The following is a 101,633-nucleotide window of genomic DNA, read 5'->3' as shown; positions in this document are numbered from 1 at the left end:
AAATGGACATGTGGTTACTACTGCAATCAATACACCATGCACTGCAACGGTGGGCCGTGTAGCAATACGCTCTTTAGTTCTTTCTTTCTTTCATTTGATCGCCCTTTCCTTCCTTTTTTGTCTCACTTGATCTTTTTCTATCTTTCTTCCCCTCTGTGGCCTGCCCGCTTGCATTCAAATGTCAGCTTTGTATTGGCTGCTACATTCTGCTATTTTCAGCTCTGTAGTTGTGTTTCTGACTGTGTCTGACACACACACACACACACACACACACACACACACACACACTGTCTGACACACGTTCAGTCGTTCATTCTTCCTTCCTTTCCTACTTCCTTTCTCTAAGCCCCTCAACAAATGTTTTCCTTCCTACTTTATATTAACAAGGCAACTGGCTCTTTGCTTGAGAAAGAAGCGATACACACGTGTGTGTGTGTGTGTGTGTGTGTGTGTGTGTGTGTGTGTGTGTGTAGGTTATGTTACTGTAAGTACAGTATATCCAAGCTGTCCCATATACCAAGCTGTTTGTAAAAGAGAGAGAGAATGGTTGAGAAAAAGAAAAAGGAGGAGAGAGGAAAGGATCAGAGACTGCACCAAAGCACGAGATAAAGGGAAGAGTCAAAAAAAGAAGAGAAGAAAAGAGCAAAAGAGGTTGCAGAACAAGGATGAGGGGGGAAAAAGTGGAAACTCAGGGAGAAAGAGAGGGAAAAAGCACAAGAGTGCAAAAGAGAGAGGAGAGGGTAATGAGAACAGGAATAAGAGAGTGAGGAGAAACGAATGAGAGCAGAGGGAGAGAGCAAAAAAGCGAGAAAGAGAAAGACAAGTACAGGGGAGAAGAGAGAGAGAGAGAGAGAGAGAGAGAGAGAGAGAGAGCAGCCCTCCCCAAGATAGAAACAGAAACAGTGATGGATTTCAGTTATTAGCCAATCAGAAAGATGGATGGCGCTGCGCTCCCTCCAATCAACATCATCATCTAGATCCTGTTAGCAGATAGCGTCGCACCGCTAATCAACTTATTAAAGTTCCTGATAATATCGGGCCGAATAATCTCACCGCAAACACAGCAGCAAGGGCGGCCTGTGCATGCGTGCAAGTGAGCGCGCACGTACACACACACACATACATACACACACACACGAACACTCACACATGGTTTATGCACGCACACATGCCCATATGAACATGCACAGACTCACATACACACAGACACAGACACAGACACACACACACACACACACACACACACACAGGGCCCGGGGTCGATAAAATCACTTGAGCCAGGGCCAAGTGGAGAGGTAAGTAATGGCGTTGGAGGTCATTAATATTATTTAACACTCCCAGGCACAAACACTAATGAAGAAGAAAAACTATCCCACAGGCTTGCAGGTTCCTCTTCTTGGACGTGCTCTGTGTGTGTGTGTGTGTGTGTGTGTGTGTGTGTGTGTGTGTGTGTGTGTGTGTGTGTGTGTGTGTGTGTGTGTGTGTGTGTGTGTGTGTGTGTCACAACGTAGACAACAGATACATACTCAAGTGCAGAACTTAGAAATGAGCCTATAATATACTGTATGTGCGTACAAGTGTCTATTACAGTCAGACACACTCTTACGTACAGTTGCTTCCCCTCTAATAATCATTATTATTTCATGGGTAATTAAAATGAAAGCTACATATTTCACCAGAGGGGGTTAGAGTGGAACCAGGGCGATAGCTACTATCTGACAAAAGCTGAGACCAACATGTGCATTTCAGACATGTTGACCACTAGCCCTGCATACTTCTTGTACGGCACCACGCTTTGTGAGCTTGTAGATTGCTTATTTTTGTTTTTATTTAAACCTTTTGTAAAAAATGTTGTCTGGGTGACAATTTGGACTGATATCACAATGAGAACATACAGGCAGACAGAGGACGAAGAGAGCAAGTTGTAGTTTTGTGCAAAATGTTTCAAATGTTGGACTAGCTGCCGGGTATAGTCCCCAGGTTGGGAAACAATTGTGTTAGACCAGTGTTTCTCAAACAGTGGGTCGCGGACCAATTTGTATGGGTCGCGAGTAAATATCCCCCTTTTTTGGTTTCCTACAAAGTAGTTAAGTATATATTATTTTTTAAAGATTTTAAAAAGTTTAAACAAAAGAAATTACATCTTTTCATCAATTAAAAACAATTCCACCATTATTCCATAAATATATATATTTTTTAATTATGTAGTGAAAATAGCAGATCTACAAGCTCACAACGCGGCGCGAAGCAACGCGTTGCAAGCTTGTAAATCTGCTATTTTCACTAGTTTGGGTCCCGGGCAAACGTCAAATGTATCTTTTGGGTTTTGAGCTAAAAAGTTTGGCAACCACTGTGTTAGACAGCCTGTCCAGTGACACTGATACATACGTATGTGTCTGGGCTCAAAGGACGCACTCCTAAAAATAACTTGTTATTTTCAACTGTACTGTCTAGTCTAGGACATTACAGTATTGTGTTAATATTTAAATCAACATGGAACGTTGAACGTTTAAGTTGAAAACAAACTAAAATATGTGCCATTCTAAAATAACCTATGCCCAGTATGTGATAAGACACTGTCCATGACCCTGACAGGAAATACAGTAATACTGTTGACACTTACGATTTAGTAACTTAATATCCAGGTGTAATCAGATATATCAACAAGAGAAAACCTGAGAATTAGTTTTTGCATTGTACAAATAACCCTTGTACAAATAGTTTCCGCATATACAAGTATCTGCTATTGTGAATTATTTTTGCACTATTTTGTATAATAGTATAGATTCATATATTTGGCCTGCAGACCTACAATGACGGAAATTATGCTGTTCAATCAATGTGAGGAAAATATTATACTATCAGCCTAGAATTCATACTTAGTTATATATTTGTATATTGCAAATGGTATTACATTCTGCTTTTCCTTATTTACATATCAAGTAAGTTTAGACACAAATACAGTACAGTATAGCACGCACACGCACACACGCACACGCACACACCAGACACACACACACACACACACACACACACACACACACACACACACACACACACACACACACACACACACACACACACACACACACACACACACACACACACACACACGTGCAGAGCGAGTGTCCCTGCCTGCAGTATAGGTTTGAAAGAGGTAAGTGATAAAGATTAGGACAGTCTGCTGCAGGCTGACAGTGACATAGCTCACACCTCCAACACCATACAGACACTGTCACATTGCTGTCACTGTATCCATTTCTGTGTGAGTGTGTGTGTGTGTGTGTGTGTTTTTCTATTTGTACACATGTGTACCTGCATGCTTGTATCTTCATGTGTGCACGTCAATGTGACTGTGTTTCTGTGTGTGTGCGTGTGTGCGTGTACACACGTGCATGTGTGTGTGTGTGTGTGTGTCAGGCAGTGACATGGGGTCAGGGCCCATGGTGACCTCAGGGTTGGATCGATCTGTTCAGACCTGACAGATGGCAAAGCTGAGTCGGAGTCTCCAGCAGAGAATTTCTACATTATCCACACAGTGACAGACAGCAAGACGCACTCAGTGAGGACAACTGACAATCTGCAAATCTAACAGTCAAATTTGTCAGACTTTGAATTCTTGAATCGGCAAGACAAAATCTTACAATTCTTAAGAATTGAATTCTAAGCAGATGACTTGTCTGTGCGCTTACTGTATACCTAAATCAGCTGTGTGTTGCCGATAGTCATTTTATAAGCATTATACTTCAAACAGCTACATGCCAAGCTAGCTGAGTGTCAGTCATTATCATAACATGTAAAGCCATATATACTATCTAGTTATGTGACTAGAGATAGAAGATGTTGGGTTTGTTTTAAGTTGGTCTGAAACTGAAGAAGTTTATAAAAAGCAAAGACAACTGCAAACGTGACCATTCACACTGTCAAGCCTGACTTAGATTAAGATTTAGATTGTACGATGGATGGTGTCCTATGGCAAGAATCGACAAGCTGCAAGCTCACAACGCATCACATCGAGTAGAAATTGGGCATATATTCAGCCCCTGACCTACTACAACACATACCTGTAAAAGCACCCCCCCAACACACACACACACACACACACACACACACACACACACACACACACACACACACACACACACACACACACACACACACACACACACACACACACACACACACACACACACACACACACACACACACACACACACACACACAGCGGACCAAAAACTAGAAAAGAAAGGAGCTGACTGCACACACACGAACATACACATGATGGAGTGTGCTGCAGTTGATATGTGAGGCTCATTAACACCATTGTCTCAGTAAGCAAAGTTGGACACAAACAACAACAACATTAAAAACATCATCTATTACCTCTGAGAATTGGTGTGTGGGGGTGGGGGTGGGGGTTCCCTTTTGGAATCTGAAATGTCCAGAAACATTTCAGGTCAAAACAATGCCGTTGAGCTTTGTCTTTTTCATTGTATCGCTTCTCTTTTTAATGTTAGATCAACAAATGTGTTCCGTTTGCACATGGAAGGTCCTGGCTAAATAAGAATTAAAACACAGACTCTACCGCAATTCAACCCAAGGGACCTTGGCTCCGAACCTTGCACTACTATTGCTGATTTGGGATCTGAAGCTTACTCTGAGGTTGCACTCATTACAAGTTGCTTTGAAAAAGAGGATCAGGTAAATCAGCCTATAATAAACATGGGATTAATCCTGTTAATAGACTCTGGGTAGTTTTATAGCTCAAAAGGCACAGTCTGCTAGTGCCTTTTGTGCCTAGTATTTATCATATGTTGGTCTAATAGACAAACCTATAGGATGGGTGGCCTAGCATCCAATTACAGTACATCTAGCAGAGAAAGAGAGAGAGGGAGAGAGAGAGAGACACGTAGGTGTGCTAAGGGAGTTAGGTGGCTCCCGACCAGCCTAATGATGACCCTCAACACACTCTAGTGTGAGGTCAGGGTGCAGAGGTCAACATCAGAGGGAGAGGGAAGGCATATAATGGTGCCTGTGTCATAATGTTTCATATAATTTCAATAACATACACAGTCTCAACAGTAAATACTGTACCCAGTAATAACCATGATGTATTGTATACCGAGAAAACACTCTCTCTTCCTTATATCCATGAAAAATACAGTATCTAAATACACAAATCTATAATGAATCCCACCACCCAACTGATTTTACAGTTACTCTACTGCACAACAAAACTTTTTTCTATTCCTTTCTAACCTCTTAGCATCCCCCTCTTCTTTCTAAGATGTGTTCTGAAAAGTACTCTCTGGCACATGCACTCCCTCAGACCTGAGGATGTTGAGAATCTCTCTCTTTTTTTTTTTTACCTTCTACTCAACTCCCTGTCCTCCCGTTCTCCCAGACTTCAGGGTCTAAAAATAAGCACAGGCCTTCTTGGCCTCTGCATCCCTCCACCTGCCCGCCCCCCCACCCACCCTCCACAGCAGCTGATGCACCTCTGCTCGGACCCTCTCAGGTACGATGCACCAGGGGCTTGTGAGGTGGGCGGGGGAGCACATTTGTAGGGGGGCTAGCCGGACGGGTGGGCGGGTGGAGTGGGTGAGGCGGGGGGGGGCGGGGGGCCGAGCGAGGCATGTATCACTGTCAAGTCTAAATGTAGGATCAGCATTTCCTGAGTCCAGAGGCCCCAGGCCCTGGGCCCCTGCAGCCGTAGCCTTACCCGGTCAGTCCAACAGAGAGAGAGAGAGAGAGAGAGAGAGAGAAACCGAAGGGCCCCCGACCACAACCGACACGGGCTCCACGTATTGATTTTCTCCCAGCAGAAACAAAGAGACTTTCTCCATTACATGATACATCATAATCACATCATTTGTTGTAGCTTTGGTTTCCGCAGACGCGCAGAAGGAGGGAGGAAAGAAGCGGGTCAGGTTGAAAGAAAAAGAGAAGGTGAGAACATTCTTTCACCTGAGACGCAAAGACCTAGATATGGAAGTTCACCAACTGTCCTGCCTTTGTTAAACTGGAGGTGAAACCATGTAGTGCACCCGCTGTATTTCGGCTCTCTTTGTAAATTCCAGTTGAATTAACAGATATATTATGGACACCTGTAGACACACACTGTCTGTCTGTCTCTCTCCCTCTCTGTCTTTCTCTTACATCAAGTAGTTTACATCAAGAACCCATAGTAACTTCCTCAAGAAATAATACCCTACTGCTCTGGCTCAAGCCATGTCCTGATGAAATTGTACGTAAGAATCTGCAGAGTAATATCTGGAGAACATTTTTACTCCAGTAATACTCCAGATTGTATTGTGACTTTGAACAATGCTATTTCCTTTGCAGACCCATCTTTGTGTTTCTCTCTCTCCCTCTCCCTCTCTTTACTAAAACAATAACACTGGCAGAAAAGAGAAATATCAGTGAATTAATTTCACAAAGTGAAAGAGTCTCTCGCCCCCGCACAATGTTCATTAAAGAAGAAATGGAGGGGGGGAACATAAAAAAAGTAAATACTAGTAAATTCATGTCGCAGAGCGAGCAGAAAGAACACGTTTTGTTGTGGAGCAGCGGAGCTCCGAGCTCCGACTCACCTTCTCTAATCAATATCAGAGAAAACAAAAGGCCCTCCTCGCTCTCAGAGGAACCAAAAAAATTTACATTTTGATTCAGCTTCTGTTTCTGGAGGAAGAGGAGGGTGGAGGTGACGAGGAGGAGAGAGGGAGAGAGGGAGAGGAGGAGGGGGGGCAGAGTCATCAAACAAAAGGTTAACTCTGTGGCCTTTCAACACCCCTCCTTCCATCCCTCCCTCCTTTCTCCTCTCCTCTCTACAATCTCGTTCCTGAGATGAAACCAGGTTTGGCCGTGCGTGGCTGTAGGTACACCCCCCCCCCCCCCCCCACCGCTCTCCACTGTGATCTCTCTCTCTTTCACTTATCGCTCTCTCTCTCTTTCTTTCTTCCTCTGTGATCTCTCGCTCTCGTCTACGATCCTTTGCAGTGAGCTGAGAGAGAGAGAGAGAGAGAGAGAGCGAGAGAGGGGGATGAAAAGGAGGAGAGAGAAGATGCCAGGGAAGATCAGAGCCAGTTTGCCGCCGTCCCGTCCGACAAGTCCCAAACACTTTTCCTGATCTGTGGGTCACTGATGGATTGTCAATATATGGATTGTGCCTCTGCTCTAATTCAGTGAAAAAATCTCGTTTTCCATTAGGCTCTGCCTCTCTAATTTTAGCCCAAGCTTTTCCACCTGTAATTATTAAAGGCAGATTCCCTGAAAGCAATCAGCCTGGTTCGGTTTGTATCTTTGAAATCTTAATAAGCCGAGGAGAGAGGATAGGCGAGAGAAGGAGATGGTACAATTTCACATACACACAGCCCTTGCAACTTCTCTTGATATCACCTGACTGGTTCCATTTGTGTTGCTGTGAGTTGGCAGAGAGGGAGCAACGTCCAAAGCCTAATTCACACTTCGATGTAAGGCCATGCCACACTGCAAAGATAAATGATTTCCAACTGAAAAAGGCGATGCATTTTTCAGTTCTAAATCATATTGATATTCTGGATGAATAACACATTTTTGTGTGACAGGGGGGACAAAAAAAATCCAAGACAATTAAAAGTCTGAAATTGGAATACTTGCAAGCTCTCAAATTTTGCAACGGTCAATAGACACTGATGAGACAATCAGCTAAAAATGGTTAGTTTTGAAAGCCTCTCATTACATCAAATTACATGGAATGCTTTCCAAAAGAAAAATAAAAAGTTTAATATGTTACACAATTTTGGACATGCGTAGGGTCCGCACCAGATTGGGAACGGTGACAGACCGTTCGGGTTGCACTCAGCAGGGATAAGTGTACTCACATAGACACAGAATGCTTTGGTGAGACTACATCTCTAACTTCAAGTTAATTGTCAGAAGTAAAAAATTAAATAGATATAAAGACAGAGAACCTCAGTCTCTTGTGTAAGTAGGAACGGATATTAAATACTGTATGTATCAAATGGTTGTTCATTATGTCCCAACCTGGTATTCTTCCTCCATACATAATAAGCCAAAATAATACCCAAACATTGTGTGTCAACTCAAGCAACAGCAACAGAGCTCACTGCCATCGGTCAGCAGTTACATTAACCACTGTCCCCCAGGGGTCTACTAGGTGCTATCCTTTGTTAGGCACTACCCTTTGCGCTAAATCTCTCTGCCGATTATAGCCAATCTACAAGCTCACAACGCATCGCGTTATGACGTGTTGTGAGCTGGTAGATCTGCTTTTCCAGAGTAGGTAAGCTAGGTTTCAAATAGTTAACATTGCTATTATTATTATTAGTAGTACTGTCAGATTAGATATGAAATAATGATGTGTCAGTGATAATGTGACTGTAGACATCCTCTCAGGTGAGGCCAGTGTTTTGAACAGGGCGACGCGGCAGCAGCACAATCATCTCTTGTCCTGAAGTATCAGAAAAAGTGAAGAATTTAACACGTCTTTCTCTTTCACTCTTAACATTGCTGCCTCTCAGACTCTGCTGTCAACAGAGAGGGTTGAACTTTACAAAGCGTCCTTTCACACATTTATTCTGTCAGGATGGACAGAGAAAACTTTTATGGAAAAGGTCTCTCTCTCTATCTTTACTCTCTACCCCCCTCCCCCTACATCACTCGGCTTCTCACTCTCTATTCCTCACCCTATTCTCTCTTACATTCCCTTCCCCTCCATCTCTCCATCTCTCCATCTCTCGCTGTCTCTCCTGGCCTTCATGAGCTATGCATTTATTGCTGAGCTTCAGTAATTTCCCGCATGTGGGCGAAAGGAAAAGTGTCAGGCTAGTTTCTGACATGGATTTGCATCCCTCAATGACGGGTGACAGCACAGAAAGGCCAGGAGAAAACTGCTGCATCGATCGGCGTGCAAACTATTCAAAGAAACAGATGAGCTGATTGTTAGAAGAACAGAGATGTTAGCCTCCCTCTCCTCCCTCCCCGCCCCTCTCTCTATCCCTCCACAGTGCCACTTGCTTTAAGGAGCAGAACTTCATTAAATTGTGCCACTTAGTGTTTGTATCACAGCGGTGCGAGCAGCCGGCTGCAGGTATGGCTGTTGAAGGGATCAGGGCTCTGCGATGGAGGAGCTATTAACTGGACGCTCGTTGCTGTGGCGGTCTCTTGCATACTAAAAAGCTCCAGGTGTCAACGTGCATTCCCACAGCACAACATGACCCGGGGAACAGTGCTGGACACACACACACAGAAACACACACACACAGAAACATACACACACACAGAAACACACATACAGAAACACACACACACACACACACACACACACACACACACACACACTGAAATGTAATGACGCACTGTAAATTGTTGTTTTATGGATTTGAATGGTTACAGGGTTAGACTGAATTTAAATGGTGCCGTGTAATTCAGTTATAACCATAGAGTCCTGAGGGGCCATTTCACTTAGAAACCTATAAACCTCTCAAATTAATAGCCGTCTTAAGAAAGAAATAACTTCCTTGATGATATGAGGTTTTCATTTAACAGCAGTCGTTCACGCACACACACACACACACACACACACACAGTCTTGGATAAGGTGACAGTAGCAGCTGCATGCTCTCGGTCTTCAATTAAATCCCAGTGCTGCGCTGACCTTTTCCTCTGAAACAAAGAAACCAGAAGTCTCACTGTTTCACTCACACACACACACACACACACACACACACACACACACACACACACACACACACACACACACACACACACACACACACACACACACACACACACACACACACACACACACACACACACACACACACACACACACACGTGGATAGTGAAACTTTAATCATTTAACTTGGTTCATAACTGACTATGAGGCTGAGAAAGATTTTGTGCAAGGGTCTTGAAAAGTAATAATAGTGCCCTTCCATGCACAACCACATCACATAAATTAGTACTCTATATCTATCGATCTATCTATCGATCTATAATTTATATACAGTATCTACACCATATGGTTTCTTCTTTCTGGACATTCTTTTATTATTGTTTAAGTACAATAATTTCACTGCCTGCAATGTTGCTGTTATACTGTATGTGCAAGAGACAAAAAAAGCACATTGATCACCGGACCTTGGGGGGAAAAAAGAAAATAACCATCTCTGTCACACATAAGACAGACAGACAGCCAGTCAACCAACCAACCAACCAACCAATCAGTAGTCACCCAGCCACCCAGTACAGTCAACCAGACTCTCATGTAGTGCAGTCAGTCAACCAGTCATCCAGCAGCCCAGTAAATAAGTCATAGTGGGACCAAGGCTGTGTGTCACAGCCAACCAGCCAGCTAGTTACCAAGTCCAACAGTCAGAAACTAAACCATTTCATCCAGAAGTGTCAGGCAGCCAGCCAATCGAGCCAACTAGTAAAACATCCATCCACATAATCAGCCAGCTAACCAGTGAATCAGCCAGTCAGTCAAGGTCCTGGGCTGTACTGTGACAGTCAACAAGCCAGTAAGCCGTCCAACCAACCAGTGAAACTGCGATCCAGTGACTCAGTCAGTCAATAATCCAGTCAGCAAATCAGTCACCCAGCCATCCAGAGAGCCACCAATCCAGCCAGCCAGTCATCCAGTTCAGGTCGTGCTCTGCGCTGTCACACTTCATCAAAGGCCCATCACCAATGATAATGTGAGCCGGCCGAGTCAGCAACGTGCCTCCAGGCTGGAGGAAATATTGGCAAGTGTCAGATAGCCAATAGATTTATGTATGCAAATCAGCTGGATCAATACGTCTGCCACCACCAAGATCTACAACCACAGCAGCACAGCGCAGGAATATTTTCTGTCAAATAAAATCAAGACACAGAAAAAAAACTTAATATGAGAGGAAAAACGGTTTTGGAGAGGAGGAGAAGAGGAGATATTACTTAGAAGACCACTGTCAATAGAAGCAGTTGACCAATCTTCACAGAAAATGAATGAAGATGGACTGTGATTGGAGGGGGAGGTAATGGACACTCTTATGGTACCGTATTTCTACTGTCACTTCACATCCTGATATACTGATATGTGTTCCTCTCCTTACAGAAATGCTTTAGGTGTCTCTCTCTCTCAAACACACACACAGACACACGCACAAGAATACTGCCGATATAAAAAGGTTATGGAAGAAAAAAAACCTATCTCATGTTACTAGAATGATTGTGTGATAGAGGTGAAAGTTTTCGATAAAGGATTTTCTTTTAAAGATCATGTTTTTGAACATATTGCATGGGTAAAAAAATGAATAGTAAAAATGTTTTTTTTTACAAACTGAGCAGAAGTTCAAAGAAGTCTGATTAAACGGCACGCATGCAAGCAACACACACACACAAAATGCACAATGAAAGACCAGACTAAACGGGAAAAGTGGGGGGTGGGGGGAGGCGGCGACACATCCATGTCCTGTCGGCGTGGCAACAAACATGGTGTCACCGCCGCCGCCGCACCACCGCCCACCCACCCATGGGAGCCGCCCGTCAAATGGAAAGGTTGTGCCACATCTGCATAATCATTACCACCACGACAGAAAGTCATTCGGGGAAACAATCAATGTTGTTTTAAGGAATCTTAAAAAAAGAGAGAGAAAAGAAAAGAAAAAAAAGAAAAGAAAAGAAAAGAGTGAGCAAAGGGGGGGGGGGCTGAATTGAGAGAACCCTGAAGATCTACTGGCTCTGCTAGATGGCTGAATCGGCTGGACATTTTTGCCGCAAGCAATTAAGATTAAGAGGCTTGTTTCTGTTTAGAGATAAAGAATAAACAAGACACACTGTAATTTTAGACTGCTGAACCCCTAGAGATGTGGAATACAGAGTGTCACCACTGATGGTTGACAGACAGGCTGGCTCAATACAGAAGACCCAGGGAGTTCTAACTTTTACACTGTTTGATACGTAGAGGAAATCTACACTTTAAACAAAGTACTATTTTATTATTCTATTCGATTCACCTAATGTCTATCAGTCAGTGGCCTTAAAATTAACAATTCACCATTCTATTGCAAAACTGTCTGGGCTGCTTTTGCGAACCAATGAGCATTCTTGTTTTGCCGGCCTGTGGCTTAAACACTGCATGCGGCTGGCTGTGCTTCCAGGGTTTAAGGTGAACACTGCAGCTGTGCTTCCAGGCAAAGGCAGTGGCTCAGCTCCATTGACCTTCTCATTTAGCAGAGCTCTGGATCACTTTAACAGTCACCTGAATGGAGATTATCACACATTCTGCATTTAAGCACAAGTCTGAGGAAGCACACTGGTGTGTGTGTTTGTGTGTGCGCGTTGGCTATCGCTTTTCATCTCTCCTGACTTGCGCGACCTTACCACTGGCAGCCGAGACACTCGGTGGTGCAAGCCTAAGAATTAGGGTTGTAAGACACAACACACACGCGGGCGCGCACACACACACACACACACACACACACACACACACACACACACACACACACACACACACACGCACACACACGCACGCGCACGCACGCACACACACACACACACACGCACACACACGCACACACACACACACACGCACACACACACGCACACGCACACGCACACGCACACACGCACCAAATGAAAGCGAGTGCAAAGGGAGTCATTTCTCTTGCAGGAGGAGTATCATCTAGGTGAGGAAAGGGGAGAAGCCTAGTTCAGAAGAATAAAGGGGAGGAGAGCATAAAGGAGAGGAGAGGGTAGGAGAGTAATGGAGCAATGAGGAGAAGTGGGGAGAGGAGAGAAAAAAAAGAACAGAGGAGAAAAGAGGAAATCAGAAGAGAGGACAGGAAAAAGTATAGAGCAGAGGAGGGAGGGAGGGAGGGAGGGAGCAGAGGAAAGGAAAGAGGAGGAGGAGAGGAGACGCTCCTTCCCTATCAGCAGATAAGGAGGAGAAATGAATGAATCCCATTGGCCGCTGAGCCACTTTCAGCCTCTTATCTCAGTGGCTACATGAACTCAGGACACATTTCATAGAAATTTGCGAAATCAGGAAACCTCCGTATCATGTAATCTATCACCCAGCCAGCCGGGCCCATACAGACCCATACATCCTCCCTGCTTCACAATAAAAGTCACGATTGACATGTTTTTTTCTTTGCTTTTCTTTTTTATACACAATTATTGCTGCAGCAGCTACCCAGCTCGCTTCTACTTTGTGTTGGGCTGCATGATGCTGCTTCCAAGGTCAAACTAAACTAAACTAAACTATACTACACACAGTAAAATTCACAGCGTTTATATAACTCTGAGAGGTTAAAATGGACTCAAATGGTTACAGATCCGTTTGGGTCCATTTGTACAATCTCAGAGTTAAACAAACACTGACGACTTTGCTGTGCATGGTGGAATTCTTCTCTTTGTAGTTTCAAAGTCCCATCAGTTTAGAATCGAGCAAAGTGGTTCATAGATTAACATTACCCAGTGAGCAGCTGAGAAAACATTTGGCTTCATTCCTTTTCAGAATAATTACATGTTGGCTGTCTGGAGCGTTGCAATTGTTTCTGATGGAGCTTCTATGAAATATGAAGTTCTAAACAGAGCAGATGAACGGTATGTAAAATCCATGGGAATCGAGCCTGAGAAGCATTCTCAAATCCAGCTTCAATTCACATTCAATCACTGTCAGCTCCTCTGAGTCAAGACTTCATCATCTTCAACACAGGAGGAGAAAAATCAGAAACTTTGAGAGAGGAAGAGACAAAAAGAAAAAGTGGACATGAAGAAAAGGAAGAGGACGGTGAAGGACGAACAGAAATTTGAGGGGAAAAGGAGGGGAGAGAGACCCAACTTTTTCAAATGAATACTTTTGCAAATCTTTTGTGTCTGTGTGAAATCCTGAGCAAACCCAATATCATATTTTATGCCTGCCAGCAGTCATATTTTACAATATGTCCATGAGAGTGTGTGTGTGTGTGTGTGTGTGTGTGTGTGTGTGTGTGTGTGTGTGTGTGTGTGTGTGTGTGTGTGTGTGTGTGTGTGTAGGCTTTCCTGCAGGACCGTAGGGGGTGTGCGTGTGGAATTTGTGCGCGTGCCTGGCCTTGGCAGCCGTGTGCATGACAAACTGGTCCAATTTCAGGCGTGTCGCGGCGGCCGGCTGATATTTGTCTCACGGTGGTGATGGTGGTGGTGGTGTTGTAGCACCGCTGCCCACTTACCCCCACCCACCCAGCCCTCCCATCCCATCCCATCCCATCCCCGCGCCACACACCACACCACCGTGCCTCATGCTGCACCGCGCCGTGAAGCAGCTGAGATTTGAATCGGCGTAGAGGTCCAGAGTCCGTTGCCTTGACAGCGGAGAAATAATTACAGTACAACCCCTCTCTCTGTTCTCTATTATATTGGTCCTCTTATCAGACTGCTAGGGGGGTAGTTGATCAACTAAGGTCACTGTATCCTGACCAGCGCACAGCACAGCACAGCCATTTGGAGATATGATAAATAAAGAGAGAGGTTAGCTACAACAACATTGTTATCTGCTATAGCAGCGCCTTTTGCTTTCATTCCCTTCTCCCCCCCCCCACCCCTGTTCCTCTCCACACCTTGTCTGAGAGTGTGTCATCCCTATGTGTGTATGTGTGTGTGTCTAGGGACACCAGTGAATGCTAAACTAGCCACAGGAGAATATGGAGACTACGTCTGTGTTTTAGTGTAATTGATGAGCTGTAATAAATGTACCTGCATGTATTCTGACCCTAAAACGGCAGCGAGATGGAAATGCTAGTTTCAGCTGCGTGCGGCCATTATTTCCAGGCCCGGACTGATAGTGGGAGGCTGTGGTGAGTCCCGGGTTATAAATGTAGGTACATTATACTAAACCTGACTGAGACAGGGAGGGCTGGAGTGAGTTGAAATAATACATGTGCCTGCATTATTCTCATGTCATAGTGAAAATGAGAGGTTATCTAGGTCAGTGGTTTCCACAAATGTCATGCCAAGGAACCCCCGAATTAATATGTATTTGGCCGTGGACCCCTATCTGAGAATATGTTGTACCAGGGACCCCCATTAAAGATCTGTGTTGTTAAAATTATTCAAGATTCTTTTTAAATAGCAGATCTACAAGCTCACGTGGTGAACTTGTAGATCGGCTATGTTCAAATAGCCAATGTATAGAGGTAAAACTCTGATACTATATTAACCCATTTTGCTGGGGTCCCACTGGAACCCCCCAAGGACCCCTGGCCCTGGGGGTCCCCGGACCGCCCTTTTAGAAGCACTGATTAGGTGAAATAAAACATTTAACAATACCATGCTACAGCATCCCAACCAAAGTTGAGGGATAAGGATAGTATTGAAAGTGTAGTCTTATTTTAATATTAGTATTCATTATTTATACTATTTTTACTACTGTAATTATTTTCACTCAAAGTGAATAAAATATTTACTGAACTGATTCTGAAGGCAAAAGGATACTGATAACCATTGGTTAGTAAAAATAGATCATGAAGGAAATGTAATTCCAAAGAGTAATGATGGAATGAAACTCATTCATTGAAAGACATCCACCATTATTTAAAAAAATAAATACTCATCACAGTGCGACTGTTAGCATCAATGTTAATCACGTTAATCTAAATAAAAACGGTGACATTTGAAGGAAATAGCTATTTGTGCTTTTGAGGCGGAAAAATCTGGAATCTGTTTTTTGGAATAATGATCAATTACCTTTTTTCCCCTCTCTTCAAAACAGAAACGTATCATGTTGTTAGCTTGAAAACAGTCATGTAACATGTTAATGCTAGTTTCACAAGCAATGTAATTAACGCAGTGTTTCATCCCAAACACAAAACTAAAACAAATCTGCATAGTCAGTCATTTATATCCTTGGCTGACAATAACCTATTTATTTATTTTCAAACTGGAGACTTTAGAAATAACAAATGATATATAATAAAGTTTCTCCTTCCTTCTTTGATATAATTTTGGAATGAAATCCTTTAAATGTACCGACAGAACTTTATTGTCAAGTGAAAGTTAGACGTTAGAGAGAGATAAAACCATGTATTTACTATGTGTGGCTGTGCGTAGAAACAACTTGCAGTAGAAGAGGTGGAAAGGGAATGAGTCATATTTCAGCTATCCATTGATATACAGGTATTTAATCCAAGCACAAATACATGTTTTATGCTATTCTAAATATAAATGAGTGAAACTAAGATACATTTTCTAAGTAATTGGTTTGAATTTGGTTAGATTTTTTGGTTAGAATTACCATAATAATAAAAAAAGGTTCTTAAACAATTTACCACCAAGTAACAAAATCTGAGTAATTTCTTTTCAGTGGGGTTACCAGGCTATTTCAAATACACTGTAGTAGGGCTGTAACTTTCAATTCATTTCTTAGTGATTATTCTATTGATTGCTTTTCTGATTAATCAATTTTTTTGATAATTGTGGTAAAATTGTGTTTTTTATACAACAACAAAATGACGCAAAACATTTCCAATATATTTTTCATAATCGACTTTAGATAGATTAGTCTGATTAACCAGGTAAGCCCTATTTTATACCTTGTCATACAATGGTATCTTGCCATCTTGGCAAAAGTACAGAAAATAGCAGATCTACAAGTTCACAATGTGAAGCATCGCAATATGTATTTTCAGTATTTAACAAAAAAAAAGATTATAATAATTAAAAATGTCTACCAATGTTGATTATTTTATTCAAATTGAAATATATATATATATATATATTTTTTTTTTTACAATTGATTGAATTGATTAGTTTGATTAACTGTTGCAGCCCTCGTCATGTTGGGACCCACCGGAGGTGAGTCTGCCCCCCGTATTGGAAAGATAAGAAGCCAGGATCAGTGACAGCTGCTTAAATCCCCATCAGAGACTGTCTGCAACAACTCTATGGATATTTACCATCAGCAAACACATGGATAGATTCTAATATACAGTATATGCATGCAGCACATTTTGGGGGGAAAGTGATCATCTCTCAGAAACATCCATGCTTATAGGCACATAGAGTTCAGCATCCAGTCGCGCACGCACGCACACACGCACGCACGCACGCACGCACGCACGCACGCACACACACACACACACACACACACACACACACACACACACACACACACACACACACACACACACACACACACACACACACACACACACACACACACACACACACACACACACACACACACACACACACACACACACACACACACACACACACACACACACACACACACACACACAGCCAGGAGCTCCCATCAGTGCCTGTTAATAAACTCAGATCTGAATTTTTTCCTGTTCCACAGACACCCTGAGCCAGGGTCTAAATATGACAGCTACTCAATACTGTCACCCCTGCAATGCAAAGTAATGTACAGCCCACTTTCTGACAGCACTGTGTATAGGCCCTGCGTGAATGTGTGCATGTGCATTTGTATGAGTACATGCATGTGTGTTTAAATGTGAGAGGTTGGGTGTATGTGTTTGCCTGCGAGTGTGTGCACATTGTGTGTGCTTGTCTGTCAGTGTGTACAGTATGTGAATGGGTTAGATGGATCTGTGTCTACAGCATGTATATCGTCGCTGTCGTGCAGAAACCTTGTATCTCCATATTTCAACTTTTTGTTTTTTTCATAGATTAATGACCTACTTCATCAAACTAGAGTATCATACAAGAGTAGCAAAAATTGTTAAAAGCTCACATGTCGCATCGCAATGCATTTTGAGTTTGTAGATCGGCTATTTTTGCTATACATTTTATTTCTTTTTTGAACTTTTTAAGTGAAAGTGGATAAGTGTGTGTGTGTGTGTGTGTGTGTGTGTGTGTGTGTGTGCGCGCGCGCGCGTGCGTGCGTGCGTGCGTGCGTGCGTGCGTGCGTGCGTGCGTGCGTGTGTGTGTGTGTTTTTAGGTTGTTTTTTATAAATATTGAGCCAATGAAAAGTATCAACATGAGTAATTAACTACATTGGATCCATTGGATGTTTTTTTTTCCTTTCTTGAAAAGTAACGGTTTTGGACATACAAGGTTTCCTTCCGGCAGCAATGATATGTAGAAGTGATGCAGAGTCTCCTGACAGTGTGTGTGTGTGTGTGTGTGTGTGTGTGTGTGTGTGTGTGTGACAGAGCAGAGTCCTGCTAAAGGCTCGGTTTGAGTGTTTTACAGCCCTAGGCTCTGCGATCAGGATGAGATTATGACAAGCACACCAGTCCACTGACACCCAGGCCAAAACAGAGAGGAAAAGGCTGTCGGTTCACACCGGCTAAATGGAAATTCACAATAATGGAATACAGGTGATCAAAGCAGCCCGGTGGGTGGAGGTGCCCGTCATGTACTACAGATAATCAGAGGTGGAAGTGTATTGTACGGTATGCCTCCAATGTTCTCTCTCTGCTTTGTACAGCTTTACCATATTACCAGACAATTCCTTTACTTCTTTACTTTAATTCACTACGTACAATCACAGGAGGCAGAATCACACTGTACCATCAAAATACTGGGTCTTGACACCTACAAATGCTGAGCAATAATTTTAAATAATAATATATTATGAGTCAGCAATATAATTGTTTTTTTGTTTTCGATGCATTAAGCAGAACACATCACTGTACTTCTGTTTTATTACTGTACATACAAAGTCAACAAAAACAAACTCTGTCAGAGTTTCACTATCTAACTATCGAGTGTACCGATGCCTGCAGTAGAGAGGAGGGAAATGTTTAGTCAGAAATGACTTTGGTCCTGAGTCAAAGGTTATCGATTTAGACTTAAAAAAATCATGGCAGCAATATTTGACATACATTCCTTTATTTGTAATTGAAGTTGTCCGACCCCAGCGGTGATGAAGCAGGAACATACAGTCAAAATCAAAGATAAACAATCCAAAAAAATCTGCTTACACAAAGCTTTATAATATCCATCTAAATAAAAAAGAAACACAAATCAACTGAAATCTCTCAATCATTGCACGTCATTAGGTAACAAAAAAAACAAACAAAAGAAAACATGGCATAAAAGACAGAAAAAGGGTAATCGAGATGAATGAGGACTGGGTACCAAAGATCATTGTGGTTTCAATATCACTATGATTTCAAACTGGCAAAAGATTCAAAAAGCTTCTGAATATCTGATTCTCGCCATGATCTATATGGTATCCTATTGATTTTGGTGTATTCATATAAAAAGGGAAAAAATGTATGGAATACGATGAGATCAGAAATCAAATCAGAAATCTGTCTAGAATCTGCATGTAAAAAGGACAAAAACATTTGATGTACTTTCACTGAATATTAAAAACGTATGAAATATTATAAAGATGAACTAATTATAATTTCAAATCCGTTTTCAATTTGGACATTTTGGAAGCACTTTGGTACTGAAACAATTCTGTAGATACCCAATCCTAGTGTTGAACAAAAGTTTGAGAACTATAAACATATTCTGTAGAAGGATGGACGGACGGACGGACGGACGGAAAAACGGACGGACGGACACTCTGTCACCAACTGACAACCACTCACTTTTACATTTTAGCCATTTACCCGTTACTCTGCTTTTGGAGCAACTTTCAGTGATTGAGGAGGGAGGGTGTTCTGTGTCTTACTCAAGGACACTTAAAACGGACAAGCTGCCCTTTGAACCTACAATAGGAATTTCCAGTTACAGGACTCTCTCTTAACGCTAAAAGTCTCCTACACGCTATAACTAATATTAATAATACTATTAATGGGATACTTTGTCTTCTTGAATTTCAGTCTGTTATTCCTCCTAAACAAACCACCTTTTCACACAAATAACATTTCAGTGTTTACACTTCATTTATCTTCAAAACAGCATGTTAGCATTTGTCAGCATTAGATATTTTTCGAAACAGAGCAGGAAGCGAGCAAGGAATGTGCTGTAGCAGTGCTAACAAACTGATTTGGAGTTTTCTTCAAAATAATCAAGAACCTCCTCATTCTAGCGGTAACTACCTCTGGCTGAATATTTAGAGCATCAAATTCAAAATGTCAAGATATCCCTTTAAGGAATGTTTTAAAATAAGTACAAAAAAACCCAGATAGGCCTCTTGTTGTATGTGTTGAATAAATTCAATGATTTGGATCTGCAAAAAAACATTAAAAAACAAAAACAAACATTTGGTCATTTTATAAAATACACACCTATCGTATCGCCTTGGGGGGGGGGGGGGTGAGGGGGGGGGGGGGGGGGATGTTGCTTCCTCCTCTCTCCTTGGCTCAAAAAATACAGGGAAAAAAACAAATGTTGCCTTCCCTAATGATCATACAGCAACACATCAGTTCACCATTGTCAGATGCCTGGAGCGTGAGAGATTAACCAGGTGACAAAATGTACAGCAGGAATCAAAAGGTGTACCACCCATCTACGGGTGGTCTTTTTCACTGCCAGGCAACTGTTACATAATGGGGGAAGAAGACTACATTTCCTCTATATTTATTACTGATAACCACATTAGTAGTGTTTACAATAGCCAGGTTTCCACGTTTTATGCCCATTATGAAGTATCACATTAGAAAATCTGAACGAAAAAGGGCCAATGTCAATAAAATGTGAATAATAACTGAACCAAACATTACACTAGTTCCCACTTTTTGAGTGTGAGGTTATTCTCTTCTCAGGTAGCCCTTTTTTGTTTTGACAGAACAAATGGAAAAACAATTGCCATTGTATATTTCAAAAGTTTGCTTACATTTATTTGACAGCTCGATGGAAACAGCTATTGAAGCCAATGGTGATTGAGGAATGTCAATAATGCTAACAAGGTATTAGTTAGCTAAGTGCCAAGACCATAGCTTTTCTCCCACCATGCAATAAGTACTGTACCTGGTGGAGAAAAAAATAACACACCCTGAAATTCACCCTGAAATTCAAAATATCAAAGTATTGTTACAATCACTAGTTGGTGGAAAATATGAAAGACACCATCAGGGGCTGTATACAAGAGATAAACGCTGTCCTCTTTTGATGACATCACAGGTATATATAGTAGCTCAGAATTTGAGGGGGATTGGGGGGGTGAGTATACAAGACGGGTGTGAGCTATTGAGTGAAATTAACAGTAAAATTAAAACAGTGGTATTTAATAACGGCAGCCATGAAAAGGTAATAGATGATTCACTTCCTCGCTGCTTCTTTCCTCTGAGCGTAAACAGAGGAAAGGGAGATATGGGGAAGAGAGGTGCCTTCTGGGTAGTGTAATTTGACTTGAGCTCGTCAGCAGTCTATGAGATAGCCTTTGCTTCAGGTAAGAAGGCCTCCCAGTACTTTATCAGCTGTGGAAATAGAGAGAAAGAACAATTATAAGGACAGTGAAGGGAACACTTCCTGGATAGGAAGGTAATACTGTGTTTTTTGTTTACACTGTACCTGTTGTTGTGTCTGGACCAGTGACTCCAGGTATTTAATGATGACCGTTTTAAAGTCCCTCACTCTTTCTTTCTGCAGAAAAAATAAAGACACATTAAGAAAGATTTTTTTTTTCTTTGATGTTCAAGTACCACAGTCTCTGGCTTACATGACACCATAATGGAAATACATTCATTCATCAGTCAATCCAGTCAACTAACCTCAAACCTGCTGACTTCCTTGCGGATGGTTTTGGAAATTAAATCAAAATCTCTCTCCCCCTGCTGGACCTTCCCCTCCAACTGGAACATGAAGACACAGAGAAGGAGACAGAAAGACAGACAGATAGATGCTTTAAATACCATAGAAGTTCAAAAGTACCACAGCAACAATTCAATGGTTGCTTTTAGTTGCACCATTCTGCATCCCCAACAGAAGCATTCAGATAGATAACTACATTATGTTTTGTTTGTTTGTTTTAAACTCATCTTTAGATAAGCATCAACACTTAAAGCAGACTTATATGATTCTTCAAGTGTAGGATTGTCCAATTAAACTGATTAGATATACTTGTAGATATGAGGGATACAGAATGGCTACAGATGAGAGCTGAGGCGTCCATTTTAAAGGCAATGGTTAACAACAGGAGGTTTTGTCTCAGCACTACAATCAGAGTTTCTTCACTTTCAGTATAGCCAATACAGATAAAGGTTTTCTCTCCAAACAAACATAATGGTTAGCTAGATGTAATAATAGCATGCAACAAGCCAGAATACTAGCAAATAGTACATTTAATTATGAAGTTATTATGAAACATAAAACCTCCTTCGGAGATTAATTGGTCTACAACTCACACAGCTCTGTATGTTTCTATTTGAGTATTATGTAAGCTCACTGTCTCAAGACTTAACTTCGGCTTTTTACTTTTTATATTGAATATACAGTATTGGCTTGAAAGTGAATTGACCCCAAGCATACATACAGTATAGACTGTTACTAGAGATTCTCAGCTGAACAGGAGTACCGGTGAGTAGGGATGGGAAATTATAACCTCACTGAAAACAAAATGTATGGATATATTAATTTAAAACCCAGATGAATTGAATTTGAATTTGTATTCAAACTCATAAGCCTGGAAAAGCAGTACTTTGCTCACACAACCCTGTATATTGTATTTATATAATATTTAGTCATTCCCATCCGTACCAGTAATTGGTTGTACACACTGAGACGCACATTTTGTAGTTTAGATGATGTGTATTAACATTATTAAAACTAACTGAATGATGCTGGCCACCACAATCTAGCTACATGGGTTTTAAAAGGCTCATAAAAATTAGCACCTTTTTTAGTCCAGTTATTTGGGTGATGTTATGCAGAAAGACAACGATGTACAAATTAGAATGATATTATCCTATAACAATCCAATAATTCAAGCTACTGCATTAAAATTAAAATAAGCTTGTATTAGGCTAGATGAATAATTTGTCACATGAAGGGGTTTGCATGTAAAATAAATTATAAAAAGTAGTGGATACTAGTAGTGGAAATTTAGTTCAACAAGTGAAAAGGTATTAGATAATCGTGTTCTACACAGTTCATTATGACAAACAAATTCATGTGACTTTGGACTCTTCAGCAGTGAGAACGCAAAACAACATGAAAGTAACATGATAGCATGATAATGGCAGGAAATTACAAAACAATTTCTAAATGGGCAAATGCCAGCAAGCAAAGGTGTGTAGATGGACAGACAGACAGACAAACAAACAGGGGCAGGTCCTACCTCCTCAATCTCCTGGTTGAAGGCATGGCAGGGAAAATGCAACAAATGTTTAAAGGCAGGGAGAAAAAAACGCTTTGTGCTTCAAAATCATAAAGAGGAATCTCCAGATAGTACTAAGGCAGGCAGTTAGCTGGTTAGGAGCGGTTAGAAAGAAAAGGTTCATTGTGTGGAGGCACTGCTTCCACAGACTCAACCAAGCAGTGAGAGAGAGAGAGAGGAGAGAGAGAAGAGAGACAGAGAGAGAGTGAGAGAGAGAGAGAGAGAGAGAGAGAGAGCGAGAGAGAGAGAGCGAAAAAGAGAGAGCGAGAGAGAAGCTGGCAGCAACCTAGGTAGGTGCGATGTGATGTTTAGCCAGCAAAAATGAGGAACAGGCTCAAATTAATTTAATTTAGGAAAAGATGAAAGTGATTGAAACACAACAGTTTTGAAATGTCAATTATGAGGGTTGTATTTTGATTGATGATGACAAAATGATATATTGATAGTATATAACGGTTGAAAGATTTAATTGTGGAAACGCGCAGAGTACGATCAGTTATCTGAATCTACACAAAAGTAGGTAAAAGTAACCCTGAGTGCAGTTACTTATCACTGCCTACAGGGGGCAGTGTGGGTTAATGATCTGACAGAGGAGATGAGAGAAAATCCAAGTAGCTAGATACACGAAAACTACAAGACACACACACTCACACACACACACACACACACACACACCTATAAGTTATTTAAAAAATAGAATTGTTTAAAATTAGTTATTAGGACCAACACACATTTTTGTTTTATTAAATCTTTTGCTGGTGATGAACATGTTAGGTCTATTGTTTAATAGTTAGTTGTTTTTCTCTTTTTTTTTTTTTTTACTATTTTCTTACTTAAGATAAAAGCATGGAACACTTTGACTTGACCCGTAGTAACACAGAGTTTACTGGAACTGTCGTTTCATCCGAGTCCTGAGTTTGTTCAAGGCAGCAACACCAAAAACACCACATCTTCAATTCTGACATGGTTGTGTTTCTATTCAGGCCAAACACAGATAGCACTTTAGGAATTCCACCAGGTAGCTGGTCTGTAGCAGCACCAGAGAGAAGGGGGGCGGGGGGGTCGTTGTTTTCTCTTTGGCTGTTGTCAAGGCACCAAACCAAAACACTGTCTCTTGACAACCCCTCAAAACTCTCATTTTCTCAAAATAAATGTTGGTTGTAACTCTACTGGCCTGTCCTCTACAGACACTATCTGACAGGCTCTCTCTCCCTGTACAATGCCTCTGACAGTTTTTCTCTTTTAATACCAGACCCCCTGCCAAGGTAGTTCCCCTTCTCCTCCGCCGTTTACTGTGTGTGTGTTTGTTTACTGTATAGGGAGTGTGTGTGTGTGTGTGTGTGTGTGTGTGTGTGTGTGTGTGTGTGTGTGTGTGTGTGTGTGTGTGTGTGTGTGTGTGTGTGTGTGTGTGTGTGTGTGTGAGAGAGTGAGTGCGTACGTGGTATATCTTGACAAAGCATGATAGAGGATGAATTTGTTTAGTGACAGCTACAGCAGTAAATTATACTCTCCTATCCTCTGCTCTACCTTGTTTGACTGAATACTGAATTCTGCTCCAGTCCACAGGCCAAAGGGAAATTGTACTATACATTTTATTATGAATTTTAATCCTTAGCCACATGAACCCTAGCGTCCCTATTCTTGGGCATAGATATTTAGTATTGAGGGGAAAAGTATAGTATAGTATAGTATAGAACCCTGGGGCACTCCGGTCAACTAAGTATGTATGGTTGAAGTGTTTAGGTGCACTTCATTCATTTTACTAACAACATGCCGCCTCAATGTGTTATTGCTGCCACAAAATTATATTATTATGTACATCCATGCATCTCATTATTATTATCTGTAGTAGTAAAAATACTACTCACACAGTCTAGTGTATTTCCATTGCTATCACTCCACTTTCTTTTCCATTTTTCCTTTTTCTACATTCTGTCTGCTTGTTATTCTCCTTGTGCCTGTCTGCTGTCTCTGGGTCTCTCTCCTACCTCTTTGATCTCATCCTTGGCTTGCTGCAGTTTGTCGGGCTTGTTGGTGTACTGCAGTTTGGCCTCGGCCTCCCGTTTCTTCTGCAGGAGCAGCTGGGTGTCTTGCCACTTCTGCCACGTCTTCATGCGGTGGTCAAACACTCCCTGGAAATGAGCCAAAACACACTTTAAAATACAGACAATGTCTGGAAGCATAAACACATGCACACTAACAAAATGACTTTTAGTGAGAGTGGTGGTAAAAAAAAAGAAAACTTCCAAATAGGGCTGCAACTATCAATAATTTTCTTGCAATTATTCTATCCATTCATTTTTGTATTAATCAAATAATCGAGAAGCTTGTTTAATATATCTTCATAGTTTTTACAATTTTGTATAAAATGTATACATTTTTATAATTAACTAAATTGATTAATCAAGAACTTAAGCAGTTTTTTATACTTAAGCGCTAAACGGTGCCCAACAAAATACCAAAAATAGCATGTCTACAAGCTCACAGCAGAGCTTCTGGATTTCTTCTATTTTCTGTATTAAAAAAAAAGTAAAATAAAAACATTTAATCGAATAAATCGATAAGTTTGATTAACTGTTCCACCTCTACTTCAAAGCTCATCTTCCATCCCACCTGAAGAGCTGTTGGTACAGAAGTTTCGTGTTTAGCAGGAGTTTTGGATGTAACTTTGGTCATAAAAATGTATTGATTTAAAATGGGCTGTAAACACCAGGGGGAAAAAAAGAGTATGAGCAGTAGGCCCTTTTATAACGGAAGCGGCGCAAGTCAGCTTATTTGATAAGCTTATTAGAGACGCTGAGAGGTGAAATTAGTGTTTTTAGAGAGAATATTACTGAAAGGGCACTTTCATGTTCATTAACTACTTTCATCCTGGCGTCCCCATTTTGGGGGACGCCAGCAAAACAAAAGTCAAAATGTTTCAAAAACAGCAGATCTACAGTACAAGTTCACAAGCTTGTAGTTGTATCCATTTGCGCTATTTATCGCGCGACTAAGTATAAACTGTAGGCCTCAAGTGGGTAACACTAAAGATCCAATTCAATTATAGCTGCAAGCAGCAATGACACAGGGCCGGTAAGGAGAAGAGAGAGGGAAGTTCCACATCAGAAAGGCTCCAGATGGGGTTGAACCCTGCAACTTCTTACTGTGAGGCAATGATTCTAACCACTGAGCCACTGTGTCACAAGGTAGACAATTAATGCCATGGGAAATTCAGTTGCAGCTTTACACAGCTGGTGGCTGCTCAGAAGCACTCAGTGTGGGAGCAGTTAGGGATCCCGCCCAGCATATTTCAACATGCTGGGCGAGCCGGGAGGCTTACTAGTAACCTCCTGATTATGAGACTGCCTCTCTTACAGTTACCACTAGGCTACGGCCTTAGTAGGCCATATAGGTAAACAGTATAACCAATAGGAGTGAGATGAAGAGGAATAAGAAACAGATATTTTGCATACAGTATTTATGAGGTGTATTTAAATGTTTTAAGAAATATGTATAGAAATGAATTGTTGAGCATTTCCCTAGACAAGGCTGACTATATATTAGGCCTTGTAACATGCAGAAATATAATAACAATTAGCATTTTATTGCGCAAACCTCAAGGTTCCTCATTGGTATTGAGAAACAATTTAGTTACATTACAGTCAGTCATTTAGCAGACGTTTAGTCATTTAGTTGTTGCTAGACCCTCAGTTAAAACAATACAGGCAATAGAACATTCCATAGACACCTGGCATTTGCTTCTCAGTCAAATCTACAAAGTACCACTAAGGGCTTGAACTCACAACCTTCAACACTACAGGACGGCAGATCTTGAACAGGTTTCAGTTTTTGCACATTAGTGGGGGGAAATAGATGAGGAGAAATTAGGAAAACGTGTTTGATAAACAAAAGCAACACATAAGGGTGAAAGGTTTATGAATGTAATCTAGACATGGTGGAAACGTTTGTGTGTTAGATTGATGATACTGAAGACAAAAACAGCTTAATATGCTCTTTTTTCTATGGAGCACCGCATACTCCATGGAAAACCAGCTTTCATGATAATCGTGAAATTTGGCACACTAAGCAAACGTATTCTCAATTTTGCTATTTATTTTGAAGATGATTCAATATACAAGAATTTACAGTAAATGTTTACAGTAGCCTTTTCAGTGAGATATGTTTCCTGTATGTGCTGTTGCCATTTGCTATAAATACATAAGACTAGAAGTATTTAATCCGTTTTAAAGTTAGGAAAAAATCAGTGATGGACTTCATAATAATTCCATTAGGCTGAACTTCTGATTTGAGCATACATCCTACTATAATTCTAGTAACCTCTGTGCGTTTGTAGTGGTGAAGACACCCGGTTCTCCTCACTGGCTGGACCAATTGCTCTGATTTTGCACACAGCCATTGACCATTACCATCTGAACTTAACTGTGAAGCCTGTTTTTCAATTTCATCAAATCTCAGCTTCTTATTAGCGTTTTTGTGTCAAACACGGTCGCCATGGTTACGGGGCTGCCCAGCTATGGGACGAACTGCCTCCCGGGTTGCCAGATCATGTGCGCATATCCCCCCACGGATGCGCTGCGCCGACCGGGTATGGTCTAGTGTTTATAAAAGTTACAAAGCCATGCTGCTGATTTTTAGCAAACATATAAAAAATGTTTAGATTGTTGCTATGGTGCCATCATCGGGAGAATAGGCCCCATATTTGAGTACACTGTACATGGTTTGGGACTGGAGCTCCGTGCAAAATTGTCTGCATTTTCATTCATGGGAAGGCAGTTGTATTGAGAAAAATAATATGGATACTGCCAATAACATTAAGGGATCAGCAGCAGAGCTATCCAGCCTCTAATAGTGCAAGGATGTAACAGTTGAGGGTATATTGTATTATAGCTAGGATATATTATCATTGTTACTCTACTCTGGTCCATTTGCTCAGCCTGGTCTTGTGCTCAGCACCGTCTTCTATCTTTCAGTGAGTCAATCCTACCTGGACTTTGGTGTTAGAGATCCAGCAGCTTAAACAAGAGGGGTGGTAGATGGGTAAGTCAGCAGTACAGGGGCAATTATTCTGCTCTATACTCAGATAATGCAACTAACCTAGCTCTAAAGGGGCAAATGCAACAACGGAGCTAATAGAATAGCGACTACTAGACAATGGTGTTATGGTGTAAAGAAAGGCGTTATAATGTGGCATGAATGGGACCAGGTGTGGCTCTGCAAGAGGATAGCTGTCAATGAGGAGTGCGTCTAGAGATAATCTTGCAAACCACTGGACAGATCAGCACTCCATATGTTTTATACGTTTTGAAATACTAGATTTTCAGGATGTGAAGCGGCCTGAAAATCCAGTTTCAAGTGGTCTCCATATGGGTATGTTACGTATTTTCATTTGTGATACATTGCTTTACAAATGTATTAATTGAAGTAGTTAGTAGTAGGGACTCGGGATACAACCTGAGACACCACAGGCCAGAGAGCATCTCCATCCACAGGACACGCTTTAACAGTTTTTTTCCTGCCTAATTAAGGACGGCAGCCAATATGACAGATGAACTGAATCATGACAGATGAACTGAATCATGACAGATGAACTGAATCATGACAGATGAACTGAATCATGACAGATTAACTGAATCATGACAGATTAACTGAATCATGACAGATTAACTGAATCATGATAGATGAATTGCACTATTATTTGCACTGTTTTTAGTTAGTCTATGAAGTACTTATTTATTATATTTGCCTTTTAAAGAGTATGGTAAGATACTGTATATGTAGGATTGTAGGATGAATGTTTTCTCTGTCTTGTCTGTATTTTCTGTCTTTTTCAAATGCTGACCCTGGGAGCTGAGCTCCAAGATTTCCTATGCATTCGTGCAAAAGTCCATTCTATTCTATTCTAGTTAGGGTTCCGCTGCCTTGCTCAAGAGAGGCTGTTGCACGCATCTACCAAATCATCTACAGATATGATTGTGGGACTTCGACTTGCAACTAGGGATGCACAATGTTGACATTTTGGCCAATATCTTATTACCGATTCATTGCACGGTCAAATCGGATGATACCGATACACTTGCAATACAAGTTACCTGTAGGGTTTACCTTAGAGTACACCTCTTATACAGTAACTGTGATTCTGGGGTTATTAGGCCTACAGGTGCATATATTAGTTCAAACAACTTAAATGTAGTATTTTTACTTAACTCTTTTGAAAGATTCCCCAGAAAACATTGATTGAATCTGCAGCATTCATCATAAAAAAAATACTTTAAAAAATGTTTTAAGGACGATATGGCCGATACCGATATCATCACATATTAAGAGCTAGAAGAGCTAGAGTGCAAAAGAGGTAGAAATCTGTGTTGGTCTGATGCAGGTTGTCCTGGTGTATTTACTACTCTAAAGTAGAAATACCTGAAGCTAAATGAACCCTGACAGCAATAATGAGTAGCACATCGTCTGCAATCAGTTTAGAGAGGAGTTAGAGGTTTGTGCTGGTCTGGTCTCATTTCTACCTATTATTCTATTTAGTAGTCTAATATACAAATTGTACTCTGCTCTGTTTTTGAGTAGAATGAACTAGCGTTCATTTTACCTTGACAGCAATGATAAGGCGTACGTAGTCCCCCAAAAGTTCAGAAAAGAGGTGGAAGTCTGCATTGGCCTGTTCCTGGTGGAGCTGGTCTATCTTTTCCTCTACCTCCGCCAGCTGGGATAGCGCCCGCGACAGAGCTGTGTGGTCCTCACTGTTACCCAACATGGCCGCCGACTTGGCAAACAGCGCTGTGTTCACCGACAGCTCTGGAGAGGAGAGGACAATATTGTTAGATCGCAAGAATGCATGTCTTTGCATGAATGTGTGCAGGACTATCAGGTGATAGCCGCCTGCATTTTCTGTCACCATCTGGCAACAGGACATCCACAGATGAACATCCAGGGAGTCCTGGTGGGTATAAAACAGGAACACACACAATACCTTTACGGTGACAGACCAGTGACTCTACACTGGCATGAAGCTTCCTCAGTTGAATGTCCAAATTCTCAAACTGCTGCTGCTTTTCTTCAAACCACTACACCACACACACACACACACACACACACACACACACACACACACAGAGAGAGAAAGAGGTAAACATCATGGTTTCTCAAGGCACAGATGTAAACATAAATTCATTTGATGAACCCCTCACACCCTTTATCATTCTCTCTTGCCTCTCTCTCCTCCCTCTATCCTCCTCGTCTCCACCTCTATCAATCGCTTCATCCACCCCTCCTCTCTCCATCTCTCCTTCCACCAGGTTTCTCCACCTTCTCCTCTCCTCATATCTCCATCACCTCCACACCTCCGACATATACCCCATCTCCTCCTCCCCTCAATCATTCACTCATTTTTGGCTCCCCCCATCTTTCTTACGGCATCTGATTTGTTCATCTTGATTCCATCTTGTTAATTAATTAATTCATTCATTTGTTCGTTCTTCTCTTACAGCATCTTATACATTCATCTTAGTGATCATGTTGTCCATAACTCTCTCAGTGCCAATGAAATAAAAAAATATGTTCATACTGTGCCAGCAGTTTTTTTTATTTTTTTTCAAAGTAAAAAAAAGTGCTTAGGAAGCGAGATACAGCCTTTTTCAGTTATAAGTTATTTTTTATTTTATTTTTATTTATTTTTACTCTGGATTTTTCGTTCTGGCACTGAGGGCATTCAGAAAAAAACTCAGGATATCTCGTTGTGTGGCACTGAGAGAGTTAATTCATTAATTCATATCTCTTACAGCGTCTGATTCATTCATCTTGATGGTCATCTTGTTGACAGCATCAGCAGCTTTGTTGACCATACGAAGGAGTCCCGCTCCACTCAGTGCCTGGGTGCTAACGGCCCGCGGCAGCTTGGAAACCAAGACAAATAGGGGCCAACAAACGGGTTAGCAGGTACAAACAAACTGGTTAGTAGGCAAAAAAGAGAGGAAAAAAAGCAGGCCCATGACCCCAGGAGTGTATCCCACGATGCAACGCACCCCACATTTCTCTTTTCACATCTCATTTTGTTTTTCTCCATTTCTCTTTTGTTCTATTTTGCCGTTTCTCTCACATAGTTTTCTCAAGTCTCTGTCTGGTTCTCTCTGTCGCTGTCCATTTCCCCACATTTTTCTTTGTCTTTAAGCTTTTGTTTGTTTTTCTCTGTCTTGCAATCTTTAACTCAGTTTCTCACTAATTATGTGTCTGTCTTGCTCTAATTCTGTTATACTCTCTGATTGTCTTTGTCTCTCTGTTCACGTCATCCAGGTCTTACAATGTTTCTTAATCCAGCTCCTGTTAACTGTTTATCTTTTCTATCTTTCCTTTGTGTCTTTGTAGCTGCTGCTCGTAACACTAAGCCACAGCTAGCTTTAAGGTGTTGTCGGGTTCTCTCACCTCTCATATTTCATACAAATGCTTTAATGTCAAAAACGTGTAACTCTATAACTCACCAGCACCCACATCCCACAAAAGACAACCTTCAGCTCCAAAACAGGATGCCAATCTGAAAACAAGTCTGCCTTTCCTCCATTCTAGCCAAGTTTACTTAGAGTGGAGATACTAGGTTTTTCCTCCAAGCTGACAGTAGTAAATTCCCTCCAAAGACCAGTACAATCTCATTTAATAGAGCAGGCAGCAGCCTGGGGAAAACCACAGCCCTGGGACCCTCAGGAGAGGTGACAGAGGGGGGGAGGAGGGAGGAGGGCAAAAATAGCTTTCAATTGAGAGTGGTCCCATTTGTCCCCTCCTAGGTTCTCTAGTTGCATTTCATTAAGAGGGGATAGACAGACGGACAGATGGATGAAGGGACACGCTCGGTCAGGCGGCCAACCGATACATCTGTTTAAAGCTGTGACACCGGGCCATTTATTCTGGGACCCAAATGACACCGGGCTAGCTCTAAACCTAATCCCCCCAACATGGTTTAAATGGAGAACGGAGGCCTGATAACAAAGAATTAGAGAGGGTTTGTTGAAACGATGGCCAGCAATAAAATGAGGCAGAAAATAGCTGGGAAGCCAATAAAACCAGTTAGTTTTTAGCCATTAACAGGGGCCCTTGTTTGTTTGTTTGCCCCTGTTGGAAAGTTTGCAGCTCCCAGTTACGGGTAAAGGAAGTGAGGGTTCAAGCCGACTGAAAAACTGAAACAGATTCTTCTTCTAGTGTTTTCCTTTCCCAAACCAGGACTATTCTGTGAATGTTTCCTTATGTTTGGAGTGTTTTTACCTTTACAGTACAAAAGGACAGTAGAATCAAGAATAATGAGGGGTTTATTTGTCACACACTAAACCCTAAAGTCTGCAAAGACTGTGCTGATACAACAACACAAAATAGCAAGAAGATAATGATAATAATAAGCATAATTTAAAATAAGCACAAAGGGGCATAGCGTGCAAATTGCTTGTTAGATTTCTGTATTTGTATCTCCACTAGCTGCAGCGCTATAAGGACGGTGATGTTGATCGTTCAGTCCATACTCTGTATAACACGCTATGAAATGGGCTATAGAGTTAGCAGTGTGGTAGAATTTATTTTCTGACTATCAGTATAACAGGTTTGTGAGCAACTCCAGGAGGTCATGGGTTTAATTCTCCTTTAACCACTTTAATCCTTGCATCCCTATTTTGAACATTATTATAGGCGCAAAGTATCCCAAAAGATATAATACATTTCTGAAATTTGCGTCAATAGCAGATTTCCGAGTGAGTAGTTAGTAGATCGGCTATTTTCATTATTCATCATACAACAGATTATATAAGGCTTAAGTGGTTAACAACTCCTGACTATTTCAGTAGTTTCTTGTAGTGGAAAGAATATATTCACTTGTCAGTGACAGCATAACCAGCACAGAGGCTTTTCTGAGTAAAAACATCTGGTTTGTACCTCTGAACTCTCCAGAAACTGCAGAACATCTGGGTCCTTCAGCAGGACAGGGTGCTTCACTGTTCTCATCAGATATCTGGTAGACGGGACACAAGATGGAGACAATATTCATGTTTTCTATTCATCCAGAACAATATCTTGGCAACCAAATACAATCACTTTAAACCTAATCTCTTATCTGGCACTCACTTTCCGCTTATCTGACCTTCTAGCTTGACATGAATGTTGAGTTGTACAGTAAATCTCGTACCCTTGTAAGACATACTACTGCTTGTTATGTTTGTGATGAAGGACAAAGCACTTGTATGACAATCACAGTAACTTGTGTTAACTCGCTATAGAGTTATATTTACTGAAGTTGACAGAGAGAGTTCCCAGGCATAGTCTATACGGGGGGCCAGTTCCGTGGTTGGATAGTTGGCAGATTGTCATGGAGACAGGCAACTAATCAGCATCAGATGTTAATGCTGGCACTTCCAAACTTCCAAACATGTTTTAGATGAGGCAGCAAAAAAAACAAGTGAGCTAATAATTAGCTCTAAGGATTCTGTTCTAATGATACTCATCTGAAATGAATGCATGAATATCTTTACTCTTTGCAATAAAGCCATTGAATGATTCAACTCGGCAGAGGCTATATTTCTGGTTCAATGCATATCCATTCACCTATGGGAGATATTTAAAATGTAAATGTATAAACAATAAAAGATAGAACATTAAAGGTAGGGTAAGTGATTTATTTTTTGTTAAAAAGGTTAAAGTACTATATTCTGATAGTAATCATTCCTACAGAGCGTTTGTTCAGTCACAGGGGTCTCTCCAGCTCTTTAGTAAACAGAATATAGTAAATCTTCAGGTAGGTGACAAAATTTAAGCCAATCAGGAGAGAGCACTGAAAATACATTTTCTGTTCAATAAAGAGCTGGAGAGACATGGGAGACTCATTTTACAGAACAAACACACTATAGCAATGAGAACTATCAGAATATAGAGCTATTTAACACTTATTCTAACCAAAGTAAATCACTTACCCTACCTTTAAAATGTACCTCTACACCTTTATTGTACGTAAGTACCAAAGTTGGAAGTAAAGAAGCTTGTACGAAGAAGAGTTTCACCCACTCTTTTACATCCTTACTTGTGTAGTGATGTGACAATAAAGTTGATTCTGAAGTAGTTCAATCAACACCCTGGGAAGTGCTGCTTGTTGGGTTTAACTGACTGATTGGCAAATTATTCATTAACTAGAGTTTCGGGGGGCTACGCCCCCCTCAACCCCAGCCGCGCACGGGGCCCAGCGTGGGTGCGTGTATATTGGGGTACCCAAATCGCCGGAGTAAAAGTGTCCAAAAGGAAAAAAAAAAAAAAAAATGTTAATAGTGATTGTTACTTTGGTGGTCCGCGGACCCCCTGGTGGTCCGCCGACCCCTGTGAGTGTTGGGACCCCCGGGGACCCCCCTGGAACATGGTGGACCCCTTCGGCATTTTTTTTTTTTTCATGCACGGTTTGCTTGTTTCTGTCGCTTGTTTTTTAAAACCTGGCAGCAAACTTGGCAACCCGACTGACATCACTGACCTATCCTTGGTATTTGTACTTCCGGGTTGCATAATGATGACATCACTGTCGAGTCCTGTGGTGTCATGAACCTAGGCAGGTTTGTTTACCACATTAGCCTGAGCAGCGTGCTGTGCTGTGGCCGTGCAGGCTGTTTGTTTTTGTGTTTGGGATGAACATGGCACGTGAAGGACGGACATATTGTGATGGAGACATGAGTGAAGTGAAAGTAACGGCCTGGGTGGAACAAAGGAGGTACGTAAGAAGGGGGGGGGGGGGGTGAAGCAAAGGAGCTGTGTGTGTGCTGTTGTGGAGGACATGGGCAGAGTGCAATGGCGGCCGCTCGTGTTGTTTCGGCGAAACCCGTCGCCGTGCGGTGTCGGTGGTGTGCACGGTAAACGGTACGAAGCTGTCTCCCCTTCCGTTTTGTCCGACATTTGGTGAGTAGAATTAATTATGTTGCGCGGTGGAAAAGGTGTAGTGAGCAATGAGATGTCCCCTACGCGACGCGTAAATTCAGCGCGGCCGCCGTGGCGAGTGAGTTGGCGACATGTGGTCTGGCGGTGCGTTTTTTATTCGATAACAGAGCTGTGGGGTGTCGCACCTAGGGTGCGGAAGTCGCTCGCCATTTATATAGTTAGATAAAAAAACGTTTTTAGCAAATGCTCCCAATTTAGTCATTATGCCAATTCCCCCTTTGTACTATAGTCCCTTGTCACTGCTGACTCCTACTGGTTTGGTCATTAGGGAGGGTGTAGGCCAGCATGTGTAATCACCAGGCCACTTCTTTTTAAGTCACAGTGATGAGTTTCACAGGGAGGACGTAACGCACATCAGTTCAGTTCGCCACTGAACAGGCGCCCGACAAACCTGTAGGAGTCACTAGAGCAGTGACATACTGTAATAATAATAATAATAATAATAATAATAATAATAATAATAATAATAATAATAATAATAATAATGAATCACATTTATATAGCGCTTTTCTTAGTACCCAAAGTCGCTTTAAACTACTGTAGATAGCCCTTTCTGGCTTCCCTCCAGTTGTGTTCGTTTCTAGCACCCGGCCAAACGGGACACACAGAAGGATTTAGGGGCAGTCGTAGCATAGTGGGTAGAGAGGCCGTCTGGTAATCAGAAGGTCACTGGCTCTCCTCCCAGCCCCAGTCTATGGGGCTCCCCTCAGAGGGCTCATTACAACCATCTGAGCAGCCATCAGCTGAGTGCAGCAGAAAACTGAATTCCCACTGCGGGACTGATAAGGTAATAAAAAACAAACAAACTAAAAACTAGTCTCCATGGTGGTGGGCAGGAACTTTACCCCTGCTCCACCCAGACGCCCAGAACATTAATACAAACAACAGGCTTCTGAATATCAGAAATATATCATAATCTGTATTGTCACATAACAGGTTTACAGGTGTAACTTGGGTGAAATCTGAATTTTTCGGACGCGCCCCATCAACATCACAACTATAATACCTGAGCAGCAATTCAGCGCTAACACCAGAGAGGAAGACTTTAGCATTGATCACAATAGACTGTAATATTTGACATCACAGTTGGTGATATTTTTACGATGTGTATCTGTGAGCCAGCAGCATCCATCAGGCTGCAGTTCTCCAGCTCTGAGCCCCATCAGCTGTCACTGGGCTCAGGAGACTGGCTGACCTTCCTGTCAATCACTGCTGGCGTAGAAAAGGGCAGCAGAATGTCAGCCCCGCCCTCTTTAGCCCTCACCTCATCTTTATTCAATCCATCAGGAGGGCAAAAGCTGGACACACACGCACACACAGATACACGTGCGCACACTCACATGAACCCTTGGACACACGCTCACGGATAAATGCACACACCAAGGACTCGGACACACAAAGGTGGGCGTGCCGTGTACATGTACAAGCATATCAACACACACAACAAACACTTAAACAACATGCCTCTGTTGTAGCTGTGCGTGTTTCTTTATGTGTATACATGGATTATTTTGTGTGTGTGTGTGTGTGTGTGCGTGTGCGTGTGCGTGTGCGTGTGTCAGTATATCTCTGACAGCCTTGCGGTGGCAGTGTGTGTGTTGTGATAATGATGTACCTAATATTTGTGGTTTAACCTTTGAAGCAGTAAAGATCTGAACAGGTCTGATCTTTCCAGTGCTGAGGATCTCACCTCCTACTTTATTGCTGACAACCTGACAACACAGCACTCTAACTAGCCTCTAACACCAAGATGGGGAGAGGGAAGGTGTGTTAGTGAAAGGAAGCCTGAGAGGGGAGAAAGAGAGACTGCATGTATACGAGAAAAAGAGTTAGATCAGTGAATAGATAAGTATTTGCATGATAGAATGTGTGTCTTGCCCTCATAACTGTATAAACCCAGTTGAGGGACTTTAGCTTAGTTGTCCCTCTATTTTAGATGTCTAGTAGGGTTAAGGTTGAAGTAGCAATACTAATGAAGTTATAGTCACTCTCAGAGCTACAGACGCATACCTGTCCATTTGGTTCTTACTGTAACTACCAAATACTCAGCTCAAAAGCATCTGTGTCTTTTAGATTTTTGCGTTGGCTACTCAAGAATATCTGTCATCGGCCTGGGTCGTAGCGTGACGGTCCAGGCACCCTAGGCTGCAATGCCAGCCTGACAGCGTGTCACGGGTTCGACTCCCATTCCCGACAACCTTTGCTGCGTGTCACCCCCCCCATCTCTCTCCCCATTTCCTGTCAGCCTACTTTCCCTATCCCTCTCTAAAATAAAGGCATAAAAAAAGCCCCAAAAATATATATCTGCCATCATCTGCTATTTTTTTTTTTAAGAACCTTGAAAGTGTGAGAACTACTGGTTTAGAAGGCATTTGTAGAATCGCCCGGTCTTAATGGATTAAGGACCCCTTGGGTCCCCGGACCCCATGTTGAGAACCAGTGGCCTAACCAACGCATTTTCATATTCCCATATAGAAGTGATTACTTCCTCTTCCGTGTTTGACATGGAAGTATATCATATGGTCACTTTCAATTTGCTATTTGACATTTACTCTAACTTAACTTATCAGCCAGAGATTCCACACAACATCCTTTTTTGTCCATCTGGAGCGCCCCTTCCCCTCTGATGAAAAATCTTACCCTATTGCAGCTGGATAATTACCAGCACTCAATATTGTGACTTAATTACCTTTCTAAGGCAGATCTTCTTTTCTCCACAAAGTCATTAGAAGACTGGTCTTCCTTCCCGACTTTCACCTTGGTCATTCCTAGAGACAAATTAACATAAGGAATTAACATAAGGCAGAGAAGCATGTCTAATTAAAATGCATATTAAGCATGTACGCTGTCCATCTGCAGGGTCAATTAAGCTGCAACATAGGACCTTCCCCCTTGGTATTTTCATCCAATGAATACGTGTTTTCATGGGACATCCCTGGTGATATGCTGACCATATAACCAATACTTCTTTGTTTTGTCATGTACGAAGCACTAGTGTTTGGTGTTAATCCTCCAAAAGGGTAATGTTTCCTTTGGTCCAGGAATTCACAATATAGACATTGCCACTGACTATCCCTCTAACAAATTGGCCACAATGTTGCACATTGCCGAATGCCGATACATGGTACAGCCATGATAGGTTTCACTTACTAGCCTTGTTTTCTTTCTGTTTTTCTTACCTTTACACATTTCTTTTTAGCTTTTATCAAGTAAACTACAGCTAAAATGAACAATATAAAAAAAAAAAAAAATCTCATGACATTTTGATGATGTTTAGGGAGGAAATCATAGATTTGAGGCATTGATTTATAAGCTCACAACACGTCGCAGCCGGATGTGTTGCGAGCTTGTAGATCTGCTATGTTCGGTGCGCGACATGCTTCCATAGAGGATATGCTGGCTTCTATGGAATCCAAATGACTGAAATCGTGACGACTGAGAACTTTAATCCATGACGTTGACTTACCCACAATGCTTTTCTCCGGGGCAGGAGGGACTATGTATCCTATGTGCAGGTATTTGGATGCCAGTTTGCTGTGAAGGCCTAGAAAGTCACTGAAACGTCTCTTCACTGAGAACTCATTTGTCTTGAACATAGACATAGAAGTCTGAGCAACAGAGGGAGAGAGAGATAGAAAACAGAGAGATGCACACAAAGAGACAGAGGGGAAAAGGTTACATTTAAAATCTTAATTACATAAAAGATTTGATTCAATTTACTATATTATCATACAATGTCAGGTAGACACGGTTATGTGACAAAAAACAAGATAATAATGATGTATGGAGTTTATTTTGTCTGCTATGAATAATTCCATTATATCAAGTCATTATAGCATTGCTAGAGTGGTTTTTGCTCCGACATCCTAGACAGGACACCACAATCAAGCGATAGCTTACCCTGGTAGATACTTTGTAGGCCATGTAAGCATTCATCCCGTCACCTGGAAGATACACACACATAAACCACCCCCATGTTTTTATTTTCATTGAAATAAAATTGACACTACATCTTGTTTATCTTACTCTTGTGTAAACACACACACACACACACACACAGCCTATGATAGGTAGGCAACCTTAGGCACGGGTGCCAACATTGGCACGGGGGAGGGTGATCACTGGCACACTGGCATAAGTTTGAGAGAGAGGTTTTTTCTTTTAAAATTAAATATTCATAAAAAGTTTAGACTGTTAAATTAAGTCCCCTCATATCTACAGTATAGAAATAGAAAAAAAAGAGGGAGTCTGAGAGATACGTGGAGTTATCGCTCTGAGTCTAATGATCATCAAAGGAAATATTTCTGAAGAAGAAAAAATAAAGGTTCTTATGTATAGCCTATGGACAATCAAAATCAGTTGGAAATATTTAATTTGGACGTGGCGTGACTGGTGTCATAATTAAACTTAATGTTGATATGGCACACTGACTATCAAGAAAATGAAAACTTGGCACTTCATGTCAAAAAGGTTACCGATACCTGATATAGCTTATGAACATACATAAATGTATGTACGAATGTAGGGGGCTAAATAGGATGTAAGAGTCTGTATCATCCAGTGTACTCACCAACTTTCTCTGGATCAGACACTGCTATGTGCATGTCAATCAAGTCTCCAATTTCTTCCTCTTCAATCTACACAGAACAATAACAGCATTTTACTTTGAATTATTAATTAATGGATAACAAACCTAAGCTTAGCACGAGACACAAGGTTCCTAAACCTTCAAAATACTTGTTATATCCCTGGGTGAGCTGGGTTACTAAGTCCATACCCGGCCATTGTGCGCACCCAAACTATATGCAGGCTTTTGGGTTATGCACTCCTTATGCAATTATACATAGTTACACTTTTGGAGAGGTGCTCATTTCATCCTGTTGGCGTGTGGTCAGTGGTGTGGTGTGTTTGCGACCCGGTGTCGAAGCATGTCAATCTGCGTGCTAGTGCTATGGACATGATATCCAAAGCGGCCCTCAGCCTATAAAAGGATGTCCTTTAAATCTTTGTAGCGCTATCTGTTGCCGTTGTGTGAGTGGCATTGTGTGTGTGTGGGTGTGTGTATACTGTCAGCCCTAAAGCTAAGTCCACGCTACTCCTACTAGTCCTACTGATCCCACAGGCTGCGGGGACCGTAACCATGGAAAGGATATTAAGCCTTTTCTACTGAACATTGCTCACCTTTGCTGAGGTAAAAAAGATGATGCTGGAATCCAGGGCATACTGGAACGCTGCTATCCATAGATTATAGACCAGAGCTTTATTGATTACTGAGGGGAAATCTGTTTTTTGGATTAACATATCCTATCCACCTATGTCGGAATGGGGAATGGATCTGGACACAGCTAGATTTCATCCATACTGTATCCTCATCAGATGGTAAGACTTATTAGGCTATTGTGTGGTGTTCATGTGATCAATATATTACCATTTAATAGCGCGACATGGAGGTGGGTCTGTTGGCTCCTGTGACATTAAGGCATGATAGTCTATTTTCATCATTGATAAATAAATACAAATCGGTTTGAATTTGTATCATGTCTAGCCTATAATATGCATTCAATCAATAGATCGTTTGACATCTTTTTTCTTTTATATGTGATGACAAATATTTTATTTGAGGTTTGGCACTATTGTAATTGATTTTGCATGAATTATAAGGCATTTTGACAGGTACGCAAGCTTTAGTCCCATATGTCTGCTCCAGGGCAGACGTGAGTTTGAGTGTACGTCCGTCCAAATCCACGCACAAAAAAAAAGGATTGATGAATCAGAGTCTGAACGTAGAAAGTTGCAGATATCCGCATAAGTACAACTACAAATGATGTGCGAACTCGAGCTTAGTGAATGAGGTCCACTGTCTTTGTGAAAAGAAGTGTATGTGAGCAGGTCAAAGTGTGTTTGTATGTGTACCTCATCAAAGGACGTGTGTGTGAACAGGTCATCGTGGTCCAGCGTAAGGCGGGGCGTGATCACAGAGATGGGCGGGGTTATAGGAGTAATAGCAGGGGAGGGGCCATCAGACAGGAGGACGTCCCTCTCTGGACTGTCCAATGATACTTCTTCTGTTGCTTCTACAACACACCACACACAGACAAAATAGGTTAGGTCAGAGTATGTGTGTGTTCATGCGCCAGGTACGCAAGTGTACAGTATGCTTCTCTGCTGCTTCTTTTGCACACAAAAACTACAGAAGGAAACAAAGAGAATGAGAGTGTGTGTGTGTGTGTGTGTGTGTGTGTGTGTGTGTGTGTGTGTGTGTGTGTGTGTGTGTGTGTGTGTGTGTGTGTGTGTGTGTGTGCGTGCGTGCGTGCGTGCGTGCGTGCGTGCGTGCGTGCGTGCGTGCGTGCGTGCGTGCGTGCGTGCGTGCGTGCGTGCGTGCGTGCGTGCGTGCGTGCGTGCGTGTGTGTGTATGTATGTGGTCTAGTTGAGTCTGTGAGGGAATGAGGAAGTTACAAACTGAAGTGCACACATGGCATTCCACAAACAGATAGGATGACAAACTAGTCCAAATACTTTCACAAAAGTAGACTATACATCTTTTAAATCACGTCTGAAAACATATTTAATTTCTCATTTTACTTTTGGCAACATCAAGTTTGGTCTTTTAGTTGAGTGTGAAACTATTGTAATGAGGAGTATATCCCTCTGTCTGCCTGAATGTAAGTCACTAGAGGTGCGGGTCGCTACGCGACCCTTCCGTCTAGTCGCTGGCGCGAGGCTCTCGTGTAGTAGGCTGTAGACGTTTTCGACACGCAAACCAAAAGCGAGAGCAACAGCAGTGTTTGTTTCGAGACGCAAACCGAAAACGAAAGCAAACTGAGAGACGGACACATTTCACCCGTTCATCTATCTATCTATTCACACAGGCTCTTGCAGGACCAGAATGTGCGGCACAGATTGATGAAGCAGCCCGCTCAGCCCAGCGAGACGGCGTTCGCTGCGTTCAACCCTCCCAAAGAGTCAGACAGACAGTAGTATTTGGATGGGGGGCGGGGTTGCGGGGGTTGCCATGTCCAGGAGTTGTAAGCGTGAAGTGGCGTGTAATTGGTTAGGGAAAGAGCGTCCACGCATGCGCAGTGCGCAGCGCGGTGTGTTTGCATGAAGCTGGTTGCTTGTTGCTTGTGCGCAATCTGGCAACACTGAACCGTACAAACATTCTCGCGCATGACTGTAGATTCCAATTGTAAGGTAGATGTATGAATGTTTGTCCACTGGATGGTGCTGAAGATGCCAAACGTAGTTCAACTTCAACTATGCACAATTCTAGGCTGCCTTGTTGTTGCTAGTATGTATTTTATGTACAGTATATGTACTATTTTATGAATGTTACCAGGACTTCTAGTTTGTTTCTCTAGCCTGTGTAGAACTTCCTTAAATTGGGATGTATCATTATGTTTGACAGTAATTTCTCCAATATTAACTAAAAGTCAATATACATATTAGTAGACGTACTGTATGTAAATAAATAAGCTCTCTCTCTGTGTGTGTGTGTGTGTGTGTGTGTGTGTGTGTGTGTGTGTGTGTGTGTACCTGCAAACAGGTCTTCAGGGTCATCATCAAAGAGTGCGTCCTGTTTGGGTCCATTAGAGTTGCTACTGACATCCTCCGCTGGCAGACTGGCAGGCTCTGACTGCAAACACACACACACACACACACACACACACACACACACACACACACACACACACACACACACACACACACACACACACACACACACACACACACACACACACACACACACACACACACACACACACACACACACACACACACACACACACACACACACACACACACACACACACACACACAAACACATTACTGTAGGTCTTGGGACAGACCTGAGTGACCTACACCAAATTCAAGATTTATAGATCTTTTTCTGGGCAACTTTAAATATGGACATCTCATAAAAAACTGCTATAAACCTTCTTGATCCCAGAATAGTTTTGGACTGGAATCTGCGTTTGAGGAAAAGGCTTAGCTTAGGACTCATTCCAGATAGTAACCTTAAGATAATTAATTTCCTCCTCCTGGTTAGTCAAACCAAGGTTATAGAATTCCACCAACTTGTATAAAGATTAATGAGTGTTGAAAACACATTCTACTGCAGCACCAGCAACAAAATAGTTAAGAATACAAAGGTCAGGACCATCGTTCTAGGACTTAAGAGAGAAGTGCCAGGAAATATGACTCGTTAGAAGATTTTTATTATTACTTTTACTATTTTTCTTTGACTGTTCAGTGCAGGCAGGTCACACAATAAAAAGCAGAAGTTGCACAACAACCACATCTGTATGTGTGCATATTCCAGTGAAACGCTCTCCCTACGGGCCATGTCTCATCGTTCTGACTTAACCACAGATCATGGCACAAGCCCTGCTCTCTTCCTGACAGCTAATAGATACAGGAAACACAATCAGCCCCTCTGATCTGCTCTTCCACAGAACATCCCTGATGCAGACCACAGTTGAAACACCACAAGAGAAACGTACACTGTAAGATTCTGAGCGTCATCTCTTAGTTAAAATGACAAATGATTTTGCAGTGTAGAAACAGACCCGTAGAAAGTAGGGTTGGGCGAAATGACTTCAAATCATAACGATTATTTCAAACCTTTGCCTCGATTACTATTAATGAACAATTACCAAAAGCAAAGAAAATTGTGAAAATAGATCTACAAGCTCACAATGCGTCTCAATGTGACTTGTAGATCTGCTATTTTAAGATATAACGAAATTCCTTGCTTCCGTTTCCTTGCTTCTTTGTTGTGAATACCTATGACCAAATACTTGTTGGGTTCATATAAGGATTCCAGTACTCAGAAAGGGTCGAACTGGCCTGGGGTTACGAGTTAGGAAGGAAGACGTGATGCTGTGGAGAGGAAAGGACAGAAGAATTAGCTGAGAGGACAGAATAAAAGAAAAGGATGAATGGAGGATGTGAGGAGTTGAGGAATGAGCGGACAGGAAAGGAGAGGATCTGAGTGATGATAAAGAGTCGCTTCCTCCTTCCTTACTCAGCAAAAGTGTGTGTGTGCGACTGTGCGCGCACGCGTGTGTGTGTGTGTGGCGGTTTAGCCTACATTAGTGATTTATTGTTGATGACTGATTATCCAACATGATAATCATGTGCAAGATATTGTGATCACAGACAAATCAAATCATGAATGCATTTCAAAACGTGGGCATTTTCAAGCGCAGAAGCCATGGTAATTTAAAAGTTCAGATAATGCAGGCAAAATTATATTCTATGATCATACATTTTCTTATTACATGTAATTAATTGTGCATCCCTCGTTCTGCAAGCATGAATTTCCAGTAAATCTCATCTCTCATATCAGATAACCAGGAAGTGGCCAACCTATCAATTTTTAGCTCTGTCTGACCATTTTACATAGACATTTACCAGAGCCATTATACTCAGAAATATTCCTGTGATCCAAGCAAAACCATGTAAGAGAGAGGCGATAGGAGGAGAAACATGAGATTCCACGGGTATGCTAGAGCAAGAAAGGGACACCACAGGCCTTTGGACACACTCTCTCAGGTCAGTCTATTGGTATCATTGGTCAGCTAGCAGTAGACGGTTTTACAGACAGCTTAAGAGTGGCTCAGTCAGTTAATACTGTTTGTACTACACTGTAATCAAATCAAATCCAGCTTTATTTATATATCACATTTACAACAATCGAAGGCATAGATTTAGGGATGCACAATTAATCGTTCATCATATCGGTATTGGACATATTTACTAAATAAAATGCAATATCGGTGAAATCAGCATTGGCAAAATAATACCGACAGCCGAAAGCTGAAAAAGCCTTTCGTGATGACTGACATTTTAAGTAAAGATAAAGGTTACATCTTTACTACATGCAAGTTGCTTCAACTAAAATGTGCATTAGGCCTAAAGAATCAGGTAATAAGAAGGCACTGTCTTTTTTAGAAGTCTCTATTTTTTTCACCTAGAAACAGAGTTACTGTATAACAGTGTAAGGTAAATGCAATATGGGTCTTGGTTATCGGTATCGATCATCGGGTATCAGACAAATTTGCAATATCATGGATCCCTAGATTGTGATGTCCTCGGTTCAACACCAGCTTGTTGTGACCAGTGTCACATGTTTTTTTTTAACATAAACTAAATTATCTGTATTCTGTAACACTATTGTGAACACAATCCACAGAAAAACATTAAGGTGAATGGCTTGGTGGTGAGTAGACGAATGGTCCTAAAAACTGAAATCCTAAAAAAAACATCTGTCCCTGAGTGCTGCCAATGAATGAACCTCCATCACTTTAGTTGCCTAAATGACATAGCAGACTGTCTGAAATTCCATTTATCTGCCAAAATCACTGCACAGGCTGCAGACCATGGAGGAAAAAGTGGCAGGTTAAAGCCAGACTGAAATCCGTGCTGTTAATTTAACCGTGGCGATAAATTAACGCTACAGATCTGTGTTGGCAAAACTCCACTTAACACAACGGTCCGCCATAAAGCTTTTGTATGTATGCAGGCTATGTGTATAAGGTCATAGGAGTTCACGTGCAGGTCCAATGTATTCTGTGTTTATTGGACACAGTCAAGGGAGTGTCCTAACTATAAAAGCCCAGACTCACTCCGCTGATCACAAGGAAGGAGGATGACAGACCCAATGACTCTAACAGCTCTAACACCACTGACAAATGACAGCAGAGATACAAAAACTCATGCACACTCACACAAAGTGTGCACACATACACTCTCACCTGTGCATGCATGCATGCACAAGTATGAATACACACACACAGTGCACCAGAGAAACAGAGCTATGACAGTGCAGGAACAGAGCTCAGGCAGTGGGATAGTGAAGACAGAATACTGACGTGTTCCAAAAACAAGGCTTTCTGTGTACAGTATGTGTTTGTGTGTGCGCAAGTGAGAGCCAGATGTTGAGTAACTCACATCCCTGTCTTGAAGTCATAAACAATAACTCTTCTTACCAGAATTGGGCCAGCCTTTCCCTGACTACTAAAGATGCACTTATTAAGACTTTTATTTTGTGTTTTCTATGTACAGTACTGTATCTGTTAAGGTGATATTGGACTATATATATTATTTGTATTCATGCATCCCATTGCAAAAAGTTCAACCACGACCCATCCACAACCCTACACTGTGCAGGTTGCACGATGACATCCAAACATGGGTATGGATATGGCCTTTTCAAGCTTGCCTGTCTCACGATCGCAGTGAGCATCACCACATACCTGTCAGTGTGTGTGTGTGTGTGTGTGTGTGTGTGTGTGTGTGTGTGTGTGTGTGTGTGTGTGTGTGTGTGTGTGTGTGTGTGTGTGTGTGTGTGTGTGTGTGTGTGTGTGTGTGTGTGTGTGTGTGTGTGTGTGTGGGAAGAGTTAGAGAAGGGCAAAGTTGTACAGAAGAGGATATGCCAGTGCCACTACAAATAGTTCCACATCTTGACCACAGCGTGATTGCAGACTTGGCATTCACCTTTTGCGTGGACAATATATGATTATTTTTCATAACGTATCTGCACAGTGCACTTGTAAAAAGGAGGGAAAATAGAGTGGGTAGTAAGGAAGGGAAGAGAATGAAAAGGCAGAACAAGAATCTTCATTGCCACAATACCCAGGCCAGTACTGGTGGAAAGTGCTTCCGGCATAATAAGAATGACAAATCCCTGATAGATGCAACCGCATAAAGCAGTAGTTAGCCACTGAGCAACACAGTACTGCACTGGATACAATGATAGAAGCCCAAAGTGTGACCATGACTAGGCAGCCACTATACATGAAATGTAGCATGCTATCTACGATAAAACGTGTCTAAACTGCTTTTGATCGTTTATTACAGGGTGTGTTACCATTAGCAACAGCTACACTATCAGATGTATGTCCGTTGTCTCCCTCTCCCGGTGGATAAAGGTCATTACAATGACGTCCAAACTACAACAAAAGATGGCGGCACATCTAGGGTGCGTTCAGAAATGCACACCGGGAGCGCACTCACGTATTAGTTTGTATTGGCCAGTGCGCTCAGTGCTATTTATCCGAACGCACCTTTAGTGTCCGGTGTGCTTCGAATAACTTGACTGAATTTGTCAACCAGTGGGTGTCCACCTGACAACAACAGGGTCACAATCTCTCAATTGAAGAGTAAGAGGAGACCACCTCCAACCACTGCTGTAGATCTGCTAATTATATTAATTACAGATTGATTGAAATAACGCTTTCATGCATTAAATAATTCCTGTATTGTAGCTTTAAATCTTAATTTAAAAAACTGTCTCTCTTCAGTGTATAGACAGGGTGGTGACAGTACAATGCCTACAATGTCCACTGAACAGCCTACAGAGAAAGACAAATACCACTAACTACTCTGTAGCCCAGCCTATGTTTTAATGTAATGTCATAGGTCAAGATTAGACTATGCCATAGGCCTATGTACTATCAAAGACGACCTGAAATGGTACTTCGAGAGTATTTCTGTATTGTGAAGTAATTCCTAGTGAAAGGGGAGCAATGCACATTCTCAGCTACACAGCAATGGGGTTGGGGTTGAACCACACAAGAGCTTTGAACCTCCAGACCAGACTAGAGTTTGCAATTTCAGCCCGGACCCAGCGGGTTCCGGACAACAATTTATGCAAGTTGGTCGGGTCGAGTTCGGGTTGCACAATCATTGCAAGGTTTATTTTTAAGTTCCCCTGCCAGCTCCAGGAAGTCTAGTTACTGAAGACTGCCATGACGCTGTTGGGTAAGATGAACTGGGCATGAACAGGCTCGGGCTCATAAATGTACGTTATGATCATGCTCGGGCTTCAACTCATTCGGGCCTGGCTGGGCTTTGCTTTTACGGCCCGTTGAGAACTCTAGACAAGACACACCCAACCTGACGGAGATATGTGCTCCGCAGAGCACCAGTTTCTAGTAACTTTGTCCCAATCATGACGGCAGATATTCTCTAAAAAAGGTATTTTTCATTTCGGCTGTTCTTTAAAAGGGGCATGAAACCCTAGGCTGAGCTGATGTTGTAGTTTGTTTTCCTACATAGGTGAAAAGCAGCAGAAGGATAAAACATGACAGGCTAGTAAGCAACGCAGGAGCAGTCTACTCTGGTCACACTGATGTGTTAGATTCAGGTGTGGCATGGTTGTCCCAATGTGCAAGCATAGACAGTAGTCAACTGTAATGCTACCTTTAAGTTACAGTGTTGCTACATCACAGAGTACTATAAGGTTAGCCTTATGGTATAGTTTTGAACTAGCCTGGAATCCAGACTGATTCGCTATGTTCGGCTATTTCCTTTTCTCTCACTTCTAAAAAAAACAAATGAGCGCCTCCGTCTGGATTCCAGGCTAGTTTTTAACATGAAATGGAAAACAAACTACAAAATCAGCCGAGAGTTTCATGCCCCTTTAAACGTAAAATTAACTAAGTATGCACTTGTGCACAAACAATACTTATGTCAGGACAGAAGCTGACATGTTTACTTTTTTCTGCTTTGCTATGCCACATATTTGTATAACCAGAGAGCTGCTTGTGTATTTGTTTCCACTCTTATGACCAAAATATGATTTTGAGGTGTTCTGTAAGCTAATTTAAGTTTTAGGTTCATACCATTCAAGCCCTTTTCTCTGCCTATGTTTAACTCATACTTAGAGAGGCTTGTTTTTGATTGATTGGATACTTTATTAGACAGAAATGTACAGTAAACAGCACGAGGTACAGTCAGAAATTTGGGTTAAAAGCATAACACAAAAATGCGTATTTGTTTCCATTGTGGTCCTATGTATTCAATTCATCAACAGCAAGGTACACATAGCATGTATTTGTTTCAAGCTAGAACTTGTGGACGAGAAGAATTTGGGGAGGGTCCCTCTCCTTCTGAGATAATCAGGGGTCTTGAGTCTGGGCCCAGACAGATTGTTGACTTTAAAAGCAGTTCACAGGAGGTGAGACTGCCTGCCTGGCTGGCTCTCTGCCTGGCTACCTATGACTGACTGTCACCTGACCTGACTGACACAGTGCAACCCGGAAGAGGGCAAATATATACACATTCTGCGTTTTAATGCGCAAGTATGCACTTCATGAAAACACTGAGCTAGTCTTAGCTAGAATTACAGTGCACACAGTAATTTCCCCAGTGTTATTTTACCAATTTGTAACTCTGAGGGTGTACACATGTAACCAAATGGACCCTTGCGTGTCCATTTGGTTTGTATTATGTGTAAACTCTCAGAGTTAAAAAGGATTCCAGTGTTTATGTGTCAGATGGAAGCATCACGCCCAGTGGAGTGGTCCCCTGCTCGGCCTCGCATCACCCACCCACACCACCCCCTCCTCACCTCCTGTGTTGTGGCCGGCTCTGGGAAAAGATCTTCCCCGTCTTCCAGTTCCTGGAAGTCGGTCTGGTCCGGTGGAGGATCCCTGGCCGTGTCCGCCATCTTCACTCCCTGGGCTTTAATAACAATAATATTCCCGATCGACAAAACAGTCGATAGACACTAGAGAGAGAAGAGAGGAGAGGAGAGGAGAGGAGAGGGAGTCAGGAGGTTCTCCCACTGCTGTCATGTGACTTCTCACAGGAAAGAGGTTAAAGTGTAGATCCCAGTGTCCGAAGGGACAGCCACGCTGTGAGAGAACTTGGTTAAAATTGTATATTATAATAGTTTTGTTTTTGTAAGGCGTATTTGAGTACCCAGAAAAGCACTATATCAGATCGATGTATGTACTATTATTGTTGTTATTTTTTGTTATTATTGTTGTTATTATTATTATTATTATTATTATTATTATTATTATTTGTCTGGCATTGTACTTTTCTACAGAATATATTCTGTATAGTAAATGCGTGGTGATCAAAGTAATTTATAAATATGATCCCATTGTTCTGTCATTTGCTGTTTCCACTCGGCTAGACGTTGACAGTCAGCTAGCCAATGACAGCACGGACGTCACTCTGGTCTATGGGATGTAAACAGTTGCGTTGAGCTGTGATTGGAGGGTTTCATGAGGATAGTGTTCCGTCTGTTTCAATCATCGTTGCCATGTCCGCGTATTATAAGCGACTTTGGGCTTGTTTTTCTGTGAAGTTGCTTGTAAATATTGGTAGTTCTTTTTCAAGATTTTTTTTTCTAAATAGCAGATCTACAAGCTCACAACCCGTCGCAGATCAGCTATTTTCAATTAGCCCAGTGGCTTCTTTTGGGCTTGATTTCATAGACCTGGTTGCTTGTTTCTCTCTCAAAAGCTGGCAACACTGGTTTCAATCATTTCCGTGTCAAAGCCCATATTCGTGCTAGCGGCACACAGTTGATATTGTTACTTGCGTAGTAATAGTAATAGTAGTTATTATAAGACGACGACCACATAATAACGTTACGCGGAAGAACGCTGAAGCCTTATTCGTGTTTGCTCGTGAAATTTTAACTTTGGTGAGGCGCGTGAGTGATTTAAAACTTTAGACCAGGTAACGTCAACTCACCACTGCAGTGAGTGTGTTGATATAAGTTTACTTCTCGTTTCGTTTCAGTTCAACCAGGCTGGTATGGACGCTGTTGGACAGCTGCGCACAGCGATGCCTTCGTCAGGAGATAATGGAAACGATGCCCATTCAAACCTGGTGAATCGACTAGAACGAGGTAATCAAAAGTGAATAAGGAATTTAGTTTGTCATGGCCGCCATGTTGGCTCCAGAACTCTGCTTCCTGTGCTGCATTTGGAGCAGATGTGACGGGTTGGTTTAATGGTCTGCATGCACGTCACCGTGCTGCGTTTTGTTTCATGGGGAGGCCCTTTAATTCACTTTGACGCAACGTTGCATACTGCAGAAGAGACGTGGAACTTATTAGTGTTAATGTATAGCATTGGTCCAGGCTAGCAGCTACTTCAGAATCAGCTTTATTGTCACATCACAGGTTTACAGAAGTAAAAAAAAAAAGAGGGTGAAATTCGTTTTCTTGCAAGTTCTATCGTGTTGTGACCAATCAAAGAAAACAAAGTATCTACATATTTACACATAGTACCTGAGATAAGATATAAAGGTGCGTGAGCATAGCAGCAGATGTATACGTGCATGATATATACTATGGACTTTAGTTGAGGTGCTAGACTACACCAACAAAGACAAGGCAGTGCATTGTACATGACTAGATGCTATCTGCATCTAAGTTGCAACACCCTCCATTGAGAGCCCATTCATGAAACAGACAGACCCTCAGGCGTTGGCTGTAACCATTAACCATTGTAGCATCACTATACTATACTAAGTTTTGCCATATTCACTACTTGTCACATCCTTATGTTTTCCATAGGTTGGCTCCACCAACGTTTTGAACAATATCTTTCTATGGTGCTTAATTAAATCAACTGTGTGCAACTGTATTTGTCCAATAATTTGCACTTTATATGCAGAATTCTTCATGGGATTACAATGAGTCCGTATGACTTGTTAGTGACATCTAGGTAAAGAAAATTGACATTTTAAGTGTCATCTGAAAACATTATATAGCTTAAATAGACTTGTTGCTACAGTCTACTCTATAGTACTGTATATCACCACAGTTAAGTGTGGAAATTGTTCCTCTGCTGCTAGTGTGAAATTAAGACATTAATCTCCCTTAGCAGATGATGTGGGAATGGCTTTCAATTATTTGTGACAATTTAGCCTAGTTTGAGTTTGCTCTCCTTGTTTTCCCCACCTAGAGCTTTGTTCTGAGGGTGGCCATGTCAACAGCCTAATGTCAGAGATAGGCATAAACACAGACGAGGACTGGGAGGCACAGATTAAAGCCATGGAGGAGTACGGGATCGGCCTGGAGAAACAGCACAGTACACTGCTCACACAACAGGAGCAGGAGGAGGCAGAGCACCAGAAAACAAAACATCAACTTGAGCAGAAGAAGGTGGAGGGAAAACGCCAGCAACATGTACGGATGCACTGCATTTTTCTCTCTCTCTCTCTCTCTCTCACACTCACACGCACACGCACACGCACACACACACACACACACACACACACACACACACACACACACACACACACACACACACACACACACACACACTCATGTGCATGTCCATACATGCTGTGGCAAGTTAACATTCAGAGAAAACACTAACAACACTTGCAACTCTGTTCCAAGGTCCTGATGGATAAACTAGACTCTGTACGTGTTAAGCTCCAGCTTAATAACTCCAAGGCCAGCAGGAAGAACTTCCTAGCCAAGAAAGAGGAGTTAAACACAGAGAAGACCAGAGCAGAGGAGGAGAGGAACAGGTAAACACTCCTTCAATGCTAGGTCAAAGTTGTTGTTTTCTCTTTTTCTTTAGATGCATTTCCATGATTTGGGTACTTGTTCGTTCATCTAAGAAGTGGACATTACTTCTCTAGTCCACCCAGTGTTGATAAGCTGCAAGCTTCTCTGGGAAACGGGCAAAAATAACGGACTGGACTCCTGACATATGACCATTCAAAGCCCCGCAGCTGAATCTGTCGGCAACTCCCATTACAACGTGTAAAGTTGTTATTAGGAATGAAAACAAAGGAGCACCACCGGAAGAAGAGGGCTGAAGGAGTGTAAATGGGATGACATCCGGTCTCTACACGGGAATTGGGCGGTGCCCCCAGAGGCTAATTCAATGGAATTTTTAATAAAAATGTGTTTGCCGATGGGTTCCAAGATTGCCTCCCTTGACTGTATATCTGTCTCGAGACGTCATGCATCACTGACGTCAAAGACTGGCCTCCAAGTACCCTGGTAACAGGTTCTGCAAAAGTTGACTTATCGAATTGCGTCGCTCAAAATAAAAACTGTGCCAGACTCATGCCCATTGTGAATGTACCTCAACCAGGAAATGCATAGATAGTCGAAAATGTGGAACTCCTTGATTTCCACATTCTCACATTCCACATTCCTTTGTAATCCACGCATGTAAAAAGCTAGTTTTTGCAGCTAATGTCTAAGTTACTGTACATCAGCATTGTTTTTGTGAAGTCGTTACTTGATTAATAGATTAGATTAACTTTATTGATCGAAGTGTAAGAAATATTTCTATTTGGCAAAGGAGATAGATGGGTAGGGAGAAAAGTGCTTTGGTGACTACAAGTGGACAGTGGAAAGTCAAATCCAGTAATGAGCTGCACACCGCTTTTTAACACTTACATGACAGTTTTTGAAAGAAAAGAAATGGGCATGTATCAGTAATACCCACTGAACATTGTTTAGGAGGAAATGGGTCTGTTGTACTCCAACTTAAATAAAGCATTGCCAGAAATGTTTAACATTAGTAAGTAAGTATTCAGATTAGTACTTCATTTTATCAAGTTAAGTTAGAACTTTAACCACTTAAACACTAGTATACTTAGTTGAACGTGGTCCCCCAGGGGTCTATACTTGGTGTCCTCCTTTTTCCCTCTACACCAAATCTCTTCGATGAAAATACCTGATCTGTAAGTTACAAAGCGTTGTGAGCTTGTAAATCATCTATTTTTGCCGAATGTTCGCCTAAATGCCAAGTATAGGTACACTGTTTCATCTGGTTAAATTCCAATACATTTAGTCAGTGAAGCAGGATGACACTGCAAGCTCTTATCTTCCAGGTAATGTTTTCTGTACGTTCTGTTGTGTAGCCAGCTTGTTTATGTTAGTAAATCTATTCAGATCTGCAATTATTATTGGTATCGGTGTGCATAAAATGAAGTACTCATAAAATCAGTGCACCTCTGCCTGACAGGCTTAACCCGTTGCCTCCTCTCCTCCCCCTCTCCCCTCTGTCTCCTCTCCCTTCCTCTGCTCACCCCTCCTCCATTCTCTTCTCCTGCTGCTAGGCTGTCTAAGGAGCTAGAAGAGAGTGAGAAAAGGCTGGTGCTCCTCGAGGACGAGCAGGCTGAGGAGAAGCAGTCATGGGAGCAGGAGTTGGAGGAGCTGAGGAAGGAGATGGAGAGGGTGCAGAAGGATGCGAAGGATGCTGAGGCCCTTGCCCTGCAGGACGAGATCACTGCCGTGGAAAAACACAGAGAGGTGACCATGGCTCGCATCGATGCCTGGCTCAAAGAGGTGCGATTCAACGGCGAACAGGCTAATAAGTTAACATTATCTTAAATGTATTCAAACCCATCACTGTTCATGTTTCCATCCAGTTGGCAATCAAAGTCAAATTTAAAACAAAGATGTGGCTGATATACTGTGTTAATGTTGTATCTTCCTATGTTGCAGGTGGGTCAGTATCTGAATGTTCTGAGGATGGACCCCTCGCCACAGCAGCGCCATTTGAGACAGGAATGGGAGAAACACGAGAGCCTGGTCAGGAACAGTCGGGGCCAGCTCCAAGTCACCTTCCAGGAAGTCCTGCAGCAGCTCCGAAAGGGCCACGAGGTTGAATCCAGGATTAACGTACCCACTCTACCGCAGACTCCCATGGTAACTTGCATGATTGTCTGCCTGTCTCTGTAGATTAACAGAGTGATATAATACAACCAATAAATTCAACATTTTTGACTGCAATCTCCTACAACAGGGATTATCAACCAAGGGTTCGCAAACCCCCAGGGGTACTTGCCACTGCCAGTGCTGCAGGGGGTTTGCAAAATTGTGAGGAAAGTTGTGGTTGTAGACAACGAATGTTAATTGTGATACAAGTGTGAGACTGAGTCTAAAGTGAGACTGAGAGTTGTAATGTGTAGCCTACCTTATTAAACTGCAATTAAAACATGTATTCCTATTGAACAATCATCATAGGGAGTCCTTCAGTTGAACCTTTGAGACAGAAGGGGTTCAGTGCTCAGAAAAGTTTGAGAACTCCTGTCCAACACCATAGAAATAAGACATATTATTAATCAGAATTCTTCCAGAGCTGAATGAAAGTTTTTTGTTTTGTTTTATGGTGTATGTCGGTAGACTTGGATCTAATGGCTCCTCCCCTCTACTCTCATAGGTGGATCTGATAATCAGTCAGATGCGGCCACAGCCAATGCCCCGCCCCCCATTCCTGCCCTATCAAATGGGGCCTCCGCCTCCTAATATGGCTAATATGGCTAACATGGGGTTCATGCCCCGGCAACGTCCCCCCTTCCCACACCAACCTTATCCATTCCAACCTTATCCCTTTCCACACCCCACCCAGCGCTACCCACACCCGAACCAGCCCCACCCACACCCGAACCAGCAGCCCCACCCACACATGAACCAGCCCCACCCACACATGAACCAGCAGCCCCACCCACACCAGAACCAGCCCCAGCTACATCCAAACCAGCCACACCCAAACCAGCCTCAGCTACACCAGAACCAGCTCCACACACACCCGAACCAGCCCCAACCACAACCAAACCAGCCCCAACCACAACAAAACCAGCCCCACCCACAACCAAACCAGGTCCACTCATACCAACAGCAACAACATCTACAATTCAGACCCCCGATGAGAGTGACCCCACCACCCAAACTCTCTTCCTCTCCTGTCCAGACCCGCCACCCTGCTACTCCATCCCCCACACTTCCATCTACCCAGTCCCCCACCCAAACCCTCCACCCCGCACCCACCGCCACATCCTCCTCCTCTACTGTCCAACCCGCCTCTGCTGGAAAACTGGACAAGCTCCTGGAGAAGCTGGGGGTGAAGTTCCCACAGTACACCAGGGCCCAGCTCATGTCTGCGCTCCAGCAGATCAAGAGCTCTCGTGGCACGATGGCCGGTCTCTCCATGGACGAGGTCATTGAGCAGGTGGGGCTCAAACTGGCTGACAAACCGGCACCGGGCCCCATCAGCAGGCCTACCGCCAGTGCCACCGCAGCAGTCAGGGGCTTCTCTGGACCCCAGCACCCCCCAGGGCCCATTCAGAGGCCCCCGCACCCACCTCAGACCCTCCACAACAAGCCTGCGTACGCCCCCTCTCCGCCCCCCTCCCCTCAGCAAGCCTCCACCACTAGCAGAAAGCTGTGTCTGGTGTGCCAGAACCATGTGGAGGCAGAAGGCCAGCATCCACTGAGTTGCTCTCACATTGTCCACAGGGACTGCATCAGCGTTTGGCTCCAGACCAGTAAAAGCCAGGCCTGCCCCTTCTGTCCTTGCAAGTGATTCAGGGATGAGAGGATGATATTCTATATCAACATGATGCTGGTCTTTAACGAGACGTCACAGTTCGCCAGAGGGCTGCAGTTAGTCATGTAGGGTTGAAAATCGGGAACTAGTTCATACTATTGATTAGCATTGAATATTTGCATATCAGTATTGTTGAATCATTTAGTTTAGAATGCCAGCTGTGAAGACATTAATGTAACACAAAAACACAGTTATACAATATTAATAGCCTTTAATCAACATTGAAATGGACTCAGGTTGAATTACTTTAACATTATTTTTTAATTTAAATGTTTCATGTTCTAAAGTTATATAATGTTATATAGTGTTGGGATAGTCTATCCCAACACTATACAACTTACTCTTCAGTTCACTGTCCATCCGATAGACAGTGAACTGAAGCCAGACCTATTTGGGTTTTTGTGTAAATGAGTTTAAAACTGTGACAATGACATACAATAAAGTTCTTTTAAAGTAAAGATTGGTAATATCTAGTTTTGTCTGCAGCAGTGCACAAGTAATCACATGTCATGAGCTTTTTATGGGGAGACGGGAGGATGAAAAAGCACAGATGGAGAATTTGAGAGTTAGAGAGAGGTCAGTGAAGACACAAATGTTGTCATCGGTGTCAGCCACAACAAATGGAGCTATGATGGCCCATGTGTGCTGTGTGGACTGTGAAGACATACATTGGAGGCAGATGAAGCACAGCACTTCAGTAAATGGCTGACCAGAGAAAACTGCCTCAACATCTGTCTCCCCTCTAACTCACTGTCACTGCTAACAGGTATTCACCACCAGGGGGCCATGTGCGTGACAGCGAAAGAGTGCATACATTCAGAGAGGTGGAGGTGAGGTGTGTCTCTGCCTTGTGTGTTCCCATAGCTGGAGTGTGCAACCAAACATTTTACATCCTCAAACCTAAGTGTCCCTTTGAACTCCTGTCAGGTTGATGGGACCCCCTGAGACACGCTCCCCCCCAGCCACTGAGGCATGTGCCAGTGCTGCACTTGTCTGCTGAGCAGTAATGAGCTGCTATTTACACCAAATAAAAGGGCCCAAGCCAGCAGGGCCCTGGAAGACACTCTGCTAGAAGTGATGTGGTCCCTTGAGGGGCACAACAGGGACACAGAGACATATACTTGCAGAACATAGATACACACATGAACGAGAAGTTGAGCACGCACGGACACACATATTGTACAGACATCGAGTGACGAGCACAAATGAAGCACACACAAACTTAGAAACAGACGTATATACATACATAGACCTTTTCGAACACAGCACACGTATAAACACTCAAGGCTCTCATCCTAAAACATGTCTACACATACACACACACACACACACACACACACACAGTGCCCTCTCCAACACGAGAAGACACACAAGCACCCTAAGAAACACAAGAGACAGGGCCCCTAAAGATTTCCTTCGATAAACACATACGCACACTGCCTATACACATGCAGGCAGTGAGGGACTGACTGCATGTCCCTGGGGATGTCCCAGCCTGCCTTAATGGGAGCCACTCAGTGGTCGATAGAATAGGTTAAAGGAGCCATTGCATTCCAATAAATATCCACAGAGGGAGGCTGGCTCTGCAAGTGCCTTAGAGCTGAGAGCAGTCGGGAACAGATACAGTCTAACAGTGTGACATATACAGTAACAGATAGACACAAAGAGCATGGACTAGAAATGGTATCGTTATCAGTCGAAAAGGGAAAAGAGTCAATTCAGGGCACACTGAATGTGCAGAGAGAGAGAGTGTGTGTGTGTGTGTGTGTGAGAGATATTTGCTGATCAATGTCGGTGTTTGTGTGTGTTTATGCCTGCATGTGTGTGCTGTGTGCTCATTTTTGTGTGTCGGTGCGCGCTGGTTGTGTGTGTTGAGTGTGTGAAAGTGAAATAATGGCAGTGCGCTGAGATGACAAAGCTGTGGTGTGTTTCTGGACTGCTGGCTGCCTCCTGTTTACTGTCTGAAGTCCAATATCTCGCTCCTCTAACAAACTACTCTCTCCCCTCTCCGTCTCTCTGTTTCTCTCTCTTGGTCTTCAAAGGTTAGTCTCTGCCCTGCGCTGACAGTTACTGATTTTACAGCTGGCCATGCCAATAAAGCAGCACATTTCGCACAGCGCCCAAGGAATGGATAATGGTCAGGAAAATAAAAACTTTTGATGGTAAAGGTTCAGTTACTAAAATCAGCACTGTATTCTTCCAAGCAGAATTTCAAATTAAGGTGGATATTTTGCAATAGATGTCAATAAGCATTACAAACATTTGATACAATATTATTTGTTTTACATACTATAAAACATGCCAAATGGAAGTACTTAGGCTACAGCATGTTAAAAAAATGAAGTTCAGTGTTTCAGTTAAGTTGTGTTAATTATTTGGGGGGTTACAGGTATTAAGCATAATGAACTAATTAGTGTTGTGGTGAATTGTGTCGATAAATACTTTCCCCTCAGTTTCTCAATCCACCAACCACTTCGCTGCTAATGTAGTGGGGTCAAAGGTTCAGTGTGGTTGAAGTCAAGACTGGCCCTATCAGAACAAACTTCTATCACAAGTTCACGTCACACACATTTACTGATTGACAAATTCAAATGTCTGGCTGTCTGACAAAGCCACAGACTGTAGATTGTAGACCAACCTATACCTTCTGGTTAATTTCTTTCAATGGTAATGTCAATAATCCAGGATTTGACTCTTATGCTACTCTTGTAGCGTAGATCACTCTAGGAAAGAGAAACAACTAAATGCTTGACATGGTAACATGAAATTTAAAATGATCCATGGTAGCTGAAATCAGGAAACACTTAAACCTGCATTGTGTTATATTTCTGATCATCAATCAATAATAGTTGATGGTTTCATTGAGACATAAACAACACATATGTCCACAGCACCACCCATCCATGTTGTTGCTTCTAAGGCATGTCGTCAAAAATAGCAAAACGCAGCTTTACATGTTTTTACTGTCTAGAATAATAACTTCTTTGCAGGCCCAGTTTTCAGTCCTCTCTCCACTTGGTGTTAAATATTATTCTGTATTTGCTTAAAACTATTGCGCAGACACTAGCTGTCCAGTATTATAGATCCTTAGTCTTCTACCTCCAGGGGTTGGGATTAGTGATGACCCGCCATGTCTCCTGTGGTTGCCATAACAGCAGTAATGTCGGTTTGATTTACAGGCTGCCAGACAACCAGCATCATTACTGGACACTGTAAACCTGCATGGCCAGGAAAACATGGTTCTCGACATGGGAGACAGGGATCCGTACATGGTCATTTGGAGAGATAGCAAAATGAGGACATACTAAGAATAAGAATTACAATTTCTTATTTAAAAAGAACCAATAAGAATTATTATTTGATAGGTTTCACTCGAACCCTCTGGTATCATCCCACCATCGGTATAGGCCTTATGTGGGATAATTATTTCACTTAATGTTATTAAATGACAGTACGTGATTGCTGAGTCATCGGTTTACATTACATTACATTTAGTATAGTTTGACTGTTTGTAAACTCACAGTAATACAGACTGTTATTTTGTATTATGGGACTGAATTAAAATAGTGCACACACATCCACTTCAATACCCAGGTGCAGGACAAACAGCAGTTGTACAGCCCAGCTTAGTGATGCCAGGGGCCACGTTGTACAATCCAGCTTACTGCTACCAGGGCGCCCCAGGGGCCACACGTCGCTGAGGCGCACCGTTGCTCCAATCCGCACCAACCAAACTTGGCACAAACACTGTTCAGGGGTCTGGCATGAGAATAGTCACACTGAAAAATCTAAATTGCACACATATGGGGCGCCACAGCAGTGTTTAACACTTCAAATGGCCATAACTCAGTGGCCAGTGCTCTGCTCAGCACAATGTAGGACTAGATTTGAAAGCTGCGTAGCGGCCTGAAAATCGAGTTTTCTCAAATAAAAGAAATAGCAGGTCTACAATCTCACAAGGTGACACTATGCAATGCTCTGTGAGCTAATAATGTAGTGTAGATCTGCTATTTTAGGAAAGTTTTTAAAGTATAAAAAAAATTATACTTCAAGAATAACATAGCAGTTATATATTATGTTGAGCGACTCGATGAAATATAAATGAGCCTTTACAATTAATCTGTGTGTTTCTGGGACTAAAGGAGCACTGTTGTGGGGATCACATGAGACTTTGTAGTTACAGCAGGGCCTCTCTAACCACTAGGCCATTCTGACATTCTGGCAACACTAACCATAATCTAGTCAAAGGCTTCATTATAATCTTATGTTGTTGGTGCTGCTGTCACTTGGGCTTCTTGACTAAAGTTTTGTACCCAAATGCACACTTACACAGTATACAGCAGCCTTTATTGGTTACGATTCAAGCCACCAATGGCATGGTTCTTTGTCCAGAATCTTATCAGAATATCTTGTGACCCATTTTGGGTCCCAAACCACTGGCTGAGAAACGTGGTGCAGAAATATTATTGCTGTGTTTAATGTAGCCCTTTAAAATGTCATTTTAACATTGTTTATACTCTGCCAAACCTCTGGTGGCTAGTTAAACCCATTTGATGCATACTCGCCCATAGTAGCATGAAAAGAATTCATGTCAATATTTTTGCCCACATGGTTGAAGCCCACGCTGGGTAAATACAGGCTGAAGTGTGGTATGTATGACTGTAGATGAATACAAATAACACCATAAAAAACACATACCAGGCCTAATAGGGAGTCTGATCTATACTGGTTCCCTCAGAGGACCGATTCTTTCCTTCACATTTTGTTTCTTTCCCTTTTGTTCTTTTTTCGACACAGGGGGGAAAAGATGAAAATAGATATTCAGAACCAAAACATTAACAAGCTTCACAGTAAAGTCCTGAGAGTTAATTTTTAAACACCCTCAGAATTCAATTAACACTCGCTATATAGTCTAATTTAAAAGACCATACTGGCATAAATAAATGACATTGTCTATTCACAACTTCGGCCATATTAAACACCATTGTTCTGTTAATGTCTTTTATGTCATTTTTAGATTTTACATTTGTTCATATTTTCTCCAAAGTCATTAAAATGTAACCGAATTTACCTGAATAATTGACTCAATGTTGGCTAAACATCTTTGTGCGGTTTAATAAATCAATCTTTCCTCCAGGGACAATTTTCAGCTAGACTTTCAAAAATAAATCTGTGCTTTACCATACGTTTAAAACACAACCATAACGTAACTTTGATTTAAAAAATAAATAATCTTAATGCTTTTTTATGTGTTGAATTACTTGGTTCAAGAAAGTTTCACGTTGCTGTTCAAGTTGATTTCCATACCGTCCAGTCAAACAATGTAACAAGCTTCGGAAAATGGTCAGAATGTGTGCCAAGTAAACCATGAGTCATAGTCAATGGGCTAAGCATGCCATCAGGTATATGGTCCTTGAACCACATGAACCCTGGCGTCCCTATTCTGGCCATGTCATAAAAGACAAACAATTAGCACATTTTGTGTAGATGGAAAATGAAGGGGTACAGACCCCTATATATGAAGTTTCCTGTGTTACATGGCTGCTAGACCTTTTCTCTATATAGTAGTAGAGTTAATAGTATTTTATTCTATTAACTCTATACTGTATTTCAGACTAGTCCCTGTTGTTGAAGACTACCGTACAGTGTATGCATATACAGTGTTATATTCAGCCTGCAGGGACAAGAAACTTCGGTAATGGAACCTAACCAGTAGCTTTCTCTACCATTTTTTCCAGAACATTTTAGGGTCCAATTTCCTGTGACTGAGCCAGACTGGACTTTTTTGTTTGAAAAATGCTGCTCTACACTGGCAACATACTGTATCATCGTGTTAATTTGAACAACCTATCAAGCTATCAGTCTTGCTCCCTCTCATGCCACTAGTGTTTGCACTAACAATGTTAGCATTTCTCTTTCTCCTTCACTCTCAGTCTCTAATGAATATGTACAAATGCCACCTTCAGCGAATATCTTGGTGTGGGAGTCATAACTGGATTGCCAGATTCTGCCCCATAACAACCATCAGCAGCACACCATGGGCCAGCTCTGTTCCCAGATGAAGTAAGGAGTGAGCTCATGAGTGTCATGAAATTGTGCTCAAATGTTAAATGAAACAATCTGTGTCAAAGTAAAATGATTAATTGGGTGTCCCTTTGGAGGTTTATGTTTGGCTACAGTGCACTAAGAATGGCTGTTGTACTCTGAAAATGGCTTCTTTTCCCTAGTCAAAATTAAGGAGGGCTGAAGCCCAGAATACTCTTAGATTACTGAAACCCATCTAGCATTCTCCTCTTTGTCTTAAAAGCAAAATCCATGGATTACACTTGTCATTATTATTGTGCTCTCTCTCTCTCTCTTATCATTGTGTTATTATTCAATAACACAATGATCCAAAACTTTAATTTAAAATGTTCAATCAGGACAGGCAGGCAAAAAAACGAAAAGGTGTCCTAAAAGGAAAGAAAATAAAAAATATTGTGAAAATAGTAGATCTACAACGCGTTGCGAGGCGTTGTGACTCTGAGCTTGTAGATCGGCTATTTTTAAAATGTTTGTCTCTTTATTATATTATTTGACAATTTGGCCAATGTTTGACTAGTATAGTTTGTTGATTACTTTACTTTTGATGCAGTAATGGTCTTTTTCTCTCTTTTTTTTTTGTATTACAAGTCCTTAAATTATCACTTCACTGTCAACTGGGGACCCCCTCAAAATCATGTGAGGACCGACCCACAGGTTAAGTCCAGTGTTTTAGGACACCTTTATTTCTCTCTATCTCTCTCTCTCTCTCACACACACTCACACACTCACACACTCACTCACTCACTCACTCACTCACTCACTCACTCACTATCACTCACTCACTCACTCACTCACTCACTCACTCACTCACTCTCTCACTCTCACTCTCACTCAGAGTACTCTCACTCTCACTCACACTCACACTCTCACACACACACACACACAGAATACAGAACCAACTTCTTCCACCACTGTCTTTTTTGTTATGTATGACAGTTTGTCTATACTACTTGGTCTAATAAAAGTATATTTTCCTAAATCTGGAGACAATTCATATGTAAACGATACAGATATTTTCCTGCTCATTACTGTGCACATGTTCTATTATATATAAGTCTTAATGTTTGAGCACAGATATGCATTTTGAAAACCCACATCCTCCCCCACACCTACACCTTCTGGCTAGGGGAAACACTACAGCATGTTTTGACCATTTGACTGCACTTCAATGCCACCGTGAAGAGACTTCATATATGGTTGACCTGACTTGGAGTTAAGCCTATTAAAACTGAGCAAATCTTTCTTTGAACCAAAAGAGCTCATCTGATTACATGTGTACTTTCACAGTGGGGGTAAATGAGAACAGCAATGCTGCCCTCTTTTGGCACAACAGGGAATGGACAGTCCTAATTTGTACCAGTGTTGGTGCTACTGCAGAGATGTGGGCTCACCAGCAACTTCTTGCACTAGAACACTACCAACCTGTGCTCACTTGTGAGAAATCATCACCATTTATAGCCATGTGTTGGTACCATATAGTAGGACCTATATTTATATAACTACTATCATCATTGCACGGTTATCTTGACAAGTAGAGTAAGTGGGCTGGCTCTGGGACAATGGGTTCTAACTCCAAATCTTATAAAAGCTACATCCACACTTTGGTGGGTGATGGTAGCCTATAAAATAGTTTTTTGTGGGTTTCCTCTAAAATGTATTAGCATGCAGTTCATTATTTGTGACCACACTAGCCATGGTTCACACATGACGCTTGTATACAAGCGTCATGGAGCCGAGAGTTTCTGGTTTAGAGTGGTGTTCGATTGTTTTACATTGCCAACTCTCACATCATCACATGTACATAAACGTTCAGATTTCAAATATAAAGTGCTTACCCCCGAGCGGCCGAGCCACGAATGTTACAAGTTGATCGGTTCCGCGATAAGCACCTGCATCTCCCGTATTGTTCAATAAAAAGCATTTTAATCCGATCGCCGGCCATTTTCTCCCAATTTTCTCCCGATGCTTTCAACCATGCGACACTAATGGTTGGGAGGTGTGCTGCACTCTGATGATCGGATTAAAATGCTTTTTATTGAACAATACGGGAGATACGGGTACTTATCGCGGAACGGATCAACTTGTAACATCCGTGGCTCAGGGGTAAGCACTTTATATTTTGAATCTGAACGTTTATGTACATGTGAGAGTTGGCAATGTAAAAAAAATCGAACACTACTCTAAACCAGGAACTCTCTGCGCCATGACTGTCATGGTATGACATGTCATGTTTCAGGGATATGACCACACTATACTCGCTGCCCTTGGGCCACATTACGCACGCACACGCACACGCACGCACACGCACACACACACACACACACACACACACACACACACACACACACACACACACACACACACACACACACACACACACACACACACACACACACACACACACACACACACACACACACACACACACAGGTCATCATGGGTCACGACTTGACATCAAAGGCAGAGCACCAGAACAATGGTTGGTTTTGATTTCCATGTAAATACTTAGTGTTCCATATCTCAATATATCAGACAGTCAGTCAAACCATTTAGCCAATCATCACTAAACACTCCTTGACTATAGGCCCAGGGGCGGTTTTTGCACTAGTCAAGGTTAGGCCGCTTGGGGCCTCAACAGTCAGGGGGCCTCATGAGATTTACCTTTAGTGGCCTAGTCTAGGCCACTATAGGCCTACACAGAGGAATGCTTCACAATGCAAACCTAACATTTGATTTAATAACACCTTATGCTTATTAAGAATGATAATTCAGTCTATGAGTTTAGCCTAGTACACAGACAGGACCAGAGAACGGCCTCCAAGAAGACAAATGGTGTTTATCATGGAAGCCCACCGGCCCCAGTGTGTCTGCGGTGGCATGCACAGGAGGCGATCTAATTAGCTTTTTCTTAAAGGTTGTGTTTATTAGTATCCATCATCGCTGTCGTTACATCAATTAATGCCGTTGACGGCGGAGGAGGAATTGTCACTGGGGCGGGCACGGCGAGAACACCCCCCCCCCCTCCACCCCTTCAGGAGAAGAAGAACCTCCTCTCTTTGGCATTAAAAGACCTGTCATCCCCACCGCGCGCCCCCGCCCCAGCCCAGCGGTGTCAATTAAATTTGATTGACTGAGTAAAAGAAGCACACAAATAAGCCAAAACAACAGACACAAAAATCTATACACGACTCCCCCAACTGTCAAATCAAGCGCTCGTCTCGTCCGTTTTAGTGGCGTGCGCTGCCCGCCAGCACCACCACGCGCCCCGCTCGCCTCGCACCCTAAACGCTTCCTTCCCCTCACAGCATGCACCAATTAGCCGGCTCCCCGCGCCTTCCTTCCAAGGTGTGGACGAGAGGCACCCTGGGTATTGACTCAGACTGTTGTCCAATAAATGAGGTCTAATTTATCAGTTTAACTTCACCCCCCCCTCTCTCTCTCCTCTCCCACCAAGGAAAGGAAAGGAGGAAGAGGAAGAGAGTGGAGAAGAGAGAAAAAGAATAGGTCTTGTTTTTTGTTACATGAACTGGGGGAGTGGATGTTGCTGTGGTGGTGGTGGTGGGTGGAAAATGTCTGCGGGGTGACTATAGCAGAAGTCTGTGTGTGTGTGTGTGTGTGTGTGTGTGTGTGTGTGTGTGTGTGTGTGTGTGTGTGTGTGTGTGTGTGTGTGTGTGTGCTTCTGCATTCCTTACATACCATGTCCTCACATCTCTCAGTGTTGTTTTGCTAATTGTCAGGCAATAAAACCATGTTTCATATTCCAGACTATGATTGAGGGACACTATTAGTGCGAGACCCATTAGATTCCGCAGGGAGAACCCATGGACTGTGAGAGAAGCATCAAAGGCCAATTTGCTACCCAAACACCATAAATCCTGCCCTGTTAAGTGACTGTTTTTGATACTGTGAAGCTCAGAGAAATAAATATATCGTCCATTATGTATTATCCATTAAATAACCAGAAGACACAATTCACAGATGAAATCAATCTAGATGTCAGGGGAGTTTCTCACTCAGACCGGATGTAACCTATACAGATTAGGACAATTCCTTTTTGGATGTTCTGAGTTTTTTACTTCTAATCTTAGAAAATGATAAACAAACCCCAAAACAAACTAAACAATATATGTCATGGACTTTTATAAGATGTGGGAAAAGCAGGACCTACAGCACTTGTCTGATAAGATGGTTAGAATTTTACAGATGGATCCTATATAGGCTATGGCTTGGGGGGGGAAATAATTCCAATTACGGATTTCCCCCCTACAAAAATGGCATTTGCCAATACAAACTGCAGTTTATTTAGGCTACAGATGGCATTAATTCACATTTGTGATATATTATCATTCTAGTGTTTGATTGGTAGATGGGAAATATTCTATTTGGAACTTTCTTTCCGCATCATATATCAAAATATAGGTATGTTTTACTACAATGTCAATTGATTACTGTGGTGGTGAGCCTGCCCATTTGTTTTAGTTTGTATCACTGATTGGGTCTTTAAAGCCCACTATGGATTACTATTATTAGCACTATTATTACTAACAAATGCCACATGCCTACTTATGACACAGTATAAATAAAGCTCTGCCCATATTGCAACTGACAGCTGTCAACAACCCCATCTCCCCTGGGTCTCAGACCAATTTTAGAGCTCAGTTTTGACAGCTGTTTGATCTTTTCCAAATGGCTGTAGTATTAAGACTTTACACAAAACATTAAGCTATAACATCGTCTAAGACATCACTCCAAGCAAACATTACAAAGATATTATTAATGTCCTATAATGCAGTATGAGAGCCATTATAAACATACACCAAAGCTCACAATGTCTTGTATCAATCACCAAGTTGATACGATAAGCAATGTCATACACATTAGTTTAATTGGAAATGTTTTAATTTACTTACATTTTATTGTCCTGCCTTCTTAGATTGGAAAAGTATATCGGCTCAACATTGTTGAGACAGATATTTATCTGTGTTGCAATTAACTATCAGACATTTAAACACGAAAGTATCCAGTGAAAGTAAAACATTTTGTACACAGAGAACAAAGTTACAGTTTATTTCAGTTCTGCATTGATCAACAAAATGTTTAAATAATTAAAAGATAAGAGAAAATTGTGTTTGCTCAATGTCGAGCTCTGTCTGTCTCTGTACAGTATACGTACATGTAGGTTATTAAGAAACAAGACGCAAAAGGAAGATATCACTAAGATCAGACAATCATGATTCAACATTCAATAGTAGTGTAATAACTTGTCTTATCTTTTTTGTATTGAGAGTAACATCCAAGTGGCTGGTTATACTGATGTCAATCAATCCTAAGGCCAGAAAACGAAAATACTCGATCTACAATCTCATGTAAATCAGGTAAGAAAAACATGGAACAAAACAAAATCACCTCTGTTGACAATCCCATGATTTGTAACAGGAAATATTCTATTTCCTATGGCTATAAAACTGTGATTTTAATTCAAACAGAAAGACTGCATTCCAAGCAAGTCACAACAGACATAAATCATACTGGTTCGTAAGGCTGAGACACAAAAGAAGTTCAGGCAATGTGGAGGGGCAATTTCACCAATAATACACTTCTGATTAATAAAGTATTCAATCAATCAAATCAATATTTAATGTCATCCACAAAGTCTTTATCCCAGTTTGTCGATCCCTGTCCTTACTGTGTAGTGTGTGTACTGAGATAATACCGTCTTTGTCTGTATCAAATGTCCAGCCACATTTCTCAAGATTCTGAGACATACACTGTACGTGTGTGGTTCATTCCCACATGGTTAATGAATCAAAGTGGACATTGGTGATGCTCAGAGCTCAGGGAAATATGTGATCTGAAATATTGGGCTAGGGTCATTGCACTGCAGAGATCCCAAAACCTTGACCTTATGTAATAAATGCTTATAAAGGAAGCTGTGGTGTGGGTGAGTGGAATATATGAAGACTTTGAAGATTGCCCTGTGTAAAATTGGAGTGATGTCTTTCAAATATTACCCATCTCAGATGCACCATCACTCATGAACTATGGAGTGGACACAAAACCAATGGCAGTGTTTAAACACAAGAATCGACTGCACAGAAGAACCCTTACTCATTCAAACTTCTGACTACTGAATAGTTACATTGAACACCACATGCAGTCATTTCAAAGTAAATGCTATACGTTGTGCCTAGTTATTGAACTTACTAATTTAAGGGAAAAAAAATATATATTTGAACTGTGCATGCATGTATATTTTATACTGTGTGTGTGTGTGTGTGTGTGTGTGTGTGTGTGTGTGTGTGTGTGTGTGTGTGTGTGTGTGTGCGCGCGCACGCCTGCGTGCGTGTGTGTGTGTGTGTGTATGTGTGTGTTTTGAAGCTGTTTTATATGATATCAGTATATTTCTTTAATTTTTCACAGCAACCATTATTGAGGAGATTGGGGTTAATGAGGTTCTGCTGTCATTTAAAAAAAGCCTAATTTGTGAACATGAGTTGTCATTAAAACAACTTCACTATGTGAATCTGAACATGCATCTCCCAAAATTAGAGGTAAAATAACTAAGATGCCAGGCATAAAGTAAAACTTTGTTAACTTGTGGTTACATCATGCTGATGTACAAACGGTCAATAGTTGGGGCCATGTACCGAACTCAAAATAGCAGCAAGCAGCCAAGTGGCCACACACTGCAATAAAATATTATTTGTCATTTGAAAACAATCTCAAAAACATTGTAGAACTCTTCTCAGGCTTCAATAGGCTAACAACACAGCTCCACTTGATGACAGGACAGCTTAGTGACAGAGTGTACATTCTCTGGATTCTCTCATCTGCATTTTTCTGTCCTGTAGTCAGCTTGCTGGTCAACTACAGTTATTTGTTAATAGAAGGTGCATCCCATAACCTCCCAATCTCACTACAATTCAGAGTCACAACACCCAACTAACTTCTACGTAATGCCAAACAAATACTGCATAGATAATAACCAAGAGAATAAAAAATAGTGGAATACAATATAAAAAAACAAAAAAAATTAAATACTGTTAAACATATACAGTGGTTTCAAATACATTTGTTGTGCTGGTGAACATAACCACGTTATTTTAAACGTCTAATTATATAATTGTGTGCATAAAACATAAATACTAATCTTTATATATACAATTTGAATCCTGCGCCATGTCGGTTGTCTGTAACGTTGTATGTAGCCAGTGTGACGTAATCTGACATCACGCCAGTGTGACGTAATCTGACATCACGATGAGACGGTATATGACATCACATCCTACCTATAAATTCTAGGATGCCATCAGATCGCACCAGTTCGACGGCTTCCATAGTGGGTTTTGGTCATTGGAGAGGTGATGCACGTCACCTCTTTCTGAAGTGGGTACTTTCAAAGCCTGCCGTGGATTTAGGAGAGCACAAAACTCTCTCTCACACTGTGAGGTGCCTGTAAGGTGGCACTGCAAAGTGAACGACGCGTCACGCTAGACGTTGTACGCGTCACGCTAGAACTTCTAGTATTTTACAATTTCAACTTTAGTATTGAGTGGACAAAGTCCACATGTGTGGTTACAGTATCGCAGGGTCAGCATCCTGACCAAAACCTTTAACTCCGATTTGACTTTTTCTTAATACTATTAGACATGATATAAAACTAATAAAAGTGTCTACCACAGTGGTTCTCAACCTGTAGGCCGGGGCCCACTGGTTGGCTGTGAGGATATTGCAAGTGGGCCCCCAAATAATCATCAAAACCCCAAGATTTGTATGATGATACAAATCTTGGTTAACAAAACATGTTACCGCATGTGCATGTATGTTACGGTCTGTAGTTGCTACTCTTGTTTTTTGCTCAGTTAGCTTTACATGGGTACATTAATGAATGAAGTTTGTTATTTTGTGGGTGTTCAGGTGGGGTGGGAGTGGACAGTTTCAGGAGAGCTTTTGTTTTGTTCTTGTTTTGTCAAGGTTGTCAAGTTTGTTTTGTCCTGTTTATGTACAGTATGCATGGATGTACAGTATTTGTTGCATTGTTTTGTCTATTGTACTTTCTGTATTTTTGTCATAAGGACCCTCTCGAAAACGAGATGACACATCTCAAGGGGTTATCCTTCTAATAAAGGTAATATATATATATAACATGAATAGAAAATATATATACCGGTATATGTAAAAAAAAAATGTCATGGTATTTTTTCTTTAAAACCTTGAAAAGTGAGTTTTCATTGTGATACCGATAAATAGGAACTTAGATAGAATACTACCTTTGTGTTCGCATTGAACACAACGGATTGATTGGTCATTAACATAAATGTTCTGAAAATGCATGTGTTAACCACTTAACACGTTTCGGCTGCCGTGTTAAGTGGTCAGATGGGTGGACTTCTCAAGTGGGCCCTGGTCCAAAAAAAAGGCAGAGAACCACTGGTCTACCACAAAAAAATATTGCATGCAACATGTAATTTCTGATTACATGCGCTGATAATTCTATTCTCCTATATTATGACCATGGGTCTCATGCCTGGTGTATACTTAGTTGCACAGCAGTGTTGAGCACCAAACACCTACTGTACATGTTCATAACGTGTCACACTGTGATGACTTGTGAGCTTGTAGAGTGGCTATTTCCGGTGCTTGGTACAGCGCACATTATAAGTATAACTCAGGCCTAAGTCAAACTATTTGTGTAAAATGTATGGGTATGAATAAGAAAATCTATTTGTTTTCCTATTCAAAGGTCTGTTCTGGAGATATGGTTTATGTAGGACTGACAAGCAAATAGAAACAAACCAACATGACCATAGAATAACATCCATGAGCTAATCTGTTTAAACGCCCTGTCTCAAAGTGGTATGAAATACACAGGTTCTCGTTCATTCACCTCTTACGGTTGACATCATATCAAATACATCATGCCAACGATAACATAGAAACAACAGACTAGAAACAAGTTTTTCCGAATGTTTCAGCCCCACATTGTATGAAAACACTGTAAACAGTTATTATACATGAGCAACATTTAGAGAGAAAAAGTCTTACTATTGATTAACAACACTAAATTCAGCAGGGACCGGATGGATGATAAAAAGCCAATTTATTGTAATCTGCTGGGAAATCTGTGCCGAAATTGGAAAACAGAGTGGACAATAAATAACAAAACGTTAATAGTTGGTCATAACTTTAGTTAAAATTACCCACAGGCATTGTCTCTAAATGTTGCCCTTGTATCTAAACCTTAATAAACTGAATATTATAAAACCCACTGCTACGGTTTTGTTCCCTGCCCTTTAGTAGGCACTTATTCTGAACTAAACGTTAGTGGTCTTGTTCTTGCCCTTGGGGCCTTGTCCAGGACTGCCTTTACTTTCTGTTGACTTCCTGCCAGGCGAGTTCTGAGTGCTTCCGGACACGGAATGTTTAGTTGCAGGTGTTCCACCAGCAGAATGTTTAACAGCGGTGGCTGACTGATTGCTACCACTGCTGCTGCTGCTGCTGCTGTTGTTGTTGCTGTGGTTTGTGTTACCACTCAATGTTTCCATGATGGATCTAAATGTTCCAAATGGTCGTTTACCTTCAGAACCGCCTGTAGGAGTCCTCTCTTTCCCATGATGCCCCTTGGTTGGCTCTGCTTCCTGGTTGGAGCTCTTGTGGACCTGCTCGTCGAAGGTGACTCTCAGTTTGAGATTCTGGGATGTCTTCCTGCGAGATGAAGGGGACTTCAGGGCGCTTTTGGGACTGGTGGCAGCTTTCTGACCACTCTGGTCATGACACTCGCCAGAACCATCTGCCGGTTTACCATCCATAGTCTCTGGATCACAAGAGGTTGGGGAGCGGTTGCAGCCGGCAACGTCAATTGATTTGGAACCCCCATGAGCAAATACCCCCTTTCGTTCAACAGTAGAGGAAGAGGAAGACGAGGGGAGGTGCTTCCTCGTCACCGAATTGAGATTATTTGTGGCTGGCTCCTCCTCGGTGATTGGCAGGTGGGTAGGCCTATCAGGGCGTGTCCCACCTGCGGATGGGGCTCCAGGGTTTTTACCCTCTTCCGGTGGGTAAGTGTCTGAATCCGATTCGCTGAGAGAGCGCTGCATTATTTGTTTGAGTCTCGCTAGTTTGAGCTCTCTCTTCTCGACAAGTCCTACTCTGCGACCTCCGGGGGGACCCCCAGGAGCCACAGAGCCATCTCTGGCAAGGCTGCCAGTCGTGGGCAGCCTATCTCTGGGACATAGTGTCTCCGACACGTCCTTTCCCAGGAGCTGCCGGATCACCGAGTCTGGAGCTACACCCCCTTGTCGAACAACCCAGTGGCTGTCTCCAGGAGTACCCTCTGCCGTCAGTGTCATCTCTGACCATGCCTCCATTGAGGGCTGATGGGAACTGTAGTCCAGAGAGGGAGAGAGAACATCTCTCTTATTTTCACAAATCAGTGTTGGCAGGTAAGTTGTTAATGGCATGCACACCTACTAGTGATGTGCGGGTCGGGTTTTTTCATGACCCGCCCCGCCCCGGAACCCAACCCGCCTCAACCCGCCCCGCGAACCCATATGTAGATCTATGGCTCAACCCGCCCTGCGACCCGCGGTGAAACAAAGAATCGGTAAAATCATGAAGGAAAATAATCTTCAAGTATACACCCCAAGTGTATTCAAACTGTTATTGTTATTATTCTTATTCTTATTAGGAATAAAGACAAAACAAGAGCATGTGATTTTTTATTTTTTTTTGCGTGTGAGAGCGGCTGACCCGCTCACCCGCATAATTGCCTCTGAAATCCTGACTCGACCCACCGCGCCGCGGGTTGTCCCGCGGGTTACGGGTCGGCCCGCTCATCACTAACACCTACAGTACTTCCACTGACATATATTATGTATATTATGATATTATTACTACCCACACCGCTACCAACTATACATGTACAATTATTTGGATGCAAATGCATAAAAACTGTTTATTTATGATTTATGTAGACAGCTTTAACAACAATTTGCTGTCGTCAGCATTTTAGGCAATATCTCTAGCAATGATGTGGATGTAACTGTAACATGATCACGATCATGTAATAAGCATGTTCTCTCTCTCTGACCCGAAACCAGTACTATAGAAGTGATTACACGAAGCTCTATTCTGAAATGTCCCTTTAGGGGACACTGACATAAAACGTGAGAAGAAATGACAGCCGTCACACACAGTTTTACAAAAAACTAGCTGAGCAGAGTGCCTTCAGATTGTAAGCTCTTGTCCTCAAGAGAATTTTTATTTTACGCATGGACGAATAAAAGTCTACCAAATCCAGATTATGTTTTGAAATCTCAATGGATAAGAGGGAAGGCAGTTTGAAATGTGTGCTTTTTAGTCTACTGGGGGTGTGCAGTGCTGTTCACTCGTGAAGGGGGCATTGAGGACAACCAATAGGTTAGCTGAGATATTATGACAGAAAATTGTATGTTGTGATTTTAATACCTTTGTGGAGCCTATTCATCATAGTAATAATAATAATAATAATAATTGGACAGACTTGGCTCATTTCTTCCATTCTTTCACAGATTATACTGTAAGAGAGAGATAGCAATCTGTGTTTTCTGTGAAGAATTTCTCTTCAATAGGACAGTGTTGTTTTAGTTTGAAGTAAAACAGTTTTGGCATTTGGGAAAGTTAACTTTCTCAGCGAATGACACCATTTTGATAAGTAGCCTTTCACCCTGGGACCATGGCTTAATACATACTAGAAACATACTCCATGGGAACCCACCAATATTAACACCACACCCATTTGGGGTTCTGATCTGCAGTGTAAGAAACCAGGGGACAGAGGTGATGTGTGTGCATGTGTTCATGTGTGTGTTTGTTACCTGGGTGACCTGTTGGGTGTTCCTTCTGTCTTATTAGGATCCAGTAGTCTCTGCAGTTGGTTCTGTAGAGTCAGCCTCTCTGTGGCCTGTCTGCAGATGGGACAACACACATGCGCTTTGAGCTTGTAGGTCAGCTATTTTCGCTATATATATTTTCATGTCCAAAAAGTTTTGAAAATGTTTGAAAAGAAATGTTATATTTTTGCCTATAATGACATGCACAACATAGGAACTGAAAGTGCTAAACTCTCTTACATGGCCTTTCTAAGATCTCGGAAACATAGTCTATGCACTTTGGCTAAAATGAACTTTATGCTCTTTACAAATGAGTACGACCACCAACACAGTCTAACATAGCTTAGTATTGCTGTTATGGTTAAGAATGACAATAACAGTAAGTAAGTCGATCTCTATTAGTAAGTAAACCATAATAGTGCCTGAAACGGTAATGGCAGTTAAGCTACTTTAAGTTGATTTTCTGCTATGCCTGATATATTAGGGTTTTATGGCCACAGTGATAGTAAACCTGGCATCCCTATGTTGGGCATGTCATTATATATGTATGTAAGTGACAATGTAAAAAAAAAAAAAAAAAGTGAAAGAATTGAAAACAAATATTACTTTGTTTTTTATAGGGCACAAGTGGTTAACAACAGTAATAGAGACACGGGGGGGGGGGGGGGGGACTCACTCATTGAGCTGCTTGGTGAGTTTGACCACCTGCGAGGCCAGAGACATGCAGGTTTCAACAACAACCAGGTAGCGTGCACAAGTGGTGTGACCCTGCCGCTCTGCACTCTGGGAGGGCCTCTCTCCCTGCTGGTTCTGTACTGTAACATTGGAGCCGTACTCTACCAGGGTCTGGAAACACACACACACACACACACACACACACACACACACACACACACACACACACACACACACACACACACACACACACACACACACACACACACACACACACACACACACACACACACACACACACACACACACACACACACACACACACACACACACACACACACACACACACACAATGAAAATAAGTCGCAAGACTTTTATGTGTCAGTATCCTTGACGTTTCTACGATGAACATCATGTAACATGTGTTGTTTCCTGTATAACGTCTAATAAAATAAAATAAAAAATCAAATCAAACACACACACACACAGATATTTAAGAACAAGGTTACTGTAGAATCACAATGTTTTGCTCAAGATCAGGTCGTCAGCCCACTAATCTGACCACAGCAGCTTGTACATACTTCCTGTCTGGCACCTACTCAACAGTCTTATTTGCACTACAGCGCTGGGCAAGGCTTACTCATTATCCATTGTATTTAACTTCATGTTTTCTGTCACTGCACTGTACACAGTAAAAATCCTCAGTGTTAATTTAACCCTGAGAGGGTACAAATGGAACCAAATGGACCCATAAGGCTCCACAGTAACACATGGATAAATTATTGTATTGTTTCGCCTACTTAAAGTTAAGAGCCTTCTGCACGTTACACATTCTTTCGTTTGTGCAAACAATTGTTTGTGTGTAGTAATCACTCATGAATGGAAATTAGCATCATTTGTTTTCTCTTTGGGGGTCTTTCGGTGTATGAAGTGTGTTTTACATAATATGTTACTCTTGACTACGTGGTCCTGTGGAGGTATTAAGTATCTTCATTCCACACTTTAGATTGGTGGCCAGGTTGGCCCACAGGAAACAGGCATGACTGATAACGTCGGGCCCTCCATAGACAGCCCAAAAGAAAACACTCCATGGCTTTCACAGTACCCCGATGTGTTAAAATGAATACAATGCAGTTTGGTTGTTGTGTATTGAGATGGAGACTTGAGTCTTATGAACGGTAGCTTGAAACCTCTTTCTCCATCTATCTATCTATCCTTCCATCAACCCATCCAGTCATCCATCTGTCAGTCTGCGTACAGGTGAGACATCTGTACTGGGCTACCACATGGACAGCAGTGGTCCCATACATTAATGTTTCTCAACGGGGGCGGTACAGCAGTCAGTTGGACTAAGGGACCTTGATATTGGATGGGGCGCGGGCCCAAAAAAGGTTGAGCACCACTGCCATATATCACCCATCCGTACAAACTATATCCACCCCTCCCTCCCGCCTTCCCTACCTGTATACAGGTGAGGTGTCCATACTGGGCTGCCACATGAACAGCAGTGTTCCCGTGCTGGTCTACTTCATCCAGAGAGATGGCCTGCTCCTGCATGAACTGCAGCAGCCACAGCAACACCTTCTCCTGCAGAGAGAGTGAGATGAAAGTCACACACAGAGACATCATTAATGCGACGTAGAGCATCACCGCCCTTGTTTAATCTGGTGAACAACATTCCCCAAACTAAGAAACAGGTCGCAGATGTGAGTGTGTGTAACTAATTTACAGTTAACCACTTACATGTAACCACTTAAACCCTAAATACTTTTATATTTTCAAGCCCAAAATAGGCACACAATCTGTGTGTCATACAGTAGGTGTGGCAATTCTAAGGAGAAAAAATGGTGTGTTGGTTACCTGTCCGTATCTGCCAGCATAGTGGATCAGACTGGGGTGTTCTCTGGTACAGCTGAGCTCTGCTATGGCCTCTGTTTCACTCACCATCCACCTCACACACTCCAGATGGCCATTCTGAAACACACACGTTTTTCAAGATTTCTCCAGCTTATACTGTTAATATTGTCAATAGTATTCAGTGTGTAAAAGCTGTCCTGCTTTTTGCTAATGACCACCACTGTTTTTAGATTGTCTGCTGTCCCAAAACATTTTATTGTTGTTAGTGTTCTTGTGCAGTTCCTTTTGCCCTACCTTGACCCCCAGGCCTGCAGGAGTGAGTTGCTGGCTGTTGCGCTCATTGAGGCCGTCCTCCCCCATCAGAGAGGTGAGGTGCTGGAGACAGTCCGCATGGCCCTGGCAGGCTGAGATATGGAGCAGGTTGTTCCCATCCTCGTCCCTGATCAACTCCAGGTTGTCTGCTGCTAGATGTGGCTACAGTAAATTAGAGGAGGCTGGTTTTAAAAAAAAGGCTCTATTTACACTAACACTAAGAACAATAAATAAGGACTCTGCATCCTACCGAGTGGGTTCTTGTATGCGAGTTCAGCAGAAACAACACTTATAGATAGATGCTTTATTGTCCTTGTGGAAACTCATTTTGTACCAAGCAACCATCAGGATACAAAAACAATCAGGAAACATAAATACACAATACATAGACATATCACACAATACATTGACAATACTACACTGTTCTTCTCTTACAGAGAGGAAAAAAGAAAAGGCTACCAGTTATAGTTCAAGAGGCATCACATTACATTTTATGCACAGAACTGAGATGGTGCCTGTTTGTTTAGAGGTCCTATAATTGTGGGGACAAATGATCTTGAAGCCCTAGCCTACAACATACAATGTCGTCCTGATGGTAAAAGATTGTATTCACTCTGTATAATGGGTGCGTTCTATCCCTAGCAATAGCTTTCCCCTTTCCTAAGTACCCGGGTCTCATACATTGCTGCCATACTCTCAAGTCGTACCCCAGCTATCTTGCTGGATATATTGATGATTTTATGGAGTTTGTTCTTATTAGCCAATGATAATGAGCCATACCAGGAAACAAAACAAAAAGTTAATGCACTCTCCATGAAGGATCAATGGAAGAGTACCATTACACTTTTTCCCATTATATTGTTATACTGTCTCAGTTTGCGCATAAAATCTTATGTCCTATTTCCTCTAACGCCCCCTAACTCTTGTGATGTCACATTTACCAGGAGCAAGATTTGTCCCTCTGTGATGATGTCACACTCACCAGCAGTGAGATCTGTCCCTCTCTGATGATGTTGATGATGTTCTGGTTTTTCTTTGTCTCCTCATCCACCTCTCCTCCTCCTCCTGCTCCTCCGAATCCTCTGGAGACAACTACTCCAGGGGGCCTGCCCTTGGAGCTGTCCTGCCTGCTCAGACTGCAGCCTGGCAGGGGGAACTTCATCCCCTGGAGCTGGCCACCTGGAGCCTCCACACCAGGCCTCTGGTTCTGGGAGTCTGTGTATACTCTCGCTGACAGCAGCTTATCTGGAAATTAATGAACATCAGTATTAGGTATTAAGATATGGCTACAGCTAGGTGATATACTGTCAAAGTATTTAATAAAACGTTAACTATATTTTACTGAACAATACGAAAAACAGTTATTGAAAACTGAAAAAGCTATGAAATAACAGACAGAAAATAGATTTTTAGACTAGAAAAAGTGCTTATCGGAGCACAGGTCTCCGCCAGGTCAGGTAGGTTATTGTGGGGCAGCAATGTGCGGAATGCATCGGCCTCCTGGTGGCGCTAAAACAGGCATGTGTGAACTTTCACAGCAATCGGACGCTACTCCTGCAAACTTTAGATGCATATCTTAGCCAATCAGGATGGAATATGAAAAATCTGACGTCTTGATCACATGCCGATAGAGATAATATGTACCGATTTGCGTGATGTTTGGAAAAAAATAATATCAAAACATTTGTTTTACAAACGCCGGCCTCCTGGTGGTGCTATAAAAGGAAGAAGTGCAAAGTTTATCACCAATCGGTGCAGTTATGGGTAAAAACGCAAATCGGCCTGTTGTAGCGCCACCATGAGGCTGATTCGAAGAATTTCGTTTGGCCTAGTGGGAATGTGCATGCAAAATCCCTGATGAACCACAACCAACACACAATCAATCAAGCATTAGCCAAGGAGGTAAAAGATAATAGTGTTATCAAACAGACCTGCATCAGAGAATGAGGAGAGAGAGGAGGAGCAGCTGAGGTGTCCAGGGGAGTGGTGGTCAGGGATGTAGGGCCCTCCTGCACCCGGGGAGCGATGGAGGTGATGGTGGTGGAAGTCTGGGTCCATGGATTTAGACTTCCTCAGGTCTGACCACTTCACTGGCGACAGCACACAGTACTACAGGGAAATACAATGCACATGTATGCATGACCAGCTGGACTCCTTGGGAAACCACACATCTATCGCTCACCAGCTACCCTGCCCTAGGTACTGACAGGGATACTCTGCTACATACACTATATTAAAACGGTACAGTACAACACAATGGACAGGAATATGATGGTATTACTGAAGTACAAAACAGCACATTAAGGTAGGTAAAAGGAACATATGAGAGAGAGAGAGATTTGTAAGTTCCACAGAATTACACAACTTACTGTAGAACCAGTTCAGATGAGACAACATAATTATGGTTGGGCACATAATTGAATGGCAGTTGAATGGAAAGCTAGTCTAGACTCATTTTTCCTGTAGAGTTGGTAGTTGAGAGCACTATTACAGCAATTTAGACAGATTTACTGCAAATAAACCGTACCACTCACTCTTGAGTTTTATTTGAAACTACCACTAACAAACACAAGAGGTCCAACGTAGTCATCAGATCCTAGCAAGTGCAGGTAGTCGTTTCAAGGAAGAGAGTCCACCACAGCTCATAGACCTCCTCACCTGTGTCTGGGCACTGAGAGGCTCATTGTGGGGAAGGGCTGAGCTCTTCAGGCTCCCTCGTGGGTTCCTTTCCAGAGTGCCTCCTCCCAGGTTACTCCCAGTGATGGAGCGCTTGTCGTGGGGCACCCGGGGCAGTGTGGACATCTGCTGGCTGGATTTAATATAAGGCACATCTAGGATCTCATCCATGTCCAGGTCGTAGTGCTCCAGCTCTCCAAACAGAGCCTGGGGGTTGTTGCCTCCTCCTCCGCCGCCAACACCCAAGCCCTTTGCCTTCCCACCCTGACCGTCAGAAGAGGTTGAAGGCTGGGCTGGTTTATCCGTGCCCGAGTCCTCTTTGCTGTCTTCCCCCTGCTCTGCCGGCCCCTGCCCCTGTCCTTGCCCCTGTCCCTGCCCCTGGACTTTGCCATCTGAGTCGGTGTCATTGGTCTCTGGCTGGTGTTTCAGAGGGGAGACCCTCTTCACCGGGCGGAACTTGCTGTGGACGTCAGCGAGGCCTGTGGGTTTGATCCCTCCTCCAGAGTGAGACGAGACACCGCGGCTCCAGTTGATGGCTGGCGCTGGGGGAAGCCGGGGAAAAAGTTAAGACATCATTTCCTTTTTCTTTTTAGCGGCGCTAGCCCTCTATACCTGGCTTTTGCGTCAACGTTCTGATTGGTCAGACACGTCAACAAAGTGATTGGTTAAGCTTCACGTGACACGTGGCTATAAACACATTATAAACACTTATTGATGACAAAATGTATCAAAGGCGCCGCTACCTTCACACAGGTGTGATTTTTTTTTAAATGCACAGTATTTGGGGGTAATTCTGCTACATTGGCCAATGCAGTAGAAGGAGACAGGGAAGAGAGGGTAGAGACACAGGTCATGTGGTAAACACATTAACTGACTATGTTGCCAGGATGCCTGAACTTTAGTGTCATTTAATTGAAACTAATCCACTTTAAGCTAGTCAACGACACTCTAATTTAGTGTGCACAAGGAATAATTACAGCATATACACAGACACACTAACATAAGATTAAGCTATGCACAGCTTTAGTTCAGCGTAAATATTTACTTCATTAGTGGCAAGAACACTAAAGAGATCAAATAAGACGCTGAATACGGAGGGGAAAATGAGGTCGATAAAGCTATATTCCAGGACTGATGTTTGGAGTGGCTACCGCAGGACATGCCACCATGTATATGGATGTCCTTGATCATTTTTTTAAAATACCAAAAATAGCTGATCTACAAGCTCATATTGCATTGTGATCTTATAGATCAGCATTTTTGTGCAACCCTATTGTACAGTATGACGAAGAATACAATTGTGCTTAAGTGGTTCATCAGACTAATCGATTTAGATTATTATAAAAAATCAAGTAGAATGTTTTTGCATCAATTAGTTGATAATAAAGAAAAAAGAAAGAAAGAAAGAAAATACAAAGTAATCGATAAGAAAATGATCGATATTTACAGCCATATACTGAACAACACCATAGAAGGAGGCTTCAGGGAGCTATACCTGGTCTCTCTTCTCCCTGGACATCACTCCTTCTTGACAGCTCTGGAATGTTCTTTAGGGACGTCACAGAATACTGCAGAGAGCAACAGAGAAAGTAAGGCTAATGAATAGCTCAGTTCAAATGAAAGTTTAAGCAACCATGCGTCTCCTGCGATACACATGGAGTTACCAGCCGCTTCTTTTCACATGACAAGAGTTTCACCGGGGAGGGCGCACGGCGCCAGAGGAACGTGCCAACCTTCACAGTCCCACTCCTAGGCCTGTCACAATTATTACATAATCGTCTAATCGCAATTATTTGAGATAATCGCTGTTATTTTGTCATAATCATCATAATCTTTTCCATGTTCATACATAAAATAGCAGAAATAGCAAATCTACATGCTTACAACGCGTTTAAATTGTTTTTTAAGTATAACATGTATAAATGTCAGTCATTTTTTTGTTTATTTCAGTTATTTGTCATATCTGCCCTGTGCACTTTTTTGATCACGAGGCAAACTGATTTTTTTTTTCTTTTCATACATTCCAATGTTCAATGCCAAAAACACAATTAAATCGTTAATCGCAATTATTAGTGTGACAATTAATCGTCAACTTACATTTGTAATCGTGACAGCCCTACCCACTTCCTGATGAGCTACTGCTGAACAAGCACTTCGACCAACCTGTAGGAGTCGCTAATGCAGCCACCAGGCGTTTTTAATCGGTGCAAATTATTGTGTTGGGGCACTTGCAAGAAACTTTCCAAGAATTTCCAAAATACAGTACACAGTGGTACCATTTCGATTTTTTCAACTGAGGGCAGATTCGACCAAAGGTTGGTTCAATTCATGTTTGTGTTTTTTTTATAGGTCACTGTAATTAATACTGACCACTGCATCATCAGAGAAGTCAATCTCATCAAGGTCCAGGTATTCAGGAGCTTCCATCTTCACACACCATCATCAGCCGCAGGACCTGTGTGTACTGTACAAAACATATACACAACATTACTGATATATATACTGTCACATTCGATATGCCATTGTTTTTACAAAATGTTGTGTCATACTCATACAATAGTGATACACTGTCTTTGATTCTATTCTAAGCCTAATTCAAGTATGATGTTTGCTGTTGCTTACCAAAAATAACAGATCTATAAGCTCACATGTAGATCTGCTCTTTTTGGCAAGTGAAACTGTTGCGCGATGGAGCATGAATTAAGCTCTAGAGTGGATTTTACCTTTAGCAGCCAACAAGCTAAACACACATAACTAGCCTCTTTCTGATTGGGTCCTGGATGTAGAAAACCAGACCAATGCTGTACAAACTACTTAATCCTCAACAAACTGCTTAATCTCTAGAATAGATCAAAGCCAACAAAAAGTTCTAGGATAATCAGGTATAATTAGACGGCAGTGTGACACACTTTAACCCATTAAAGGGGAAGACCACTCATTTTCAACATTGGACTATGTCGTTAATACACCTTAGAGCTGTTGTGTGGAAATAAGGAAAGAAAAAAAACCCTTCTATGTTGCCTAGAACTGGATAATTGATTGAGGTCATGTGATCAGTGACATACGCAGGGTGTACTTTTGGCTGAGGGGGCGTTTTTCTTATTTCCACACAACAGTTCTACAAATGCCTTCTAAATCAGTAGTCCTTCAAAATGTCAAGATTTTTCAAACAATTTCAAGATTTTTCAAAAATGTTCAAAAATAGCAGATGTAAAAGAGTGGCACGAAGTGACACGTTTTGAGCTTGATGTATATCTGCTATTTTTGAATAGCCAATGCAAAAATCTAAAATGACACAGATGCTTGTGTCATGATTTCCCGGTTTTAATGGGTTAAAAGGAGCATTTCACCACCCTAACATACAAACACAGTAGGGACCTTTCTTTTTCTTTAACAAGTGTGTATATTTAACATTACAAGTCCACTATATTTTTAAAACATCCCAACCACAGTGCAGCTGTTTCAACAACTAAATAGAATAGTTACCCTTGAATGGTTACAGTAGGCTATACTTGCTAAAATGGCTGGTAGTGTAGACACACTTGCCAACCATAGCTGAGACTTTCCAGTAGTTGGCTGGTGACTAGTGTTATTTCCCACCCTAGGCCTGTGCTCAAAACAAAAGGATGGGTTCTTGCCTTGTAACCCAAACATAAGACATGTTTTTAACTCTCTGAGTGATTGAGCTCTCGATACAATGGCAACAGCTGGACACAAGTTTCTAATGTTAGGGTTGAAGCTTCCAGAGCTTTATTTAGGATTGTAGTGTTTTTTTCAAACACTGAAGTGTGGAAGGATGTTTGGAGTTAGATAAAGGACTCAGAATGTTACAAAAAGGCTGTTTTCCATTTTCTCTTCAATAATCTGTACCAATCAGCCCTTACTGCACAGCCAAATTAACCACTGTACTTTTTGTAATCTTCCTCGCATTGTAATCTTATAACAATGGATAACTGTACAACTTCAGTCAACTTCAAATGTTTAGGCTGATGCACCCAATCAAAGCACTGCATGTGTGTGTGTGTGTGTGTGTGTGTGTGTGTGTGTGTGTGTGTGTGTGTGTGTGTGTGTGTGTGTGTGTGTGTGTGTGTGTGTGTGTGTGTGTGTGTGTGTGTGTCAGTTTGAATGTCTAATAATTGTAAAAGCTAAGTTCAAAAGCATACCTGTAGTGAAACTAACTTGGTGCAGAATGGGAAAAGAGCTGTCATCCATTCCAAATTAGTAAGCCTGACTGTTCTGTTGAGTCAATTGGATCTAGCCCACAATTTAACCTGACTGTCATTAGTACTTTTCAAGAAAAAAATATCTCATACCAAGAATTTACTCTATTCTTACATGTACAGTTATTGTAATATATGAGGATACATAATATCCAAGGACATGGTATATTTGACATTTGATTAGCTAATCAACATTGCAGCCATTTATGTAAGTGTGACTTGCTACTTTGAAAAGACAATACCCAGTTGTGACAAACACAGAGAAACAACAAGTCAAAACATTTTGACAACATAAGCAGATACATTAACCATCGGAAATGCTGATAGTCTACCTTGATAGCCAGCCTTTAAGCATTTCTACCATTAAGCTTTGTCCCTGCAAGTTTAAATGCTCCATTATATGCCATGCCAGCTACTGTAGCATCATGTACTGTACCTTCACAGGGATATAGTCAGTTTAGCCATCATTTGCTCAGTTCTAGAGGCTATCTAAAAGCAAAAGCTGGCTAAATAGCTCAGCTAGATGGCTGATGATCAGCATCCCAAGAAGCTAGCTCCTAAGTTAGCCTGCTGGCTAGCTACAGTCAAGCACTTGGAAAATTAGGTCAAAACAGATGGTTCAGGTAAAACGCGTCGTACAGCACTATTGAGCACAACACTAACCAAATGCAAAATTATACAAAGACTTACTTTTCCTGAAAACAATTGAAGGACTTAATCTACCGTACCTTATTGAAGATGGTGAGATGAGGAAAGTAATAATAGCTGGATAAACTGCAGAGCTAGCTACAGCGCTAAGCTAGAACCCCTTGGATCCAGCTGTTTTTTTCCTTCTTGCTGTCTTGAAGCACAAAGGCTTTGACATATGGGAGTTACTGAGAGAGCGGAAGTGGCTGCAGTGGGCCGGTCCGTTATCCTTAGAATAAAGCCTAGAATAAAACCCGTTAACGACTTAACGTTGTTACACCAAGGGCTATTCGAACAATTTTATTTTCTCTGTCTGAAGATATTCCCAAAAAATATTCCAAAGCTGATAATCTTTTTTTTCTAAGTACATGCATCTGTTTTGATAAAATAATATAATAATTATTATTATTACCCTTATTATTATTATTATTATTATTATATTTTTTCAAATATTTTAAATTATGTTTTTATGTGTTTATTTTTTAGTGGTTTTAGTTGGAACTATGAACCATTTTTTATATGTAAAGTTCTATTTTAATAGCGTGACAGCTGTGGCATTGTATATTCGGCCAACGAAACGAGATCTTTGATATTGCAAATCATGCAACCATACTTTTATCGTGTCAGCAAAAATGAAAAAAAGAAAGAAAGAAAAAAAAAAGAAGTTGCACTGCGGACATAAACATAGTGTTCCATAATTATAGCCTTCTGAATGCCTGTGGGTATTATAAGATTGCAACATTTACATTTTAGATACAATAGTGCCATCTAGTGTCACATCCAAAACGTACACAGGTTTATTGATTATTAAAAAAATAAAAATAAGAAGGGAGCTGGCAGGCAGACAACTGATTTATATATTAGCTTTATCTCGTGTTATTCTGAAATCTACAGCTGAGGATAATAATGTATCTACATTGAATTAATAGTAACGAAATATAAATACCCGCCTCCATCAATGGTGCATTGACATGTACTGGTACTGGTAGGCCTACTGTAGGCAGTGGTGGAAAGTAACTAAGTACATTTACTACAAAAGTCCAATTTTGAGGTACTTTCACTTTACAAATATTGTACTTTTACTCCACTTTTTTTACTCCCCCAAATGAGCCAACATTTACACATTGTTTTGTAACTGTGAGACATGAATGGTATCTCAGTATGGGGTACTTGAGGGGGTTCCAAGTGGTCCCCATAAAGTATCAATTGTTAAACATCAGCATTACTTAATTTACCAGAAGTTTACACAATTAGAGAATGTAGAAGAATCGTACTTTTGATCATAGTTTGCCTGGCTATTATCTGTACCACATCAATACGGAATGTTGGACTAAATCATATCCAACAATAACAAAATATTCCAAAATGTATGTCTGAGAGATGACATCTCCATGACTATAAAGTTGACTAAAATAGGTTCCTTGATATGAAAAAGCTTGAGAACCACTGCAGACTGCCATCTTATACCCATAAATGGATCTAACATGTAAAATGACTTTCTTATTCACTTATCTATCTCTATTTTTATATTTTAGTAACCAATCATATCACATAGCCTATTAATAATAATGATAATAAATCACACACATTCACATTCAAGCAAACTTTATTGATACCTGACAGCCAATATACATGCTCTGCAGATATTATACTTCACAAGTACAGGCCTTCATCAAAATACATCTTGCACTATATACAGATCTCTCCTTACAGACTGACGACCACATTCCAAAGCCTGATTTATGCTTCTGCAACAAAATGTTGTGCAAAATATATCACTCAACAAAAATAAGGCATATTTTCAGTTGAAAATACATCATTATTTGTCATTAGTCGCCAAAGCATAATTCAGACTTAAATCCATTATATTTCTCAGTACACTTCCTGTTTTCATGAGAAATTACAGCTACAAGTTGCGGCCATTGTGATTCCTCCCAGTAGGTTTAATTGATTTAGGTTCACAATGGCACAAAATAGAAGACAACCCTTATAATGAAAACACAGTTACAGTCAGTGGTGGAAAAAAAGTACCTTTTTTTTTTACTTAAGTAAAAGTATCAATACTGCAATATAGAAATACTCTGTTACAAGTAAAAGTCCGGAATTCAAAATGTACTTGAGTAAAAGAACAAAGGTATTGGCATCAAAATTTACTTAAAGTACCAAAAGTATACTCATTATGCAGAATGTCCCATTTCACAAGTTTTCTAGAGTATATGAAATGTACAAAAAGCCTTTGAAAATAGCAGATCTACAAGCTCACAACGCTTTTTTTCAAATAGCCAAAGTTTTCAGGGCTGTAGTTGTATGTATGTTTTGTAAGCTAAATCTACACAAAGTAACTAGTAACTAAAGTGGTCAAATAATAGTAATGGAGTAAAAGTACAATATTTGCCTCTGAGATGCAGGGGAGTAGAAGTAAAAGTATTGGAAATTGGAAAAACTCAAGTAAAGTACAAATACCTCAAAATTTTACTTAAGTACAGTACTTGAGAAAGCAAATGTCAGTAGCTCATTTAATCTGTGTATGATTTCTGCACTCTTTCTTCCCTTTCTCGACTCCCTTCTAACTCCCTCTATTACTGTAGGCTATATCTTTGTTTATTGCAGTCTCTCTCTCTCTCTCTCTCTCTCTCTCTCTCTCTCTCTCTCTCTCTCTCTCTCTCTCTCTCTCTCTCTCTCTCTCTCTCTCTCTCTCTCTCTCTCTCTCTCTCTCTCTCTCTCTCTCTCTCTCTCTCTCTCTCTCTCTCTCTCTCTCTCTCTCTCTCTCTCTCTCTCTCTCTCTCTCTCTCTCTCTCTCTCTCTCTCTCTCTCGCTCTCTCATACGGTCCTTAATTTCTATTTCTTCCCTGTAAATACATAGATATATACATTAATGTATTAACCACTTTCAGCCTGGCGTCCATATTTTGGGCTAACCCTAATAGGAGAAAATCTTTCCAAATGTTCCCGAATGTTCCCAAATGTTCAAAAGTATGTGGGGGGGAAATTGCAGATCTACAAGTTTACAAGACGTCTCATCTCAATGCCATTTGAACTTGTAGATTGGCTATTTTCACTATTCGTAGTACAACAAAGTATATGGGCTTAAGTGGTTAAAAACTATTGTTACAATGTACGGAAATAAATCAGGCAATTACAAAACTACTGTAAAAGTGACTCAAACAGCCTTTGAGTGTTGACATGTTTAGCATCATTTCTCCTCAGCTCCGCTGCATTGGTTTAGTTGTTGTTTTCAGACTCAGTAGCTGTGAAAACACAGAAAAACATTAAATCAGCAATGGACAGATAGAATTATGTTACAGTAGACAGTGTAAAAAGACTAAATCACTCACAACAATGGGCTCACATTAGGCTACATCATAATTTCCTCAAATAGCTGATCTACAAGCTCTTGTGAGCTTTATAAAGTTGTTCCAAAGGCAACATTCAATAGCTAGCAAGAGCAATGAGCAGCTGTGTGTAATATGTGTGGGTTACTGAATTCAGTATCACTGTATCAGTGTGTGCATAGTAGTATTGTTTCTGGAAAATAGACAAGAGCAAAAATGCGTAGGGAATGCATGGAGTAATAGTCAAAGCTTTAACTTCTGGAGCCCTATGCACCCATGCTGGCTTCATTTAAAATCTAAGTCATTGGCCTGGACTATTGGCGCAGCGGTCCAGGCACCTAAGTTAAATGTAGCATGACAGCGCGCCGCGGGTTCGACTCCCGATCCCGACAGAAATGTAATATAGATTGACTATAACAAAGGAGAAGCAAGTCTTACCTGGTGATACTGCAGCCAGAGACGTGTGCTGCTGTGCCAGTGTACTGTACATCGCAACGTACTACGTTGTTGTTAAAGTTGGACTCTGGAACCTGCTGATTTGGGTTTACTGTCAACTGATAAGACAAAACACAATATTTTTATATTAGAATCTATTGCCTACGACTTGCAATATAAGAATACAAACATAATTAGCTTGTCCACAAATTACATAATTCCTCTTAGTCAAAGGGCACGTTAATAGGTCCTATTCTGGGCATGTCATAGCAGGCGAACAATCAGCTAAAAGAGGCAAATATTTGCCAAAAATAGCTGATCTAAATTCTCACAATGCGTCGCAGCGTGGTGCATTGTGAGATTGTAGATTGGTTATTTTCAGCGAGGAGATTTGTTATGCAGGCAAAACAGTACGGGACCGGGACCATCAAGTATAGACCCCGGGGAGACAGCAGTCAACGGAATTACATGTTAGATGAAGTGTACAGTATACTGTATGGAGTGGACACTGTGACAGGACCTGTCACAATATAGGAATACAAGCATACTGTACTTGGCTTGTCCGCAAACTTTGCTGTCCCTATAAAGCCAAAGTGCAGTAACTACAAAAATAATCAAACAAATAAAGAAGTGTGTACAAAAACGTGGTCACGGCACTTTGGCTTTTAGGGCTTAGGGTATGTTAATAGGTCCTATTCTGGGCATGTCATAACAGGCGAGAAATCAGCGAAAATAGGCAAATATTTTACAGATAAACATAAATTGCAGATCTACAATCTCACAATGCATCGCAGCGTGCCACATTGTGAGACTGTAGATTGGCTATTTTCAGCAAAGAGATTTGGTAAGCAGGCCAAAAAGGAGGGGACCAAGTATAGACCCCTGGGGGACAGCAGTCAACAAAGCAGGAATGACATGGTTAAATAAAGTGTACAGTATACTGTATGGACTGTCCCCTGTGACAGGGCCTATAATGCTCAGACCTTGAGTACGTATTTTCCTGGTGAGATATCGGTGATATCAATCCACTGGCAGTCAATATCAGCATTGTAGGTATCATAGCAACCAGGACTCAGACCCTGGACAGAAAAAAAGCATCATCATCATCATCATCATCATCATCATCATCAACAACAACAACAACAACAACAACAACAACAACAACAACAACAACAACAACAACAACAACAACATCCTCAAATCAGATATCTGTGTCTGTGTAGGGAATCCTCTCTGCCAAAGCGAGATGTTAGGCTTATGGGCTTCTGGCAGGATTTCGTTACATACTGTACATGTGTATCATCCAAACCTGTGTGTGAGAGGTGCAGGCGTAGCGGCGGTAGTATCCATGGTCGCAGGACGTGTCCTCCAAGCAGAAGCTAGCTTTGTGTCCCTCTGCAACCCGACTCTGGGTGCTTGCATCCAGCAACTCGTACAGACTGAATTGATCCATGCTGTGGAAGTGACTGAGGAACAACACAGCATAAGAAATGGTCATTTAAGGCTGTCTTCGACTAAAAAAAATATTAGTCAACTAATAGACATGCAAATGTATCAACTAATGATTGATTGATTTAATTGACAAATCTGTAAAGCTGTTTGTCACATACAATGAGGCAATGATCAGACTTTTCAGGTTGGTGAGGGTGAGAACGGAACATTCTAATGTCGATTTCACAATGCCTACTGGCTATTGGCCTACATATTGATAGAAATAAATGGTTATATATCTAGAGTTTACACTACATTTGCATGTCATTTAGCAAGAAATAATTCAGCGTAGGAAAAAAGCATAACAAATCACAAATGACTATGAGGTGACAGCTCTAATGTCACTCAAATCAAAATGTGTTCATTTTCCAACAACTTCAGTCATTGCCAATTCCCCCCATGTGTACTGCAGTCCCAGTCTCTGGCCTCGGGATGGAGTAGACAACCATTTTCCTCCTCTAGACAAGAGCGAGATAGACAAGAGTGAGTGCAGACTTCTCTACCAAAGTCTGCAGTATCTTCCCCAGTTCCTCTCCCCGCTGAACAGGTATCCCAGGCAACCAACCAGTAGAGGTCTCTAGAGCAGCGACAAGGAAAAAATCCCCTGCTAACTTCCCACCCAACACCGGCAATTGCATTCATTAGAGAGCCTGGTGGTGGTGGGCGAGTGTTTCACCTCTATGTCACCTGGAAGCCCATGTTCAAATGTACAATTAGTTAACTACAATGTGAAAGAGGTCAACCTCCACCACAAAATGGATATATCAGAGCCAATAAATGTGACTTATAGTTGGTACTGTGTTAATCCCAGTTATAGTTAGGAGACCGTGGGAAATTTTTAAAAAAAGTGTAGTGTGACTACTGTCGTATTACTGCACAATAACATAAAGTCAACGTGACTTACTGATGGCAGCTGTGCCACTCCCAAGCATAGCGAGGTCTACTGGGGAGGAAGTCAGCTGTTCCCTGGTTCTTCACTCTCTGAGGAAACCTCAACAGGACCCTGGTATCATAGTCTTGAGCATAAGCTGCTGAACTGTATGGACCAGAGAGGAGAGGAGAGGAGAGGAGAGGAGAGGAGAGGAGAGGAGAGGAGAGGAGAGGAGAGGAAATTAGGAATGGATTGCAGGAGAGTTATTGGACAAGTTATTGGACAAGGAATAGTTACATCAGGTCCTGCATATTGATAAGCATCATAAATCCCATTGCACAATTTTGCTTCCTACTACAGATTAAATTCAAATGAATGCTCGCTAATAGGGATGCAAAGTGCTCAGTCATCAATGCAAATGGTGAATCATGCAGTCACCACTAGAAGCTTCATGTTCAATAATAGAATAAAGACAATGTATTCCCACAATTCACATGAAATTGTAATTATGTACAGTGCAGGAAAAAGCCTGTGGGTGGAGTCAGGGTGTAGGGTAGAATTAGCAAAGCTGTGGCAGGATGTGATATGTTTTTGTTTTGTGATGTATATGAAAGCTCTCCTGATAGTATGCAACCTCATAAATCATTAGTATTGCATTGTATTCTTTAGTAGTGTAGTGGAGTAGTGTACTATACCTGGCCAGGCAGTTCTCCTCTGCAGCACAGCGCAGGTTGTACATGGGGAGTCTCTGGACATATGTAGAAACCTGGACGTAGTAGGGGTCAGGGTACAGGTCAGGGAGACCTCCTACACTCAGGACAAGGACACAAATCCTTCAGCCAACATGGCAGTTGAGAGAGAACAAGGGATCCAATCCAACATTGAATACGACTTAAAATAGTCTAAAAGCTCCACCATCCTCATTCTCCATAGTGGGGCTAGAAAATGAAAAAAATTAATGTATTAAGGAGTCAATAGGAAAGGCCACAGGGTCGCCAAAATCAGTGGGCGCCTCCTGCAATCTTGCATGCAAGGATGACATTTCTGACTGACAGTGGCATTAGAGACAAGGTCATGGGGTCACTCAAATAGTTAGGTTTCATCCTCTGAGGAGCATGAATGTGCTTAGAAAGTTTCATGAAATCTGCCCATTAGATTGTGAGAGATCTTGCATGCATGTGGACATTTTGGCCTAATGGTGGTGCTAGAGGAAAAGGCCATGGCATCACTTCTGGCATCAGTACAATTCATGCACTGGGGAGCATGAATGCATTCATGGTAATCCGGCCATTAGATCTTTTGATATCTTGTGTAAGTGGACATTTTGGTCTGTGGGTGGCACTATAGAGGAAAGGCCATGGGGTCACCAAAATCAAGAGAGTTCATCCCTTGCAGAAGACGAAGGTGCACAGTAAATTCCAAGGCAATCCAGACAAGTTTTCGAGACAGTCTTGCAGTCATAAGAACTTCTGCAGTGCCTTTCCGCACGCACTCTGTTTGCTCGTTCAAAACCAAATGATGATGATGAAGAAGAGATTAGATTAAAGCAATGTGTAGCTTTTATGTCCTACCGAGGATTCAAACCCTTTAGAGTTAATCAAATAAAATCCCTATTTTATTCATTTTCCCCCCCCTGTGTCGGCTTTAGGACTTTTGGCCTAATAGTTTGTAACCTTGCTGGTTGCTGATCCGGTCTGTTGCTGTATTACCAGACACAGTAGGCAGCTCTATACTGGAGCAGAGCACTGAGCAGCAAATAGAATTTAGCAATCAGGCTTTCCACAGTTACTGTCTAAAGCCTGCATGGTAATGCAAGGTTAAGGTACTGTTATTGTTATCCATCTCTGTTGTCATTTATTAAGGAACTGTCGATCTGATATGACAGAAGGGGTGGGGCCTTATCCTTGGCCTTACCTCACTACACATAGACATGGGCGGATATACAAATACACATCTCAAAGCTAGTGTATATAGATGCAAATTACATTGGCATGATTGTGATTTTTTATTATATATATATATATATATATATATATATAATTTTTTTCAACTTTGACGGTCTGGTAACTTCACAGCTCTGTAAGCCATTTTTGTTGGCAAAGTATTTTTCTTTTCTTTTTACAATGTTGCAAATGACATGATTGCTGCCAGTGTCTTATAGTCATGATGGGGAAATATGGGGAAATAAGAGAACCCTATGGAACCTACAGGTGTTGTAAAAGTGCAACATCTAGTGGCTGAATATTTAAGTCAATTCTTCACTTCACAGTATAGCAGTTGGGATTTGTTTAAAAAGTATTTGGAAGCATGCAAGCACCCTATTGTATGGAGCAAGCAGGACAACATGAGCAATAATTAGGAGTGAGTTACTAAAAGCATTTTTGACATGTCCTAAATTGTCACTCTCAATTTGATAGGATTTAATCTAATTCATGCATGTACAATATGCATGGGACTTGACATCAATCAATCAATCAATCAATCAATCAATAAATCAATAAATCAATCAGCAACCTAACATCTTGCCAGTGCCTCAGAGTTATGAGTCACATACAACACAGCACATGTTAAAGAACTAAACAATCTCATTGGACTATGAAAACATTCAAATAGAGTAGGCCAAACAGTTACATTCAAAGCATAAAACATTAATACAATCTTACACAGATTTTGAAATCTTGTGAACTTAAAATAGCAACCATAAAAACACTGTCCGATCATTTTATTATGGGGAAAAGACCAGAGGGTAGAAAACTGGGTAATAATAGCCTACATTTACACTTCATAATAATGTGACAATGTAATTTCCCCATACGTACCAGCCTGGTGATTGCTGGTGCCAGCACCAGCTCTGGCTCTGGCGGCGGGCCTCGGTCTGTGGTAGGAGTTGTAGTAGTTGTAATAAGGATAATAGTTAGAGGACTTGTAGGGGTTGTATGGATCATCTCCGACCATCATGTCCTCCCGCCTAACGGGTGCAGCAGAATCATCCTCAGCGCGGGGAGCTGCTGGCCGGTTCCCGCGCTGCTGGCGCGCGGCGCGTAATTGCGCACCGCCGCTGCTAGCCGGGAGCCTGGGAGAGCCTCGAGAAGGAGCGGCCAAGGTGTCGTTAATCTCGTTATTGTTGCTGACGACGACGACGGGGTTTCGTTGATGGGCCGGGGCATGTCTCCGGTTTGACGGCTGGTACTGAGAACCGCCGCTTCGGATGCTGAAAACCTGACCATTGTGCTGCCACGTTAAGCCCTGTCTCAGCGCACCTGTCCGGGGGCCGTCCTCCTCCTGACAACGACCCTTGTCTAAGAAACTACAAAGAAAACATAACTGTGTGACAGACAGCAAAAATGCATCGAATGACAGTCCCTTCATGCCTAAAGGTGAGATAAACAATAAATTAAACTAAAAATAATGCTGGGGAGAATGTGTTCTATCCAGTTGCTGCCCAAATGCATAGGCCTACTTTTCACAACTAAGGGTTCTATTGGAGTGGTCCCCACATCTAACTACTGCATGCTGATGGAGAGTGGAGAGGAGGCAGAGGAGGAGTTCCACTTTTAAACAGATTCCAAGTTACACAAGCTGCTGTGGGCAGATGATGTTATGTGAGAGTAGACTTCATTTAGTGTCATCAATGTGAAGGCGAACTTTTAATTTGACCATCATTCCCATTTTATTCAGACTGAACTGAGACCATGCCCTTGTTTGTTTTAAATAGCCATGCTGAGATAAGTTTACCAGAGCAACACACCTGACTTTTGCTTTAATGTCAATTCAGCTAATTTAGTTAATTCTTTCTAATTTATATTTTTTTAGAATAGAATTGAATAGAATAGAATGACAGTAAAAAAAATGAACTTGTTTTGTTTAAGGTTTGTGCTATTGTTTTCTTTCACTTTAGATGTACAGTAGCTGCTCCTTTCTCCACAGCAGGAGGTGTAATTTGTGGCATTTTTTTGGTCACTCAGCTGTCCCGTTGTGACCTAGCTAATTATCTCTTTTGCAATAGTAGGTTTCTCATTTTAAACTCAGATGGTTATGGTATAATCTACAGTAGGCCTATACACAATGTGTAGGCTAGGTATATCTACTGCATCACATAGGTCTACATAAAGTACATATGGGGTTGTTATGGTATAGGCAGTGAATCACTGCCTATACCATAACAGCCCCATATGTTGAAACAAGTCTATGACCCATCTTCTATCACTGCCAGTGATAGAAGATGGGTCATAGACTTGTTTCTGCTCCCTCTCTCATATTATGTTAAATCAGGGGTCTTCAACGTTTTCAGGCCAAGGACCCCCTAGCTGAGAGAGATGAAGCAGGGACCCCCTCTATATTGTATAAAAATCGTGTTTCAGATTCTACTTTTTTTGTTTACTTGGTCTGCTCTTTTTTCCCCTCTACACCAAACACCTCTTTGCCAAATAGCCGATCTACAAGCTGCGAGGCGTTGTGAGCTTGTAGATCTGCTATTTTTTGGCTAAAGTTCTCCTCAGAAAAGGGATGCTAGGGTTCAAGTGGTTAAGGTAAACAAAATCCTATCACACAAAGATTTGGCGGACCCCCTGTAGTAACTCTGAGGACCCCCTAGGGGTCCCGGACCCCCTGTTGAAGACCCCTGTGTTAAATGATGGTTATTACGATTATTATCATTATTTTTCATTATCATTGATTATTTTTATTTTATTTCATTGCCACTGGATGCCCAGTGCAATCTTTGTTGGATCACAGGCCCTGAGCAGCTCCACTATAGAAGGGTCAAGGTTCAAAGTGCCTGTTAAGTGGAGCAGGGCACATTAGCAGTATAGATTCTGAGAAAGATGAAATATGTTCTCACTAATGTCCCCAGCTTAGATTTTTCCAGGACCATCTGCAGATGTAAACTGGCAACTTTTTGCTCTAACCTCTGTACAATTTAAGCGACCACTACCTTGTTTGCTTAGTTGTCATTGGAAAGAGTTAGTATTATGGTCAGCCGGTTATGTCCTCTCAGAGTTCTGCAATCATGTCAAACACTTGGCCTACCTTACAACATGTACACTTAAAACACAGCCTTCTATTTAACAAGGACTTTAGTATTCTTAAGTTGAAAACTAGTGAAATGGATTTGCCCAGTGGTATACAGTAAACTCCTTGTCATAAAGACAGTCCAGGCTTTTGTTTTATTTTATGAGTGGAATGCGTTCCCTCCTGCTCCCCATGTTTCATATTCCCGTCTCCCTGCTGAGACCTCAGGATGCTTTAAAAGGCTGGAATTGAGGCACTTACCGACTGAGAGGTTTCCTCCAGTTGTGCTTTGTGCCACCCACGTGGCACAAAGCCCACATAAACATGTAGCTTATATCTTTATGTCTCTAACGCATATGCTCATCAGCTGCTTATACAGTGCGCATGTCTATTGATTTATACACTTCTGAGCACTAATACAAAAATGCATGCATTGTACTCTTGCTCCATTTCACACATGCACACACACCTCACACACATACACACACACGCATGCATGCACACACGCGTGCGCACACACGCGCGCACACACACACACACACACACACACACACACACACACACACACACACACACACACACACACACACACACACACACACACACGTGCTTCTCATCTTTCCTTTTAAACATATACTGCTAGCTACTTCAAACAAGATACATTTCAATAAGTCACTTAAAGAGATTTTCAAATTAGTTACTTCAAGCAAGTTGTGTAACAGTTACAGTTCATCTAAATTACCAAAATCCTGCCCAGGCCTAGAATGTCAACGCAACACAAGTGTATAATTGGACTGAAAACCCATGCAGGAAGCAACATTCAGTAACGTATTTGATTATGAAGCGGGACATAATAATCATAGCAATACCAGATATATGTTATGGACTACTCACTTGTAAGTCACTTGAATGAGTCATGTCTGCACAAAAAAAAAAAAGTAAATTGTATACAAATACTGCCTTAAGCTAGAATGTCAACAGTCAGATTGAAATAAAATGTGTGAATGACATAGTGAAAGGCATAGAAAGAAAATATCTTTGCTGTCCAGCGCGAAACTGCTTACTCCAAAACGCTCATTGTTCAGGAAACGAAAAAACAAAATATACGTTTTTCAGGAAATGAAGAAAGCCTTATATTTTTTAAAACAAAGCAATGCTGCCTCATCAAAGTTGGTATAGTGACTTTATATATTGTCAGATACTTGCATGTGTCATTATATTATCAACACTGTACCCAAATCGCGGGTAAATCAACACTTTACCCAGCGCAAGTGGAGTTAGCAGTTTCTGACGAGCAGAAATCAAGCTGAAGTGGAGTTAGGTGTCCAAACAACAATAGCCACTCGCTGCTGAGGGAGAGGTTTCAAAGGGGTACAACTTCTCAAAAGCTAACAATGGATCTCTAAGCTCACAATGCATCACAACAACGTGTGAATTAATGCCCTGATGCTTCATGCCACTTATTATATAGGCCTACAATAATAAACAGGACTTTAAATAGTACAATAACTTCTGCAAAGAGGTAGCAGAAGCGCGACAGAAATGCTATGAACGCCTTTCTTCTTGTCACATTGCTCTCCTCACTAAACACTTCATAGATTTTAGAAATATAATTACTTGTTTTCATAACATTAGCGTCAGTGCTAAGTTTGATAAACAGGTACACTGCATAGTTTTAACAGACTACGGGGAGTTAATATTTACGTATTCCTCCTCCTCGCTCACTGCGCAATGCGCTCTACTCATGCTGTTAAAAAGCAGCGCTGTAGAGGAGAGGGGGGGAGTTGTTTGTTTTTGACGGACAGTTTGAGGATCCAATGGAGTTTTCGTCAGAGGCGCTTCTTAATACTTTTCATTGGTTCAAATGTTTTGATTTTTTACACAGACCTAAAGGGTGCTCAATAGCATTGATTCATGGAAAAAAAAAGATGAAAATGGAGTTAGCTGGTTCGTCCTGGACACCGACGATATAATATATTCTATATTATAATTACATACTGTTTGTGTTCTTGTTGCCATGCAGTAGTTTCCAAAAGTACAGGTTATATGGCTGTGGCCCATGATGCTGTGGTGATCCTGCATTTGTTTACTTAAGGTAAAGCAATGGCATTAGGACATCTGCCAACCATTAGCTGCTCTGTCACTTTTAGGCAGTAAAGAAAGATAAAAATGTTTTGGGGTTTTCTAGTGGGTCAGTTTGTTGCATGCCTATGAAACAATGACTGTAGAGACCCTCTGGGTAATGTCCTATAGAGCGTGCCAAAAATCCTGAAGGGGGCGTCAACAAGTGTCTTTTGGTAGCGGCGGACATCTTTGAGGGGTAAAAACCAGGTTGACTTAACATTGCCCCCCTCAAGTATGTCTGCAGCTACTATGCCACGCCCCCCGTGGTGACGAGTCGTTGGCGCGCTCTATAAGCACAAATTCTAGATTCAAGTATTTCAAGAGTAAAATTCTTCCCTTTTGTAGCAGCAAAAATAACAAGAAATAATGAATGTTAGTAAAGAAAAATGTGTAAGGATAATAAAGATCATAGTGTGTGTGTGTGTGTGTGTGTGTGTGTGTGTGTGTGTGTGTGTGTGTGTGTGTGTGTGTGTGTGTGTGTGTGTGTGTGTGTGTGTGTGTGTGTGGTAGGCAGACAGGTGTCAATCTTTCATATGCCTAGGGGCGATTAGCATTTCCAGAGCTTATTGTCCTTCCTGGTCTTCTCGTTGATGACATGTTGCATTTTTTTCTTTCTACAGTGTCTTTTCCTGTCATTCTCACAGGTGAGATAGAACAACACAAGAGATATGTTGTAATCAAACCATGTCACCTAAGCATAAATCAGAATATGAATCATTTCTTTTAGGGATGTCCGATTTTATCGGCCTCCCGATATTATCGGCCGATATTAGCATAAAAATTGATATCGGGAAAATATCGGTATCGGTTTTTGAAAAAAAAAAAAAAAAATTTTTTTTTTTTTTTTTTTTTTTTGCTTTATAAGTAAGTTACAGGAGTTTTTACTGTATATGGTGTGTGTGATATGAAATTTGAGCTTACCCTAATCACAATAATCCCCGCATATATCGGTATCGGTTGATATCGGTATCGGTAATTAAGAGTTGGACAATATCGGTATATCGGTTATCGGTAAAAAAGCCAATATCGGACAACCCTAATTTCTTTATTTTATTTTTTATCTATTTTTTCAGAATCAGAATCAGGTTTATTGTCACATCACAGGTTTACAAGGTAAAAAAGTGGGTGAAATTTGTTTTTGTACATCATTCCCATCGCAACGTTAAATTCTGTAGAAAGAAGAGTGGGGAGAGAGAGAAAAAGAGGGGTAGGGGGGCAAGTGGGAAGGAGATCAAACAAGAGAACAATAGAAGCCAAAAACAAGTTATCTACATATTTACAAAGTACCTGAGATAAGAGACAGACTAAGACTTTAAGACTTTATCTGGATGGACTGTGTCATGACTGTATCCATGGATATGAACCCATTCCAGGCTGGTGCTGATCAGTAGCAGGAAGAGTAAGCTACTGTAGGCTATGTACTGTATGCCTGGCAACACCTAGGTAACAAACATGTGTACGCACTTTACCCCCATGTTGCGCTGCCAGCCTCAGCCAGCCCCTACTGCCTGCCACTGGGTAATAACATGTGTATACATTTTACCACCCTGTCCCTGCCAGCCTCAGCCAGCCACTACTGCCTGCCACTAGGAAAACGTGATCAGGCTGAACAAAAGCTCATTTTTATAACATCTGTGTAAACATCAAAGGCAGGCTGTTCCCAATGAGATGCAGGTGTCAGGGGTTGATCTGAGGGGGTTTTAGAGGCTCCATAATGAGGGCCCCGCTGCCTACAGGGGCCCTCACTCCAACGCAGGAACACATAAAGACTCATGGAAACACTAGGCACAGTAGCACTGCTTTTACCTTTATCATCATCATCAGCAGCAGCAGCTGCAAGATTTAATAAAAGAGAGATGGAGAAACTTGATATCTTGTAACTAATGTCTGCGTGCATGCACGCTGCATGCTTGCGTGCATGACTGCATGCATGTGTAAGCGTCCACGTGAATGCGCACAAAAACCAGAACCATGTTCATTGTGTGGGTGTGAGAGAGAGACAGAGTGAGAGAGAGATTGAGAGAATGCTTTGTTGTGTTGATTGTCTTGCATACCAACCCTGCCAAAAGGTGCTAAACACTGGGTACAGTCATAACTTGTTGTGTAAATCACACCTACATAAAGGCTTATCGCTTACAAACATTAGAAATGTGAGTAGAATTTAAGTTACAGTAACAGTACATACTAGCATGATATTCTAACAGCGTGTAGCTGGGTCTAATCAAACACACGTTGGTCGTTATACTGAATGGATAAACTGGCTTGGCATTTCCCAATATACAGTAGCTGATGTAACTATCCTCTGGTCTTTTTCCAGAACTTAAATCACATATAGTAGCTGTTGCAAAAAGTCCACAGTGAGTCTATCCGTGTGTGTGTGTGTGTGTGTGTGTGTGTGTGTGTGTGTGTGTGTGTGTGTGTGTGTGTGTGTGTGTGTGTGTGTGTGTGTGTGTGTGTGTGTGTGTGTGTGTGTGTGTGTGTGTGTGTGTGTGTGTGTGTGTGCACCTGCGTACCTGCATATGTGTGTGTGTGTGTGTGTGTGCGTGTGCGTGTGCGTGTGTGTGTGTGTGTGTGTGTGTGTGTGTGTGTGTGTGTGTGTGTGTGTGTGTGTGTGTGTGTGTGTGTGTGTGTGTGTGTGTGTGTGTGTGTGTGTGTGTGTGTGTGTGTGTGTGTGTGTGTGTGTGTGTGTGTTTGTGAGTGTGAGTGTGTGTGTGTGTGTGTGAGAGAGAGAGAGAGAGAGAGAGAGAGAGAGAGAGAGAGAGAGAGAGAGAGAGATTGAGCGAGAGAGAGAGACTGCAGAGAGAGACTGCAAACAAGAGAAAGAGAGAGACATACAGGGAGAGAGAGAGAGAGAGAGAGAGAGTGACATTGAACATATTAAAAGTGGTTTTACAATTAGTAGGGTTCTGTCAGCAGAGGGGTTGATAGTCCAAATTATTAAAGTCATTCCTCACCTTAAGCAGGAACACATAAGCAGGGACTAGTCCATAAACATATAGGTGGGGAACACACTAATAAAGTCCCCAGACCTGGCCTTGTGCTGTTGAACACCTAAAGGAATTTAGGCAGGTATACCTCGTAGCATGGGCCCCTCAGGCATCTCCATTCTGAACCTCCAACCCAGTGAAACTCCATCCGGGCCTTCTGTACTCTGGTCAAACTGCCTATAAAACGATACAACCCCTCAGAATCAGAACCATGTGAATCTGCGTCATGAGGATTCTGGCCTTTGACTCTGGTGGAGTGCTGGCTCACACCAGTGGGAAACAACCAACATACATTTGATGTAGACAATCTTTGAAGAAAATCTTTTGAAATAATAAATGATTAAAAACGAATTGCGGGAAACTAAAAAAGGAGGATATTTACTCAGGAACCACTGACTTCTGGGGGAAAAAAACATTTGAGATGGGGGTCCGCAGCCAAATACAAATCAATTTGGGGGTCCCTGACATGAAAAAGTGTTGAGCACCAATGATATAGCAATTAGCAACACGTTTTTCAGAAAACTGTTAGGATTTCGAAAACCTTTTGTAGAATCGGCCTCAGGTCTTAAAGGGTTAACAGGCCTATTTCTATCTGAATACATGAGGCACTGGGAAAGACTGTTGTTACATGTTGTCACCGGTTCATGCAAGCTGTCCCTTCCAGACCATATATTGACGTGATAAAGATTGCCCAGTCTTTCCAGGCTGTCCCACAGAACCACCTCCTTCC

At 41.7% G+C, this 101,633-nt stretch overlaps 4 protein-coding genes across 8 annotated transcripts; 1 reads left to right on the top strand and 3 right to left on the bottom strand.

The window, feature by feature from the left end:
• Positions 1 to 21,056: 21,056 nt before the first annotated feature.
• On the bottom strand, positions 21,057 to 50,784 carry snx2 (sorting nexin 2). 3 transcript variants are annotated; one of them, XM_084054260.1, is made up of 16 exons: positions 50,655 to 50,784; positions 49,517 to 49,674; positions 42,693 to 42,796; positions 41,073 to 41,233; positions 39,730 to 39,796; positions 39,060 to 39,103; positions 38,626 to 38,767; positions 37,849 to 37,927; positions 33,126 to 33,201; positions 30,998 to 31,111; positions 30,190 to 30,283; positions 29,809 to 30,014; positions 25,199 to 25,342; positions 21,607 to 21,687; positions 21,407 to 21,478; positions 21,057 to 21,312 (listed from the first exon to the last, which is right to left on the bottom strand). In XM_084054260.1, the coding sequence occupies exons 2-16, from the start codon at positions 49,612 to 49,614 to the stop codon at positions 21,262 to 21,264; spliced, it is 1,533 nt and encodes a 510-aa protein (XP_083910386.1). In that variant the 5' UTR covers positions 49,615 to 49,674; positions 50,655 to 50,784; the 3' UTR covers positions 21,057 to 21,261. The 3 variants fall into 3 exon arrangements, with proteins under 3 accessions (XP_083910386.1, XP_083910387.1, XP_083910385.1); XM_084054261.1 differs by lacking the exon at positions 50,655 to 50,784 and having other exon boundaries at positions 42,693 to 42,792; positions 49,516 to 49,740; XM_084054259.1 differs by lacking the exon at positions 50,655 to 50,784 and having other exon boundaries at positions 49,517 to 49,740.
• rnf214 (ring finger protein 214) lies at positions 50,417 to 56,730 on the top strand. Of its 3 annotated transcripts, none has more exons than XM_084054257.1 (7): positions 50,417 to 50,604; positions 50,681 to 50,811; positions 51,875 to 52,098; positions 52,315 to 52,448; positions 54,000 to 54,228; positions 54,388 to 54,591; positions 55,106 to 56,730. In XM_084054257.1, the coding sequence occupies exons 2-7, from the start codon at positions 50,718 to 50,720 to the stop codon at positions 56,246 to 56,248; spliced, it is 2,028 nt and encodes a 675-aa protein (XP_083910383.1). In that variant the 5' UTR covers positions 50,417 to 50,604; positions 50,681 to 50,717; the 3' UTR covers positions 56,249 to 56,730. The 3 variants fall into 3 exon arrangements, with proteins under 3 accessions (XP_083910383.1, XP_083910384.1, XP_083910382.1); XM_084054258.1 differs by having other exon boundaries at positions 50,417 to 50,613; positions 50,703 to 50,811; XM_084054256.1 differs by having other exon boundaries at positions 50,418 to 50,604; positions 50,703 to 50,811.
• Positions 56,731 to 69,824: 13,094 nt separating this feature from the next.
• On the bottom strand, positions 69,825 to 84,795 carry sncaip (synuclein, alpha interacting protein). The gene is made up of 12 exons (XM_084055032.1): positions 84,695 to 84,795; positions 82,117 to 82,210; positions 81,242 to 81,314; positions 79,729 to 80,288; positions 79,002 to 79,179; positions 78,053 to 78,315; positions 77,053 to 77,232; positions 76,762 to 76,875; positions 76,363 to 76,488; positions 74,903 to 75,072; positions 74,212 to 74,301; positions 69,825 to 72,739 (listed from the first exon to the last, which is right to left on the bottom strand). Exons 2-12 carry the CDS (start codon positions 82,171 to 82,173, stop codon positions 71,671 to 71,673), a joined length of 2,880 nt encoding a protein of 959 aa, XP_083911158.1. The 5' UTR covers positions 82,174 to 82,210; positions 84,695 to 84,795; the 3' UTR covers positions 69,825 to 71,670.
• Positions 84,796 to 87,771: 2,976 nt separating this feature from the next.
• On the bottom strand, positions 87,772 to 94,257 carry lox (lysyl oxidase). Its single transcript, XM_084054597.1, has 7 exons — positions 93,602 to 94,257; positions 91,478 to 91,589; positions 90,816 to 90,947; positions 89,730 to 89,886; positions 89,404 to 89,499; positions 88,424 to 88,539; positions 87,772 to 87,901 (listed from the first exon to the last, which is right to left on the bottom strand). Exons 1-7 carry the CDS (start codon positions 94,149 to 94,151, stop codon positions 87,895 to 87,897), a joined length of 1,170 nt encoding a protein of 389 aa, XP_083910723.1. The 5' UTR covers positions 94,152 to 94,257; the 3' UTR covers positions 87,772 to 87,894.
• Positions 94,258 to 101,633: the final 7,376 nt, after the last annotated feature.

Source organism: Gymnoscopelus microlampas (assembly GCF_963454915.1).
Source record: "Gymnoscopelus microlampas genome assembly, chromosome: 4".
Taxonomy (NCBI): Eukaryota; Metazoa; Chordata; class Actinopteri; order Myctophiformes; family Myctophidae; genus Gymnoscopelus; species Gymnoscopelus microlampas.
Note: the sequence above shows the minus strand (reverse complement) of the source record. Positions and strands in the feature narration are given on the sequence as shown.

Excerpts from the sequence above, each read along its gene's own strand:
- snx2 (XM_084054260.1), bottom strand. The coding sequence starts at position 49,614 with ATGGCGGACACGGCCAGGGATCCTCCACCGGACCAGACCGACTTCCAG. Across the intron at positions 42,797-49,516 it reads GAGCCGGCCACAACACAGGA|GCAGTCAGAGCCTGCCAGTC; the intron begins GGTGAGGAGGGG and ends GTGTGTGTGTTT. Across the intron at positions 39,797-41,072 it reads CACACACGTCCTTTGATGAG|ATTGAAGAGGAAGAAATTGG; the intron begins GTACACATACAA and ends TGTTCTGTGTAG.
- rnf214 (XM_084054257.1), top strand. The coding sequence starts at position 50,718 with ATGGACGCTGTTGGACAGCTGCGCACAGCGATGCCTTCGTCAGGAGAT. Across the intron at positions 54,229-54,387 it reads TCGATGCCTGGCTCAAAGAG|GTGGGTCAGTATCTGAATGT; the intron begins GTGCGATTCAAC and ends CCTATGTTGCAG. Across the intron at positions 54,592-55,105 it reads CTCTACCGCAGACTCCCATG|GTGGATCTGATAATCAGTCA; the intron begins GTAACTTGCATG and ends CTACTCTCATAG.
- sncaip (XM_084055032.1), bottom strand. The coding sequence starts at position 82,173 with ATGGAAGCTCCTGAATACCTGGACCTTGATGAGATTGACTTCTCTGAT. Across the intron at positions 81,315-82,116 it reads ACTTCTCTGATGATGCAGTG|TATTCTGTGACGTCCCTAAA; the intron begins GTCAGTATTAAT and ends TGCTCTCTGCAG. Across the intron at positions 77,233-78,052 it reads AGGGACAGATCTCACTGCTG|CCACATCTAGCAGCAGACAA; the intron begins GTGAGTGTGACA and ends AATTTACTGTAG.
- lox (XM_084054597.1), bottom strand. The coding sequence starts at position 94,151 with ATGAAGGGACTGTCATTCGATGCATTTTTGCTGTCTGTCACACAGTTA. Across the intron at positions 91,590-93,601 it reads CACCAGCAATCACCAGGCTG|GAGGTCTCCCTGACCTGTAC; the intron begins GTACGTATGGGG and ends TCCTGAGTGTAG. Across the intron at positions 90,948-91,477 it reads GAGGAGAACTGCCTGGCCAG|TTCAGCAGCTTATGCTCAAG; the intron begins GTATAGTACACT and ends TGGTCCATACAG.